The sequence below is a fragment of the Anomalospiza imberbis genome, chromosome 11 (assembly GCF_031753505.1).
Source record: "Anomalospiza imberbis isolate Cuckoo-Finch-1a 21T00152 chromosome 11, ASM3175350v1, whole genome shotgun sequence".
Classification (NCBI taxonomy): domain Eukaryota; kingdom Metazoa; phylum Chordata; class Aves; order Passeriformes; family Viduidae; genus Anomalospiza; species Anomalospiza imberbis.
Genome location: NC_089691.1, coordinates 7,570,965 through 7,692,860, shown reverse-complemented (window position 1 = coordinate 7,692,860; position 121,896 = coordinate 7,570,965). Strand labels below are relative to the sequence as shown.

At 43.5% G+C, this 121,896-nt stretch overlaps 1 protein-coding gene and 3 long non-coding RNA genes across 6 annotated transcripts in view; all 4 read right to left on the bottom strand.

The window, feature by feature from the left end:
• Positions 1-706: 706 nt before the first annotated feature.
• Positions 707-67,570, bottom strand: SFMBT1 (Scm like with four mbt domains 1). Of its 3 annotated transcripts, none has more exons than XM_068201659.1 (21): positions 67,438-67,570; positions 31,166-31,327; positions 24,877-24,971; positions 20,059-20,299; positions 19,597-19,685; positions 18,429-18,675; positions 17,631-17,728; positions 16,756-16,857; positions 15,741-15,891; positions 13,815-13,897; positions 11,816-11,942; positions 11,020-11,133; positions 9,582-9,624; positions 8,630-8,694; positions 7,053-7,192; positions 5,086-5,195; positions 3,247-3,422; positions 2,348-2,526; positions 1,971-2,216; positions 1,617-1,745; positions 707-935 (listed from the first exon to the last, which is right to left on the bottom strand). In XM_068201659.1, exons 2-21 carry the CDS (start codon positions 31,191-31,193, stop codon positions 795-797), a joined length of 2,604 nt encoding a protein of 867 aa, XP_068057760.1. In that variant the 5' UTR covers positions 31,194-31,327; positions 67,438-67,570; the 3' UTR covers positions 707-794. The 3 variants fall into 3 exon arrangements, with proteins under 3 accessions (XP_068057760.1, XP_068057761.1, XP_068057759.1); XM_068201660.1 differs by lacking the exon at positions 67,438-67,570 and adding an exon at positions 66,656-66,846; XM_068201658.1 differs by lacking the exon at positions 67,438-67,570 and adding an exon at positions 66,365-66,496.
• A 4,112-nt stretch (positions 67,571-71,682) lies between these two features.
• Positions 71,683-84,628, bottom strand: LOC137480556 (uncharacterized). The gene is made up of 5 exons (XR_011002968.1): positions 84,221-84,628; positions 78,556-78,695; positions 77,044-77,193; positions 74,685-74,778; positions 71,683-72,803 (listed from the first exon to the last, which is right to left on the bottom strand). It is a non-coding gene; the product is annotated as an uncharacterized lncRNA (long non-coding RNA).
• Positions 84,629-102,186: 17,558 nt separating this feature from the next.
• On the bottom strand, positions 102,187-114,604 carry LOC137480383 (uncharacterized). Its single transcript, XR_011002863.1, has 3 exons — positions 113,726-114,604; positions 105,992-106,046; positions 102,187-102,429 (listed from the first exon to the last, which is right to left on the bottom strand). It is a non-coding gene; the product is annotated as an uncharacterized lncRNA (long non-coding RNA).
• A 4,892-nt stretch (positions 114,605-119,496) lies between these two features.
• LOC137480382 (uncharacterized) overlaps positions 119,497-121,896 on the bottom strand; it is a 5,453-nt gene continuing 3,053 nt past the window's right edge. The window contains exons 3-4 of the long non-coding RNA XR_011002862.1: positions 120,273-120,363; positions 119,497-119,566 (exon numbers count right to left, since the gene is read on the bottom strand). This is a non-coding gene — a long non-coding RNA (uncharacterized lncRNA). The remainder of the gene's footprint in view (positions 119,567-120,272; positions 120,364-121,896) is intronic.

The window sequence follows — 121,896 nt, the reverse complement described above, 5'->3', positions numbered from 1 at the left end:
GCTTTGGAACAGAAGCTGACATTGGTTTGCACTCTGGACACGCCCACAAAAGCCAGACTGCTGTGCAGCCATGGACCACGTGTAGAGAAAGAGCAGTTTCCTCCCTTTTTAGTTCATCACTTCTACTGTTCAGGCTACAGAGGTAGTAAAAACAAAAGCAAAACCAACAACAGTGAAACAAACCAAAAAAACAAACAAACAAAAAAATTCAAAAGGAACCACACTCTTGCTATACTGTACATTCAGAACCCTGTGGCCACATTGTTGTCCTAACAATGAACAAATTCAATAAAAATCTCAACATTAACACACGAATGTGCAAAGAACACATTCCAAAGTCAGTGCTGTGGTAAAGCAAGTGTTCATCCACAGGGAGGGCAGGGGATTCTGTGAAACATCAGGAACGGAAAGGTTATTTCTGGCAGCCTACATGCGAACGTAAACAGGATCCGTTTCTCCTTTTAAAGTTCCGTGCCAACAGAACTATTGAAATGTCATTTCCCACAAGAGGAGGCTTTTCTGTCATCATTAAAAAATACATTAAAAAAAGGGAACCATAGAGCAAGAGACTATTGTGTTCCCAAGCTGGCAGCTGGTAGAGTAGCCCCTGTGTTTGCATTGGCATTTTGCTCCAGATGTTGTCTTCCTTCTGTTGAAATAGAAAAAATTGAGGCTGACACACACTTTTAGGTCACCAGGGCCTCAGTTTAAGTTCATTTGGCTTTACTTGCTAGAGAGGAAGGAGCATGTTTCTGTAGTTGTGCTTCAAAGGTCCACTTCAACTTGGCTGCTCCTCAGTTTGCAAACTGCTGGTAGAAGGCAAGTTTGACCCTCTCAATGTGATGGCAGAGTTTAATAGCTGGTCCAAGCTTCAAGTCCATGCACTCCTGAACAGTGGGCAGGGTCAGCAGCAGCAGTGCCTGGCCATCGATTTCCTGTCAGAAGACAAAAATTCCATAGTGACTTTGTTGTTGTTGCTCCTGCTCCTTCAGCTTTGACTTGCTGTAATTTCAGATTTGTGACTGTTTGTGAATTAGATGTTTCTTTCATGTTCCCCCAGGCAGCTTAAAAATCTCTCTCACACACAACAAATTAACTCCTTTCTTAAAATGCCAGCTCAAATCCACTGAGGCACAGACTCTCAGGAGATACTACTGTAAAAAATACAACCCAACAACAGAAACCAAGGGAATTTCATGCAGAAAGTAATTTTTTAACCAACCACTGCATCTTTATGGAGAAATAAAGGTTCCACAAGGTGAAGTATATCTGGAACATCCACCACCACAAACCACCCTTAGTTCTAATAGTACAGTTTTAATAGACACTGGTTTTATGGCAAATTTTAACCAAGATGCAAATAAAATGTTGACTCTTGTCATGGTGCTTTACTGTAGGCATTATTGTTAGTTTTAGGATTCAGATACTCTGCAGACCAAAATATCCTTCCCCTAGTAGTGATTCTGGTCATTCCCTGAACTCTCCTCTCAAACTGCTGCAGATTCCACAAATATTTGTTTCCTCAGAACCCTAGTAAAAAAATTTCTTTTTCTGACTCCTTTAGGGGACAAGAAGCCAAGTGACAGATTCAACATTCAACAGACAGAAAATGATACCTGATCAAGGAAAATCCTTGCCAGCGGAGCACAGTCAGTGGATTTGAGGAATCGTACCACATCAGCCACGCTCCATTCCAGAGGGTTACTGTCCAGCTGCAGCTTTTCAGCAACTTCCATCTTTATGTCCTAGACAAGCCAAAAGAATTCCCAAAATATCACACATGCTTAGTCTTTATTACAGTCCTATGACTCAACCATAACAAACATCATGGATTTTAATTATTCTGTAGAGTTTTCACAACGCCCTTCACGAGGAAACAGAGAACACACATATTGTGGTTAATACCCCCAAGATTTTGGTGCTTGCTCAGCAGGGAGCAAGACAGGGCAGAAATTGACATCCCAAGTTACCTTTGGCGAAGGAGGTTTATTTTCATCGTCAGAAAAGGAGAAGGTCCTGAGCTTCCTCTTCCGCTTGTCTCGGTCCTGAGCCAGGGAATGAGACAGTTCACTCTGGGTGGGAGATGATGATAGGGATTTCTTCTCTGACACCTCAGATTCTTCAAGCAGCTCATCTTGGTGCTCCGAGGTGCTGTCCTCAGTCAGAGACTCTTCATCCACCTCATCCTGGTCATCCTCCTCTTCTGCCCCACTGCCCTGAAGAGTTAAGAAAAAAGAAGAAAAGGCAGCTGTAACCCCGAAGGTACAAGGACCTAACGTTTGCTGTTTCAAATGAAGCACTCAAAGGTCACATCCCAGATCTGTGAGCACTGCTGGCAGTGTCCTACCTGGGGAGATCCAGCTGGAGTGTTATCCACGGACGCAGAAGAACGTTTCTTCTTATGAACAAAGAAATGTTTTCGTCTCTTCCGTCTTTTATTTGGTTTCTTCATGGCTACTTCCAGGTTGCTGTGGCCACCCGGGGGCCGACCTATCCGCTTGTTTTTCCGCTTTCCATAATAGTGTGCTACCAAGACAGAAGAAAGGAGCACAACGCTGAAATGCACCTTCAGTGGAACTAGTTATGCCTGCCCCTCATCAGGACTGGAAAATCAGTAGAAGGACACTTCCCAATAGGAATCCCAGTTCTGCAAAACTTCAAAATCAGTATGTCTGTATTTTCCACTTCAGTTTGGTTTAAGGAACAAGAATTATTGATCAATGTTGTTTGCCCTGTAAAGTTTTACTCCCTCCCTCTCTGGGAAGGCCCCAAATGATCCTATTTTATACAAAAATTATCAAGGATTTGGTCCAATTTAATGGTGCTTTTTATGATGATTTGTAGTTTTTAAACATGGCCTCAATGCACTGCTTGTTCTCACAGAGTCAAATGGTTAAAGCCAGTCTACAAAAACCCTAAAAACTAAGAAAAGAGCTTGAAGGTGCTACATTTTTTTCCCCACCACAACTTGGCAAAATCAATTATAATGCCAGTTAAATTACAACATTAGTTCTTGTCCCAAAAGTTGTTTTAAAAAGATAAAGTTTTAAGCACACAACAGAAGTTAAGCCACGGTTCTATCACTTAATTCAGAATTAATTTTTTTTCCCCTACACAATGGAACATAAATATTTCATAGGCCTCTCTTATGTAGAGCTTGAGCTGCTGCTTCTGGAGTCAAAGCCAAAAGAAACTAAAAGATAACACTCCAAACTCCACCTTGGTGTGGATCAGGGAACTACTCACTGTATTTTGTCTTTGTCAGGACAGAGCAGTTCTCTGAACACTTATCCAGCACCATCTGAGGGCCAAAGAGGTTTGGACAACATTCCAGCTTGATGCAGGTTTTCCTGCAGAAATCTGCCACCCGATCTGCCGTCCTCACAACCTCCACGGTCGCACGGTAGCTCTTGCCTTTGTATCTAGCATTGAAAATAAGGGCATAATTAGGAATCTTCTAATTACCAGGATAAAAGGACTTCCTTGAAAGGTGTACAAAAATACTGAGATCAAACTGAGAAAAAATATGAGCAATGATGAACTTTAAGGACTGCCAAGTCCAGGAAACAGGGGCTCCTGTCTCTTATGTCAGATCCCCAAATAAAGAAAATCCATCACAGAGGTGGCTGCAGTATCAAACACAGCAACACTGCCCCATCAACAGCTACAAAACACCATCTGAAGGGACTGTCCCAGAATTCAGATGTTTTGTTTTCTTTGTTCACAGGCAGTTTGCTTTCTCTTTGCTTTTATGGGACTGCAGAAATGCCCACTGTGACATGGACAGCTGGTTCCTCAAATTAAGGCTGAGAGCACCCACTGAGCTCATTCAGGTAACAGCAGACAGCTTTTGGTGAGCCTTTCTGTGCTCATCCTATGGAGGCAAGGGGACCACTGCCATATCTCTGATCAGCTTTTGTCCAACTGCTGAACAATTCCCTGGGACAGTCACTTGCATGACTCCACATACTACTCCTGTTTGATTTAAATTAAGAAATTATTCCTTTTTGTTCACCAACATTGCCAATACACTGGAAGAGCTGCACTGCGCAATATCTGCCAGAGCTGCTCAGCATTTCTACTTTGTCCTCCCAGCACAGCTATGAGCATGTGCTGATATCTACCAGAGATGTTGCAGGCCTGCAAGTACCTAGTTAATACCCTGTAAAAACCAGCTGTATCATCATAGTCCAGATACTCCTGGTGTCACTACTGCGGCAAAAGAAAGCAAACAGCAACTTCAGCGAGACTAAACAAATATTTTTTTCTGTATTCCTCAGCTACACCTTCTATTTACACTAACCTTTGTCATCTTCCTATTGCCCAATTCAGAGCAGTCCTCCAATATATGGAAAGATGTCTTTTTATACATGAAACTGATCCAGCAAAAGAATTACTTACACATTCAAAATTATGTAGGGAAGTGTGCAGTGGCACACTGGGAAAAATCTAATCTCTAATATGCAAACACAGTGACCTAATTACAAAACCATCCCTAGACTATAAAGGAATATCTGGACTTATCAAATATATGCAAATATGTTCAGTACTCTTTTCCTAGCTGTAAAAGTAATCTTGCAAAGAAGCTTTAACCCAAAAAGCTCAGCAGGAAAACTGGGAGTGCTTTAGGGTAGACTGCTGTAGAAAGAAATCCATGTCAGGCCATTTCAAAGCTTCTAACTTTATTTCTGAAGAATCTTTTTCCACTAAGAAATTTGTGTGGAAATGCCTGAGAAGCTTCCCAAGCAGTACATATTTTTGCTTTAAAACACTGACAATTATCTTCAGGTGAATTAAATAATCTTAAACCTCACCCACAGGTCTGTCAGTACAATGTTGTACCAGTGCCACACCAGTCTCTAGCTGCTCACATGCCTGTAGCACAGTACACTGCCTAATTATGGAGCATTAAAATCACATGCACTCTACCAGAACTCATAAAGAAATTGATAAAGAATTCAACACTTAATGGCTGTTGGCATCTTGATATGTTCTATATTTCCTTCCCTGAAACGTAAGCTAAAGCACAGCCTGCACAGAACAGCTACTGGGACTGACGAGCCAGGGAACAGGAGGAGGATTTACTTGGCTTTTAGGGTCTCTCCATGGCCATGCCAGGCAGCCTCTTCATCCAGCTGCAGCTCTCGCAGGACGCGGCTGGGTTTGTAGGCGGCGTTGATCAATAAAGTGAGAACCTTCAGTGCGGGAGGGAAGAGCAGAAAACATGTGTAAGTTATTTGTACAATAAATCTGTTTTAAAGTGCCAGGGCAGAATAGGAAATGACTCCTATTCACTCCTATCTAGCATCAAAGCACTCATTCACAGCAGGATTACAGACACCTCCTGACAGTGCCAAAACGAACACTGAGAGCAGCCGACACTTTGGGCCTTCCCAGCCCTTAGAATTTGTCTGCAGAGTCACGAGTGTATCCAGCAATTTCCAAGTCATTGCCCTTGAATTACACATCACTAAATTAATGCCTGGGGCTGAGAACTCCCAAACTTGCATAACCTTGGCTAAATCTGAGCGATTATCTTGGAGATTGTACGTCATGTGAAGATGTGCCAAAAAGCGCTGCCGGATTTTGCTGCCTGCTAACCTACTGCTTACAACAAAACCATAGTGCAGAACCCTAAACTCTCATCTGTTTTACTTCCGAGAACCAAGATAAGGTCTGTATTTCAATAAAATGATAATTTCTTGGGTACTGTAAAGTAACTTGGAAACTGTGAATAAGCTGAAGATAGTGGGGGATAGTACAAAGTGTGCACTCTAATTGTACTTTTTATGCTCACTATGTGCTTATTCCAAATCATTCCCAACTGGGTGCATAACAATCTTGACATTACAAATTTGCAGTTTTATTGCTACTAATGCAGCAGTCCAGAAATCAAAGGAAAGTATGAAATATAATGCAAGCACCAAACTCCCTCTAGGATTCCTACAGTGAGCAAGACTCACAACTGAAATGAATACAACTGAGCATAATGGCTGAACTTTCAGCACCACTCAGCACCTGCACATCAGCAGGATTTGTGCACACTTTCTGCTTTCAGGCAATGAAGCAGAATAAACCTTCAAGATTAAATGAAGCTGCCACAGAATTTCACATTTGCTCTTTTGCAGTTCTTACAATAAAGTACTGAAACAGGCAGGAGGGATAGGGTACTTTTCTGCATGCAGAAATGGACCTTTTTCAATAGTCTGCTTGATTCTTGACAACCAGACTCTTGTTTTACAGCATGTCTGCCAGAAAGTCTTTCCTAAGGTCTCTCCCTGTTAAGATACTTGCTAGGGAAGGTAAAAATTCCAGGTATGTTGAGCCTATTCTTAAATATAAAGTGATCATTTCATGACAGCTCAAGTGTGCATATCCAGTTAGTTATGTCTTGGGAAATATCCAGCCTCTCAGGTCAGATAATAACCACCTCATGATCTTTTTTTAAATTTCAGAAAAGTAATTATTACATTAAAGTATCTGTAAATTTGCTGTGAAACACCTTCTGGAGAAGAAGCTCTCTGGCATTAAAGAATGACCTCCTCCTCTCTCAGTTACATTATGAAGCCAAACTGCAATTTCACCTGATCTATGCAAATTGTATCTAATTTATAAAGCACAGATAACTCTTTTCATTTCCCAATTACTAAATGTAGTTTGCCATTTTGACTAAGAAAAGCTGTATTTCCTCTGTTTTACCATCAACAGTGCAAACCGTAAAGGAATTTTGGGATTATCTCCAGCTAAATTCTGTTAATTAAAATGGAAGCATTTATTACAGCTATAAAAAGATATTAACTCCTTTGATTGTGGTAATTACAGGTTATATTGTTTTAACAGAAAATAAAATTTAGCAGTAGTAGGCTGAGTGTTACTTAGATAAATGAGCGGCTTTTACTCTTATCAGCCATTCATGATTTATACTTTATTATATGCAAAAAGACACTCTTTACTTATCATCAGCTTAAATTTCTGAATTACCCATCTGTAACTTGAGAGATACTCTGGTGTTTGAGATACACTGCTTTTTGCAGTGTATCCATCCAGCTCACCTCCTTCAGCACCAGAACACAGTTCCCAGGTCCCACGGACTGGGGAAGCTCTGCAATCCTGCCTTTGTTCAGGTAAGGCCCCGAGAAGCACCGGTGGTTGAAGTAGATCTTTGGGCAGCAGTACTTGCCATTAATTACCACTGAGAAGTGAGAATTGAGAAAACAAACATTTAAATCACATGCTGTAAATGCCCCAGGAAAGAATCTCGCAGTACCTAACAGTTTATCTGCTGTAAAAAAAGGAGGGGAAAAAGTCTTGAGTGACAGGGATTTGAGGTAGTTTCTGTGTCACGTTTGCAATGGCAGCATTAGTTATTCCACGATGTCAAAACATTTTTCATACTTCACACCCGTGCTTGCAAATTGTCAAGCTGCAGTAAATAAAGATGGTCATGTATCAGAAAAGAAACATTCCCTCCTGGCTAGTCTGCTGCTTCATGGTATCATACCAGTAAGAACAACAAAGACAAAGACAATCCCAGCTCTTTGATAGCAGAAGCAGTTCCTACACAGCAATTACAGATAGATTTTCCAGTAAATTTTCTCTCCCCCAAACTTCTGCCATCAGAGAATCTGGCAGTTATTCTCCACTGTTTATCCTAAACTGCAGCATCACACTCCTTTGCATTTTTAGATTCTTTTCCTTTGATTAGCAAACAAAAGATGCAGCAACTGATAGACTGACCTTTGATGAAGTGACATCAAGCTCTCTGAATCTATTTAATGGTTCAGCATTGCTCAAAATTCAAGTATTAATACATATTGCAATACACTTATGTACAAAACCAATATTGTTTTACTCAGCAGCGTTGTAGTTTTTTCTTGATTGAGCAACACTACCACTTAAAGACCTTAAATTCAGCAGTTGAAAACTGGCAGATAAATAAATGAAGTCAAATTTACATTATGACTCGATTAAAAGCCAATTAAAATTATAAACAAGGACACATCATTTTTATCTTGCTTTCAGTGAAGCTTCAGATGTGCACTTCACTGTACAGAAAACAGCAAAGGAGGAGGCACTGTGTTGCCAAATGGATGGATCTGTATGACTTCCACCAGCAGATGTACTTATTCATCACATTCCTTCTTGCAACAGTTGAGAAAATTATTAGATTTTGCCATCTGGCACACAAAGCAGTTTGCTGTTTGAATTGGTTTTGTTTATCATCATGATGAAGTTAACAAAAAAAACAGAGAGATCTGCTTCCCAAAGCCAGAATCCAACAACTCTGAGCACAGATACAGTACACCTGCTTCTCCCACATTATCAAACTGAACAGGTGACAATAGAAGGTCACCTGCACGGTCACATTACACATTCAGCTTCACATATCCTCTGCTGGAGGGGCAATGTTCTGGTGTAAGAATCTGATTTCCAGGCTTAATGCACATATGAAATGCAGAACACAAGTAACTGCAGGTTTTTGGTTTTTTCATTCATTTTTGAAGTTCAACAAATCATCAAGGGATGAAAATCTCCAAACCTTTTCCTCCTCTTCCCTCCCCTAACAGGACTGAGCGGGTGAACTGTTACAGGATATTGCCTTTGTTAGTCTGACCTCTGTGATCAATACCTGAGTCAGAAGAGTTCAGTTCCTGGTTCTTTAGTCCATCATGAACTGTCCTTGAAGATAAAATTCTGAAATTGAAAGAAGGAGGTTGGGAAAACAGATAGTCATGACTGTCACCTCTCTGTTACTAAAACACCATAACGCATTTTTTCCTCAGCTCCAGCCTTATTAACCTGCTTTTTGTACCTCCCCTGTTTCACAATAACATGCAGAAACTACCAAATTCCATTTGGAAAGTGCTTCTGTCCTGCTACAGTCAGCAGCAATCCTTCCTTCCTTGAAGTCCATGGGCCACCATGGTGACAGACACCTCCCAAAGCTAGCCACAGGAGTTTATGTCCCCTGGCTCTTTTAAAGTCACATTTTACAGCACAAGGCAGTATAGCCTCACCTGACGCATTCTGAAAAAGCTGGGTTTTAAACAAAATACAACCAAAAATGACTCCAGTACTCTGGTAAGGATCCCAACTGCAAAACATGGGGGAACAGTCTGCTCAGTATTTTAGGAGCAATGCAAACACTGGCAGGACTACTGACAGCTCTGGTGTTTGTAAAGCTGTAAGAGTCAATAAAGCCAACTGTGAGCATTCCATGGAGCATTTCTGAGCAGGCTCACCAGACTGAGTTCCACATGCATGACACAGACTTCCTAGACTAATTGTAGATATTAGTAGAACTCTTCTATTTACCTGCTTTGGGCTAAATTTCATCTGGGAAGGAACAATTGCAAAAAACCATATTCCAGGCTTTGTATCTCCTCCTACCGTAGTGCAAGAGTTCTTTTTGAACATCAGCAGAATCTACCAGCATTAACACAAATGGACTGTGGAATCTCTCAGCCCTCAGTACAGCACTTTTGCAAATCTATATCTTCCCTAACACAGCATATTTTCCAATTGAAAAATAAAGAGAAAAAACTCAACAAAAAAATAACAGCAAATAACCTGTTACTTACTGTTTCTCCGGTTGAACTACTGCAATTTTTTTCTGCTTGTTTACTGAAAGAAAAAAAAGAGCAAAATATGAGAGGCAAACAAATGAAGCATCTAGAACAAATATATGTTGTTTTATATATATATATATTGTTATATATATACACATATAGTGGATTCATTTAAGTTATACAGCAAAAGGGATCTATGATCCCATCACTGCAGTGTCAGACCACTGACCCAGCTGCATGAGAGGTACACTGGCCCACGTAATTTGAAGAGAACCAGAAGGTTTACTTCAACTTCCATTAAAAATTCTTCAAATCAAGCATGTATATGCCCAGTTTTCTATGAATTTTAACCTTCTGTGCCTCTTTATTTGCATCAGAGCCCCTAAAACACCTGTACTACCAGTCAAAAAAGGAATGACATGCTTTCTTTTTCAGCACCCAAAGGTAATATGTTCTTCAGTCCAATGTGCCACTTTACTGGCACAGTAACTTCAGCACTTTAACTTTGAAATTGAATGAAATCAGCTGGTTAGAAACACCAATGACTCAAGCCAATTGCTATGCAGGAAAACACTATTGCAACCAAATCAGTCATTTAGGTGATGGGTCCACTTGCTAATTCTGGCTTTCACAACCAGGTAGTAAAATAAAACAAGGTAATGCAACATTATACCTCTTCAGCAATTTCAGGCTTTGGCCCTAACAAACTTCTGGATTTTTTTTCAAATCATCTTTTATCTAATTAGGATCCCCCCCTCTTCCTCATCTGTCCTTAGCAGTGCAAGCAGATTAATTTCTCTTGCTTTGACTTGCAGAAAATGACAGCTCATTTCAATCTAAAAATTTTTAGAAATTCTGAAGAATTTCTAAAGAAGAAATTCTTCAGTTTCTCCAACCCCCATTAAACTTTAACAAACATGCTTCACTAACCAGCTGAGAGAAAACTGTCTTATTCTACCTACTGGTGTAGTTAAAAAGGTAGGGTTTACTCTTCAGCACTTTGTCATTAAGGATCATCACCACCTGGCCCATTGAGAAAATCAGTCCCCTTTATTTTGACTCCAAATGTGCACACAGTCCACCCTGTTTTCTTGTGGCATTAACTTTACTTTGCACAAGTGCACATTTAAAATCAGTATCAGGGTCAGACACATGGCAAGAACAGCTCAGACAGAAGTAAATGCAGAGCATGGGGGGTGTTCACACACAGGCAGGATTTCTTTGTTATGTCCCCACAGTGTGCAGGGGCCTCAAGCCAACACTGTGGGGTTTGAAGTTGTAGGGCTTCCAACTGGCCCCAACAGCCAGGGGGACAGTGCACAACACACAGATTCTCTGTGCATGATGAATGTCTCCAAACTCAGCGATGCCAGCAACAATTCTGCAGTAATTTGCTCTGGCAGGTCTCACCAGCTCTAACCCAACACTGCAAACAGAAGAGAACCGGTACCTATTGCTTTGCGAGGAGGCCTGAGCTGATATCCATTCGTCTCACACCAACCCACTGGAAATATATTCATTGATTCCACACTCACTATACACTCAGGGACGGGTTTCTTGGAGCCTGTTCAGTTTAGAAAAGGAAAAATTGAAACCAGTCATAAGCCCCCTAATTTGGTTAACATTTGCTGCACGTTTGTTAGTGAAGCTGCTTTGATTTATGGTGTATCTGGAACACAATAACAATAATTTATTCATCCCCTTTTACTGACCAGATTCTTTCCTGACCTCATTTACTTCCTCCTAAAGGCTGGAGATGGGAATTTTCCTTCCACAGTTTAGAAGAGATGCACAGTGCATAGTAAGTGCATGCTGATGTACTTCCAATCAAGAAATGGGATTATAATGGAGAACAGCTGACACAGGCTTACTCTATCTTAATGAAGAAACTTTCCTTCCCAGGTCTGGCCAAGGCTTGCTCAGAATGCAAGTCACTCATCTGTGAAACTGTCACAAGGCCCCTGCTTTCCACAAGGCCCCGCTCAGCACTTTGCACGGTGCATGAGCCCAGCACTGACTCTGCAATGCACAAATGCCATTTTTGGCTTAAATAAGCAGTGCCAAGGCAAACTGGAAACAGAAAATGCAAGTGGGTTTTGACTATGATTTCATTGAGGAAACAGTGCCTTGCTGCCCATATTCTGCACACAGTGAGTTTGCTCCAGATACTCCTCAGGTTTGGGGATGGCACTACAAGCAAGTGTAGTGATGGGCAAGCACTCCTCTCTTCCCCCAAATCAGCTTACCCTCCAGCTGAAGCCAGAGGTATGAATCTCTTAGCTTGGTGACCGTAGCAATGCAAACTTCTTCAGGATCAACTGGGTTCACAGCCTCCAGTTTCATGTTCTCTTTGAATCCATGGTCAGAAGTTAACTAGGAAAAAGCCAGAACACTTCAGTAAGACATCAGCTGTGTATCCACGATAGGATACAAATATCCATGAACATGAGCAACACAAAACCCTCAGTGCCTGAATAACACAGAAAGATACTCAACACTGGCAGAGGAGATTTCAGATAATTAGCACACTGTAAACAAGTAAGATATATCAAGAACTACAACAAATTTAGACCTAGCAAAAAATTTATTTGTCCTCAAAAAATAAGGATGCTCAGGCTGAGAGGACTGGGTGCATTCTCAGCAATCAGAAATTCTCTGCTGCTTGCCACCTGAGTGATAAGTCTGACAAATTGTCTGACCAGGTTCTCTATTCTATCACGTTAACTCGGAAATCCACTTTACGTATGCAAATAACATGCCTGCCTCATCTGAGTTCTGGCAGGCAGAATAGGAAGCTTTCTTTTCATTTTACATTTTTTGGATAAGCAGGGTCTTACTTTATTCACCAATATAGTTTGCATTTATATTTTTAAAAAAATCCCTAAAACATAAGAATAGGTATTTATCTGACTCTGGAGCTCTTGAATTAAAGATAAGAAGTACCAGCCAGCCAGAGGACTCTTCTTCCCAGAGCCATTCTGCAATGTAATTACAGGATCAATACATTATGAATTCTGGAACTAGCCTACAGTGACCAACTCTTCTCAGAAAAGGGATAATAAATTCAGTGACCTGTTCTAAGATGCCACAGTTTACAAGAGAGAACAAGGACAACAAGAATTCATAGCCAGCAACACTCTCTTCAAAAACTGGTAATTATTCATTCTAATTTCTCCCCCTAAGCACTGCAATAGCCCAAGTATGCTAAATGGAACTGGAAGGCAGGTGTATAATAGTATCCTTTCCTGCTTGACAAGGTATTTGGGGGACAGCACTACTGTCACTGAACCAACAAAAGCCCAAAATCTTGCACGTCCTTCAGGCACTGGTTAATGCATAATGATTATTTGGTACTAATCTAAGATGACTTTGTATTGATTAATACAATGGAATTAATTTTTCAAGCTGAAAGGATGGAAGATTGAAAGAGTACCCTTAGTAAATGAAAATAAGGTCTATTAAAAGGCCCTGTTTCCACAGTTACAGGAGTGCCAATGATTGATGCTGTTCTATGTCTCTTCCACAGACTCTTACACATCTCAATTTCACAAAACAAACATTTATTTTCAGTCTGCTTTATCACAACTGAAACATTTGGTCCATTGCTTTCCTATCTAGGAAGCTGGCATGCAGCTACTTCAGTGCACTCTCATTTATACTCTCTTATCTCTTCTCCTTCCTGAGTTATCACAGGCAAGGTGTTAAGGTGCTCAAATGTGTCCAGAGGAGGGCAACAAAGCTGGTGAAAGGGCTGGAAGGAATGCCCTGTGAGGAACAGCTCAGGACTCTGGGTTTCTCCAGTTTGGAGAAAAGGAGGATGAGGAGTGACCTCATTGCTCCCTGCAGCTCCCAGAGGAGGGGACACGGAGAGGGAGTGCTGATCTCCAGGGACAGGATGTGTGGGAACGGTTCTGAGCCATGTCGGGCAGGTTCAGACTGGACACCAGGCAGCACCTCTTCACTGAGAAGGTGGTCAAACTGGGACAGGCTTCCCAGAGAGGGGCTCAAAGCTCCATCCCTGTCAGTGTTTGGACAACACCCGTAACAACATGTTTTAATTTTTGCTTAGCCTGGAAAAGGGCCAGGTATTGGATGGGATAACTGATCATTGCAAGTCCTTTCCAGCTCAAGTATTCTATTCTACTTGGAAAGGCAATTAAAGTAAGAAACACAAAAGGTTCCTCTCCCTGGAATCAGGGGTGTCACTGAGGCAGCAGAGGAGATTTTCCTGCAGGAGAACCTTACCAAAGGGAAGCAGCTCTGGGGAGCTGCCTCGGCACTGCACTGTTTGAGGTAGTCAGCCCAGTCGAAGTCCTGCCCAGGGTAACCTAGGACAGCAAAGAGCCAAGGGTTAGAGCTTAACAGCTGAGACTCATTTCAAACCCACCTGAACACAGAGACTGAGATCTCTTTGGGTCACTCAGGTTTGTGAGCTGACTTAGGGCTTCAGGGAGCCATGTGAGGTCAGACCACTCCAACCTGAATCATCAATCAGCCAAGCAGACAAGGGCAGCAATTGAAACTTGGGAAAGCAGTTTCACCCCTAACAGCTTTACCCATCTTAAACAGTTTCACAGAGTACAGATGAAATTCAAGAAAAAATTCTGCAATTGCTGTTGTGTCAGCTATGAAATTATTTTTTTAAAACAGAGCACTCAAAATGTGCACAATATCAACATGCTGTTCTCCCAAAGACATGTTAAATACTAAGTCATTAAAGAGAGCAGTAAGATGTGCCAAGAGCCTCATCAAGTCTGATAACAGCTGTAGATCTGCACATGTCTGAAGGGAAGTGTCTTAACAAGGAATCTGTCAGGAGACAGAGAATACTTCCAAGAAAAATTATATTCTTCTTGGGGGAAATACTTGGCTTCCCTGTGATCTAAAAAAAGCAAATAACTGAAGGGAATGGGGCCCAAAAGTGTGCTGCCATGTCAGTTTGAGGCTGGCAGTAAATTAGCAAGGACACAAGTGCTCCACTTATTCCACTCCCCTTAAAGGGACACTTGAGACAACAGTTTAAGAAATCAAACAAAATTTTAAATCCAGTGTAAGAATATAGTATTAACATGACAATCTAAAATTGTAGAGAGCCAAAGTTTCCCCCTGAGCCTCCTTTTCTCCAGGCACGCCCTGCTCCCTTAGCTGCTCCTCACAGGACTTGGGCTCCAGACCCTTTCCCAGCTCCATTCCCTTCCCTGGACATGCTCCAGTCCCTCAATGCCTGTCTTGTAGTGAGAGGCCCAAAACTGAAGCCAGGGTTTAAGGAGTGACCTCACCAGTCCAACCTAACTTATTCTGTGACTCTTCTTCTCAGAAAGGGCTGAACCACAGAAAGACTTAATTATTCATCTTCTCAGTTTTACCAGTGCCAGCAGGGCTCTCGAGACCTCACACAATTCAGAATGTCCACCATGTCCACGGAAACGAGAACAGAAACTTAAAATCTTTGTCAGCTCCAGTCACATGCCTATAAAGTGAGATTTCACTTTTCACATGCAAAATTCTAGGAAATGCTGGTCAGGCAGAGCCACTTTTCACACCTTATCCAAGGAAAGCCAGGAGACAAGCATCCTACAGTCTCTGCTCCTCTGATGTAAGGAGCAGCTAAAACAAAACTTTCTGAATTGTGAGGTGACAAGTAAGAGAGCAGAGGACCAGGTTTTACAGTACCACTGACATTTCTAGTTTGAGAAAATGAATAAATATTTCAGTAGTACAGGAACACTACCCTATTCCCGTATGTCCTGAAGTAATGTTTCAACAATCTGCAATAGTGCCTGATAGGCCACTGGTAAAAAAAATAGTTCATTAACTTCTGAGTGATAAGATAGCCTGAAAATATTATAAAATATTGGATAACAATGTTCCATTCTGACCAGAAGCAAAAATCCAATGCAAAGACTATAGGCTTCTGATATCATGTTAATTAAGTCTGAAATCAACATTTCTTTCAGGCCTGGAACACTCAGTCCATCCATTCCAGTGTTCAGGTTGTTATGCATGACATCCTCAGCCTCCCTCATCCTCCCAAACCCACGCTCATGCCTGGGAAACCTCAGTTCCCCAAACTCTAGCCTCCTGATTTTCAGAACTGGATCTTTCCTGTGCTGCTACGTGCCCAGGTGCTGTGCTGAGCAGGGGTGAGCAGGAGGAGCTGCACAGACATACCTGGTGGGGGGCTGAGGTGCAGCCCGTTCTTCAGGCTCCACTGCACCGGGAAGATGCCGGCGCTGTTGACGTGACAAACGTAGCGCTGGCTGCTCGCGCGCTCGGCTCTCAAGTCATCAATTTCTATCATGAAATATTTGTCATTGTACACCTGCAGCCAGCCAAAAGAGAACCACGGGCTCTTGTGAGATGCAGATTCTGATAACTTTATTAAACAGCAGCATTGCCTGATGGAAACTCTTTACCTTGAAATACTGGGAGGGTTATGAAAAAATAAAATTAAAAGAATCTTTGGAATTCATAAACCAGCGGACTCATCTGCATTATCCAGAAACTTAGCAAATATAAATAATAAAACTTAATGTCTGAGCACTTAAAAGATAAGGTGACCTGGTGCTTTAGGGAATTTTCTCATGAAAATTGCACAGAAATTAGTATCTGTGGTCTTCCTACTATTCTATAACAAACTGCTTATTTCAACAAAGCTGAATCCCAGTCCATCCCAGGATGGACTGTCACAAATAATACCACTACATTCCTGAAGTAAATAGAAGCAAGACAAGCAAATAGCAAAAAAAGTAATCCCTGATCATGTTGGAGAGTTTTAATTTCAACTTTGAAACCCCTCATTTGGAAATCAGGCCACCTAAATGACATGTGTACACAGAATGACATAACCTTCACAAAATCAAAACCCCAAAAAACTATCTCTAGGTGGATGCTCAGATTGCGAGGGTATATACCCAATTTTAAAAATCTGGCTTTGACAATTGTCATCATTTGTTCTTTTGAGCTTGTATCTTTATGGAATGTTTCCCCTCCATTGAAATCCAATGGCTTCACCACCAGCAGTTGTTTGATCAGGCAGCCTGTCCCCTGAGGGAGACGAAACACTTCACTTGGAAACTAACACAAGATTTTAAGATAACCAGTTAAAGAGAATTCCCTGAGCACTTAAGAACAGAAGTAGCAGTAGAACTGAATCTCAGCAGGACTGGTTTAAGAACTCTAGTACCTTGAGAACTGTAGCAGGAGAGATAACAAAGGGAGCCATTGGGTCCACAGCTTCCAGCTTCATGCCTTCAGAGAAGGAGTGCACTCCGATCACAGGCTTATCCTGGAAAATGATGTGTTGCCCTGATTACCTGCCCTCCTCCATCAAAAAAGAGATGTACCTCACATAAATCAACTGAAGAGGACGAGTTTTTAAGGCCTTTTTAGCAGTTCATGCCAAGAAATCAACATGTCCCAGTACCAGCAACTTCTCCAAACTAAAAGGCCAACAAGTGTCCCCTGAGACTGACAGTTTTTGATGAGTTTTAGGAAATTGAGTCCCTGTGACTTCCTCCTCTGCCATTCTCCACACAGAAGCAGGATTTGATAATACAGAGTGGTCTCGTAAGTCGACAGAAATGTTTGGAGGTTTCTCCCTGTAACCTTTAGCACTCCTCATGAACTACACTAAATGAGAACTATACAGGCCTCCATTTCCAGTCTAACAGAAACCTGCAGAACAGGGCTCCTGCTCCAGAATTATCCATATCTCTGTACACGACCCAACAAATTCAAGAGCAACAGCACCTTTACTTCTACTTATGGGTCCAAACAAAGCTGAGAAAAATGGACTAAGAACCTGAAGGACTAAAACATGTGAACCATGACAATTAATGACTCACATAACTGTGATGGGTGCATTGTCTAACTTAACAAGAAACGATACCAGTATGATTATTTTCCCTCATAATTACAGCTCTAAACCAGAGAGAGAAAGGGAATAAATTTTAAAAACCAACAAAACAAAACAAGGAAAGAATTTTGCGTGACTGACTTCCCTGAATCATTGCTCAGGAATATAGCATTTCTATGGTATCATCCACAGCATTAAACTACCTTAAAAAGGTCTGTAGGAACAGAGGACTCCTCCTCCTCCTCTTTCACCTTCTTCAGGATCTCTTGCCAATCTGCTTCACTCCTCAAGGACCTAATGGCTTGAAGAAAAAGAGAGGGAAAGAGTGAGTAGTCATTTTTCTTCTTCTTTTCTCTCAGAACACATAGCAATAAAGTTTGATTTGTGCCCCTCCAGACTGCCAAATTCTTTATCCCAAGGTTTCCTCTCATCAGGAAGCATGTTACATCACTAGCAAGCTCACAAGCCATCCCTTTGTGTTTCTGCCACTTTTTGCCCCCCTCCTCTGATGACCTACCCTGACATGGACACACCTGATAGATGTGTCCACCTGTCCCAGCCTCTGCCTCCGTTTCCATGCACTGGTTCCTTCTTTTAAGAAAGATTTTCATATTTATAAATGGTATCTAAATCAGTCCAGTAGGCTTGAGGGTCTCAACTGCAAAAGCTCCTGCTGAGCATTACTCCAAAACCATAAGACCTTTTCCACCCCAGGAAAACAAACATACCAAAAATAACCAAATCACAAAGGCAATCCCTTCCTCACTTCTTTCCTTTGCACACACAGGAGGAAAGTTCTGACAGGCAAAAGCATTTAGAACTATTGGGTGAAAAGTCTTGTAGGACTATTTGTGCCTTCACCTATATTTTATTAGCTACAGGACTTGTCAGATCACATGGATTATGTGACCACCACATGCACCCAGAAGGACAATCGAGAGCACTAAAGCAGCAGCCTCTACCCTCTGATCACCACGTACAAGAGCTGTGTTTTCAAATACCTAAAGGGGGTTGCAGGCTGTATCCATGCTGAGCTGCCCAACCCACTTGGTGAAGGAAAGGGTCCAAATAGAAGAACCACTGGTCAAATTTGTCCAAATCCTCCAGGCCCTCATATCGCAACTTGAGCCTCCCACCAACATTTTCTACCACGTTGACGATCCAGGCTTCCAGGGAATCCCGGATGTTTTGCAGTTCCAGTCGGGAGCCAGGTGCGATGAGATCCAATGGATTTTTCCCTCTGTGAAGCTACAAAAAGAATACAAATTATTCTGTACAAGAGAACAAAACAAATGCCATACTTCCACCTCCTTACACACATTCTGTCTGCATAAATAAAGTATGAACTCAGAAGCACAGAAATCCATGTCCCTTCCTAACACAAGTCAGAAGTGACAATGTTCAGAATTGCTGGTGTTTGTGTCAGAGTTTCTGCACTGCCTGTAGATACAGTCACACATTTCACTGAAGTCCTCATTATCATTTTCAGAGACATTATCATTTATATATTCCAGGTTTGAAGGAAACATGAATAACCTCTTTCTAAAACTGAGTCATCCAGCATACAAAGATGACTAGACAGAAACATACAGACAGAACTGTTAGCTGTAATGAAGGTGTCAAAGGCATTTTCCAAAAACCATTATGTTCTGTACTTTACAACCAGACACTGATATAAGGTGCAGATATTGTTTTAAGTGCAGAGCAGGGAACAAAAAATTTGGTTCTTCACTGTAAAATATGTAATTAAGTGAAGCAATAATGTGACTGTTAGTAAAAAAATCCAAAACAAAACAATTCAAAGTGAAAGGAGTCAATTGAGAAAGGAGACAACATGAAAGCCAGATAAATAAAGCATTATTTTCTTAGAGCTGTATGGAGGAGGAACAGAATAGAAGAAGACTGAAACCCTAGGGAGTTGAAAAAGGCCTTTCTTTTGCCAGGATTAATGAACAACCCAAACCTGCAGCAACAGATATGCTTCAGGACAACTCTATAAAAATTAAATACTGTAAATAGGAAACACTAGAGAGTGGAACTCTAGGGTCAACAGCATATTACAATGCTCCCTGAACGTAAAAAGGCAATTGAACTGACAATTCAAATAAGGTCCTCTTAATGATGAAGGGTAAAGCCAAAACCCAGTATGCAGCCCCTTGCAGCACTTACCCCCTCCAGCAGGTTAGCAGGGGCACTGCAGGCCCCCTTGAGCACCCGCTGAAGGAACTCCTCCTGGTCAGGTATCTTGTCCTTGATACCTAAGCAAACAGTGAAAGAGAAAGACTATGATTTTTCCTGCCAGATAAAGATTATTCAGACACAAGATGTTGCCACAACCTTGCGCTGCCTAATTCAAGAGAATCTGCCACACACTGGTAACAACTTAAAACAAAGAAACAAAACAAAAAAAACTTCAAGTAAATGTCAAAGCAGTAGATTTTGGTGGTGATGATTAAGATAACCACAAGCCTCTGTCATGGGATTTCAGAAAAACACAGCAGATAACCTCAGCTTGTCCCCACAGCAACAGCACCTGCACACCACAGCAGCTACACAGGCTGCCTGCCTGGCTGACACAGGACAACAGCACCTCTTTGTGTGTCCCCCTGTGTCTGCAGACAGAGCTGGTACCTTCAGGCACTTTGAGAATCTTCTTGTTCTGCTGACACCAGCCGATGGGGTGCAGGTCAGCAGTCAGGATGTCACACCAGAAGTCGGCCTTGCGGTCCTCGCCGTAGCCGTCGTAGCGCAGCAGCAGCAGCTGCCCGCACGTGGTGATGATGGTGGCAACCCAGTAGGTGTTCTGGTCAGACTTGACAGCGACTTCCAGCTTCATGCCAGGGGCAAAACCATTCTGCAGACTTGTATCCACCTGAAGAGGAAGAAGATCATCACATCTGAGCACCTCTCTGAAAAGTTTGCTGAATAACAGAGGGAACAATTTAGAGAAGTTAATTAGCAAAAAAACTCAAGCCAAATGCCACCCAGCCTCTTCAGAGAAACAGTTTTATCACATTATGGGACCCAAACTGGAATGCACACAGAATCATCATTCATGAAATCTTCTTTGCATTTAAGAGTATCTTTTCAAGCTTAAAGCAAGACTGTGTCATTCATTTTCTGCCTGGACAATACCTTCCCCCATCACTGAAGGGCTTTCCCATTCAGCTGGGCTGGCAACCGAAGCAAAACTAACGGCCAGACTCAGCAGCACAACTTTGATTTGTTGTGTTAAATTGTGTCATTCAAGGTCTTTGGACAAAAAGCCCATTTAAAGTTCACACACTTGCCTTAGGTAACAGTATCTGTCTCTTCCACCATGCTCATCTAAGAAGTCACAAACCTGCACAAAGTGCAGAATAAGGATTTTTAACCTCTCTATGCAAGAACCTAAATAATTCTGTACGCAGCACTGTTACATAAATTGCATGGAACATAATCAGTCTGTATTCTTCATGCTTTGACAACAATAAAGCACCAGACACTGGGAGTATTCTGTTTTTATGTGGGTGTGCTGTGTGCAGGTGACCAATCTGCCCAGGACTGAGACACTGAAATGAGAGACTTAAAGGAGAAGGCAACACCTTAAATTTCTCATATTCCTAACTTCTCCTAACTCAAACAATCCCAAAAGAGCAGATGGACCCTGTTCTGCACGCTCTATAGAATGTTCTGATCTATGCTTAATTCCAAGATCTCAGTCCTAATTGAAACTCTGACATGTCAATTCCCCATTCTCAGTTGACTATAACTCATGTTTTCTTACTTTTTTAAGATGACCCAAGTTCTATTTCCTCTTTGAACCTACTATAAGAAAGGCCTTCAGTATGATGCAGATGGAGCAGATATTTTCTGGGGTATTTATTCCCAGTTCTGTGCTGACAGTTCAGTAACTGCCATGGCTATTATAGTCTCATCAGCAGCACATACTGGTTTGCTAAAAATAAAACTAAGAGAACTACACTAGAAAGAAAAGCATATGCCTGTGTTGACTGTTCATATCCTTTGGGTTAATACCCTTCACTTAGAGAAATCTCCGCTTAAATACCTAATCAGCAGGACCCAATACCTGCAGGCATCTTGAAGTGGTATTATAGAGGGTGTCTCTTAAAAAAGACGGTTGTCTTGCTGAAGAGATATTCCCAAAAACTTCATGTTCTGATTCCTGAGAGAAAAGCCTCGAGCTCAACGCAGCATTTGAAGAATTGGGAAATCTGCGCTGCTCCCTATACCCGATTTTCAACAAAGCCTCACGGCAGGGAGAGCAGGTTTCAGCAAGACCAAGAGCAGGAGGAGGAGCGCTCCCCGCAGCCGGGTGCCTTTCCTAAGCTCTCCCGGCCCTTCCCGGGAGCGCCGCGCACACGGAGCCGCTGCCCGCGCCCTCTCCCGGCAGCGCTGCCGGCTGGGGAAGCCCAGCAAACTCCTTCTCCAGGAGCCTCCCGGGTCAGCCTGGCCAGGATGGGCACCCTCCAGAGCACCTGGCCTGGAGCAGCGGGCCCGAGAGCGCAGCTGAGCTGGCCAGGAGCTGGGACTCCAACCCCCGTGTCCCCTTCCCATCAGGCGCTGTCCCCAGGTTGTGGCGCGGCACAAGCCAGAGCCAGGGATGCAGCTCAGTTCAGGGGGAGATAATGATAAGGAACAGACAAAAAGGATTAAGAGCACACAGCAAATAAGTGTATTCAGATGATGCTGAACACCAACTTGTTTTTCATGGTCACACACGTGTTGTGAAGGGTAGAAGGGAATTTTAAAAGAGCATTTGGTTCTAGAGGAAGTGTATTTAGACTTGGGGGGGATAACAACGCTGGCATTCATTACAGCTCCAGGTTTTTGGTACGTTCTTTTTCTTGCTACATTTTATGCCAAACAGTCATTTTGATCTTGATATTGTTTAATTTTTAAAATGCTAACAAATTAAACATTAGAACACACTCAATTTGAGAAGTAGCTTAAATTCTCCAATGTGTCTTACTCACAGCAAGGCAAAACGTTTTTTTATTATAAGCATACAAATATAGAAAGTCACCTCTCCCATAAGCATGTCCAGTGCTTTGCTAACACAGGCTGTGTAATCATGGATTACATTTCCTTAACCTGACCACGTATTCTCCTACAACATGAGTTAGGTATTTCTCACCCACAACTCACAATGGGAGCTCACTACTTCAGTATTAAAAAAAAAAACCAACAAACTAAAACCATATAGTTCCATTTAAAATGCATTTATATTAATTATTTTATCATATGTGTTCATTTGCTCTTGTGCTAGTACTATCCTTCAGCTCAGAATTTTCTCCTCTTTTTTTTGAGAGTAAAGCACTTTAGCTTTCCTGATGGTGGATTATAAAAATATGTCATTCCTAAAGTCAAGAAACTGGGACCACAGATTTGAGCTGGAGGGAATACAATCAGCAGCACAGCCACACCAGTGCCTGCCTGCTCTCCACTGACAGCCACTCACCTGATGTACCCTGGAATCACACTAAGCTTGTCTCAGTGCTGTCACAAAGACAGGCTGTCACTCTCCACTGGGAGGCAGTGAGGCTCTCTACTCCACCTTTTCCAACACATTACCTTCTAATGGACCACAGAAACCCCCAGCATGTGACCTTGCACTCCTGCACTTCTATTAACAGCAAGACTATGATATAAATATGCTCCTCCCTCTGCCTGTCAATTCACTGTCAGCAATAAAGAATTTTATGCCAAGTTTATTACAGAGAACATCAACACTGGTCTCTGGACAAATTCTAAGGAGCTCTGGTAGAAAATGCCCAGTAGCTCCATTCTGAAGGTGCAGGCATCTATTTCCACACTCACTGATGACCTCCTTGCAGAGGTCCAGGCCCCCCAAGCCCCCAGGGCAGTGGGACAAAGGGGCTGGGCTTTGCCCACACCTCCTCACCAAACCACTCTCCATCACAATGTCACCTCACCAGCAACACTGCACTGTGTTCCTCACAGGCAGGGATTAATAGCAATACAAAATGTGGAGGTTTTTTAAAACCTAATGGTATTTTTATCAACCGTGGCCACAGCCACCAGACCTCAGACTTGACACAGCTGAGTTGGTGCAGGTGCAGTGAGTCTTTCAAAGTGTGTCTACTGCTAATTAACAAAATCCAGCTACAACATTAATTCAGATGGCCACTGCTGTAAAGCTGGCATTACAATTAATTATACAGTGTCCAAGCTATGATAGCAGGCCTCTTTAACAGAGATCCACTGAGGTAAACCACACCAGAAGAGACAGACCATTCCCTGTATTACTGCAAAATGCCATTGCTCTGGCTCCATGCTGTGCCCCCAGTGTGAGCTGCATGGACATCACCACTCTAAGATGGCTCTACCTACAGCCTCAGTACACCCAGGAAAAATAAAGCAAGCACAGTCCCCTTCCCTTAAGAAATGAGATACCTGAATTTTTAATTTGAACAAAAACCTTACAATTGCATCCCAGTGTTCTAATAGCCTCTGTGAATTCTATATTTTCTGTGCATCTTTACTACTAACACAACTGACATATTTTAACAGATTATTTAATAGTCTTCCATTTCTCCAGGCTACCCTTGGACTCAAAATGCTTCATGATCCTTCACAAACAGACCTCAGGCTGTTTTCCTGCTGATTTAAGTTTCCTCATACTGAAAGTCATGGTGTTGGACCCAAAAGCCTGAGCACCACAGGGTGTCTTCCAAGCAATGTGTCACACACAGTCACCAGTCTGGTAGTCTGGAAGGTGCTTTAATTGTTGGAAGAGAACCAATAGGTTTGGACACCAGCTCTGTAGAGCTCACCTTCACCTTGAGGACCTTGTACAAGAAGGCAGATTTCACATTCAGATCTCCCCCAATGGGACAGCGCTCTCCAGGACTTTACCAGCAAACATTTAAGATGTCCAAGGGCAAAGACAAGGGCTTATCAAGACTTCATCCTATTCATTAAGCCCGTGATCAACAATTATCCTAATCAGTTTTCTAACGACTACAGTCAGGTGTTTGGCAGAGCTGTTATTTTCTCCTTGCCTCCTTGAGGTCTGCCATTAAAGCCTTCTCTAAGAGCACATTTGAATTCTGCTGTTGAAGAACTATTCTGCCACCAGCTTTCTAAAACTACTCCTCCATAACAGTTGTCCAGGAGCAATCACCAAAAGAAGAGACTGGATATTTTGAGCTTCTTGAGAAAAATCAAGCTTATCTTCTGGTGCAGAAAAGACCTTAACTCCTTAGATTTCAGCACTTGTGGGTGGGGTTACCCTGTGCCACGTACAGGAACAAAGACAAGAAACAGTAATAAAAAGGTTAAACTCTGCATTTCTCTATAAAAAACATTATTCTAGTTAGTCTTCCAAATTTGAGAGCAGTAACTCATTCAAAGAAACCCTAAACACTTAGTGTATCAAAGAAACAATGCAGGAGATGCTAAGCACACACATGCTCCCTTACTCACATGTTTAAAAGATCCATGGGGGGCTGCAGTTGCTCCTGTGTCTTCTAGATACTCATCCCAGTTGAATTCCATTTCTTCCACACTGGAACCGGCATCTGGAAGAGAAGCCAAACAGCAAAACCCACTTTGATTCCAAAAGACCAAGTACACAAGTGTGCAGTGAACACATTTCAAGAAATGGACAACACTACTTGGCCTTTCATTACCTGTGAACAGCACTTAATGAGCTGGACTTGGTCTGGAAAACAGTGAAATCCTGAGGATTTTGGTTCAGCACAAATTTGCTTACAATTTGTGAGAGAGAAACATAGGCAGAAGAGCTCTGTATTTGTATCAACAAATATGAGAGACTCAGAACTCCAGGCACACTGGACTGTTGGTGTTTTAAATTAAAAACCACCTAGGAAAGAGCAGTACCGCTAGTAAGAGATTTGAAAAGAAAGTCTGAAAAATCCTTTGAAATATGACTCTGCTCTTCCTAAAGTTAGATATTAGGCATTTAGCTGTTCCCAAACACCAAAAGCAAAGAGAAGGATTCAGAGTAGTTCTAAAGAAAATAACTTGAGTCCTAACTGAAATAATGTCTGCTCAACTTGATCACTTTAAAAGCCCAGCTCATAAGGTGTAACAGCTTCTTTAGACCAAGAAAACCTCATTATGGGATGCATTTAAAGCATAAATGTGCTAAAGCCACTCAAACCACAGTTCAAAGCTCACTCAGGCTGTTAGGGAAGCAAGCACTTGTAACAAGACACACTACAGAGTAGTCGAATTTTCTATTATTATTGTCAAGCCTGTACCCCAGCCCTGGTCTCCCCTTCAGTTCTGGCTTGGCCCCCTTCCCTGCTGCTCTCCTATTCCTATTTTCTCCAGCATGTACCCATTTTGCTAAAAAGACACCAAGCCAGCACAGGGGGACTTCAGGTCCCCTATTTAGTTCAGCAAGCCACGTGACATTTTTCCTGCAGGAACACAGTGGGATGGCCAGTGAGGGTCCCAGCCCATGTAAGCAGCATTTTTACCTCAACACACGAGGTTCAGGTTCAGCAGCAAAATGGGGTGGCAGTGACAGCACACAAGAGCAGAGCTTTCATTTTCATTTTCAGGCTTGATTCCACCATCTGCCCCATAGCTGTTTATGAATGAACAACAGAGCTTTCCCCCTCTCAGGACCAGGAAACCTGATACCTTGTTTATATTTGAAAACAGAGAAATCTCTGTGTATCACAAGCCCAAGGAGAGCTCAGCAAAGGTTACAGGACATGGGCATTTCCTACAACCCGTGCCTTTCCTAGGACAGGCAGTAACTGATCTTTCCAGCAGCAGTCGTTCGAGTAGGAAACATTACACATTAAAAAAATTGAATTCATTACCACCACATGTCCTTATGAGACCACTGGACAGGCTAACAAGCTAAGTAAGCTCTGGGACAATTCCCAGTCCTCCAAGAGAAAGGAGCAAATATTTGTCCAAAAGTCTAAGATGTGTTAAATAGGCTAAAAACCTACAAGTCTTGAGTTTAATAGGTTCTTTTTACCTTCAGCTCATCTTTGACTTTTAATTGTGACTCTGGGAGTTATCACTTCCCAAAACTTAAAAATGTATATTCAGTTAGCTGTTGTTTGCTGATGACATTATCTATTTTAAAAAAGACTCTTATCTCTCCAGAACCCAGCTTTGTCTGTTTTTAACCAACCACAGCTGGTTATTTTGGCCTTTCATAAGCCCCAGAGCTCAAAAGATTCAGAGCTTGAATATCACCATCACTTTCAAGGGGTAATTTTTAATTCACTGAAGAAATTACCTGGAGAAATAAATAAGGAGTTTTATTTAGAATTTTTTTGCGGGAATAAAAGGTTTAGACACAGACCACAGTTGTTTGCAAATTAGGGTGGAGCCGATCAAAGCTTTGGCTGCAAGCCATTCTAAGAAAAACAATTTCATTGCAAAATATTGTTAAAATAGATTAAGATTTCTCAACGAATTTAAACAGAATTTTAGCTTTCTATGACCATAAAAACGCTGAAGTTCACATCTCCAGAGTCAAAAGGGAACAAACACCAGCTCTGGCCAGTCAGACCCAGGAGTGAACTCCAGTATTCCTTCCACCCAAAGAAAACCATCTCACCCTTCCCATCAGAAATCACCGTGCCGCAAGAACCCCACCGCCCCGCAGCCCCGAGAAGTGGTTCTGCACGGGTGACAGTGTCCTGCGGGAGGGCAGCAGAGCAGGGCGGCCTGAGGCGCTCCGAGGCCGCGGCTGCCGGGAGCCGGGGCAGCCCCGCGCAGCGAGGCCTCCGTCCCGTTATCATCAGATAACTGCCGCGGGGGCACTTCAGCGCCTTAAATGAGGCACGGGTCACTTCACACACTGAAAGGGTCAATTAGTAACTTATGTTGCCACTTAATTGCTACAAGGAGCTCCCAGGAAAGCCGGTTCGCCGCTGCTGCGGCCGAAGCCGACCCCCGCGCTCGGCCCCCGCTCCCCCGGCCCCCGCTCCCCCACGGTCCCCGCGGGCTGTCCCACGGGACCCACGGGAGCGCTCTGCGGCAGGGCTGGGCTGTGGTGAGAAGGGCTCAGCCCGCTCTGTGCTGCGCAGCACGCTCAGCTCATCAGCACAGCCAAAAGCTCGCTCAGAAACCCGTTTTTCATAGGAAAAGCAAATAACCCCCCCAATAAACCAAACCAAACCCAACCAACTCAAAAACCAAAACCACCCTCACCCCCCCCCAAAAAAAAAACCCAACAAAAATAACAACAAAACACAAATCCCTCTCCAACACTCATGGCAAGTTTAATACTCTATTTTCTTTTAGGGAGTTTCCTTCAGTCAGAGGGATTTTTTAAAACTTCTGCAGAAAGCACCCACCACTTTTTCTGTTCATTCGTTCACAAAAGCTGAATGGCTTGTGTTCACATTTCACAAAGGTTTTACAACTGAGGTGACCACCTCTCACTTCCACCACTGAGCACAGAGCTGGGGAATCTTCCTCCCTTTTGGAGGCTGACCCAGCTGAGGTTTGTGCTTAGCCATGGTTTGAACCATCCTGTTTGCTGCTTCTCATATTTAGCACAGCTCCTTCTGGAGCAATGTGCAACAGGAAAAGCTCCCAGAATGAAGCTCCAAGCAAAAATGCTGTATGAGGATCCACAGTGGGAACAGTAAATTAGCTTTTTAATTGTGGCATGTGGTAGGACTAAACAAACAAACATAAACATAAACATAAATATAAACATCAACAAAGAAAAACCCCTGAAATAAGTCTCTCTTTTTCAACATCTGAATGCAGAAGAACTCCAAAGGTGCAGCAAAGGACCATCTCTCTGGTAAGGCTTGCACAGTCAGAACCCAATCACTTTTCTGGTTTTATTGGCAGGACAGTGGCAGCAGAGCAGGCCCTGCTTAAATCAAGCCTTTGAACTGTTTTGCTGGTATTTTTTGCAAGACCCCATTGCACAGCTCCATCCTCACAGGTTAGCAGATCCCTGGAGACTCAGGACCAGTTTAATGAAGCCACATTCCTGACGGGCCATAACTCTGCATTAAACACCCTGATCAGTCTGAGTTCAGAATGTTCAATAAAACCTCAGACATTTACAGCAGAGGTTCTTGCTACTGTGAGAAAACTTGCAAATCAGTGTGACAGATGACAACAAGCAAAACCATATTTAATGCATTTGATTCCAAAGCACAATTTATTCATCTTATTCTGCATGGGTGTACATATTTATGCTCTCTCTTTCTCCCCATATCCTTAATTGCTACAAGTCCTAAATAAATTCAGCTTTCTACTATGTGGAGACTTATTTCTCTGTATTAGACAGGATGACTGAGCAGCACATCAGCCCAAAGGCAAAGCACAACTTTGGCAAAGGCAGGGGAAGAAACCTGACACAATTCCCATCTCTCTGGCATTGCCATACAACCAGTATGTGTCAGAAGAACTTTCAAATCAAGCTAAAATTTTCTTATGTAAAATCTGAGAAGTGTCCTACAGAGGTTCTGCAGAGAACAGTCATCCACTTTGGAGGTGAGAAAATTCTCTGTATGAATATCAGCAGTTTCCTAGGCAGGTGCATCACTTCCCATTTGTCCCCATTTCTACTGGCCTTAGTGGGAACACTCACTCGGAATTTTATCACAAATTACATCTGCTGCTCTCTGATACACACAGCTAGAGAAAGAATATGGAATTATACCATTTGGACTGGAGAATGCAGTGAAATATTAAGGAAGTTAGCCCTTAAAAATATCTGAAATGGAAACAGTCTACACTAGGCTGTTCTCATCTTTGGATTTGAGCTAAATTCTCACTGCAAATAACTTTCATGCATTTTTAATGTGATTTAGTTGAAGACTGTCACATTGGACATTTAAGCACATCACAATTGAAGGTCTTGCAGACTTCAGTAAGGCTAACCCAAAGGTTTCTCACCCTGAAATGTAGATATAGTTCAATCTGATTTTAATAACAGTTAATCTTTTTCATCTCCACCAGCTGCAAGGCCATGAATAAATAAAGACAGGTTGGAATTTCAGGAGTTGAGAAAGACTGTGACAAGAATAAAAGTTGTCTTTTCCCCTCATAGCATCAAGGGAGCATCACAACCAGCAACCCTGAGCTCTGTCTAGGCTCTTGGAGCCAGAGAGCCTGGATGTAAAACCAGAAAAACAGAGGATAATCTCCAAAAGCTGCTGCAAATTATTAAGTGGAAGAAAATAACACCAGTCAAAGAATATGAAGGCAATATTCCAGCAGTGTTTTGGACTGGTGTAACTCAAAAGCACTTCAGAAAACAATATTAGAGGGCACAACAAAACCAATATGCTTATGCTCACACAGGCATTTGCTGGGAACTAGCTCTGAATGCAAGTAAAGCTCTCATCATTTATTGTTTGCTCTTCACAGCCTCCTGTACTCAAACCTGGCACAAAAGGAGGTTCAGGGAAATAGCTGCTGAGTGATTTCAAGCCAGTACCAAACCTTTCCTCAGCTATTCAAAAGCACACAGTGAGAGAGGACTCTGTGACCTGCTACTTTTTGAGGAAGATGGAAAAATGTCAATAAAGGTTTTAAGACCGAGGGATGTGCTATCACAGCCTGTGGACACACCACTGCTGACCATGTAAACAGCTCTCACTCCCTTCCTTACACTCTGTGACAGAGGCCTGCAGTTTCCACTAGGTAAGGAAAAAGTATTTGCATGTGCCAGGAGAAATTCTACATCCACACCCATGATGCCTTTTCTTGACTATTTGAGGATATAACATTGACAACAACTTGACTGATTTGCTGTAGTTAATAATCAAAAAGCATATTTCAGCATCATAAAGCAGATAGCATTCTCCTGAAATACACTATAGATTAAAATTATGTTTAACATTTCTTCAGAAACACTGACAAAAATTAGATTTCCATAAAGTAAAGGTAGAAAAATTACCAATAGTGAATTGTCCTATGAGAAGAGCAGCTTGTTGGACAAGTACCAAAGAAAAGTAATACTCAGATAAAATCTTGATCCAATTGTTTACACTGATAATTACAAATTAAAACTTGCTTTATATAAACCGTAATAGGTAGGGACCTCCTCAAAGAAAAGGAACAAGCCATGGCAGGCAAGACAGAGCAAATGGATGGTCCCTACTTCCACATTTCCAGAAAGCTGCTAGTATTCCCAGTCATCCCAGACTAACACTCTTCCTGGCCTGGTGTTCCAAGGTGATCCAAAACCTGAGCTGATTTCTCACAATACACCACTCCACAGGAGGTTAGGTATTGATATCACAAGCCTATCAAAGAGGACACACCAAGGCACTTCAGAAAAACAGGACAGATTACAATGGCAGCAAACAGCTTCAGTTATATGACTTTTCCAACCAGCAGCAAAAGCTTGCCAAACTATTAAGAAGACGACGAACAAAAGGACAGAGCTAGGTATTAACCACTCTGAAAGATAAATGCCTTAAAAGAGTGTTATCATCACCAGGCTTTTCAAAAGCCCATCTCATAGTGGTACCACAGAAAGGTAAATCACAGCTTCTTGAAAACACAACCAACAAGGTGGGCCAGATTTTGTTTCCCTTTAAGCCAGTGCTACACCCAGCTCTGATACAGAGCAGTAACAAACCCAGCCACGACAGCCCCACAGCCAGAACACAACCCAGAATCTGTGACACTGGAGCTTCTCCCGTGTACAGCGCCAGGCACACGCACTGTGGGACACTCACTGTGCTCATCTTTCTTGCACATTGCTAATATTTTTAGAGAAGCTGGCCAGGACTGTTACCTGCATCATACTGCTGTTCTCCATTCATCTCCACAGGAGCCCAGGGGCTGTTCCCAGCAGCCAGAAGCAGGGCAGGCCGGGGTTGTCACTGTTTGGTGGTCATGAGTCGCCTCCCGCCTTCCACAGCAGCCGGGACATTCAAGAAGGGATCCTGGAAAACACCTGAAAGGAACAACTGGTAAGGAAATCTTCATAGCATTTTTAGCTGCTTTTAAGACAGAATCCTAGAGTGGCTTGGGTTGGGAGAGGACTCGAAGACCATCTCCTTCCAACCCCCTGCCATGGACAGGGACACCTTTCACTACCCCAGGCTGCTCAGGTCCCATCCCACCTGGCCTTGGGCGTTCCTGGGATGGAGCAGCCACAGCTGCCCTGGGCACCCTGTGCCAGGGCCTCTCCACCCTCACAGGAAACATTTCTTCCTAATATCCAATTTACGAACATATTCCTATTAGCAATTAAATTATCATTTCATTATGAATGCTAGAAAATAAGTAAAAACAGGACTAAAGCAAGCCCACCAGGTCATTAGCAGTGAAGCACAAGTTTAGTTTCTTTACAAAATTCTCCACAAAAGCAAAGTTACATAGTAAATAAGAGTCTAGGTAACAAGTTTCTTTAGAAATAACACACTTTGACTGACATCTTTATATAAATCAAAGAGAAAAGTGGTCATAAAACCAAGATTATTGACTTGAAAATTCTTCTAAGAAAAAGGTAATTTCAAAAAGCCTTTGCATTCTTGTTGAATGTCTGTGAAACACCTGTTTTACTTAAGTGAGATACCTGAAATAATAGAGAGGACTAAAAATCAAGTTCTAAAAAACATAGTTTGTGCTCCTGAAATGAACACATTTTGAATAACAATGCTTTATAAAAAGGAAGTTTTACATATCTGAAAAGTCTCTGATTTTGAGTTTTGTACAGATACAGTGTCGATGCAGACTACCTGATAACCCTTAGAGATACACAACACTGGTAGCTTCCTTCACACACAAATAAATCAGCTAACTTGAATCGAATAAAATATCCAGCAGCAGGGCTCAGTCATGTAGGAAGTTCAAGTACAATCAAAACTACAGCCAACTTCAAAAATTTTCATTACATGTGAAAAAAAATATTTTTTGAGAGTAGTAAGAGCTGTCATTAAGAGCTCCTATTGAATGGCAGCTTAATGCCACAAAAATCTACTGTGTAGAAGATACTAATAACTTTTATTCATTACAGATTCACAGGAATGTGCCTGGAATGGAACCCAGCTGCCAATTTCTGCTATGTGCCTCTAACCTGCTCCACTCCAGCTCAGAACGTCTGTGCCCAGCATGTAACTACGAGGTCACACGTTAACTCCCAACCCAGCTCTGCCTCTGTGAGAAAGGTGCCCAGAAATTAAGCACAGGCTCCACTCTCCACTGGTTCCTCACACAGTTCCAGGCTCAGGGGACAAAGCAGAGCAGGGTAAGGTAACTCAAGTCTGCTCCCAGACCATCCTCTCCCTACACACACTGAGCTTCCATCTAGTCCATCTTTCATAAAGTGATGCTGGAAGAGGATGTCACTGACACGATGCTCAGCACACAGAAAAGAACTAACCAACAAAACACTTTTTAATCATTAATCAAAACACACCTTGGTAATGGCCTAGCCCAAGTCTATCAGCTGTCACAGTGCTAAGGCAAAACAAAGGAAGTGTTGTGAGCAAAGCATTTATTCCACAAGTCTGGGGATATGCCACTGCTTTAGAATAGTGTAGCCCTGGCAAAGGAGATTCAGAATTAATTGCAATTAAGCTATTTTCAGTTTATGGGATACAGCTCTCAATTAGCTTCTATAACTAAACTACGTGATGCAACCACACTCTTTTTTTTTCTTTATGCTACATGAGAATATTTAGGACATTACCCTCCCCACCAAAAAACCCCAAAGCAAACCCACAAAATCAAACCTCAAGCACCAAAGAGGCTGTTGATTTAGAAGATGCCAAACACTGGCAGCTCCTGTTGAAGCTGATTGATATTCTGCCCAAGTCAAGTTGGGTTGTTATTCAGGATTTCATAAGCGGTTGTGGTGTTTTATGTACACAAAATTGAGAGCACTTGTAATTAGCACCCACCATGGTTGCTGCTTACAGTCTGGCACCCCAAAGATTATCTTTTGACAAATCTCGAGGGAAGTGGAGCACAAGTGCTGCTGGAACAGAGCAGCTTTGGAAATACTTTGGACTCTTCAGTCCCACTTTTGCATTTCAAATCTCCTTTCAGCACATGAAATATTCAGATGTTAGCAACTGGAGGCAGCATTAAAAACAGTTACAGTTCATTAAAGCCAGATGGCTCACTTGAATATGAAAAGAAATCAAACATAAGTTGGCTGTTGAATTAAAGTAAATCAGCCGGTGTCTGAGGCTTAATATCATTTTAAAACAAAGGCGCAGGAGACAATGGGGACGGGAGCCACCCCTTAGGACGGAGCTCCAGCAAGGATCGGGTTGCAGCGAATTCCTTCATGCCGAGGCATCCAGTAAAATCTATTTGAAACCGGGTCCAGCACGGGCAGCAGGAAACCTGCCCGAGCTCGGCCAGGGCAGGGCTCCTTCAGCACCGAGCTCTGCTCCGCAAATCTGCTGCTAGGCAGCGAGCATCCCTTCCTTTTGTTCCTCTGGGAGGGGGCAGGACGGGGCTCAATGTCCTCCTGGTCCCTGGGCCCATTCACACCTTCAGCCGGGCTCTTTCACCTCGAGAAGCAGCAATTGTGCGTTTCCTCGGAGGGGAAATGACACCTGCACTTCTTCCACAGACATCTGTAACTCATTTTTCCCTGGGACCCACGGTGGGCCCGATCCTGGCGCTGGACGGGACGGGGCTCCAAACCACAGGGCACAGACCCCTTCACAATCCTAATTCCCGATGCTGCCGGGCAAAACCGACACTTCATTTGCCTCTGCTTCTATTATTGCTGCAGAAACCAGCAACTCCCACAGCCTCCAAAAAACGCACCACTCCAAGCGGTCTTTTAGAACCTTTTTCCTAACCTAACACCACTACAGTCAATCATGAATATAGGAATCAGCTGGCCCTTTTGCCACACAAAGATGAGACAGCGGCTCCAGGGGAAAAGGGGAGCATGTTGGAATCAAGATTTGTGTGTGACCGGGTACTGGCAGGCCACACAGCTTATCAGTGCATGAGCAGAGCTAAGGTAGCATGCAGCTGCATGGGTCCTCTGCCCAGGAGATAAGCCAGGCCCAAAACATCAGCCCTTTGGAGAACACATCTGCACCCGCTCACAGGACAGACACTCCAGCCAGCCTGACTGAGACTCTGCCGACTCCTCACTGACACAACGAAGTCAAAATGGAAAGGACCTTCTTGGATGACAACTTAAGTTGAAGGGTTTTATTTAAAAAAATTAAGTTCTTCAGCACAAAAAGAATCCAATGCAGTAAACTGTTCGGGTAGGAGCCAACTTAATTTTAGGTTCAACTTACAACATGTAGCACTTCGTTCATAAACATTTTTGTGAAATGCATTCCAGGTATACTGGCAAGTTTCACATCACTCTTAGTTAAGTGTCTTCAGCACAAAACAAGATATATTGTGCAAATTTCTCAACCAGAACCAAAATCAACGGTGCTGGAGAAAATTAATTTTCAAGCTATTCAGTGTGAGTTTCGTTCACCCTTTTGTAGCAATACACTCGCAGTTACAGAAATACCCAAACTCCCACACTGGGGTCAGTACATTTCCTTAAAACAGCCCCATCCTTTTGGGGGGAAGTGCCAGAGACCCTGGCTAAGCACTGCTGCCAGCTCCATGGAAGGACACAGCTGATTACCTGCCACAGCAGATCAGCAACCACCTCCATCAGGCACAATGGCAGAGTTCTGCCTCCTTTGAACAAAAACCTCACCCTTGAAATCAGGGCTGAGAGAGGCGAAGCGAACATACATTCAGAAGAGCATCTGGTGTAGGAAATCTTTAACACGTGGGAAGGAATCGTTTCAGATTCACAGATCAAGTGTCTGCAGGATCACTGCTGCTGCACTTGGACGGGCAGCTCACCAAACCCCACAGGGCTGCAGGATGTGGGAGACACCAGCACAGGGGTTTTTAAAGCCACCAAGGCTTTGCCCATCTCCTCTCCCCCAGCTGAGGGATTTTTAACTCCAGTGACATGCTGCAGGAGCAGGCTGGGCACAAACCCAGCCTCTGTCTCAGCTGCCACATGGAACACGACTCATGTTTTGTCATTCAACAACCACATCAACTCTTCTGCCAGACAGGACATGAAAAATATTTTCTTGGGAAGCAAAGTATTACTGCACACACATCTATGCCCTTCCCTCTTGCTCCATCCTGCTGCCATTCTCCCTGCTGAAGCCCTTGGCAGAGGTCCTCCTCCAAGAAAGCATCTCCAGAGTCCCATACTTCATGCAAGCTCCTAGTTCTCCAGGCCTTTTAGAGTCAAAATAGGGTTTAAGGCTTTCCTTATAATTTTGTCTTCTCTTCTTTAGTCCCTACCAGCTGGAAGCCTGGATAACATTTTAGCTATTTTCTAACTTTCAGTTGTATAAACAAAATAAGCATTTCATAAGCCTTCCTAGTACCTGACCTCCCACAAACAAAAGACAAAGTGGAAGACTTCTTACAATATCCAATTTATGCAGAAATTCCAAATTTTCAAGCCGTTTCAATTGCTGTTCTGTGACAAGAAAATAAAGATCAGCTTTGGTTGTCTCTGTAGCAAAGAAAACTACCTGTCACAGAAGCCTTGGCTTAGCATTGTTAGCACACTCCAAATCTTTCCAAGACCTGCAAGGCCAAGAAAGCAGACTATGGATAGGCACAATAAAGTTTGATGCCTCTATAACAAAGTAATAAAAATACTACCAATTTCATTAGCCACAGCTGCTGAAGGAGTTATCCCACCCAATGTGGAGAACAGAAACCTTTGGCTGACTTGCAGTTCTTTAAAGCATTATTTTTACACACACAAACGAAACAGCTGGTCAGTGAAAAGTAGCTTATTTACCTGATTCTGTAAGGATTTATCAAAGACAAACAAACCACTGAATCACCTTTTATGCAGGTAGGGCCACCAACATTTTCTTTAGGCTGTCTTATCTGAACAGCAAAATTCTGCTGATACCACTGAACATGAAGATTATATATGTATATAAATGCAAATAGGAACTATCACCAGAGTTAGATTCATTATTAAAACTTACTATAATTTCTTTCCCACCTGTGCTGGAATCTCTACTCACAAACCAGTAGCCCTGACAACCCCCAGCTGCTCCCATTAAATCTGTTTTAGCAGAAGAGAACACAGGTTCATCCATTCCATTGCAACAGTAACACTGAGACTCCTCAAAGAGAAGTGCATTTAAAGAACACACCTTCTGTTCTTAGCCTCCCAAAGAAATTCTTGTAAGATGTAAAAGGGGCAAAGAATCTGCTGAGGAGGATCCAGGCCATTGCCAACAACAGCAGGCCAGGCTTACAGAGTTGTGTGGCTCTGGAACACACCTCACACCTTCCACATGGAAGTAACCACGAACAAGCACCCTGCAGAGGATGCTAAGCCAGCCTGCACCACTGCACTGCAACGCAACAAGAAAGGTATCATTTCTATCCCAAGGGTTTGTTCAAAATAAAAGACCTGTGTTTGTGACAGCTCCCCTGCACTGACCCATCAAGGTGGGCAGAACCAGCACAGGCTGCTCTGTGCACACTGAACCAGCAAACCCACGCTTATTTACAGGGTTGAGCACGGCTGTCCTCCGTGCACAGACACCTCCAGGACTCAGACAGGTGTCCAAGCACTCCCAGAGCAGCATCCCAGCTGTGCTCCTGGCCCCTCCTTGCCTGCAGCACGCAGGGACAGGTGGCTGTGTCACCAGGACAGGGCAGGGGGATGCTGCACCAGGGAACCAGAGCCCCTCACGTCAGGTTAAATACAGCAAGTGCTGCCACTACACAGTCAAATAAACAGGAACCTCGCAGCAGGCTGAAAGGTTACAGTCAGGCAATCCTTTCTACCTTGAGAATGTGGAGATGTCTGTGAAGGTACATTTTATTAGCATAAAAATATTTACCAGAGAAAGGAATATCTATTTGGTCACAAAATGGGACCAGTGCTCCCACCTTGAACTTGATCTTTCATTAGAGCTACTGTAAATCACAGGAAAAAAAAAAAAAAAAACAACAAAAAATAACCCATTTAGCAAAATTTTGCTGATACCATACGTGATGTTTATCTTTTCCACTTACATTAGGTCAGTTTATGTCTGTTTTCCAACCCTGACCCCTGTCTGAAGTTCAGTGGCTTCCAGGATTTGTCTCAGAGCCTGGATCTGCCTGACCATCCAGGTAGCACACCTAGAACTGGGAAGCCTGGTTAATGAATCTTGAAACACACAGGTCCAGCTCAACAAATTACAGGATCTTACTTTACAACCCGTGCTGTGCGACCCAGCCACTAAAGCAATTTCCATGGGACTGCGGGTTAAGTCCAGGTGAGAATGTATCAGTCACAGCTCTATTCCCAGCTAATTTAAATGCCACTGGACAGAGAGAGCATTGACTTGACAGGGGAATAACACACAATAGGGTGTCCCAAAAAGTTCCCTTATGTTTGTAAGTGGTTCCAAATAGGAGCTGTTAAACACAGTTTGTCCTTGACACTTAAGACAGTCAGGAGTTCTGTTTCTTTTTTAAATGCAAAATCTTCACTATTATTCTGCTCTCTTCATCTACTTTCATGGCATGTGGACTACAAGCACATTGGGGGTTATGGGCCAAATAAAGAAACCACACAGAACAGACTGCTCTGTTTTCATTGTTGATTTTTTAAATTCGTGTGCTATTGCATTAATATAATTGCCTGAAGTTACAAGTTGGAAAAGAAGATGAAGGAAAAACGTGAAATTCCTGCTGCTCCTAGGTCCCAGACAACAGCCCAGCAGCTTCTTATCCTCTGTACAATGACAAGCAGCATGAACATGCAAATATTCTACCAGTAAAATGTAGTATGATTGAGGGTGAGATAAAATAGAGCACTCCGATGGAAAGAAACTCACTTCTACCTCTGGATCTGAATGCCTGGTGCAGATCAGGGATTCCCTGTATGGAGTCTCATGGGATACAGTGATGGGGAAAGGGATGCTGCCTGTGAGGAAGTGATAGGCAAGAGTTTATCTGCCAGCAGAGGAAGGAACTCTTTGCACTCCCTTTGAGGAGCCCATTCATTATATGAGAGAAAAGTGTTTTAAATCAAAAAGCACCTTCATTGCACATACATTGAGGCAATTAGCAAAGACACAAATTAAGCTGATACCCAATCTGTACAATTAATCTGTAAGTGCCCAAAACACGACAATTACTGGAAAAACCTCAGAACACCAGGTTTGGAAACTAATTTCAATCTACAAAGGATGTCAGGCCTGCAGACAACATAAGAAGGTCAATGCACTCTTCACAAAGTTACAATGAATAGTTCCCTAACACTGCCACGAGGTTTGATTTGTTCAAACAAGGCTTTGCTGCTGTCTCATATTCTGTGCATATGTTATAGGAAAATCTTTAAATAAAATCTGAACAGGACACTCAACTTGACTCAGCACCCAAATCACATGAAGGGAAAAAAAAAAACTCAGCACAATCTCCCAAATCCTTCTTAGAAAATGAACTACTGTTTCAGAGAACCAACTAATGGATGTATTCACTGCAGACAATACAATAATTAAAAGAGAAGACTGGTGGGAGAAGAAAGGTGTCTTGCAAATAAGGCATTTAAGAAAAAATCCATGACATAAAACACCTTTTGTATGTAAAAGCACACTCCCACTTGTTTCCTTCTTTTGTCATGCCATTGAAATGGCACACAATACAGAAAAAAGTAATGTATTACACTCATTTCTCATCCAGAAGCTACACTCTGAAAGAGCAACTCTCTCGTGAGTGCCACCACAACCACAGGACAAGTGAGATTTGGGTTTAGAAATTGACTCAATTGTTGATCTTTATATTTCTGTTTTTATAATATAATGGCATTCATACTAGGGCAAAACAAAGGTAGTGGCATTTCATTTAGATTTCTTTGCATACATGGATCATCAGGCCTTCTTCCTTGGACAAATAATCCCTTGGTCAAATGTCCAGTGTCAGGCTGGAGTGAAAATTAAGACAGAAAGTAACTTATTTCAAAGTTTGCAATTTTGGTATCATTTATTTTCAATCTAAGTAATTTCATCTTAAATAATTTCAATTTAAAAGCCCTTAATCACAGCATCTTTATTTGTTTTTATGCCCATTAATGATATTTGAACATAAGGTCTGTACAGACAGATGCAACTGCAAATCAAACTGTCCAAGAAACAGAAAACCTATTTGAACAAGCAGTAGCATTAAAAAAACACCTCCGTGATGGCAAATAAAAGCTGCAGAAGCAAACAGGACACAGTTTTAGCAAAAGCAGTCATCACAACAAATCAAGTTGGATCAAAACAGACTAAGAACTCACGATTTTCCTTACAAAGAAATGAGCTTACTCCTGAATGGCCAGCACAGGGCACCGAACAGGCACACAAACAGGGAAAGCCTGTGGCTGCAGAAGTGCTCTATGGAAAGTGACCTCCGAGGTCATTTTCCCTAACAAGGATGCTGTGTTATCTATTATCAAGAAGATTAACTGGAAAGTGGACTCTAAAATGTGACCACCACACCCAACACACACTGACCCCACTCTGCAAAGCCACCTCATCATCAAGGCCATCAGTGCTCAGGCCTTGCTTTCAGAGAAGCAGCTCTTCATTCCGGATGAAACCCGAATAAATGAGACTACAGATTTTGAAGAGTCAGGTCTCAGAGCCCGGCCTGTCATTTTCTTCACAAACCCATGTTTCAGAGTCCAGCGTCGCTCCAGGACTTGTGTGCCTCAGGTTTTTACTGTCACAGCTTAATCTCGCTGCTTCATTGCAGTGCAAGGCAGGTCTGATGACCAGAGCAGTCCTGGAGCGTTCCCAAAGAGCTCTGCAGGCAGCAGGTGCCAGCACCAGCACAGCATCTGCAGAGGGACACGGAGAGAGAGCCCTGCGCTGCCAGCCTGGGACAAGGAGCAGCGAGTCAGGACATCCCTTCCTCCTCCTCCTCCTCGCAGCTCCTGCAACCTGGGACCGACCCACCCTTCCCAAAGGCCTTCCCCAGCACTGCACAGAAACACCAGCAGCACAGAAAATTAATCAGCAGCAGGTCTCACTTCTTCTGTAAGGATATGTTCTCTTCTCCTCCTCCCCAGCAGACCAGCTCAAGTCAATGCATGTTACCTATACACCATCCAGATGTTAATCCTTGCCAGGACTACAGTGATTTTCTACTCACAGGCACTCCCCAGTTTGAAAGTCAAAACATGACTGTCAGTTATCACCCTAAAACTGAGGGGAAGCCAAAACCAAAACCGTAATTCTACCATGCATGGGCACCTCTGGGGAATGTCTCTCAAAGCCTATGTCCCTCTGCTCGAGTCTCCAAATGTGAATATAAGAACTTCTAATTCCATTTTTATTAAACAGATACACTTTCCATCTCAACCACTGAGCAAAAATTATCACCTCAAGTCAGAAATCCTAGATGAGGCAAAATTCAGCTTCCTACAATGCATGTTGAAAGATCCCTCATAAAAATAAGTGCTGAGAGCAGGTTATCCTACATCCCAAGTTCCACCAGTTGTACAAGAAAAAGCCCTCTACAGGCTGGGTTCAACAGATCTTTACTTGGATCCCCAACCTGTTTCATAGTTCTCCTGTGCACTCCTGAACACCTCCTGTGCTGTTAGCAGAGATGCATTCTGACCTGAGCTGCTCCGTTATCTTCCAAAGATAGCGTCGCTGATGAGGAAGCCTTGAGTATAATCACCTTGAACTAATCTAATCTAAGTTACTTTAAGGACTGATAGGACAAGATTCCCCAGCCCAGGGCAGGATCTATCATGTGAGACATGATAAAACTGCAGAGGAGGTTACATGATTTCCCTGCAGGTGCAGGAAAGCTCGTGGCAGAAGCAGGAGCAGCCCGAGGTGTGCCTGTGAGAGATGCTCAAGTGGAGCATCTGGCAAATAATACTGGGGCTTCAGAGTGTAACAGCAAAAGTAAGTGTATTTTCCCTGATGGTGACAAATACAAGTTTACTGACACAGCTCAAATGCTAAAAGCAAAGCCAGTGATACTGAATAACTAGACAGAAATACCTGAATTATTTAGTAGACAGTGCAGAAGCACCAAACAAGCCAAAGCATGATCTGACCAAGAAAAGAACAAGTAAAAAAAAAAAAAAAAAAAAAAAAAAAAACACAAAACCTCAACAGCTATTAGTTTCCTACTGGACAGAAGAAACAGCTGACTGCAGGATTAAGACAGCAGCCATGGCAGAGAGGAGGGCGAGACTGCATGGCCAGGGATGGTGACAAGCAGCACTGCTGCTTTTTGATTGCCAAATACTACACTGGCTAAGCTGCAACATGAGATAACATCCCCAGACTTTTTTTTTTTTTTTTCTCTTGGACAATCTTTCTGAAACACTATCCGAAATCCTGAAGTATTCCTTGGCTAGTATCAGAAAGGAATGGAAAATCCACATTTCAACCACTCCTTTTAATAAGCCTGTGGAGAAAATCCTGACCAACTGATCACAGCTAATATTTCTTCCTCATTTAACTTCCAAAACTCTGTCTCCTGCAAATGACATTTTATTTATAGCAGTGGTATTTGCTGTATAACTGATTGGGGAAGGCTGTAAATGAGCATCATTGCATATATATGGAAAACAATGATAAAGCAGTCATCAAAAAGCTAAAGAACATTTAAATATTCAAATAAGGCAATCTGCATAACCCCCCACCTGAATTTTAATTTTACAAAACTTATATCATACCTTTGTGCCATAGATGATCTGTGCAAGCTGGTTCTTTTCCACAGAAAAATGGCACCTTTCTCTTTTAGATGTGTCCAAGTGACATGAATTTTAATTCCTGGAGCGAAGGGTAAAGGAGGCTTTGCCATAGGAGGAGAGGTCATTTTTAAAGTCTAAGTGCTCAAGGCAAGAAGGCAAAGGTGAAGCTGCTGATGAGCCCCAGTAAGGTTGCAGTGGCAGTGAGCTGCATCGAGGCTCCTCACCCGCCAAGCAAAACAAGGTTACAACTTGCAGCTCTCTAAAATGGGAGCTAGCAAAATAGGAAGGAGAGAAAAACAGTGCTGGGAGGTGAGGGAGACAGACATCACAGCAAATCAGCCTTTATAGAAGCAAGGACTTCCAAGGGAAAAACTGGATCAACTTGTGGGGGACCTCATAAAGAAGCAGCTTTTACCAAGCAGGTCAAAAAGATGTCATCAGGAACTGGAAGGTTAAATTAACACCTGGCAGCTCTGAGCTGGGATCACTCAGAAAGCACTTTACTTAAAAAACACAAAACAAACCCAAACACAATGCTCTTGCAGCCTTGCAATGCTGAAGTCAGAGCATTCAGAAACTGTACCTTTGCACTTCAGATGCTGCAAATGTAACAGGTAGGGGAGATCAGGAGAGTTTCTTATTCAAACCTTACTCTGAAATCTTGAGTGAGGCAGATTTTAATCACTTTTTCTTTCCATGGGATTTAAACATTATCTTACACATGTTCACTCAGTGGTACCAGTTACTTTTTTAGCATTTTTGAGTGTGGAGATTCACTACTGCCTTAGAAACAGCTCTGCTCCATCCTTAGTGCTGCCGGGATTATAAAGAGCAAACACCAGAATATTCCTCAGACAACAAGATCACTTTTAGCACCACTCAATTCCCTGACCACAGACACTTTAGGTCGTACATATTTAAAGAAGCATCATGCCTGAAAAACTTAAATTTGATAAGAAAAGCCTCAAGAAGGAAAGGGTATTAGGCTCTTCCTCCTGGTACACACACAGCTGGGGAGAGGGGGAGCAAAGGAAAGAAGAGGGAAATGAGGGGTTCAGTAAAAGCAATCACTGCAGTTTTGCCCTCAGGATCAGAGAAACTAAGGGGAAAAGGAAGAGTGAACGCTTAGAAAACAGCCAGTTGCTTTAGAAACAAAATTTCCTTCTTTAAACATTAACCAGTTAGACCAGAGATTTTCATTAAGAAGTTGGGGACCAAACCTACCAACCTTGGTAACTCATTTTACTGCTTTCACAAACAAGTGAGCAACAGTGAAGAGAGCAAAAATCAATGTCCAAATTAAGTTCTTGCCTCAACATGTGCTATGAGAACCTTTGATGTTAAAGAAAGAGGAGGAACCTGAAAGGAGAGGTCAGGCTTTTCTTGAGAATAAGAGCTCCTCAGGGCTCAGCCTCAGCATGGAACAAGGAAATGTACCTCAAAATGTTTGTTTCCAGACTTCACCACTTACATGTTCTTAAAAGACTTGTGAACATTCTTTGTAACTTGGCTGTAGCTCCACTCATAACTTAAGCGAAATAAGGCTGCACTACTCTGAAGAAGGTAGTTCCACACCCACTCACTCATCCCTACCCCACGCTAACTCACACAGCAAAGCCAAAGAGGAGACCATGTCTAGGCTAAACCTTTATTTATAAGATTTATAAACAACTACTACCCCCTTCATCTTCCTGATCAGGCACTGTATTCAATTCTAACAGCAGAGATGAATGAAGCTTCCAAGCCTGTCAGTGTGCCATCACCCTGGCTGTCACACAGAGTGCTTTGCCTCCACAGGATGATGGAGCACAGGAAATATCCAGGCACAGAGCAGAAACTGTGGAGCTCAAGTAAGAAAATGTTTACTTTCCAGATTCACCTGAACTGCCCCAAGGTCTCGAACAGACATTAATGGCAACATCAGCACTGGCAGCATCCAGCACACAGGTCAGTGACTGTGTTTTTGCTCAGAAGGGATGTGCAGCAGAGGCCCGAGCACGAGCTCGTCCTGCAGCCACGGAGCAGGGCTCACTCAGGTGGCTGCACAGAGCAGCACAGCAGACTGGCACTGCTCCGCGCTCTCACATTTTGGAAATCTCCCCAGGCATCGTGCCAGGAGAAGCCACGGGAAGACAGCTCTGTTATCTAGAACCTGGCTGATCAATGCAACTTGGCTTTGAAGATACACAGCAGCTTTGGGTGAGTTATGAGTGCAAAACAGGAGTATGGATCATACTTTCAGGTTACCTGCACTTACAGCAACAGCTGATTTCTTTGGGTATCAGTCCCAAATAATGTTTGGGAAGCCGTGAAACCCTTTTCCCCTTCTAGCTGTTTGCTTTCAATGCTTTCCACCCACCAGAGCATCACCCACTCACTCCAGAGGTACTGTGCCATGAACAGAAGAGCAGTGCTCCTACAGCTCTAGGAGATCTACACACCACAGTCCTCAAAAATACCAATTCATAACCAGCATGAGGGAATTCAGCCTTGTTATATAAGCTAAATGTTGGTATTTAACAAGCTCCACATATTTGGTCATTGGATGGTTGCACACACAAAGTTGACCTGTTTTATTTAAATTATATTTTAGTTACCCTAAGGACAAAATTCCATACTGCACTTTCACTTTTTTAATCCAAGAACTTGCAGAACTGAGACACTTCTGTGGGATCAGAGTCATTAAAGCTGGTTCTGATGAGAGAGCCATTATGCCCACATTGTCTGAAATAAGCACAGCCATGCAGAGATTCTCATTTATCAGCTTAGCTGTATCACTATGCCATTTCACTATGCATTAAATAAGCTGTCCTCCATAAGCTAAAAAATAACAAAACCCCCCCCACCTTCTCTCAGCCAGAAAAAAAAGCCACAGGAAACACAAGCATTCAGCGACCAAAAAAAAAAAAAAAAATCAGGACTACTATAGAGATGGTTGTTACCTCTGCTTCCCTGACACCAGCAGTATTGCCAAGGATTTGGAGGGGCCATGTCCATCAGTATTCACCAGCACTTGATTAATTGCTCCTGACCAGTTTCCCACTCAGAGCTGAACACGAGATGACCTTATCTGTGCTGATACTTTAAGTACACACAAGAGCAACTAGCATTCAGACATGTTAAATAAACTAACTTAACCAGCATGGTTTGCACTTCATTGCATGGATTCTTCCAACACAACAATCCCAGGAAGGAATTCCCCCTCTCTCCAGTCCTTTGGGTGACCAGGAGATGCAGGTTTTCCCAGGGAAGCTCCAGCATTACCCTCCTTTATCAGTTCATGGATGGCCAAGCCCATGGTGAACTTCATCCTTTTAGCCTGCCAGGGAAGTCCACAGGCAGACTAACAGTTAATGAAATAAGCATCTATTATTGCACTAACACTGAACTTGTATACTTTAGAAAAGACTGAAGCTATTTTACTCAATAGCAGCTGTGTTTACACTATAGCACAGTCTGGTACCTCTGAAACTCAAGTGAACTTATATCCCACAGTAACTGTGCTGGTTCCAAGGGGAAAAAAACCTGTTAAGACAGGGAAACATGCTTCAGCTTATCATGTCAAATGAAAATCTTTACTTTAGCAGCTGCTTCTAAAGGTACAGTTTCATTTATGATAGATCAGGAATACAAACTGAACCCCAAATATAGGGAAAACAGTTGTTTCATTTATCCACTTCAGTATGTTTCATTTACTTATACGTAAAAATTCATCTGAGCTCACCAGAATAACTTTAAGGTACACAAATACATTTTAATCAACATGAAAGCCAGCTTACAGTTTAGAGACTGAACTGCATGCATCAGTCACTGTCAAGAACACAGCACCTGTACTCCAACTTTCTTCAGATGAAAAAAATATCCATTGTCAAGAGAATTCAGCATTACTTATTAATGATTTAGATGAGTAGATATCTTCCTTTTTCCTGTTAGCACCCACTGAACAGAATGGGAAATAACACTTTTATCTAGAACTACCAAAAGCCTCAGACATCTATCCTGCACCATGCAGTCAGCTGGACCAGATCTGTGAAACTCGTTGCTCAGAAAAGGAAATATCTCCTTGCTTTCAGCTCAAAACCAGTGTTTATGCTACAATGATGATGCCAGATCCTTCACAAGAGTACCACCACAGAGCTAAGTCCCCAGGTAGGGAATGCCATCAGCCTTTGAGCATCATCTGTGAGCCTTCTGCTTTGGCTAAGCAGAAAAACCATTTGGCACAGCACTGGCACAGCCACAGCCACCTGAACCTGCTCTGAACCTGCCACCTGGCTCCTGGCACAAACAGCACCAGCTGTTCAACCTTAGAAAATCGACCCTTCAGCCTGGTCATTTCACTCCCTGCTCAGGATAATATAATGTCATTTTGTAGGTTTTACTTAATAGTTCTTCTCAGGCAGTCTTTAATTTTAATTGGGGCTTACTCAATTTGCCTGTGGTTTATGGTGCCAGATCTGTTTTGGACTGGTGAAAAAAGACATTTTCCCCTGAGCTTAGAGTAACACAGGTAGAGCAGATCTAAAGAGCAGCAAATTCTAAGTCCAGAGGTCTCTATTGCCCAGCTGCCTCTAGAGTGCAGCAAGAGGACAGCTGCCTGCTGCTGCAGCTGAGATCTGGAGCAGGGAATGTGACATTCCAACTTTCCTGCTGTGCCCTGCATCCCCAGCACTCTTCTCCTCTAAAAGCCAGGCAATGAACCCCTGTGCACCAGTCAGTTTGTCTACCTAGTCTTGGCTTCTTCTAAGCCAGCAGAGAAGACAAAATAACAGGAATTATAAAGATCTGAAAGTGCTACATCTAAATACTGAGGGATGCGATCCTCCCACCCATATAGGGGAAAACACAGAGAGAAAAGTGAGGAAATACGGAATTTATGGCTGGCTTTTCCCAGCTACTCCCACTGCTGTAAGGCTGATCAGAAAGGCTTTCCCAAAAGGCCACTGCCTTCCCAAGAGGCAGCTGGGGATTAGAGATGCTAAAGCCAAATGCTGCTCAGGAGTTGAAGATAAAATTCCGAGCTGCTCTTAAGTTTCCTGCCCTCCCTGCTCCAGAGCCAGCTCATTATTGTCACCACAAACACAAATCAAACCAAGCAAGTGGTGGCAGTGCCACCTCTGCAGCAGCATCAATGCTGACCTGTGAGCAGCTTCCACTGAACCCATCCATGAGCCAGAGAGCAGGAACAGCACTCGGGGGTGACAGCCAGCACTGCCACACACCTGCTCAGGCAACACACAGTCTTCTCATTCTTTTAATCAAAATTACTAAAAGGGTAATGGGATCTGCTTTTAGTTGTCACTGAACACAGACAAGGTGGATTAGCTCAGCAATGCTGTGAGACATTGGGCATGCTCTGGATTTGAGTGAACCCACACGGGCTCTCTGCCTCTGCTCTCAGTACCTCTTCATTTAATGCAAGACTCCAAGTTTATTTTTTTCATAGCTGATGCATTTATAGTCAGTTCAGACAGAGATCACATCATTAACATCTATTACCAAGAATTTGCAACTACCCAAAAGACACATAAATGACAGTATCTTTAGAAACATCCTGATCTTAAACAGATGCCTACCAAAAAAAAACCCCAAAACAATTCTGTTACAGTGATTCTTAGTCATCACTGTAGCACAGCCTATACCTTGCTATGAAGAATCTGTGGGCAGAGGACACTCAAAATAAGCTTCTACAATTTATGGCAGCACTGATGTTAAAGACAATAATTGCAACAGGAATAAATAAAGTGAGAGTTAAGTTAAATGCCATGAGGGCTTATTAATTTATAATGTAACCAAATTAATCTACTATCAGTATCTAAAGAAAAACAACTGAAATCAAGTGCTCTTGGAGAGTTGTTAAGAGGAAATGAGAAACCTGGTTTAGTCTTCACTGCCACTTAACTCTTTTAACAATATGGGATTCCAGGCTCACACTCCAGATCTCCTGTTTTAAACAGCAAAACTGAAAATAACCTCCTACTTTACCAGCATGTGCTTTTTGTTCTCTGATGCACCAAGCTAAAGACTTAATATGGGAGTGTTGTCTGCAGACAGAAAACAACATCTGGCAGCTTTCCGAGGATCCTGTCTGAAGTGACTCCTGTGCAAACTGCACAGGAAATCATCTGCTGCCAGAGCCGGGGAACGCCCCAGGTACCATCCAAGCCTTCACACCACATTTCTACTTACCTGACACTCAGACTCCTACTCTAAATTGCTGAACTACTGTACCAGGTGTCCCAAGAGGGGATAGGTGCCTCCCCCTGGTTTGTATTGTGCTTGTACTTCACAACAGCTTCTCCTTGTAACACAAACAGAGCTGGAGAACTCAGCTCAGGTGTGCGGGGCACGTGGGACTTGTGTGGTAACACCTGAAGTGATACTGCTCTACAAACACCACCGTGCCTTGCAGTGCCAGCCTCTTAGCAAAAAAAAACCAAAAAAAAAAACCTATTCCTGCAAAGAGACAGTACTTAGGGTGATTTTTAAAAGGGAAAGCTAATAAAGATCAAAGTAATTTCGAAAACATCTACAGAGCAGACCCCCACAGCCAAGGCTAAACGAGACAGGTCACTTCTGCCACTGAGTGAATGAGAGCACGCAGGAGGAGTCCCAGTGACATGACATCATGATGATGTGATGTCACACAGGGAATCAAAATTTAATCAAAACGTGGAGGAACTGCAGACCTCGGGTTGGTCAAAACAACCACATTTCAGCACAGCTTAAAACATGTGGAACATGTCAGCACTTCCTAGAAATCCACTATAGTTATTCACATCACACCTTCCTTATTCAAAATTTCTACCCAATTTTTCTACATAAGCTCCAGGGAGCACTTACTCCAACAGCAAGCTCAGACTGTCACCTCAGTTATTCAAAAGTATTAAGTTATAAACCTTAAAACGTTTACTAAATTATTAAAACATATTTATCAACAGCTTTGCCTTAGATATCAGATTAAACAAGACCTAATATCTAGCTTTTCACCTGCTCAGTGAAATACCTTTCAGCTTTATATACACAATAAAATGACAACATCAGAGAAACAGATGACGTAAATTTATGAAGAGAACCAGACATCATCAAAAAACCAGGAAAATTCAAGGTTAAGGAGAAACTGAAATCAACAAGAGGGGAGACAGAAATTTTGCACAGCACACCAGTTTCCCCACACTCTTCATCAGTCACGGCCAAGCGGCTGAAAGGGCACCTGACACATTTACGTGGAGGGAGCTGCAGAGCTCAGGGGATTTGGCAGACATTAAAGCTCACCTAGAAGTGCTCCCCAGTTGGAGCAGTGTCAGGATCTGCCCTGGGCACTCTGCAGGCTGGGGCACTCCCTGCTGCTGTGTGAGCCGGGCTGAGCACAGAGAAGGTGCGAGATCAACCTGGCACTAAAGCGGCTCTGCCAGAGGCAGAGGAAGCCCTGCGCACCAGGCAGCCCCAGGCTGGCAGCACGGGGCAGCTCAGGATGGGAGGTCAAGAGCCACTGATGGTGTCTGTACAACAACACAAAGCAAGGCAGGTACCACAGGGCACTGACAACAGCCCATTGCTCCCTGTATCCTTCATCCTGGCCAGAAATGGGCTCCACTGCCAGCAAAAACAATCCCTTGCTGTTCTAACTAGAAGGGACAAATGGGTTTGCTGCAGTTACAGACACAGAGCAATGCCTGAAATGCTGCACCAGTCAAAACCAGGGATTTTTGTAAACGTTTTTTCTTGTCTGGCGTCTCAAAGAAAAGATTGTTATGGAAGGTCTTTGAGCAGGTATCAAAAATGGATCATTACATTTTGTGTATTATGTGCACATTAAACCAAGGCCACTCCATTCCAGGCTCTCACTCTGGCAGCCTGTTATTTCTGGGACATACTGTTAACGCCAGTCCTTCCATGCACTGGTACCTCCTCTTCCCTGATCAAGACTCAATCTCTTTCCTCCAGCCACAGTTTTCACCGTAACACTCTTTATCTTGTGCCCAAAATCATGCCAATAGCATGAACGAGCAAACACAAATTCCTATTTTCCTCATGTCGCTTTGTATAATTTTTAAGGGTTTCTTGTATTTGGGTAGATAACATCTTGTTTCTATTCTAACACAATATTCTATTTCAGTTCTTAAAACCTGATAGGAAACCCACAAAAATACAGAAGGCATATTAAACCTCTTATCTGCTGCAACTCTGAACTAATGCTACTGCAAACTTTGGGCTATTTTCATGACAGGACAAATGGTCTCAGCCTTTTTATTTATATAAAATCTGCAAAGGCTTTGCCATTCTGCAGGGGAGATTATGGTAAGAGGAGAAAGTGGTAAATTAGTAAAGGCTTGATTTTCTAATGTTAAACTATCTAGCATGATTATAGTGTCCACATTGATGAGAAGAGCTTTAGTCTAAGCTCAGTCTACTTTTCAAATAGTTAAATATATACTTTTCAAAAACAGGTAAATATACAATGAAAATTTATCAGCAAACATTAGTTATCAGTATAGCTTCCTACAGAGGACTGTCAAAACTATCTCTTTAGGCTTACAATAATTTATAAAACTGATTATTGTGATAAAAATCAGGCTAATGAGCAGCCACATATGAAGTCTTATTGACCAATATAAGGAAATAACAATACAGAGAAGTTTAAATAAAGTTCAAGTTAAAAGAATCTTGCTACAAGCTCTTGGTTTACAGTTCATTAGTTATTGAAAGACACAGGATAACAAGACATAATGATCAACTCTGTATTAGCATATCTGCAGCAGAGTTAAAGCTATGCCTTTGCAGCTTACATTTTTTTTTAAATTTTCCAAATCACCCTTCCTCAAGTTTTTCAGGAGGAGGAATGCTAGGTTCACTTTCTATTAACTTCCACTTTCTTCCCTGAAGCAAACTTTGGGCAATGGAGAAAGACAAACTTCCCACAAACTTGGGGATTCTCGTAACTTTGTATTTGTAGCATGGAAACGATTCAGACTGTTGGCAGAGAAGGTATTTTATGACCAAGTCAGCAAAGGCAGCCCTCATCTGCAAGAGAATCTACAGCCTGCAAACACACAGGAATGCCTCATGCATCTCCTTGTACACGGCTTGTGATGAATAAGAAAACAAAACAAAACCACTGCTGAAAGCGAGCGCTGGCAGAAGTGCATCCCCAGCACTGCAGTGACAATAATAATCAGACTTCAGAATTAACAACCACCTATCAAAAGTGGGAAGATACAAACATGTGTCAAAGGTATGACAGAGTGTGGGTGACTTATTATAAAAAAATAAACCAAAAATATCCTACTCATATAAAAGTGGCAGTGGTAAAAAAGGCAAATTCCTGCTGTGGGGGAAGAGAGCCACCTGTGGGCATGCATAACTGCCCTGTATTCAATCTGTTCTGTAAATCATTCTCTGCACTTCTTTGGCATCCACAGCGGGTGAAAACTGCTGAGCCCTGTAACTCTTTCTGTGAGGAAGCATCAGAAACATCTAGAATATACCTACTCAACATGACAGTATGCAATAGCAACTCTAAAAACAATCCACAAAGACTCTCAACATTCACAGCAGACTACACGAAACCTGCTTAAAGCAGAAAAGTTTGTTATATATTTTATTTTTAGAAGTCTCTATCTTTCCCTTGATGTGGTTTTCTACCAATACTCAAACTTCTCCCCAAGATATTTCATGAAATACTTGAAAGTATTTACAGTTACAGTTACTGTACATACAGTCTCCAAGTCCCAAACATCTACAGTGCAGGTGCATCATTAATTCAGTCCATCCCAAAAGTGGGTTCAGCCACCATCAAGACCTTCCCTGCAATCCCAGCTCCATTCCCCAGCAACACCAGCCCACTGCCAGCAGCTAATTACCAAACCCATCATAGATGAGGCTCCTCAAAGGACTACAGCCACTTAAAGGCATTTAAAAGCTGCTGTGGAACTTTTAATGCAAGACACGTTTGCCAAAGGCCAGTTTCAGATTGAAGCCCAGAACTTCTCAGTCTGACACAGCTGCCAGGAAACACATCCTGAGGGAAGGATCCGAGTCACACAGTGTTTCAATTCATGAAAAACACTATGAACATGTTTAGGTTCCTCCATTTCTATCTCCCAGCAGATCAGGAGGGAACAAGCAAGCTCATCTCCTGCAGAAACAGGTTTTCCACTGACTTTCTCTGAAAGGATTGTGATTTTTTATAGATTCAAAATGCAAATGCACTGGTAGCAACCTGAATTCAGGAACCTGTTCTCTGAGCAGTGATTACACACTTGCTCTCTCTAGCTGAAAAGCATAGCTGCTTTTAGTTTCTGATTGCATATCTTCTAATTATTAGTTTTATCAAAGGAACTGAATTGATGGCACAAGCTATTTTTACAAAAGCAGACAAACAGGACAAAGTATTCCAGGTAAAAGATGAATAGAGGCAAGAATGGTTTTTGACTACGAAACCTCATGACATAAGTTTATTCAAGCAATTTTTCTTTAGGCTTGCACACAACATTTAGGCAGAGAACAAGACATGCACATCAACTGCTATAAGAAATGGATACTTGATTTACAATAATTCTAAATATTTCCTTAACAGAGAATTTTTTTTCCACAAAAATAATTTATGAAATAATACCACTAATATTTTATCAAGCTATCAGCCTAAAATATTAAATAATCCAAGGAATTTGTAATCCTTATTTCTAGACTACTGGAAAAGATGAGTTTTTGAATGGTATTAAGAGCAGAAGAGCATTCAAAAGACATTCTGAAATCTCTCGACTGTCAAGTTCATGTCCAACCCTCATCTCTATACTCATCTTCATTTTTCTTTTGCCAGTTCCCTCCCACATTTCCTTCCTCACAGTTTCTTCCTCTCCAACAAATCAGGCACCATCCCTGCTTGTGAAAGCAAACCAGCTGCAGCTCCTGAAGGAATGAGGTCTGAAGATGGACAGCCTGTCACCTTCAATCACTCATGAACACCTACAGGCTCTCCTTTCTGAGCCAGCTGCAGAGCAGGCTTGTGTGTGCCACAACCTCCCCCTGCTATAGACAGAATCACAATATTTCCACCACAAAAGCCAGTCTTGATAAAGAAATGCTTTAACTCCAGCCAGGGATTGCCTCACTACCAAGAAGATAGGTGGTCTAACCCAACTCCTGCCATTAGCATAAGACCAAGCTGCTAATTAGCAGAGGAACAGCAGATGTGTATTTACCACAGCACCCATTAGCACAGAACTCCAGAGACGTTTCTCCAGCTCCCAGACTAATGGGGACCTCGGGCTGCACATCCTACCCAAGGTTTTAGGCACTGCTGTGGATCACTTCACTCTGAAAATCCAGGTCCAAACTGCTGAACTTTAGGAATCAAGTGCTGGATTGGATGTGAGAGGGGACAGCGAGCTGTCCCCGTGCTGCCTCTGGTTCCTCCTGCTGCCTGCAGCACTCGGGCTGACAGGACAACTGCTGCCAGCGCGAGAAAAAGGAGAAGCAGCACTTCATTTCAGCCCTTTTTAATTTATTTTGTCAAAGAAAGACTAGCAAGCAGTGAAGGAAAACTCTCCAGCAAACTGCCTTAAGTAGAATGCTCCTGTGAAATCACACCAACAGACGTCATCCTTTTCGCATCCTCTCCAAAGTGTTTCCCCCAGGAACCTAAATCAATAATCTTAAGCAATAGCAACTGCACACACAAAGCAGGCTGCTTTAAATATAACATGAAAAAGTACTGCTCATGTTGTTTTTAGGATTATGTGTTTTAATTACACCCCTTCGCTCTCCTTCTTGCTTTGTAATTGATTTTTCTTTTATCTTTAGAAGGCTAACTTTATGCATAAGAGGCTGTGGATGGCAGAGTTCAAGCCTTTCCCTGTAGAGTCCTGAGGTCTCCCACTGCTTTCCAAGATTTTATTCACATTTTGTTTTAAAAGGGTTCCAGCTCAGATTAGCAAATGGGTTTTTAATGGAAATGCATGCATGTCTAGGGGAGGTGCATTATAAGGATAAGATGCAAAAATTTCCCTTTTTATCTGAAGGAACCCAGAAATATCAGTGTCCCAAGTTCCATCACAAATCTCTTAGAAGTGCTCAACCAGCAGATATTTACAGGACACACAATTCTGTGTGAAATTACAGATCTGGGTACCATAACATATTTTTCATTCTACCTGTGAGACCCAACAAATCTCACAAAGACAAGCTGGCTTGAATACACTGCCATTGTGTCAGCAATACATGCTCCTGGCTGCCTGATGCCCTGACACAACTTCTTGTGTGCAAAAAGAAAATCCCTCTCCAGCTATCATTACTGACCGAGCAGAACCCAGCCACTATTTCAGTTCCACTGCCAGCACATCTCTTAACATTATGTCCAAGCAGAAATAACAAGAGGCTAAAAGCACAGAAATATGGTTCCTTCTCACAGCCTGGATTACTTCATACACTTTAGGTGTTAAAGCAGTGCCCCAGCCTTTCAAGTGAAGTAAGTGAAGTTTCATAACAGGCTGAGAAAACATCTCAGAGTAACAAGGCTTTAAATGTGGCACTTTAACTGCAGAAAACTGAGAAAAACATACACACTAGGCTGGCTATAATGCCAGTATCGGTCTTCCTGGATTGATTAATTCCAAGAGACTTCAGGCATCAACATAAATAATCATCAGAAGTCCCCTAATTCAATCTTGGAACATCTTCAACCAAACATGACCTTCAAACCCTCTGATGGGGAGCCAAACAGGCACCTATTCTCACGCAGCTGATGAGCTGTGCCTGCACTATCCACTGAAACCATCCATGCACTGTCCATGCTGTTTTCACTTGCTAAAGCTCCCTTTGAGTCATCTACTGCCCCTGCACATGCAAACTGAGATGGCAGAACACAAACAGAATTACTGTATTACGAGCTGTGCTGAACCATGGCATTCTGTCTAGGCAATGCCACAAAAATATGGCATTGCCTTTTTTTATTGCTCATTAATTGATGTGCTCCCTTCTCATTACTCCCTTTGAAAAGTACTGAAAGCTTAAAATGAAAGGAGAAAAAAAATATGGAGAAAAGAAAGACAACAGCTTTTAACTACACGTTTTGAATCACAAGAACATTAACAGGCCTACAGGCCTAAGAACAGTTAAAGCACAGGGTTTTAGTGAAGAGCTCACAGTAAGGGATGATGCTCTTATTATCCCAACATCAGGAATGGTAAAATTACAAGAAAATCCGTTCACATTTTAAGATTTTTTTTCTTCATGTCTGTTCATATGGAGAGAAAAACAAGACTTGACCCTAAGGGCTCAAAAGACAGAGTGCAACTGAAAAAGATTTCTCTATTTTTAGGTGTACAGTTTCAAAGCTTGATCCTGACAACACTGGAACATTTACACTGTCATAAAAAGTGTTTTCAAATTCATACTTTTTGTTTCCCCCACTGAATTATTTTTGCAGCCCTTTCCCTGCAAAGTTCAATATGTATTTTTTCAGACATCACTGTGCTGCCATATGCAACCTTGTTTCATTAATACATACAAAAGAGAGATAATACTCTTCTATTCAGGTTCCACTTCAACTTTTGAATCATTAGTTGCAATCATTAAAACAGAATTTTAATACTGTAGCAGGATGTAATAAAAACAGTGCCTCAGAAAAACCAAAGGACAACTTTGTCCTGAAAAAGCTTCCTTAAGAAGTTATTTTATGAACCCTCCTGCATTTTCTTCCCCCATGTCAATATTCTACATCTAAATGTAGCCCATGGAAGTTCTTTAGAGCTAAACCCACTAGAAATACCTGCATGTATTTCAATCACATGCTTCTGCTGTGACATTCATTTTTAAGTATACTCTTGATTAAATGGAAAAGAAAACCGTTCATCTGGTTGTGTTTAAAAAACACATCTCTGCTGACAGCCCAAGTCTGTTTTGATTTGCTCCCTATAGAAATGGAGCTGCTAGAAAACATTAAGTGGCAAGTGCAGCACTGGATGTAAATTACACCATCTCCACTTAAGTGCTGCCCTCAGCAGCAACCCGAAATTGCACAGCCCAGCACTGCCACAATCGCTCCAGGAGCAACAGGGATGGAAAAAAATGAATTATCAGATCTCTATGCAAAGCAAGAACATCAATTGAGTGAAGAACTGGCCTAGAAAAATACTCCCTAAAAGCTTTCCAAAGTTGAGGTCAACGTCTCTGCAACATCTTAACTTTAATTCTCGGTAAGGTACTTTGTTAGCCTTTATGGTTATAAAAAGGGTCTTCTAAACACAAAATATTAAAAGCCCATTCCCTGATATGAGGGCTGGGCACACCCAGAAGAAGTGAATGGCCACAAAACTGCTGAGGTACAGACAAAGAGTGAATGGATTTTCCTAAAAGGCGAAGGAAAAACACTCATCAACAGCAAAATGAAATCACTTTTCTTAGTTCAACAATCTCCAACATACTTCTTACCTTATAGCAAAGTAAATCATGTGGAATATAAACCCTTTGGATTGTGCCATATTCCCATCCAATAGGGATTAAATGTAAGATGCATTTTCTCCTGTGCCCATCACACAGCTGTGGCCACAAGGCACCGTGGAGCCACCACAAGGAGACTGATTTCATCTTGTTCTTCCAGACCAGGGATGTTCATTTTGTCCTTTTCCAAACTGAAGCACCCACTGATCTAGTCACACCACAGCATGTAGGCTTGGTGTCTGGGAATACATATCTGAATTACCAGCATTTCAAAAGCTTCACAACCTGGGAACTACAGAATAATATTTTTTAGATGTTGAAAATATCAGTGTTAAATTCCATACCATATGCTGCACAGCAGATCTAGTCAAAGATCACTAAATGTTAACAGTTCATTAAATTAAGGCAATTTATCAACCAATTTGTCGAGAAGTAATAGTTTTAGAAAGCAGAGGACACAATCTGGGCATTAAGGCCAAACCCAAGTCCAGTGATCACCTCAGGTTAGAGGGTACTTTCATCCAATGAGACTTGAAATATTGTGGCGCTTCTTCTAGTACATCTCATACTTAAGTATGATTAAGGTTTATTATTAAGACATGAAATAATGACAGAAAGAAAAAGCTGCTGTTCACAATATCAGGAGGACTAATGACTGTACTGTGTCCTGCTTTTCAAGGGAAACACACAAACATTAGAGTGCAAAGTTTGAAAACAATACAGAACCATTCAGGAGATAAAAAATAAATGCTGTTTGCTAAGAACTGCAGAAGGATAATAGCAGATGAAATTAAAGGCAAGATAATGAGACACAGAAAAAGAAATAACCTCACCTATACAGTGTGATCTAAATTAGCTACTTCAACTCGGAATTTTGAAACTGTTACAACTAATTCTCTTGGAACATCAATTTCATACTCATTAAGAGCCTCAAGGAACGGAGAAGAAAACAACAAACACTGTACTACAACTCTAGAAATCCAGAGCCCCTTGAGATGGCCTGTAGGGCTGGTGTCAAACAGCCATGAAAATACTAAAAGATCCACAAAAAGAAGGTAAGAAACAGCATCAGAGGCTTGAAATATTTCTATACTAACAGGGATGGATGTACAGCCCAGTTTTATAGCAAAGATAAGAAACACCCAGAACCAGAAGAGCACCCCTGTCCAGCACTGCACACACAAGCTCCAGCATCTTCTGCACAACGCACGAGGTTTCCTTCTTCGAGCTGAACAGCGCAGCTACGGGAGAGCACGAGAGCTGTGCAAAGTCAAAACTAGCATCAAAAAGAACTACAAGGAAAGGTCATTCCCTATTTCTCCTAGCACAAGAACCAGAAAACACAGACTGAGCACCCTTTGACGTGGCACACAACAAACTGCAGACCCATAACCAGGTGTGCATTCAGAGGGGACAAAGGGGCAGAGAACAGCTCCGATGCCCGGCTCCTGCGCGGCCGCGTCACCTCGGGCACAGAGCGTGCCCAGCTCTACTTCACTGCCTCTTATCCTCATCTCGAGGGATTGCTGAGGTGAGGCACAGGACTAGGTGTCTGATCTGACACATGATGGCAATTTTTATGATCATCTCAATTTCAGCTAGACTTGAAGCCAGTCTTACTCCAGCAATGCAAAGAAATTTCTCAGCCACACCGGCAGTGGATTTTTGTTTCAAATCTCACTGCTAAGGCAGAATTTTACACACTGAAGTGGATTTCGCCATGCTGTTTGTCAGATGCATTAAGGTAAGGCAGATAATGAAGAAATCATACACCATTAGTCTTTGAAACCCAAAAAATACTGCTTCATTCAGAGACTTGTCCAGCCTGAGCACTGTAACCACTGTGACCCAGCTTTCTAAAACCACACCTCTTCAGAAGCATCAATGCTGCTATTTTTCTATAAAGATGACTTCAGCAAGTGATAGAAAGGTTTCTTTTTCAGCAATATTATCTACACTCACATTTGCATGTAAGAACGATCAAGACTAACAAAGTGTATTTTGATGTCAATACCTACATCACAGCACAAAAGGAAAGCATTTATATAAATTGCCTTAAATGAAAGCATACTAAACTGTGCAATACTGCTATTTCTCAATAACCTAAAAATAGTTCCCAGTAAGATGCAACCACTGTTTGGAAACAAAATATAAATGCAGAAGATTAAATCTGACTATCGAAATAAAAACTTAAGATTTACTATGAAAAGATAATTTCAGCACTTCTTATTAGATAATCCTAAGAATTATAATTTTTTTAAAGTTGCTTTTAGATGGAAATTGAACTTCAATTAGAAATAAAACTGAACTTTAATTGGATAATGAGTATTCTTACCTTAAAAGCATATACAGAGAAGGCAGAAACAAAAAAAAAAAAAAAATCTGATATTCATTAAGTAAGAACATAAGAGTTAAACCAAGGAACATTAACATCAGTTTAAAAATTTGTGGCTTTTATTGTCACCTTGCCCTTCCAGCTGTTACTCTGCTGTCTTTTTTTTGTGTGTATGAAGACCAGAAGAAGAACAAAACTTCCCTGATTCTTCAGTTTCCAGTCATTTTCTCTTTCTTACATAAGATGAACCAGTAAAAAAATCAAAACCAGACAAAGCAGCTGTTGGACACACTCCCTCTACACTTGCAGTGAGGGAGTTCTAGAATTATCTAGAACTGGCTTATTATCAAAACAAACTGGACTCATGTGCTTCAACCAAACCACTTCCCTAAATACATTGGTTTTCATTAAGGGGAGTGACAAAATACATGTCTAAATGTGCTAAGGAATAAGTTCAAAATGTAAGATTTGCCTGGAAGAAAAAGAGCAATTCAAAATTAGGCTCCTTCTCCCTTCCCAAAATCTATTTAAAAAGTTTAACAAATAACTTACAATATAAAATAATCACATGAAAAAGAAGACTTTTGCTCTTGGCCACTGGACTAAAAAGCCTCACAGTTAAATTGATTGGATTTTATTTTGCAAAAAGAGAAGGAAAAGCTCCCTGTGAGAGGGGAAGATTTCCCAGTGCCCGTGCCCATGGCCACATTCATTTAAAAGGAGTTGATTAGCTCGGTTCAATTGGCCAATTAGTGCTATATCTGTAACACTTGTGACTGATCCTGTGCTTGCATTATTTCTTAGGGCCATTAGTTTAACCCTCATGGTAACACTTTAAAGAGCAATGAGCAGAGTTAATCCTGGAAGGAATCACTGCCTCTTTCAATAATTTCTTTTTTAGGCTGTGCATTCTGTGAGTTTTGCTGGCCCAGCTGCAAGGAAGCATCTCCATGTTCTCCCCCTGCCTGTCTGCTTGGCATTCCCTACCTGGACATTTCTTTGGGAACCTAATGACAGGCTCTGTAATTTACTTAAAAACACAATTTGAACAATTCAGTGCTTAACACATTAATGGAGGCACATCTGGAACGTGACATTAGGAAAAAATAAGCAGTAAAATTTATTTATATGTGAGGGAAAGCCTATGTCTATAATACATACCCCTAGCATTTTTCCATACTGCTGTGAAACACCACAGCTTTTTCAGCACCATGTCCTCATTCAAAGTTACTGGGCACTAAAGCCAGCGTTGGCCTCCTTTCAAAAGTTGCTTTGACACCAAAGATACTCTCAAAAACCCACTGTGGTTTCAGACAAAGCTTTACAGTATAATAGAGTTTCATAGTCCTTAGATTTAAAATTTTAAATTTTTTTTTATGATTTCAAGACAAATAAGTTTCTTTTTTTAAACCAGAGGCCATGGCTCCCTGTGCAGAGAGCAAAGTGCATGCTTGAGCTGCAAATGTGAACATTACTACAGCTCCCAAGGAGGTGGGGAATCCTAAATGGATTTCATTCAGTCAGGCAACAAAAAGAAAAAATATACCATATAATAAAAAAATAAATTGTACATTTGTATGTATTTTCCCAGGTCAAGAGATCACAAAAAAGATAAGAAATGCCAGAGCATCACCTGCTCCAGCACAAAGAGGTGAGACACCCACAGGACTCGCAGAGCCATTTGTAATAAATGTGCACCCAGCATCAGAGGGGAAGTGCCTTCATTTCCTGACTTGATTGGTTTCTTCTGGAAACAATGACAAATCTGAAGGTGCTATTTATGGCTTTCTGTCACCCATTGCCAGAAGAAATAGTGACTACAGCCTCTAAATACATCAAGACAGTGTTCATCTTCTCCAATCCACTTGCTATCTACCTCAGGATCACTGCAGCAGTCCCTCACATCCTTGAAAAGGATTAAGTGACAAACAGCAAAACCTCGCAGGGTTCCCCACCACCACCATTATTTCCAACCAATGACCCAATTCTGCAAGACAGAGCACCTCTTGAGATATGCTGAGAGCCCTCAACTCCGATCAGCCAAAATGGGAGAGGAGGTCACTCAGCCCTGCATCATTTACTCTTCAAGAAAAAAATAATCCAAGATGCATGTCTTGTCCCACTGATCAGTACTGGTTTAATAGCTGCATCATTTTTAGATAACATCACATTCCACTAATCTCCTTCTCAACTCATCTGTTTGAAGAAAGAGATTGCTTCTGTGGTGAACAGAAGTGTCCTCAAGTGCAACAGCAAATAAACCAGTGTAAATGAAGTGCCACAGCAATATAAACAATGACCTTGAAAACCAGAAAACTGCTGCTCAGGAAGACTCTAGGGACAATAATCACATTTTAAATGTCCACATAATCTGAACAAATTGCTGAGATTACCTCTGTAGCTACAACTCACCTGCACTGTAGGTAAAAGCATCTGCAACCTGTCCATGTTCCATATCCCAAAGGGTGAAAAAAACCAAAACAAAATATATGGCTCCCACCAACTTTAAGTGAAGAGAAAACTCTTACTTGTGCATTATTTACCACAAGTAATCCATGCAGCAAAAAAGCTTGTGTCACTTAAGGATGCTCTGTCTTTTAAAAAAACAACACTTGAAAGAGCAGAAATCCCAGTACCAGAGCGAGGCATTACAGAAGAGATGGATGTGCTACTGCAAACCTCAGTGAAGCCCTTCCTACTTCAGGTTTTAACATTATTGCTTACCTGGTTATCCTAGCAAACAAGGCTCATTAGATCAACATGGAATACCTGCATGTGTGCATTTTTTGCCTCTCCTCTCAGGACTCTTCCCCAAACCAAGTCAACAAAACATGACTGAGGGTCTGGGGTTTCTGTGACACGAAGATCCAACAAATGTTGTACTAAGATGCTTATTTTCACAGGGAAAATAAATCTGAATATCACTGTCTCCATTGAGAGACGAATGAAGACATCCTAGATAATCCACAAGACATAAAGGAAGGGAAAAAGAGGACAGGCAGACAGATGAAGAAAGAAACCTGGGGACCTGGGCTTCCTCGGTCGCGTGGCACCCAGGCCTTCTTTATGTGCACAGTTCCCAGCTGAACACTCCTCAGTGGTGTCTGTGGGTGACAATCCAACACTCCCAAGCCAAACAAAGCAGAGAAGTACCCTGAATACTTATGGCTTTCCATCTTCAAAGGTTATTAAAGCATTCCCCTACCATTCAGGAACCACCATGCAGCTTTGCATTAGTTAAAATTCACTAATTTCCCAGAGATGTGGAGAGTCACCTGGAGAGTCCCAACTGATCGGCACAATATCTTGTTCCAGCCTAAGTTCACGCCCTCCTTTCTCACAGGGGAACATTTAAACTATTCAAACATGTAATTCCCCTAAGAGATGCCCTATTAAGAATACAGAGAAAAATTCATGTTGTAATGCTTTAATTCTACAGACCAGCCTTTACTAGGAATATTTAAAAAACCATAATCTCACCCATAAATAGGGGCAAAGCAATGATGATAATTGTTACGATGATTACTATTATTATTATTACTACTATTACTATTGCTACTATTATTATCATATGACCACCATCAATGCACAAAGATTGTCAGCAGTCTGGGAAAAAAGGAGGAAAAATCAACACAGATACAAAGTGAACAAAAAATGTGTGTCTCACATGCACAAAACCTAACTTAAAAAATGTATTTATATTCTGTACCCTGGGAACCAAAACTATTTTAAAATCAAAAGAGCACTAATTAGCATCTCAATGCTTCTTTCATAGGTTTTATCAATATAAAGAAAACTTCGCGCAGTAGAAAGAATTACGCATTAAAGTCAGAAAAATATATAATTACAATAAAGTATCATTGCACTGGTGTCATGGCTTTAAAAATCATAGGATACTAATATAAATTTCAGATAAAAATTTACTCTCATTTTTGACTTTTTCTGAACTTCAAGAATGGGAACTGCTAAATGTCACATTCAGGACATTTTCAGGATCTCACACACTAACAGAGTGTTTGCCTTCAGCACCATTTCAACATGCATTTGAATCAAAATTAAAAAAAAAAAAATCAACTCATTCCCCTTTATTCTATCCCTTGACTTTTCAAGTAAGAAAGTAATCCTGAGAGGGAGAACCCCCATGACCTTAAAAGCTTTAAATAACACCCACTTCAAATTTAAACATATGACCTAAAACTTGACAGCCACTTCCCAAAAGCAAAAGGAAAGGAGCACAAAGTCCAGCCCACTACCAGCAGCAACACTGATGCTCCAAGAGACCAAAACAAAGATGACACATAAAATTTGCTAATCATCAAGCAAGATTAGTCAGATGAACAACACAAAAGAAAGCTGTTATAGGTCCAGAAAACATTTGTAACTTGAACAGGCTACACTGTTTCAAGTCAATGACCAATCCATAAAACACAGAATTGCACACTTAAAAAGTCAAGAATCCAAATCCCAAGATAATTCTGTAGCATTAAGTCTGCCATGTCATTATAGGAACAATGGATGTAATGCAAGCCCTGTGGTTTTAGACACTGGAAGTTCTTTCTCCAAAATGCCCCTTGCTAAGCACCTCCAGGTTTAACTTTCCCATGCCCTTAAAGGACACTGTAGTGGATTTAACATGAATCATTTCACTGTCAGCGTGTTCATGTAATTAAGTTGCCACGTGCCTCAAGTGCATCACTTGTAGGACAATTACTTTAGTCAAGCCAGCACCAAATGACTGTATTGATGTCTGCATCACTGCATGATGATCATGCCACGGCCAAACTTCACAACTGGAAGCACAGCAGTGATGTTAAGGTGAATTCCAAATACGGTGGAGTCAAAAGGCAACCACAACGGAAAGGTTGTGGTCTACAGCTGTCACTGGTCTGCCATGAAATGACAAAAAATCCCCTGAAAAGTGTTACCAAAACATACCATGGCACATGTTGTTTTTGCAGTACTCACTAACATCTTTCCCCTGGCAGTGAAAGGGCTCCCAGAATATAAAGATCACACCATGCAAACTCTATCAGTCATTAACATGTCAGCTTACACTTAATCCACCTCTTCCACCCAGCAATTGCTTAGGAGATTTGCCAGGTTTAACAATCAGATAAGGTAACTCAATGCCGGCAAATTAATAATACGGGGGGAAAAACCAGCAAAGGAAAACCCATAAAGATCAATAACTACAGAGATCTGCCACTGTTTCCCTGCTCTCTGCCTTGCACTGCTGTCTCCCGTGAGAAGGAGCGTGTCAGCTCTAATGTGACAGGATCTTGAGGTGTCCCAGGCTAAGTGCCTGCCACAGACACACCGAACAACGGCAGAGCCATTCTCCCAACACTCCCGTGCCATCTCCTAACTGTGAGTCATTGAAAAAGGCAGTGAGAACAGTTTTATTTGGTTGTCCGTCTTGTCCATAAGCATCTTCCCAACACAGGTTCTGGGAAGAACCAGATTTCATTCTCATCCCTCAATCACAGCAACAATCCACAAACCAAAGGCAAAAGAGGAAGTGGCTGTATCGAAGGCAGGAAGGCCACTAAGCCTTCTCCCTAGAGATGATCTTTTACATAGACAGATACTTTTAAACTTTTTTTTAAATTGTAAAATCCATGTCAGCACCACCTACCACACAATAAACCTAGGCTTTCAGTTAATTGATCTATTTTTATCTTCACATTGATTTACTTAGTCCTAACAGTTGGCTATTTTGAAACAGTAATCACAGACCGCAGCCAGACCAGGAATCCATCCTGCTGGATGCTGTAGATGCTACAAGTTACAGCTCCACTCCCGAAGGAGCAAGACTTCTTGCAATTAACAACTTCTCTTACAAATCAGATGTTTCTGACCAGTTCACTCACATCACAAACCTTACGTAGATTGCAACAATGGTATTTCTGTAGTTACAAGGTAGGTTATCATTTTCTCCAGCGTGAGTTTTGGTGGTGCACCTTATATTCTGCCTCACAGAACTGTTCGCTATGGTAACCTCCTGGGCTACTGACAGCAGCCAGCTCCCATGAAGGAAGGAAGGTACAGCAAAGAAGCAGTAAGTTAGGCCTTTTCTTCTGCTGCAAAACCTCTTCCACCAGAATTCTGCTGCCGGAGTGTGTGAAACTGACAGGGCTGAGGGTTACCGTGTACAACCTTTTTATAATGGCAACAAGTTTCTCCAAAGTAGATATAATTGTTTCGCCAAAGCATGCATGTGACTGAAACAGACATCACTGGCCTATTTCTCAATAAATAAGGGCCTTGCAGAACTGCAATAGCGAACGTAGTCACAAATTCACAATTAACTGCCCGCGCTGTTTTTCTTCTCCTTTCATTATTTCCACTGTGTAGGGGGTGGGGAGGCTGGGAGCAAGTTTGCAAAAGCCACAGACGGAAAACTTGCTCAGTCCTTCCGATGCGGGCATTCCGCCCTCCCGCTTCCAGCGGGCGCTGCCCGGGCGGGAGCCCTCCCGCAGCCGCTGCCCCGGCGCCGCTCCCTCCCCAGCCCGAAGTTGGCGTCCCGGGGCATCCCCGGCGGCCGCCCGGGCAGTGTCACCGGCGCCCGATTTACGACTTCAGGTGCAGGAGCGGCGGGCAGCGCAGACCGACTCCCCGAGAGACAAAGGCTGTGTGTCGCTCGCCGGAGCGCCGCCGGGCGCTGAGCCGCCGGAGGTGCGGAGCGGCGGCGGCGGGCGCGGCGCGCACACAATGCCCGGCCCCGCGGCAGCGCAGGCCCCGCAGCGCGGGCGGCGGCGCTGCGGGAGAGCCGGCGGCGCGGCCGCGGAGGCGGCGCCCGCCCGTCTCCCCCCACACCCACTCACCCAGCCCGACCGGGAGGCGAGAGCCGCTCGCTGACGGGCCACTTGACGGGGACCGACGCCAGCCGCTGCCCCGGGCGGGACGCGCGCCGCGCCGAGCGGAGCGCGGCCGCGCCCGGCGGGGGTGCGGAGCGGAGCGGGGTTTAAAGGTCCCCTTCCACCGCCATTTTGAGGGGGAGGGGGGCGAGCGAGAGGCGCTCGGTGGGCTCGGCCCCCCGCGGGCGCGGGCAGGGACCGGCCCCGCCGGCGCGGCGCGCACAAAGTTCCCGCGGGGGCCGGGCGCGTCCTCGGGCGGGCGCGGGGCCGGCCGGGAGGGCAACTTCGGCCGAGCGCGCCGCGGGACGCCGCGGGCCCCTGGCGGGAGCGCGCAGAGTTGCGCGCGGGCAGTTGCGCGCCGGCGCCCGGCCAGCGCCGCGCATCGCTCCTCGGCGCGGCCGAAGGCGCGTCCCCCCCGCGCTGCCGCCTCCCCGCCGCGCTCCGCCTGCCTCTTCCCTCCTCCTCCTCCTCCTCCTGCCTCGCCGCCTTTTTCCCGCATCCAAACTTCGTGAGCCCGGAAAAAGCCTCCGGGCCCCGCGCCCCGCCGGCAAAACGCCCCCAACAGCTGCGCCCCGGGCCGCTCCGCCCGCGCGCGGGCGCCGCCGCCGCCCGCCTCACCTGCGGGGAGTTTTTCCAGCCCTGCGCCGCTGCCGGGGCTCGGGCTCCCCGGCGCTCCGCTCACTGCCTCATTCCAATATGGCACGGCCCGCCAGAGCGCATGCGCCCGCCGCCCGCCCGCCTGCCTCCCCCCTCCCGCCCCTCCGCCCTCCCCTCCCCTCCCGGCTTTTCGGGCGCTCCGGCTCCCTCCTGCCGCGGGCGCGCCGAGCCCGCCGCCGCCCGCCCGGCCCCGCGGGGTCTGGCCCCGACCCCGCCCCCGCCGCGCTGCCCCGGGCTGCTGCCCCCGGACACCTGCTCCCGCCGCGCCGGGGGCAGCGCGGGCTCGGCCGCCGGTAACGGGACGCGCCGCCGCCGCGACTCTGCCGGGGCGGGGCGGGCGTCCACGCCCTGCCCGGGCGCCGCGGGAAGGGACACGGCCCGGCGGGCGAGGGGGGCGGTCGGTGCCTGCCGCGGGATGCGCGGTCCCGACTCCATCCCCCCCGCCCCGGCGAGGATTTAGCCCCCTTCCCCTCGGAGAGAAGCCGGCCCCGTCGGTGCCTCCCCCCGCGGGGCCGCGCAGCCGGCGGGGCCGCGCCAGCGCCGCAGTTGGCGGGGAGCGGGCGGGCGGCACCGGCCGTGTCGTCCCCCCCACCCAGGGCGGAGACCGGCGCCCCGCGCACTCGCCGCCGCTGCCCGCGGCGCAGCGAAGCGAAAGAAAAAGGAAGCGGGTTGTGCAACACCGCGCTCCTGCCCGTGCGGCGGGGACGGAGGGGCGGAAAGGGAGAGCCCCCCGCCCCGATCCTCACAGCCGGTCCCCACCGAGGCGGTGGCCGACAACGAGCACGCCGGTCGGCGGGAGACAGCGGGAGCAGCGCGCGAAAAGCTTTTGCGCTCCCCGGGAGCGCATCCGCCCGCCGGCGGCGGCGGCCGGAGACGGCGGCGGGAGCGCTGCGGCCGCGCTCCGCTCCGCTCGCCGCCGGGAGGGACGCGCTCCCGGGCCGCGGGCTCTCGGCCGGCTCGCCCAGCCCGCGGGCACCGGGGCTTATCCGTGCGTACGTGCCCTCGCGTCGTGCTGGACACCAGTTGCTACCGACCCGAAATGATTGTTCGAGGCGAAGAGCAGGCGGATGGAGTGAGCTGTATGGTTTGTCTCTGGAGCAAAGAAGTGCCAACAAATAAAGAGAGCGGCAGAGCCGGAACGGCGGGCAGGAAGAACGAATGGAACCATGAACTTGCTCATTACGCAGCCAGCGGGCAGATCGCTCACACCGCTCTGCGCGCCGCGGCACCGCGGAGACGCGCCGGGCTCCCATTACTCCTCAGCGATGCGCTGCGATGCCAGGCAGGACGGAGCCAGCCACGCAGCTCCTCTCGCAGGAGAGATGCTGCTCTCCACGAGGTTAAGAAACCTCCGTTTCTCACTGGCTTGAAGTAAAAAAGCGAAGACGTTTCCCGTGGCGCTCGGGAGGGAGCGCAGCGCGCCCGCCGCCCGGGACAGCGGGGCCCGCGCCCGGCAGGAGCCGCCCCGGGGCTCGCGGCGCTGCCCAAGGACGGCCCCCGCGGGGCTGGAGCGCTTCTTGCCCGCGGTTCCGTTTCCCGGAGCGCCGGCCCGCCCGCTCCCGCTGCCGTTCCCGCCGAGGGGCGGGCGAGGCCCGGGCCCTCCGCTAGAGGGGGGTCTCGCCATGCCGATCCGCAGGGCCCCGCCGAGCGCTCCCGGCCCGGCACCGCGCAATTAACTGTTCAAACGAAACCGCTGCCGCACCGCCTAATTGAGTCCCAGCAGACACCGCCCGCATAACCGAGCGCCGCTCCAGGCAGCCCCGGGCCAGCCCGGCCAGGCTCCGTGAGTTCCCCGGAACATCTCCGCGGCCACCGCCAGGCACGGCAGCCACCCCCTAACCTAAGCACAGCCGCCAAGAAACTGAGGACTTGTTCTGCAAAAGCGCCAAACTGGTGCGCAACAAGAAGAAAACCTCATAAGTCAGGTATCACAAACTTCACAGGCTGACAAGAGCAAGAAGCACGCCCTTCCAGACTGCTCGGCGATCCTGGAAATGAGTCCTTGGTACACACAACTGCGTAGAGAAAGAAACGCGACCCACCAGTCTGATCCGTGAAACATCTAAACGATCTTCTATGTCCAATTAATCGTCAGTCACAGAAGGACAGCTGTTTACAGAACCTTCGCCTGGCCAGCTCCATGATACTTTGTGTCATCTGTAGTGATTTGGAGGTTAAAAAGGCACGGAAAGGAGGTGGAATCTTGGTGGACCTTCTGGCATGTTAGCAAACTCCTGAAACACGGGGCTAACGCACTGCAAATACACATTTCATCACACGGGGATTAAATCTTCTTATATCCTCTTTGCAGGAATGGTAATTTGTGAGAAACCCAACACCATTTTATTATCCAGTTTGGAGGATGAACTGGATAACTAGACTGCTATCAGACAGCCAAGGTGCCTCACTTTTATCTTCAAGGCTTCTCCAGCATCCACTTTTCTGAAACTAGAAACTTTCTAATTTCCAGTGTAAATGTATTCACTACCAATTTATATCCATTAGGTCTTTACCATTTTGCCCTTTGAATTAAATAACTTTGCTTCTCTAATACTTACCTAAAATGTCCCTATAAATAGCAATTAGATCATCCATTCTCAGTCTTTCTGCTTTGCTTTAAATCTTCTCTCCAAATAGGTTTTCCACTCCTCCAGCATCCTTTTATGCCTTCTACCCTGTGTGCAGTGTTCTAAACAAGGTCTTAACAACTGCCTTGTACCACGATATTAATATCTCACCTCTCCTGAAAACACCTCACTCAATGCAACCCAGAATACATTAGCATTTTTAAGACCACATTACAGTGGCATCATAGTTATCCTACAACCAATAACGTACCTGGATTCCTCCTCGTGTAATCTCACATTTGATGAACCTCTGAGCTCACTCGCAGTTACTCTAATTAATCTTTAAGTGCATGACTTCTTGTTAATACATTCCAACCCATTTCTGGTACTCCAGGCAATAGATCAATTGTGCTAGAGCAGTTTAAGATTCTATGCCTTAAAAATATGCATCTTGTCCTATTTTTAAGATTATTTACCATTCAGCCTGCTCAGAGGTTTCCCCTTTTCCAGCAGCTCACTCTGCAACCTGTCCACTCTTTTGGCCACATCAGGAAGGTGGCAAACATTGTCCCTGTAAAGCACCTTGCTCCTGGGCTTCTCTGAAACATCCTGGCTCCAGACTACACACAAATTCCTCAGTATGTCCCGTTTCTTCAACCAAACCTATCCCTGGCAACACACGAATCTTCAAGAACCTCAATGGTTCACCTGTTTCCCTACAACCTCTCACTGTTTTGGCACTGGTTTCTGTTTTGGTGCAGACTGTGGTAGGCCATTTCTTCTACAAAATGAAAACAGAATGCTTCATGCAAAATAAGCCACATGTCTTTTAGGAACTTCCTGATCATTAAAAATTAGTTTTCCTTGTTTATCTTAAGTGATTAATGAGGAATTCCAAATTTTCCCTAAATTGATCCAGTAAGTCACACATATTGTTAGCATCACACCTTTTCCTTCAGTTGTTCTCTCAGGCTAGGGAAGGCCTGTTTTGAAGCTGAAGTGTTCAAGCTGTGTGAACAGCATTAGATAATCAGTAGCCAGGTTCAAGTGCCAGCCAGTTTCTCTGAGCAGGGCTTTCTGCTCCTTTCAGTGAAACATTCAGTTTGCCTTTGTTTTGCTACATTAATTAGCACCACACTCCTATAGACTGCGAGTGCCAAGAAGTCCCTCTGAACTTTTTTGTGCACAGACAGCAGGCTCCAGCTGTACATCCCTGCACCGAGAACAGGACTGGTGTGGGTTTGCAGTTCTGTGCTCATACTCAAATGAAACTCATGGAACAGAAAATTCCCCTTCAGTGAAGTGGGGATAATTAATTTACAGGAACACTGTGTCTGTGGGAGTAAAATGCAGAGAAGAATGCTTTGAGTTACAGATATATTCATTCAAATTAGTTACAGGCTGGTTAAAAGCTTTTGTTCCTACCTATAGGGTAGATTTGGTTGAGTAAAGGCTGTGAGACGTATGAAGAGCATGTATTTGTCTTACTGGAATTACTATCTGCATCTTATATAGGGAATCCAAGAGAGCTTCTGAAATCCTTGGACCCCTTGTGACCTTCATCTGCAACCCAGCTCATTAATGGGGCAGAAGTTGGTGTTTGTGGAGGAAACAGGGCCCTTACAAGAGCTGCAGGGCAAGCCAGCACTGCCCAGGATGCCCAAAGCTGAGCTGAGACCCAGCCCAGTCAGTCTGACTCTCCACAGAGAGCTGGGCACAGTGGTTTGAACTCATGAAGTTTTCCATAGCTACAGGGACTTCCTCAGCAAATGCTGTTGATCTTTAGCTGTTAGCTTAGAACTCCATGTCTTCTTCCAAAATGTACAGTATTCTACTGCAGTGTTAAAGATCATTTGCCAAGGGCTCTTTAACCTTCAATGCTCTTCACAGCTTGTACTTCTGGGACAATAACCAGAGACACGCACTGAAGTATTTGCAGTTGCCATTTCTGTGGCCAGTGGATCAGACTAACTCTAACCCAAAGGATAACCTCCTGTGGGGGACTGAGTGACATCCCTGGACTTCTGCTTTGCTCTTCCTGTTTTCAGACTTTGGTTGGCCTGAAAATTATAGCACTTTTAGTGCTGTTGAAAGGCTCAGCTGCCAGCCCTGTGAAAGACAATCAGTTCATCCTCTAAGGAACCCTAATGCAGGCACAAAGGAAGAGCCACCTGGACTCTTCCCTTTGCTGTTGCTGGTGGCAGATGAGGTGGTGCAGATCAGACCATCCAACCCCTTCAGTGGCCTTGTTGAAGATGTCCCTGCCATTAGAGCAGGTGCCAGGTGTGCCAGCAGGGCATGGTGTGGATACTGGGGATGTTAATAGTTACTGAGGCAACACCTTCTTTCAAATATTGGAGACAGTTCTCTTTCAAAGGCATTTTGTTGGCATGCAGATATGCTTGAGCAGGTTCAGTTGTAGGGTGAGGGGAGGAAACAGATCCAAGTGGTGTGTGCCATACCTTCCCTTCCCCAGCTGCCTGCTTTGTCATTTAGAGACTCTAGACTTGGCCCAAGAAGGCTTCAGGGCACTCCATTTTAGTGATTTTAGGTGACAAAAAAGAAGAGCCTACAGGGCCTCTAGTTAGACATTCTGCTGGCAGCAGCAAAGCATCTGTAGACTGGTCTCTGCAGCACAGGACACCCATCTTCCACCTTCTCTCAGTTCAGCTTCTGAGATCTTTTATGTTTGACTGATTTTTTTCACCTGCATTTTTGCTTCTTTCTCATTTCTCCTGACTGCTGTACATCCCATTTTATTATTTCCTGTTAGTGTCTATTCTACCTCACTTGGGTTGTTTGGTTCATTTTACATTTCAGATTAATTCCCAAAACTATAAAAAGAATAAATTCATGGAAGAAACCTGATTTTTAGGAGCCATGGTGCTGTTCATTTTACATATGTAATTTCCCCCTGCCCTTTGTTTAGTCTATTTAGACTTAGCTTTTCAGAGAGTTTTAATTTCTACTTGTGCAACAGCTCCCTACATATGAGGTCCAGCATTAGCTGTGTTCCCCAGGTTTGTGTCAGTAATTAAGATATTAGGATATTTTCCATACTATGAAAATCCTCATAATTTTAAAATTTTTAACACAGCTGAAGACTTTGCATGTGTAAGAAACATCACACAGATCACAAAAGAGAGGGAAAAACTTCTCAGGCTAAAGCCTGGGAGAGATGAGGGGAGAAACTATGAGTAATCTTGCAGTTTTCCTAAATCATAGGCAGATGTGCTTGATGCCCTTTCCCCAGCTCACTGTGTACCAAATAGGAAATTACTGCTAACTCTCAAGATCTGCAATACCTGATAAAAATACAAGAAGCTCTATTCCTCCCTAATCTAGTTCCTTCCAGTCCTCTCTTTCTTTTTTGGTAAAAAAGACCTTTTCCTAAGTCTCTGTGCATCTCCTGTTGCCTCTGGAAGCTGTGTGAGATGGCACAAGAGAAACACCCCACCCTATAAGAAACAGAGAAACAGTCCCAAAGAGAGCCTAACAATGACTAACAAAAAGCCATCACCCAGCTCTGAAGATAAAGCTGGACTGGGAGCCCTTCCGTTACTGCTTAAATACATTTCTTTTTTCCTTGGCACCAAAGAGGATTAGAAAGTTCCAGAGGAGAAAAAGGAATTTTCTGTCACCTTCTTCCAGTACAATTTTTGTAGTAGGCACCTGTATAACTGTCATAGAGAACTGAAATACTGTTTGTGCTTGTGGCAGGCAGAACACATGAACATTTAGGCACCACTTGCTTTTTCATGTCCCCGTGGTTTTATATCTCTGCAGCGTGGGCTGTCCCTGTGTGCACATTACTGCAACAGAACCAAGGTGGGCTGCAAAACAAGGAGTGCCAGGCCCAGGAAATTCAGAATAAAAATGAAGCAGAGGGAAGGGAAGTGTGATCACACAGCTGGGAAAAGTTGAGTATAGAAATACTCCATAAAGAAGATACAATGAGAACTAGAATAGTCACCTTTAGAAAAAAACACAAAGCTTCTCTGTTGACATGATATTAACTGTGATCTTTTATGGTTCTCCTGTTAACATTCCTACCCACTTCCCAGCTTCTCATACAATTAAAATTAACCTCTGTACAAGATGGTTTACATCAACACCCACTGCTGAAGTACCCTGGACTGCAGTCAGGCCATGCCCTTCCCACTGTTACCTTTCAAACACTGCCCATATTGTCAATATTTCACTGTATTGCACTGTGATTCCACCAACTGCCTAGCAAGTATTCACAGCAAGAGATACAGGGAATGCTTTGGGGGAGTGTAAAGTGATATAGATGGAAAAGGGAGGCAGACAACATGCTTTTTAGTGATAGAATTTAGATACCACAAGGAGATTGCGCAAAAACAGTATTATAATTTACCTGAGCACAAAAACCCAATTTACTGCTTTCAATTTACAGGCAAAGTGATTTCCCCCCCCAGATTAAAAACGTTTATGTAGTTTTGGAAAATCCTGATCAGCCCAAGCACAGAAAACCATATTAGGAAGATCTATTATAAACAGCAGTAAAGCAGCCCATCTTGTTTCATTATGCAAGCCAAATGAAACACAGAAATTAAGCCAAGAGCGGGAAAACAACTAAGACTTAAAACTGTGTTGGGAATACTCCAAAGACTCATTAACAGATGAAAAAGTATGATTATCTTATTAGGAGTACTACCACCCATACAGAAGCTCTGATCAAAACAATAATTAAACCACCAATAACAATCTCCCTGCATCATTAAATACTTTTGTACAAATAAATTAACTCTGCCAGCCAGAAACATCAAATGAAGATAATTTACCTCAACCACTTAATAAGTCCAAATACTCAGAAAGCCTCTTGCATTCTTACCTGGGAATGTGCTATCATTCTTCTTCCAAAAAAAGCTTTTAAATAAATGATTTTGACAGCATTCCTATACATTTCTGTGTTTACTCCACCACAGATAAATCAATGAACCATGTGGCTTGAGATAACAACCTGTCCCTTTGCCAGTGGTGAAAACTGATTCTTTTTCAACTAGTACATGCAGCTGGGCAGGGATATTTATTTCTGAGCAAAGTAAATGGACACTCAAGTGCAATTGTTGATATGCAGAATCTGGCAACAAATCAATACTGACTTTAAATACCCAATTTATGCCATTACTTTTTAATACCCATGAATCTTGTTAAAATCCCATAGCATGATGTCCTGGAGTGACACAGCCTGCTTAATTTCTTTTGGTTTGTGGGTTTATTGAATTTGAGGCTTTAAGAATCCTGTTATTGGTGAGTGTCAGTTTCAGGCTTTTCTCTTTTATTGGCTTCCTTTGAAATATCTCTGGAGCTCTTATATTTGATTTTTTCCCCTGTGTCTGAGAAGGGTGCAGGTCCGAATTTGGCTGGTGTGTATTACTGCCTTGACCTTGCAGAGGCATCCACCACTCATATCTGAGGTCTTAGAGGCAGATACACTGCCTTTATTTATGCTCCTTTAAGCAATCTAAAGAAGTGTAAGTATATTAGACAATTTGTCATATCATTCAAAACTGCATTTTTGAGCTACATATATAGCAGTGCTCATGTATGTGTGCCATGTTGTAGTAAAATTATCAAAAATCCAAGATCAGGATGAATAAAATTGCCTAGATTTCCTAGGTCAGACTCAAAATTTGGACAAATATGATGCAGAAAACAGGAGCTGAGATTCCCATAAAGCAAAAACTAACCTTTCAGATGCACTGCCAAGAATGGGTCAGGGCTAGGATTTATCAGCAAAGCAGCACTTGTGGGGAACTTCAGCCGCTCCTGCCCATGCTGGACCTGCTTTGGGGAAAGCAGAGTGGTGCAGAATCAGGGATGTGTTACTCTGGAAGCTTTTACTAGCAGAAAGCTCAAGAGAGTGTAAAATTACTGTTTTGAAACAGATTGTATCCAAGAAGCCTTGTGTTACCATGAGGGCTTAATAGGTATTTTTAGGAGCACCCCATGAGACAAGTTCAGCCTGTTCATGGAAGTGAGGAGACAGGAAACCCCACTGGAAGAACAGAGGAGAAAGAGAGGTTTGTTTTCTGGTGTGTGTTAGACTCTACACCATCTTTGACTAACTACTGTTTTAGCCTTGATTTGTGAATACATTAAGTAGCTGAACAGGTTTACATGTTTATTCATTTTCTCCCTTAATTTAAGAGGAAGTTGTACAACAAATCTAGCTGTACTGCCCTAGGGAAAATCCAGGCTGTGTCCCGCAAGAGATGCAGTGATCAGCACAGCCATGAGCTGATTGTACCTGGGTTCCTTAGGAAATTCTACCCAATTTTTGGAGCACTTGTGCATAATACAGTGACAGACAGACCTCTTGCTCACTGGTGTACACAATTATTGCTGTGCTGTCAGAAAGCAGCCCAGTTGCTGGAAGTGTCAGTGAACACTTAACTATTTTGGGGCTTATTTTGTGTTCTTTTGTGTCATCTCTAAGGAACTATCTCCGAGGAGAAGATAGTAAACCAAAAGGACTGGTCTGATCCATTCTAACAAACCCAATATTCTTAAATCATGCTCTTTAGTTTCCCAAATTAACTTACCTCACGGTTTCCCCTTTGTGCCTGGAAAGATTTATTGTTTTTATTCAACCTGAAAATCTGCGGGCATTAGATATATTAGGATACCCACAGGTGGTTCTTTTGTCATCCTATCACTGCAGTGGGAAGATAGCAAAATAAATCAATAAAAACAATGTCTTGGCTGATGCTTGGGGAAACCAATCTGTGGTTGAATATATAGCTCGGCAGCAGACTGCCCTGTGTACAGGCAGCACTAGGTACCTTGGCTTCCACTCACTGGAGGTCTCAAATAAGGATTCTGGGTTTTATTTAGTGTTTTCCCACCACTCAAGTTTCTAATTCTGTGTCCTCTTTAAAATAACAATGTCTTATCTTTTTTTGTTTGTTTCAGATATACACCAGAGTGAGGGTTATTTTGTCACAAGGTCAGCTTTTCTTTCTTTGACTTGAGCACTGTTGCAGCAGGAGCCTGATATAAAGCTGGTTTTCAGTTGCCTCTATCTGAGGCTTGTTTTCAAAGACTATATGCAAATCATGCCAGTGCTGCCTTCTGCACTTCCTCCATTTTATTTTCTATTGAGACTGAATGTGAAGAGCTGCAGTCTATTTAGAACACCATGGCTCTTGCAGCAAAAAAACCAAAGCTATTTCCAAAGTGGAATTTCTTAGAATCAGTGTATTTTCTTCTTCTTATAATAGAAATGAGTATGAGCATTCTGAGCCTTTAGTTATCCTCCCAGGTCTGAGAAGATGTGAGGAGAAGCAGAGCGGGTATGGAAAGAAAAGCAGTTGATTAGTAAATCCATTTAAGGATTTAATCCTTTGTTAAGGAAGCAGCAGCGAGTCTGCTGGAGTGAAGTGAAATGTAAGAGAAACAAGTGGCAATTTACCCTAGAGCCGCATTCTCCAAATTACTTTCCCCTGGGGATGCGGTGGACATGAGGAGGCACAGGAGCTCCTGGAGGGAACAGCCTCAGGCTGAACTCGTACCCCAAGACCCCCCAGCTCCAGGGCACACAGGGTGAGGGGTGAGGCACTGCCCACCCTGGACAAAACCATGGCATGTGCCCTACACAGGCACTTGTGCTTGTTGCCCTGACCTATGGGAGTCTCCTGGAGTCCAGATTAGCATGGGGAACGTGGCTCAGAACTCCAGCTAAGCCAGGAAGGAATGCAGCAATGCCTGTCAGGATCTGTGCCCTCAGAAGAACAGTGCTTTGTCCTGCTTTTGCCATGGATTTCATACTTGAAGCCACAGATAACTGAAAACTCATAAAGACGTAACTGAAACCATTTAACAATCAAAGCCATTGAAGGGCCGCTACTGGGCAGCCCAGCTTTGGTTTTCTGGTGTCCTGTTAAGGGAAGACTGGGACTGTGTGCTTTGCAGATCTGGGTGATGAATTCCTATTTTTTGGCTTGAATACAGTGTGCAAGTGCAGATCCAAAAAGTGAAATACAGAAGGGACAAACAAGGGCTATTTCCTTACAGGCTCCCATGTCTACTATACAGAATATTTCTTACCTTGTCATTGAAATATAGGAGGTATTCAGTGGAGGTAATCACACAACAGAAACAGGCCTCCTGTTTTCCAGAGCCTTTAAGTTTGAATTCCCCTTCCTGCAGAGCCAGGTGTCCCATGTTTCTGTGGCAGGAACGAAGCTCTGTGTCTCTCTGTCAAGGAAAGCATTTGTTAATTGCTTCCAAAAAAAACTGGAGTGAATAAACATTTAACTAAATCGCTAAAACATGCATAAGGTGTCATATGCAATTTTCAGCACTCTCAGCTGCAGCACAAGATGCTCGTGTAGCAAGAACAGCCATGCCAGATGTTAGGTAGGAACCTGCTTGTTTCCACTGTGCTCGGGTGGCTTTGACTCGGTGATAATTGTGCAGAGCCCTTGCCGAGGCAGAAAAAGCCTCCCTCAGCATATCTGAGACTCTTCCAGCATCAGTCTTTGTGCTTTGTCTGCATCCAGCCTGAATGGTCAGAAAGCCTTGCAGTGGATTAAGGAGCCAAGACTTGGTCACCTCATTTATGAGAAACAGAGCCAATGCAATGATGCAATTACTATTGTGAAGCAGGGAATTTTTTTTTGGTGAACATTCACTACTTGCTGCAGCAAGAAAGAGTGGGGGGGGGGGGGGGGGCTGATCACCAAAATTATTCAGTCAAGAGTTTGATTTGCTCTTTTCTGTCCCCGTGCAGTCCGATTTTCAGGGTGTTTTGGGGGTTTTTGTTCAAAAACTGGACAGCAGAGGGTGCCAAACCCCAGAGGGAACGCACCCAGGCCAGGAGCTCTCGGGCATCGCTGAGCCCCCGCTGGCAGCCCAGCCCCAGCCCCAGCCGAGCCCCAGTCCCAACCCCAGCCCCAGCCCCAGCCCCAGCCCCAGTCCCAGCCCCAGCCCCAGCCCCAGCCCCAGCCCCAGCCCCAGCCCCAGTCCCAACCCCAGCCCCAGCCCCAGTCCCAACCCCAGCCCCAGCCCCAGCCCCAGCCCCAGCCCAGCCCCGCCCCAGCCCCAGCCCCAGCCCCAGCCCCAGCCCCAGTCCCAGTCCCAGTCCCAACCCCAGCCCCAGCCCCAACCCCAGCCCCAGTCCCAGTCCCAGTCCCAACCCCAGCCCCAGCCCCAGCCCCAGCCCCAGCCCCAGCCCCAGCCCCAACCCCAGCCCCAACCCCAGCCCCAGCCCCAGCCCAGCCCCAGCCCCAACCCCAGCCCAGCCCCAGCCCCAGTCCCAGTCCCAACCCCAGTCCCAACCCCAGCCCCAGCCCCAGCCCCAGCGAGGCGCCCTCCGGCCGGGAGCTGTGCTGCGGGCCCTGGGTGTGCCAGCACTCCCAGCCCCGTTCCTAACCTCCTTCCCTCTGGACCAATCCAGCCTCCTGCCAGCCAAGTTATTTTCTCTCTGATGCGCAATCGGCGCTCAATGTTATCTCGGGAATCTGGAGCCACGTTTTGTTATCAGGATGCTGCAGGGACGACTCACTAAATTAAAAGCAAGCACTTGATCATAGAGAGCTGAGCACAAACACTCCCCACCTTTAACACGTGCTAGAAATACCACACAGCCATCGAGGAGCTAAATCACTTTAACTTGACATGGTTCATGCACAGCTTTTTACTTTGGACAAGGAAACATGAGATTAAAACATCAGCAGCTCTGAAATCCCATTCTCATCCTACAGTGAATTATGAAATGAAGTGGCGTTACATTAGCAGGCATTTCTTCCTGTTCTAGTAAAAGATATGCATTCTACATTTTCTGCAAACACTGCTCATGGGAATGAGATGGAAATTGGTCCTTGAGTAGTAACTAGTTACAATAGCTTCTAAACAAGCCTAAAAATTATTCTGATTGTATTGAGGAGCCAAATCCCAAAGCCTCTATTGTATTCAGATTGTTCTTTGCTGGAGACAAAAATTGCTCTACTTTGTCCAGGCAACATTTCTTTTTTTTACTTTCTTGCCAGGCCCTGTCCGGAGGATGAGCGCTGTCAGATGGCCAATTTTACTGCTCACATACCTGATACACATCGCCGGCCCATTATTTCTACACAGGAACAGAATCCATCATTCCTAACTCAAAACTGTGCAGATAACAATTGATAATTTGTAAACAGTTATTCGCTTTGAATGAGTTATGTAGGCTCTGTTTACTTAATCCAGCTATTTGTCAGCTTTATCAGTCACTTATCAACAGGAGCAGAAAGCAGGGCACACATAACCCATTCATCATCCCTCCTGTTGCTGCAACACACACAATATATATTGCACATGCCACAGCACTGGTGAAATAGCTCACAATGCTACACTGCCAGCACAACTCAGTATAAAAGTTACTTTCTCAATGCCAAAAACTTGTGGGATGCTTCAGAGAGGGGTAACATTCCCACTCAGCCCCAACACTTGGGCCTGAGACACAAAGTGATGGCACAAGTGTGGCAGGAGAGGGGGTCTCAGCTGGATTGGGAACACCCAACACTCTGCAGCAATGTAGGAGAATATTTTCTAAATGTGGAAAAGAGCAGAAGACTCAGTTCAAGAGGCCCTGTGGTTCCTCAGGATACAAGGATCTACAATACTTACTTGTACTACACAAAGGTTTGTGTAGTACAACAAAGCAGCCCACAGGACTCAGTTACCCCTGTCCCCTCTTCCCTACCTCACACCTCACCCTGTGCATTTATTTTTACCTCTGGAACATCCCCCCTTGTCCTCCCTGGCAGGGCCTGGCCTGGCTTCATCCAGCCCAGGTGCTTCTGTCACAGCTTCAATCAAAACAAAATTGTCGTGAGCCTTTAATAAAAAGACTTAGTGGAAAACCAGGGTTAGAAAAGCCCCAGCTTGCCCTTGTCCAGCAGTAAATAGCTCACCAAAATAGTGAACTAATAGCTCCCACCACCAGCCTCATGCAAACCCAGGGCACTGGGCTCAGCACACAAACAGTAAAACACCAGGAAAGAGGCACGGGAGCTCTGCAACCTTTTAAATAAAGTCTGGCAGGGAGATGGAGATTTAGAAGAGCTTTGAAAAAATAAGCCCTTTCTCCTAGGAGTTTACAGGGAAGGTGGAAAGCTGTTGTAAGGATTTTGGATGTAATATGGCATGAAAACATTTTTGCTTGGAAAAAACCATCAACAGCACATTTTAAAAAGTTATCATTTTTGTAGTTCTCACAAATTTACTGTTATGATATTTGCTCCTTATTCCCCTCCAAGATGTTCCTTTGTTTCACTTGTGGAGAAAAGTTGTGTGGGTTACTACTGTGCCTGGCATTTTCCAAGGAAAAACAACTGCTATTTTCCAATCCAAGAATCCACGTGCCCCTTTTAAGATGAAAAAAAAAATTAAAGCTTACAAATAATTCAATAATGTCTTCAAAATTAGATAAATCATTTAAAAACAAGCTGGTTATGGCACAGAAGCTGACAGGCTGAATTGGCTCAGCTCATTTTTCACTAGTAGCCCCACACTGAGTTAGGAAAGGGGGAGAGTCTTGCAAATCTCCCTGGGATTTGTGACTCCCAGGAACCCTACTTTGAGTAGCCAGAACCTCCTAAAAAAGAAACTTCCAGGACACTGCCAAGGGGATTGTGGAACAACGTTAAAAATCAGTTAATGTGACCATGCAGTCACTGATCCTTAGCTCAGCTCACACACTTGTGAATTCTGCAGTGTAGATGAGCCCTTTGGAGAGCTTCATACATTAAGAGAATCCATTACTTTTTTGCTGATTTATTTTATAATGGCTCATTTACATGCACTAAGAAACGGTATTTTTATACTAGTTAGAAAGGCACAGATTGCCTCTCTGCAGTCATACAGGTTTTCAATTTTAGACAAGATCTTTAAAAATTGACAGTATTATGAACTTCCAAGAGGCTTTTCAAAGTCACTTAGGTTTTAAAAATCTATTACGGTTATTTTTTCTGTTATATTCCAAAGGTTTATAATTTTGGACTCATTGTACTAACAAATCCTGTTATAAATGTTGAGCAATAAGAAAAATAGGGCACTAATATTTGAAAGTCTCTAAAACATTTCTCAAATTGACTGTAAAATGTGGCATTTCTACAATCCACGATTGTTTGGCAGGATATAAAAACTTACTGGTTCTCATTTGGGTGATTTGCATAACTTGTTCATGGCATCATTTGTAAATATTTTGCCCATCCCAAGCTGCCAATGATAAAAAGAGTAAGATTGCTTTTGCCAAAGTATGTCATAACATAGATGAGGAAAAAACCCATCCTGTCTAAAAAGAGGGAAGTTATACAAAGCAAGTTAAAATTTTATACTGCATTAATCTCACAAATCACTTTTCATGTCTGTTAGAGAGCATAAAAGTGAAAAAAAAAACTCCTTTTGCTGTGCAAAGTGGTTCTACAAGTGTTGGACAAGCCAAGGAGCAGTGGCTGCTCCCAAGGAGGTGTTGCTGAGGGCAGGGTTCACACAGCATCCACAGAGCCCCTTTGCCTGTGCAAAGAGAGCATGGGCTGGGCTCAGGACGTGGTTCTGGCTCCCCAGGCTCACTGAGGGTGAGCACACAGTGAACAATTCTGTTTCAGGCAGACAGATGACAATTCAGTTTGCCCACTGACCTGTGCTGACTCCTCAGTACTAACAAAACCAAACCACTGCAACAAATCTATTCCACCCAAAGAGACTCAGTACAGAGAGAAAGCTCATCTCACTTAGCAAGGCAGGGCAACTTCCATACAATCATTTTACAGCTTGATTTCATATTCATGACTGCTCTAGAAGGTAGCAATTTTGACTGATGTTACAGAGTTGCCTGTGCCTGCTTTGGAACGGCCCTTTGAGAGATGGTGTATTTCTTGTGGATGAAGGCTGGGGGGAATGATGCTGTCTTTGGAGGCTCTGTCACAGTCACCAAACAGATGGATTTCTGGAAAGCACATGTATTTTTTTGCTTGCCTTCACAACCAAGAATATGTCATTGTGACTGTTTCGTGACCACCCTGATAAAGAGCTCAGATGAATATTTTTTGACTCTGAAGTTATTTAGTGGGAAAGAAGAAGAGTGACTGGGATGCAGAGGGTTACCATATCTGTTTCTCAGAGTTTCAAACTCACTGTTGGCAGCTGTGCCAACATTCTTGTGCTAATTTCTTTGCAATTAGTTGAAGTGGCTGTTGTAAACTTTAAGGTAACACACCAGGCCCTGAGAGATGGTGACATCTGTAGGTGTGAAGGTACCACTGTAGCAAGGCACCATTTACAGATGGTCTGTAGCTGAGCTCTGAAGTTACCATTGTGCTGCTGAGCAGGTATGGTAATACACTGCTCAGCCCCACTAAACCTGGCAACTGGCCTAACTAAAGTGTTTGTCTCCTCCACAATGGCCACAACACAGCAAATATCTCAAAAAGATGCTCTGGCTTCTGAAATCAGCGAAATTTAATGGCTTGCTTTGGATACTGCTATTCCCCCACACCTTGCATTTTTCTACTTCCTAAATTTAACAAACTACCAATAAATGACTTTTTTCAATCAGACCTTAAAGCAGGAAAAAGAGATTGTAAGCCAGGAGCCAAGGCAAAGGAATCCCCAGGGAAAGCACTTGGTGTTATTTCCTGTCGTTAATCTTTGCCTGCCAGGTTGAATTTGGGAAAAGAGATAGAAAAGAAAGTTAGAATTTGTCTTTATCATGAGAGATGAAAAACAAGGGTAGGTCACTAATTACATCTCTGAGGTGATACATACTCTGCTGCTTTATATAGAGATGCCAGTAATAACCTCAGGTACAGAACACTTTAGTAGATACAGCAAATGAAAAGTGCTATAGATTGTGCTCTTCCCATCTCAGCTGCAACAAGATTCAAACACAATTTCAAGCCCTTAAAGCCACAGCATTTTGCCAAAGTGAGATTGGAAATGCTTCTAGGAACGTAATGCTGGGTAGACCTTTCTTATTTGCTACACAGCAAGATTAACTCAGGTAATGAATTTATACTGATGAGTGGAGTTCAAGGTTAGGGATTTTTGAAAGCAATCTCACCATCTGGCCAATAAAGCTTGGAAGTACGTAAAAAAAAAATCTACTTTTTAAATAAGTGTTCTAATCAATAATGCTACACTGGAGTGTAGAAGGTGCAATTAACTTTTCAGCCGGGTTCTTGGAGCTCTGTATGGCTGATTTTTAGGTCAAGCAAAGCTTTTCTTTAAAAGCTGTGGAAAGACGAGGCTTGGTTTGTGAGAGTATGAAATAAGGCAAGATAAGGATTTGTATTTTAGAATTTGCTCTCAATCCAAGTTCCTGGTCTGCTGAACTTAAAGAGGAAATTGAACCCAAGAGTTTCACCTTAAATACCAGCAGCTGGTTATTCAGGAGGTTGATCCAGCTCTCTAGGTTTAATCAGAATCAGATCCACACAATTATTCTTAAAAGTCTTCCCACAAACACTTTGCTTTGATGAGCCCATATTCTTAATGAAAAAGCAGGGTATAAAAATGCTTCTGAATACTGTTTCTCTAGATTATACAAATAAAGTTACTTCATGATCCCTATTTAATTACTGCTATACATGCAGATCAGCACTGAGTGCAGAAGACTCACAAAACAGAATTAAAACAAGACGAGGGAATGAGCAGCTAAAGAATGGCTCTATTGAGGGAACTGGATTTAAACCAAAAAGCAGAAAAGCATGGAAGCAGCTGTACTCACCTGAAGGCTTCTCCTACAGACTTGGAGCCTCACTTGGGATCAGTCCTTCATCGAGCTTGGGAATGGGAGCCAGCAGCAGAAAGGAATACCAACCTGAACCTTCTCCAGCAGCTCAGGAGGGTGCAGCTTTCAGGAGAGCCCTGAAACTTGACACAGAGCCTCTGGAAAGAAAGACCTAAACTGACAGCACTGACAGCAAAGCTTTTGCCTGTAGGTGCAGAGCCTGAGCTTGGACCGCAACAAAATGCCAAGATTATTCAAAGGGCTTGGCTGGAAACACAGCAAGATAAAAGAGAGTAAACCCAACTGAAGCTGTTGGTGACCTGGACTGGCTGACAGCACACAGCATTACCAAGTAAACAATTCCATGCCACAGAAGTGAAGGGTCGCTATTCAATAAAACTTGAAAAAATCTGGAGCTCAGAGTGGATAGCAGGCATTGCAGTGGCATAGACACAAATCCTAAAAAAACCCCAAACACCACTCTCCAGGCAGTCTCTTCCCAGCAAAATTTACCCTAAACAGGCAGCTGGAACAGATCCATGCCCAGAGTTCAGGTGCCCAGTTTGCTGGGGGCTGCCATTGTAACTCAGTGTCCGTGACAGGAAGAACAAGGCTGGTCAGGTGGAACGAGCGATGAGATGATTTGGCTCCAGCACAGACTCACAGTCCTGTGAATGAGGGAATTTAAAGCACCTTGAGCCATTCCCAAGGATGCATGGAGACCTTTTGTTTGATTAAATCTCCCTCTGCAGCAAGGCTTAGGTAGAAAGGCAGCAGCTGGAAATCAATAGATGGGACCAGCAGCAGGAGGAAGATAAACATAAATTGCACCTGCAGAAAGATAGTGATGTGCATGTGTTAATCCTCCTCCAGTATATAAATCCAGGAGCTATTGCAATGGTCATGCTGAGCAAGGAAAACCAAAACATCTAATGGCAGAAGCAGCCTGAGAATCTGCTACCTGCTCCAATGAGATTTTTTAAGGAGTCCCTCACTTTCATGACATTCTTTCTGAACATAAAATAGTTTCTGGTTATTTAAACTTCACTGGACAGAACAGAACCTTAAATTAAGGGAGGAGAAGGAAATACAGCATCACAGCCAATGCCCTCCCATCTTAAATCAGCTGCAAACACTTTTTGTAATGCTCCTCAGTGCTCACTAACCTTTAGGCTGACTGAGGGACCCCATAAATTGGTGAGTTGTGCTGTGGCTGAAAGGAGAGGGATTAATTCTTTGAGCAGGACGGGGGTTCCCTGCAGGTCTGTCGTGACAGAGCATCTCAAAGCCCTGAACACAACAGTCTGTTGAAGTACAACACAATTTGATTTTTCTTTTTAGAAAAATTTCCTTCTTACCATCAAAAGAGTTTGAAACAACAAAAGAAACTATAAAAAAGTGAAAACCAGGATGGAAGGTCTCATTTCAGTCCAGCAATAGTTGCTACCCTGACAGTTACAACGCTACAGGTTGTATCTTTTATATTTGATTTTTCTATTCTTAAAGGACTGACCAGAAAATAAACCTTGACATAGCCAAAATTGGATGGTACTAATGAAGCACCCAAGAGGACACCACGCTGCTCCTCTGTGTGAGCAGCAAATGATTAGTAATTAAAAAGCTGTCAGTGGGGAGGTGCCTGATGTATTTTTATTAACATTTTGTGTCTGTTGCATACATGCTCCTGAGCGACCAGCTAAGGTAGCTTAGGTGGCATTTGGAGCTGGATTTCCTGAGGTGAAAACCTAATAACTTGCCAGGGCACAGCACTACAAGAGCTTTGACCTGCTCGTTTTCTCGTGGTGGGGGCACAATTAATTTCTGGTCTGGAAGGGCTGACTGACATTTACAGGCAGCACAGACACCTGCTTTAGAGCAGGGATTTCTTTCTGCTCCTATAAAGTGCAATGCACAGCTCAGCTAATATCAGAGAAATAAGGTCTATGGAAAAGGTTGCAGCTGCTTAGTGGTCTTGAGGTTTTTTTTTGGGTTTTTTTTTTTTTTTTTGGTTTTTTTTTTGGGTTTTTTTTTGTTTTTTTGATAGCAGAAAATGAATGTACTTGGTAAAAAAAGGGTTTGGTTTGGGGATTTTCTCAAGTGAGAGTGTTGTGCAGTACAAATAAGTTTTACAGATAAATGCCATAATATTTTACACTGAAATCCAGAGATTAACTGAGCCCAGCCCATAGGATGAACAGTTAAGGAGTGAATATTGAAAACAAAATCTTTTATTTTCATTTTGTTTTATTACTGCTTAGCAGAAGGCAGAGAATGATCCAAGAGAACAAAATGGGCACACACTGTTTTAAAGACTTTAAGCTGTTAAGCAACCTGATTTGATGGGAAAATTGCAGAAGACAGGCTGCCTTTTAAAGGAAAACACCAAATATTAACACAGTAGCAAGTAAGAAGAGATTTTGATGATTTGCCAAATATTCTCAAATGAATCCCAGAAGGGCCTGGGTTGGAAGAGACCTTTTAAGACCCTCCAGTTCTGACCCCCTACCACGGGCAGGGACACCTTTCACTAGACCAGGTTGCTGAAACAACAGTTCTTGTTGCACTCAAAGTAGGTAACACTTGATGAACAAGGACTTGTAACCCCTCCAGGAGCAGGACCAGAAACACAGGCAGGGGTGACACACGTCAGGAATGCCTTGAACACTGTGGCAAGCTCTGGTGGGCTTTGTTAGAAATGTCAAAGGGAATATTCAGCACATGGTCCTTGACACAAATGCCCTACTGATATCCTGCTTTTCCAACAAAAAGAGAAAACCACAAAGCACCTTAAATTCAGGTTTGTCAGTACTTCTCCAAGGGCTGCCAAACTAAGTTTGTTCTTTATCATGAGATGGGACCCAGCTCCCATCTGTGTGACTGTTGTAATGGATTGAAGGGGTGTTTTTGCCCAGGTCCTGCTGCTGTGGCATCACTGGAGAGTGGCTGATGCTGTGAAGGATCACCCTCAAGGAGTGGGCAGCTCTTTGGGAAGTCCTTTATACACAAATCATTGCACTGTGCCACTTAACAATCTAATATTCAACTACTAATCTGCCACATTTTTAACAAGTCCTTGGAGAAATGCAGGAATCCTATCAAAACTGCAGCCTTATCAGTCCTTGGAAATTTTCTGATGTGTGGGAGTGCAGAGGGCATGCCTTATACTGAAAATAAGATCAGACATTTCCTTTGCCTGACAGCCAACTGTGCTTAATGGGATTCTAATTTAATCAGAGTACAGAACAGGGCAGATGTAACACTGATCAATTATAACAGGGATCAACAGGCAAGAGTAGTGGGGGTAGGACTTGTCTTGGAGAGTGACAACTGCAGGGACACTACAAGTGTCTAGGAAGGACTTTGCACACAGCTGTGAATCAGTCCCACAGCAGAACAAATGGAAGCACACCTGGATTTTAAAACTGCTCTGAGTGTTCTTCTGTACTGTACTCTGTCCAGCCCTCCCTGAACAGTCACATCATTTCTCAAAGGAGGCTGAGTTCTTTCAAACAGGACCATAAGTGCACCTGCACTTTTTTAAAGCAGACTAAGCTGCAAACACACAGCAAGGAGAAAATGTGAGACTAGAACTCATCCAAAACCTTATTTTTTTGCTTTCCAGCTACTCTTTGCTCACTGAACATGAGTTACTCCTGCTTGTAAGGCTTGGATATGTGGACATCCCCTTTTGCACCCCTGAAAGCAGCCCAAGATGTTCCATAAGAGTTGCTCTACATCTTCCACCATGTAAACCCTCTCCTGGAACTGATGCTTCAGGCAGGCAAGTAGGATAAACTGGAAGAAGATCCTTGCCACCACTGGGCCTCCTTGCCACATGAGGTTGCAAATGCAAGAATAAAGGGATACACAACTTCCTGGGCAGATTAATGGGAGAAAAGTTCTTCAAAACAGGCACAACCACAGGTTTAGGAATTATGCTGCAGAGGACTGCAGACTGGGAGGTTATTTTGGGTAGGATCACTGCATGCTTGCCCTGTCTCTATGCTGTTCACAGCATTTGCTGCAGGCCAGAGACAGATTATTGGGGTAAAATAGAGTATTTCCCTGACTTGATGGCTTATTATTTTCTGCAGTGATGGTAAATGTCCCTGTCCACAGTAAACATGTGGATGTGTTTTCCTTGCAGGGATGATTAGCTGACTCAGCTGCATCAATTAACCTCCCCAGGCAGCAAAGACAAGCTGAGTGCTGTGTGGGTACCTGAGAGGTTCAGTGCTGCTGGGCTGCTCAGGGAGGTCTAGTTGTTAAACTTTAGCAAGGCATCTTTAATATATGTAAATAGGCTTTTTACAATGAGTAATGTTGCCAAATTTTCCAGATTGCTAGCACTGTCCTCCATTAAACTTGGAGGACAAATTCACAAATACATTATTAGGGGAGGCAGCAGTAATGTTAGTGAGTGAGTCTGGTGATGTTCTTAATCTTGGAAAACAAAGAAAGGATATTCTTGCTTCTTAGCAAGGTCAATGTCATATATTGTCAAACAGCAAGAAATAGACCATGTTATTGTTTCAGCAGATTTAGTCAGAATACACAAAATTAAGTAAATCCCCAAAGAACACTATCATAAGGGTTAAAAGAAAATAATCCTGACAATAAACCTGAAACTATGTTACTTACAGGATAATGAAAGTGATCCAAATCAAATTTTCTCTTAAAATAAATCTTTAAGTATGAAATATTGTAAAGACACACAAAGACCTATCAAGAAAAGAAGAAAACATTAAAATTGCCACATTGCTAATGTAATTTATTCTAATCTGGAGACAAAATCTTTAACCATCTTAAACATGTGTGACTTCACAGGGCAGAGCTAAATTTCTATAAATGCTAGAATTATGTATCTGAGAAGCCATCCTATATGGTCACTTCCCTTCAATTTCAAGTTGGTGAAAGACGAAAATGTAGAAGAAATTTGTCTGTGGCAGTGTGGATATTTGAATGGACCAAATTGATATTCAGTCAGTAATGTGTGAAGAAAGCAGTTCTAGAAAATTAATGCTATGAGCATTAGCCAAAACAGATTTTGGATCTTCTTTCAACACTCCATCCATCTTTCTTAATCTATTTCATATTTTATTCATGATTTGAATTCAACCACAATACTTACCTAAATTGGAATGTTGCTAACAGACCTTTTAAAAATCCTCATGAACTCTATTTCAAGGTAGCATCAAAGAACATATTATTGAAAAACAGCTATTCTACAATCCTTGGGAAAGCTATTTAATAACTGCAATAACACACTGAAATGTAATAACACACCCTATTGTTCTGATTATCACCAGACAAACACACTCCTTGTGTGCCAGCCATAATGCACACACTGCAGGGAGCTTGGTCCGAGTGCTCTTTGTGACCATGTTACCTCACAGGCTGGAATGGGACAAGTCTCCCCAATGATTGCCAGAATTACCTCCCTTTGGAACCTTTTATGAGTAGCAACAACAGGACAACCTTGTATGAGCACCAGAACCGTCCCATTCAGGATGCCTTTCACTTCAAATAAGTGCTGGCCAACAAACTGCCTAAAATTCAAGCTGGGCTACATCGTGGTAGAGGATTGAATTTCTGGTTTTTAGGATCTCTTATGCAGTAGTTAGGTAGGCAAAGTATTGTGGGATGGCAGAGCTGGAGGACCACCACAGTGCAGAAGTGCCCACTAGAAATGACAGGCAGGAAACTCATCGCTGCTGCAGAATCTTGCAGTCCTGCTCTCCACAGAGAGCCTGGGGAAAGACAAAGCCTTCAAGAAAGATCATGCCGATACAAATACTTAATGGAGAGGAAATTTACACTGAGTGTGAGCAAAAACTTTTGCCTGACAAGCCAAAAGTCTGGTCTAACCATATTCTTCAGGGGTGGGCTGGTCCCAAGGAAGGAGTTTGGCAGAGTCCTCAAAGCAGACAGCTGTGTCAGCACAGAGTGGTGCGCTTTGCTTTTACAGCTACCAGTAAAGAAAGAAATATTTGTATTCTGGCAGATTGTGCCAGCTCAGTGCTCCCAGGGACCATCCAGATACTGGGATGTACCAGGAAAGAACAGGGACATCCACAACATCTGAGTCTTGACAGCCACGAGCTGCTCTGGTCACCAGCCCTCTCAGGAAGGATTTACTAGAAGTGGAGAACACATGGAGATGGGCAATAATCACAGTTATGGAATGGCTTCTGCTTGTTAAATGACTTCATATAACTGAACTAGGACTGCTAATGCTGGGAGAATATGACTGCAGGGGGTTTGGTCACCCAGTGCACAGCTCAGCTGTGCAGCCTGTTGCTGAGCTGTTGCAGAGGCTAAATTGGATGTGAGCTCAAACACAACTAGGCAAATTAATAGAAAAAAAATCACCAGGCAAATAAAGACACTGATACCATCTCTGACTCAGGAAAGCAGAGCTGCTGCTACTTGGGCACAGGGAGAGTATTTCCAATGCTTCTGCATCCCTGTAATCCTCCCTGTGGACCCTGCTGTCAGTCTCCAGTTGTGACAGGTACTGGTCTGGATGGGCTTTGTGTTACCTATTCTGTCTGGTTTTATGTTCTCCCTGCAGCCTTTCTGCATAAAGCTCTACGGTCACATGCTGAAATGTGCCTTTACTCAGTTGCTTTACACCTGAGGAGTGGCAGAAAACCCAACCACCAGGGAGGAAACTTCCCCCAGGCCCCTCGGCTGTACGTCAAAATGCAGATCCTCTTCCCTGCTCAAAAACCTGACAGCCCAGAGCCACAGCAGGGGCAGGCTGGTGTGTGCACCCAATTTCCCCAGAAGAGCCCAGCAGCGCCTGCTGCACCTGCTGGAGCCCAGCATTCCAGCCCTGACAGAGAGCAGCACGCCTGAGCCCAGCAGAGGGGAGTGAGGATCAGGCAGCTGCAGCACACGGGCTGCTGTTCTGAATCTCTCCTACTAATTTGTACAGCAAACCTGCAATTTCTGTGGTAGCCATGGAAACTGAGGTACTGGAGCACATGTGTGAATGCTGTTGCCACCACTGAGTGTGCATCACTCAGCTCTCCTCGACAGCGAGGGCAAACAGGATACCTGAGCAAGCACAGCTGGGCTCTGGGCACTGGGCTACACCAGCCGAAACAGGTACCAGAGCACAGCAGCTCTTCTGCTGGGACCAGGGAGCAGGACACCTGCTGGAAGGCAAGGCCAGTGTCAAGGAAGAGTCCACTCCAGAAGAAAAGAATAGCAAAGAATGGCAGGGAAGAAAAGCTGGAAAGAATGTGAGCTGTACAAAAAAAGATAAAAATCTGCCTCATTTTGTCTCCCTTCACATTGCTGGTAATCTCAACACCCCTAAATGTTTGGGTAGTTGGTTTTTCAGTCAGTGAACTATAGAAGACAATGGAGTCATCTTACCTGGAGTGACAAGCAAAAAATATACCCCTGCCAATCAATTTTCTTGTGAAAGAAGCTTCTAGAAGCTGGTAAAGGACGCTCATTCAATGTGCAGCATAAAGCTGCAAAGAACTGCAAAGTGGGGCGGCTCATCCTGTAAAAAAAAAAAAAAAAAAAAAACACCCTAAATATTATTTCCTTCAGACAAGTTCTCTGTAGATCACTCTGTAGACCTTTTGCTTAACCCTTGTTATATAGGCCAGTGTTATAATTCTGCCCAGACTCATCAGGTGTGTTGGTTTGAGTGGGGTGTGCTACTTAGAATTTTAAATTTGCACAGATGAGGTCAGTCTGGCCAAAAGGATTTGAGGCAGACCTCAAAATGGAGATGGTGACTTCTCAGGGTGGTATACACCAAAGAACTTGAGCTGTGCAGTCTGGACAAGAGTTTCAACAGGGAACAAACACTGACAACCCTTCAAACAAGTTGGAGTAAAGCAAAAAAGCCTTCAACTTGTATTGCTTAAATACTCAGGCTGTGTATAGGTAAGTGACAAAGGGGCTTAAAAATAGGGCAAAGCACAAAAGATTCCTTATAATTTCCAGCAGTTTCTTGGCTTGAACCTGTAGGCAAGCTGACACAAAAGGTGTCTGACAGAGGGTGATGCAGTCTGAAACGCTGCTGGTTGAGCAGAGGGGTGAGCAGGGAGCCAGCTCCAGGGTCAGCACAGCACAGGCAGCTGTGCTCAGCACTCCCACCCCCAGCCTGCAGCTCCCGCTCTCAAACACAGCAATTAAGATTTCTATCATGAAGAGGTTCTTAACATTCATCAGGTGGAAGCTGAACACCGTGGTGGGGATGCCACATCCTTGGCGGGGGAACTCCTGCATCCTAACTCCTAATTAGGGACCCCTGAGTTCACCATTTTAATGGGCACAGGCCTTGTTACCTACTTAAATCCTAAAGATCAAAACATAAGAAAGAAACTGCTACGTGCTCAGTTTTCATTTTTACCTTGGAAAAGGAAAGATCTCTGCCACCACTGCCTGTAAAATCTAAATCCTGGAGTTTGGATGTGACATTTTCTCAAGCAGTGTCACTGCCATCTGTATCAGTTCTCTAGCCAGTATATATCTATACATGAACTGTACCTACACCTGGGTGTGAGGTGAGGACACAGCAGAATGGGTTCCATTTTATGGGTTTCTTTGTACTTTGGGATCCCCAAGTAGTTCACAGATATTTTACAGGGTATCAGCCTCACCAGTTGCCTGGTATCTGCAGCTTAAGAGTACAGACAATGTAATTTGTGATGCCAGATTTGCAAACACAACAACAACTCTGTGACTGGAGTGTTGGCTCCTGAAGGGGCCTGACTGGGGATTAATTTCAGAGCCTTACAGAAGTGGTAAACTGGACACCAGGAGAGGAGGATGGATTACACGCATGAAATATCCCAGTATTTCATATGGGATCCTCTAAGTCACAACAGACTCCTTCAAACAACGTTATTTCTGCCAACACTAATATTCCTAAACAATGTGCAATTTCAGAATTAAGCCAAGATTTAAGTTCATAAAAATAACTGAAGTGTTACTTAAGTTCCAAATTCCCTTCACTTTACTTTTACCTTTCTTCCTCTCAAAACTCATTTAGCTGAACTTTTATGTCCCTGAGTACACGATTCACAATTTTTGGGAGGTTGTAGATTGTCCAATTTCCCTAGAAGCACTTTCGCCAGCAGCCCGTTTCCTGCCTGGCATTTCCAGAGACATGTAATATTGAAGCACAGCAGAGAGGAGCAAAGCATTGCTATGGGTTACAAAAGAGATGCTGAAATTGCATGAGCCAAACTCTCAGCTCTGCCAAAGGGACAAGGCTCTACAGGAAAAACTACAGTAAATATTTCCTGGCAGTTGAGGAAGAAAAATGGTCATTTAGTTGACTGGTCACTGCAGAGCAGCAGAGGGAAGAATCACAGGTTAATTCTGCTCTGAACTTCAAAGTCACAGAAGCAAAAGAGATCATGGATCCCTTGTTAATCTTCTCCTTTACAGCTTCAATGCTGTGGGGCTGTGGCAGGAGCGATGTGCTCATTGATAGCCAGGTTACTCACAAGAGCAGTGGTGGGAAGGAATTACATGAAAACAAGCTCCTAATTGCTGTTCCTTTTCTGCTGAGGATCAGGCAGTGCTCATGGGCAAATTAAAGTTCAGACTTTAGCAAATGCTCAGTCCCATTTCAAGCGCCCTATAATTTCTAAAGTGGAATAAATAATTTCCAGTGAATAACTCAGTTGCATTCTGCCTGTGAAGCTCATACAGATCACTGTCCTCAAATTATTCCTGGTCAATTAAACTTCACAAGTTCAACTTTACAAGCTGTGAATATTTGAAATTTGAGCTGCTGCTCGGGGGTGATATTGATTCTCTTCTCTCTTTGGCTGAGTGCACAGGCTTGTCTATGAACACTTACATTTAACAACTGAAAATTCATCTTTTGCAAATACACAGGTGTAACTGAAATTTGTTTCCTTCATAAAATTTGGCTACTAAAATTCAATTACTGAAGTTAGGGCTACATTTGATTGTAGTTCTGTGTTAAAGAAGCACCTGGAGTCAAGTCCAGCCAAGGTTAAGGTACTCTGGGTACTACTAAAGCTGTCTGTGTCTTGCAAATAAATGTCCTAGAGCCACATAAACATTTTAGAAATGGCAATATGTTTATACACAAAAGAGATCTCAGAAATTTGGGGTAGTTGCATTTCTTCATATATTTTATGGCCACTGAATAGTCACAGAACAATTCTGCATACCTTGGGAGACTTATAAATGACAGCATACGACACAAACTCTCTACAACAAAAGTCTGTTACACATTTTTCATTAGTAATTCAAGCCTCTGCTTAAGCAGTCTCAGCCTTCACAAATGAGAACAATATTTTGTTATTTTAGGGAACCAATCAGGCATTTTTAACAGAAAATATGAGTTCAAAGAAACTGCAGTTGAGCAGGCTGAGCTATTCAGTGAGTACTTTTGTAGTGAGGCTGCCAAAGTGAGAAGCAGGTTAGCTGAGGGCAGCAGGAGAGCAGCCCGGTGGCATCAGCAGTACCTGGCTGCAGCATGGGATGTCCTGGCCTTGTGGCCAGCAGGGTGGACCTGCAGCACCTCAGGAAAACAAGGAGCTGGTGCAGGGTCAGGCGAGCAGCTCAGCAGGGCCTCCTTTCTGGCAGACACCAAGACACAGCTCCTGCCCCATCTCTTGTTGTCCCAGCTGAAGGCAGGAGGTTTGCAGGGTCCCTCCTGGGTTCTCTGGAGGAAGGGTTCTGCTCTGGCACCAGGGCAGGGATGCAGATGCAGCCAGGAGCAATGAGCAGTCCATGCTGTCCCTCTGGAGTGTTCCTCAGTCTGGAAGTTTCTGGAGACAAATTTGCAAATGGCATCATGTACAATGGGAATGTAAGGTGTAGACCCCTTGGCATGATTGTTATACCCTTTCTCTAAACAAGGTCCTTGTAAACCCCACCTTGTTTATTCAGAATTAAGAGTTTTGGAGTTACTCCCTTTCTCTAAACACAAAGTCTTTGTAAACCCCACCTTGTTTATTCAGAATTAAGAGTTTTGGAGTTACTGAATGCAACTGTTGCTGTCCTCAGCTTTCTAAATGCCCTCAGAAATTTGCCAATTGGATAGACTACTTAATACAGACAGTTTATAAGCTTAAAAATGTGATTTTGAGCAGGACAAACACTGAGTTTTGGACAAAGAAATGGAGTTGGAAGAGTGTGAAATGCTTGTATTTATTTAGATTCCTTCACTAGGTGGTGAATGGAAGAGACAAACAGGCCTGGAGGTACACGAGGAAAGAGATCTCTTTAAACAACAGGGTCCTCTTTGCTTGCTCAAGTGGCAGTTCAGTCATCATGCACTTGGTTTTGACAACAGTGACATTTTAGAGCCCTGAGACCTGACTTATTGGGAAAACAAAGCCAGAAGGAGCCCAGTGATGCACACAGGATACGGGATATGGCTGCAGTAACTGAGCTCTACAACTGGCTGGCTCTGATAACAAAACAGCTTCCCTGCCACATGGTTTTGAGCCCATTTGGGCAGTGCTGGTGCCCAAGCCCCAGACAGTCCCTCAGAAGGGGACTCCTGGCCCAGCTGTGCTGTGCTGCTCCCCAGTGCACCTGATGGGACCTGTCCTCACACAGCCCCACTCCTGCTCTTCTGAGTAAATTCACCAGATAGCCAAAACTCCTCTGCCCTTTGAAAGTTATTGCCTCCCAGTAACCTAATAAAAGAAACATCTGGAACCTTTAGAAGTTCAGGTATGTCCTGTTTGATTTACTGCATGAAGGGGAGAGGATCAGGACTGAGAGACTGGAAGCAAATGCATGGATCAAACTTGACAGCTGCAAAGCTCTGCTATTAACGCCGTGTCTGAGCAGCTCTGGTGGCTCTAAATTAATGAGATTATTATGGATTTTGTATTCATTAGCATCTCCCCTCCCTTTTTCTTCAAGCTACATAGGCCACTGCTCAGCACTCCTTGGCTGATAAACAAAAACTGAGCAACTCCTTTACTGTACAAAATCATCCACGTGCATTTAATGCCCCATCCAAATTTCTGGATCCCGGCCTCGGCGGTGATTGAGCACAACGAGTTTATGGGAACGGTGGCCCTATTACAAACAAGACACCAGCTCAGAAGTGCTCCCTGCAACTGATCTGGAGGGTGAGCATCTGACAGTGCAGCTGCAAAGGAGATTTCTGCAGAAAAAGGCTTTCTGCTGCTGTTTGAGAACTGGGTTAGGAACCACTGGGCCATTCAATCCTGTGTGCACACCCCTCTGCTGGAAATACAGGCTCAGTTTCACATACAAGGTTCTGTAGTTAGTGAAACCCTCTGCCTTTACCTCCTGATTTATTTTAATTATTTTTAATAGTTATTAGTAAGGGAAGCTTTAGTAACAATTTGGGCCTTCAGTATTTATTAATTTTTCCCTAAATTCACTTGTTATTCAGATTCACTTCCCCTGCAGTTACCACACACTCTGAAAGTCCATAAAATCTTGCACAGGTTCCCACAAATGTGGTCTTTGTGATGTTTCTCCCTCCTCTGCCATGATACTGAAGGTGTTCAGCTTTTAAATATTTTCCCTGTTTGGTTTGGGAGTTGTCAAGTTAACCTCCTTACTGCTTCATCCTTACTTGCTTATTTTTAGTTTCCCACTTGAATCAGAAGCTTTTACACATAGCAATGCAAGGAATAAAGATAGGAAAAGTAGTTATACTTGAATTTTAAAAATATCATAGTACATTGCCTCCAGTGGAGCTGCTCTTCAAACATAGCTGGGTTTGCAAAGCTGGGTGGCAAGATGCCAGCAGATGCTCCATCTTCACACCTTAGCAGGAAAGTGCTTTACTCAGAGATTCCCAGCTAAATTCCCAGCTTGAAGGACTCTCTTCTCTCTTGAATTCAAGTACAGCCTTCTAGTCTGCACTGTAGCAGATAGTGGTATTTGCTGTCATCAGGATTCAAATATGCCTGGATTTTTTCCTAATTCATAAGCAGATGGTTTTTTCCTAACGTGAGGAACAAATAAAGCTGATAATACACATTCTCTAAACCACAGCAACAGAGCTTTGGAAATCATTTGTGCAGCAATGAGGCTGGCAGCAGCAGTGGCTTTGCTGTGTTCATAGGTGAGCTGTTCTGATGTGTGGTAGAGATTCAGTTAAGAGAAAGCCTGGCTTGGCATGAGCTAAGTAGAGCTCACATATCTCAGAAATTGAAATCACACCCTATTTTTGTACAAAAAGTAATTAACTTCTGGTGCCTTCATTTTCAAATCCTGAGTTTGGAACCCCTGTGGGGACAATTTTGAAGTGCTGAGCAACGGCCCATAGAAAAATCACTTCCTTATGTCATAGGCTGGGAACTTAGGAGATATTTTGGAGAAGGTAAACAATAAAGATATACCAGGCATTAGACCAAGAAGACATTATTCTAGCTGAGACATCAGCTAATGTCTTTCTCCCCACGAAGAGTCAGCAATTTTATTTAAGTGCATCATGAAGAAAGAGATTCTCTGTAAGTGGAAGAAAGAGGGTTGGGTTTTGTTACACTGGGATAAGTCTAGGAGGAACTCCTCTCAATTCACCAAATAAACTTCAGCCAGGGATTAATAATGAAACAGGAGATGTGGCAGATGGTGGTGCTCATGGAGTAACATGGTCCTATTTACATTTTCTCCCACTGAAAGGAAGCATTCAATGATTTTAAAAAAGAAGGCTTCTGGAAATGGATTTGGGAACTTCTTAGAATAATCCATTTAATACAGGAGAAACAGAAGAATTATTTCCAAACTGGGATTTGACATTTACACTAGCAAGAATAATATCTCTAATAATAATGGGGAGTTTGAAGACACAAGATCTGTTAATATTTCCATTTCAGTACACAAACTTGTCATCAACTGGGGGTAAAGAAATCACACCGCACTTAATTAAACGAATTAGGGGAAGGGTACAAGTGGAAAGAGAAAAGGGGAGGGGGACAGGGAATGAATCATTCTTCTTTTCCCTGAGTCCATCCATCACCGGTTGCAGTTAGCAACAAAAAATCAAATTAGTTGCACCAGTGGTCTGTTCAGACCTGACAATTTCTGTATTTCTAGTTTAAATTAGAGTAGAATCAATGGGAGTTTTACGAGGATAAGTTAAAGGCAAAGCTTACAAGGCACAGTGTTCAATCTGCCTGGCAAAACAAGGTTTAGCCTTCCAGGAGTCATTAAGGTTAATGCAATCTATACTGATGTGACGGGGGATGCTCTGTTTTCATTACACCAGAAAGCAGCTCTGATTCACCGTGCTCAGAGCTAATTGACAGTTTCCAAATCGCATGGCAGTAATTGTTTACAGTTGTAGAAAGGGAGTATATTGTTTTCACTGCAGGTTTACTTGATACATTTATCCACTTAATCCCTCTCACTTAATTTTCTTTGATAGGTGGAAATAAAAAATAATTTAATTGTAGTATCCTTTGACACTTACTTTTCAGCTAAGAAACTGATTTCTTTTTCAACCATGAATTCAGGTCAGGGGGAGAGCTTGAACACAGCGGCCTCTTCCTTTTGAGAATGATCAGCCAGCTCACCCAGCCCTTTGATTTAGTTTGTACAAATCAAAAGCATGTTCAGAAAACTGAAAGATGCATTCAGAGTGCCACAAGCTTTCTTACCAACAAAACCACAGTGCACTCTCAGCCTCCTGCACATCTGACTCACCTCCTGGTCCTGCTCTTCAGACCTTGCTTACAGCAGCCTCTGTTTGGTGGGCTCCCATCCCTGCTCTCCTTGGAGGAAGTCTGCTGCTGCTCTGTTGAGCTTTAGAAGACCCTGCACACACAGAAGAACCTGTTCAGAGCAGCTCTTCCAGCAAGGACAGGCTGATGGGGCACTTGGAGGAGGTGGTGTCTTTTATGAACTTCAAAATGAATTCAGGAAACTTCTGCTAGTGAGGATGGCACCATGTGATGTTACCCCTGCTGAATCAGGTATTCCATGCTGTAATAAATCCCTTCCAGAGTCAGCTGTGTCTAAATTGAAAAACAAAGGTGTAAAATCAAGTGCACACAGTCAGGTCTGTTAGGTATTACCCTATAAGTCCAGGGTGAAATATTAAGAAAACAGTAAATTGTCAGAGACTGAAAGTTAAAAGATGAACATGGTACCAGGGCCCAGGCACCAGATCCAGTGAGAGCTGCTGAAGGTGATTAGTTTGGGGGAGATAGTAGACTCAATTCTACAAAAAAGGCAGCCCAGAAGGTGTTCCAGTACAATCTGTGATGGCAGTGAAGCAGTTAAGAGAAGCAGTGCTGAAGAACAAAGTTAATTCTGCTTCTAAATCTGTGAGTTAAGGTGGTGTCTGTTTGTACAAGAGGTCTCTGAAGCATCTGTACACACTTCCTCCAGCTACTGCTTTATGAATCCTGCAATTTTCTCTCCACATGAGGCTGCACACCTCTGTAATTCACTGTCTTTCCCTGCATGTGCGAGTTCAGCAACTTCTCCGGTCTCACAGTGAGTGATGGGATTTGCCAGGGAAATTTGGCACAGAATTGCTTCTTCCAAACACAGGCATTTTCAGACTCTGTTTTAAAGCAGTAATGGAGATGGTAGAGGGCCCAAATAATTTCAGGACTCTACAAAATCAATATCTTATGGCCACATTCCCACAGCTGCAGAGTCTGACTCTATGTCCCTTGCCAACGCTGTCCTTTGACATTGGGTTGTCTGTCTGTTGTTTTAGGATCCCTGAATCAATGAATCTTTCAGAAGGCTGTAATGTATGAAACTTTTAAAAATGTAAACTCATTCGATTTCAGTGCCCAGGACTAACAAGAACATCCTTTCTCTGACTATGGTTCTCACATAGTCTTTTATCTGACTCACTTAGCAAAGAACAGGGTGATTAAACATATTCTCTGCATCTCCCACCATATCACATCTCTCAGCTGAGATTACTCAGTCAGACATTATAATGCTGCCCTGAGCAGGCAGTACTGAAAGGTATTTCACACTGTCAAATTGCTTCTTTTTTTAGATATAAAGTTTTTTTGTTATGTAAATGGAGCATTTGTTTTCCCTTCCCTAACACCTTTTCCTTCCTGCTTCCATTTAGTTGAGTGCTTCCAATTTTATTTGTGGCTGGTTTTAGAATGTTGAAATATCTGGTATCTGTCAGCAAACCTCCCACTGGTTTCAGAAATCGTTACTTGGTCTGGTTGAAATGGTGGTGTTGGGTCACAGGTTGGACTCAATGATCTCAGAGGTCTTTTCCAGCCTAATTGATTCTGTGATTTCTGTGAGATTTCAATCAGTGCTGTTCTCTGCCTTCCTAAGGTTCCAGGTAAAACCTGTACAGAAGCTTTAGGGGTCTTTGATAGTGTCCTCCACCAAAATACAGCCATCTGGTGGCAATTAGATCTGACAATAATTACTGAAGCTGAGTGAAATGGGAAGATTTTACAGAGGTTAGTAACCACTTCCTCTGTTTGTCACAGCAAAGCACCATGAGTGGCAGTGTCCTCCTGCCAGGAATTAGCTGTTTCACTTGGTTTCATGGCTGGCTGAGCCCCAGAGCTGCAGAGGGCTCCCCAACAGGATGGATCCCCACAGGAGCAATTCCAGATGTGCTAACACAGCTGTTTGCAAGTGCCGGAGCTCTGGAAGTGCTGCACACAGGAGGGAAAACTGGAATTCAGATTCTTCTCGTGTGTACCCTCACCATGGCTCTCCCAGTCACCAGCAGGGCTAACCTGAGTGTTCTAATTTCAGATAGAAAGGTAAAAACAGGTCCAAATAATGATTTATTGTCAACTGAAACACAGCTTTGAGCCAACTGCTCAAAGATTGATTAAAATTAAAAAACTGAAGCTGTGGCCAGACTCTTCACCTTTACTGGAGTGATTCTGTCAGGGGTTAAAGAAACCTGCTGGAAAGGGAAATAGCTGCAGATTTTCATAGTCTTTTGCCAGCTACTCAGTGGTTTATTGGAGCTGTCTACTGCCCAGATACAAACAAGAGGCTTTGCATGGTTCATATTCTCCCCAATGACTTCTCTCTCCCAGGACCAAGATTTGTTAGTCCTGCGTTCAACACGTGTGGGATCTGCAGTGGCTGCTGAGCATTTCTGCAGCTCATTCTCCTCCCAAATCAGGTAAAGCTTTCCAAGCTTGAGCAATTTTCAAAATTCATCTCAGGTCTGGCTGAACACAACGTGTCACATTTTCATTCTGACACCAGTGGATGCCTGGCCCTGCTACACCACCAGATGAAACATCTTTTCTGAGCAGAGTTTCACTCTGCATTTCCACAGGTGGAGACCCAAGCTGATTCTTACAGTGCAAATAAGTAAGTCAAGAGTATACAGGGTGACTCTGTTGGATTTTGCACAGCTCCAGCAGGCCCTGATGTTTAATGTTTTCACTGTTATCACCCAAAAGAACTTGTGCTGCAAATTACAGCTAATCCAATGCAAATGCAGAGTATGTGCATGGATCATCTCTCATGTTTGTAAGAAAATACAGACTGCAAGGATTTCTGTAACCTTGGGCAAAAAATGTATGCATGAAATGCTGCACCTGCTTTGAGAAGGCCTTGCTGGCAATGGCCATGATCTAACTCAGCAATCTGAAGTGGGCATGGTGAGCACTGTCTACGTGTGGGAAAGAGCAAAACTCATTTTTGTGTGAAGCTCTTCCATAAATCCTCTTCGATCCCATCCTCTGGGAAGGGAGTACCTCTAAGACAATTTGCTTACACTGCTCTGTCAGCAAGACTCTCCTTGGTTATGGAAATTTCAACTTTCAATCAATAAAATAGGAGTAAGACCTGCTTATCTTTGGAAAAGAAGGAACCAAAAAGCAAATTGTACTGTACTCAACTAAATAAATGTATTTGTGCTGGATCTCATGTAAATGCCAGCAGCAACAACAAATGGGCACAGAAATACAGGAGGTGAGCATTTTTATAATTTCTTAAACTATTTCTAATACACTGATACTTTTGTTGACAACTTCTCTAACAGGCTGAGAAAAAAGGTGATAAAACCCCACAGTGACAGCTGAGACACCAGTGTTGGCACAATTTGGCTGATGAAGCTTGCAAGGATACATCATGCATCTAACCCAGGGTCTGTAATCCTTCCTGTGCATGTGAGGAAATTCTCTGGGGTTTTCTCCCAGCACAGCTCACCTGCGCAGCCACAAAACACAGGAAGCAGTGACTCAAACTGGCACCAATTTTAGAGAGAAAGATGTATGTACTGAAAAGACAATCAGATAATCAATGTGAAAACTACTCTTGTAAGACTTTCAATCAATTATATCTACCCTTTTCCTCTGATCATGCTGGCCTTTATTTAAAACTCTTTCTCCCCAGAATGTACAGCTTCCACACAAGATAAATACTTGCCTTTCCCTGTATCCACCTTTCAAAATGCACTACACTGATTAACAATGGGCCATTTGCCACTCTAACCATGTAAAGACTAATTTTAGAGCAGCTTTAAGTCTAAAAGATAAGTTTTGGAAAAAAACCTGGAGCGTTTACACCAAATTCTGCAAAAACCCCTTTTGTATATTTAGTGCTACCTCTTGAACAGACCATCCAAACCTGAAAATGCAGGTAACTGGAGAACCTCCTCAGCCTGGAAAGCAGCAGCCACACTCTTGGAAGGCTCAGCCTCCTGCATGGTGGGACTTCATCAGCTTTGCTTGGGTTCACTGATGAGCTCCAGTCAGGCAGGTCCCACGAGTGATGGTTATTGTTTTGTTCCTGTCTCAAGGCTGGCTGAGATTTTTTAAACAAGAAAACAATGAAGAGGACACATTTATATGCAAATACCTGCATTCATATATACATTTACATGTTTGTACAAAAGCAGATGTTTCTTGCATGAAATCAAAGCCTTGTAAACAGATATTGAATATTATCATACGGAGACATGCTTTAGAGGAAGGCTTACAAACACAGCTGATCTCAGTTTAAATTTATATTCAACACCTAAGAGACGTTATTTTTCAGGTGGTGGTGAAAAAGAAATTCCACCTTCTTCAAACAAAAGGTTTAAACCACTCCTCATCAGAAAACCTGCACTAAAAACCATTCAGCCTGAGTATTTTTAAACCCAAGCACTTTCATTATGACCCTCCCTACCCAACTGATGTGTAATTCCTGTGGATTAATGGCCACCATAAATGAAAGAGCACCATATAGGTCTGCAGGGAGCTAATGCTCCATATGTACTTTTTTCCCTCTCCTCTGTAGCCCTCTCTGCTTTGAACATGGTTTTTGTTATTGCTCTCTGAGCCTTTGGCACCAAAGCATTGTTGCACACTTGTTCTCTGAGCTTGGCGTGGCCACGCTGATTATATTAAACTTCTGACAATTTCCAAAGTGTTTGGACTCATTTGGTCTATCCATTTCTGCTGCCCAACAAAAGAACTGATGAGAATGAATCAGTTTTTAAAACAAATAGGACTTGGCAGCAGAGACCCAGATTTTTGTGAATGGCAAAAGGTGCCTAATTAAGAGCTCTAGGGATGATAAGCCTTTCATTTCTCTAATGAAAAGGAGCTCTGTCGCTTGCAAGTGTTATCCAGCTCCAGCAGAATGGATCTCTTCTCCAGGGAGAAAAAGACAATTAATTTTTCATTTTCACTTAGTTACTGTTACTCATTTTGCCTTCTGTGTGAAACTTGGGTCAAAGCTTTCAGGTGACAGTGATTTCCAAATGCTCAAAGACACCAGGAACGGATGTTTTCAATTTCCAGGTAGCACAGAGCGACATTTCTAAAATAAAACTTGCTCACCATGTCCCCTGCAGACTTGCCTTAAATACCTGGTATTTTTCTCAAAAAAAAAAGGCAAAAGATTCCAGTTCCTTACTGTGTGTTTTCCAGTCAGAATGGTAGCACCAGGGCTGGATATAAATAAACCTGATTAGCCAAGCACACTGGTTCCCCTACTCCCTTTGATAATACAGACCATAAAATAAAAAGTTAATAGGCAGGGTTGCATCAACTCTTGCACTATGAGGAAACCAGCAAGGAGGTGGCTCCAGCCAACAACAAAGCTTGCTCTGAACACTGCTGCTCACTGAATGTCCCCCAAGGGGAAAGGACAGGGTGTTTCCACATTTGATGATTCCTTGTAGGATTAAACTGGGCTTGCTTAATCCTCACCCACCGTGTGCCTCATGTGTCTGCCTACAAAGCCCATTTCAGTCATTTAGTGGATGCTAAAACTGAAGAACGAGCCCTTAAATCAGCAGCTTTACTTGTTTTGTTCTGTTTTTCATGTAAAGAATCTGGCCCCTGTGTAAGCTGGGGAGGGCTTGGGGCTGCTCTGGCCCACAGTCCCAGTCCTGCAGCTGCAGTTCCTGAGTTTGGGGCGGGGGGGCTCAGGGCAGGCACCAGGAGAAGCCAAACTGCTGAGTTTCCACTGTCTTTGCAGTACTTAAACTTTAAACTTTCTGGAAATTGCAATAACACCAGCATCCAAATCGAGCCCGTGGTCTGCAGAAAGGATTTTATTGTACTGTTGCTTGAGCAGCAGAGCCCTGGGGGCAATATTATTTACAGTCTCTGGATGAGGCTGGACTGCTTTTTAGCCCAAGAGAGCACTTTGATGTGCCTTCCTCAAGTTATTCATACCCTTTTTACAGGGCTTGCTCTTTAACCCTCCCTCATTCCTTGTCATACTCTGTCCTCTCAATTATTTTGCTCTGAAATGAGATTAATGCATAACAGCAGGACTCCTCTTGTGTCCTGAAGGTTCCTTGGGATCAGTGAGGTGCCTCTGGCACTGTTTCCCCAGGAACAGCCCTGCAGGAACCCACAGCAGCACCTCCAGTGTGGCTGCACCCAGGCTAAGCCAGATGTGGCCGAGGAAACCAGGAGCAGATTAAAAATGCTTTTATTCCTCAGAAAAGCCATGATTTAGTGACAATCTGGGACAAGTCCCAGATCTATAGCAACATCTGGGTTTGACCTGCCTCCAAGGAAAGGACCTTGTTCTGGTGTGGAGTAAATCCTTGTCAAAAAGCATCCCAAGAGCCTGGTGTCCACCAGACAGCCAGCAGCCAGCCTCAGGCAGGGGACAAACAGGGCAGGGCCTGATGCAGAATATTTGTGTTCTGTGGACACATCAGTCCATGCAGGTGACAACTCTGGGAATTTTGCCCACTGTAGCCACGGGTGCTTCCCAGCAAATCCACCACCCACACCTCTACAGGCACCAGGGAACCTGGGATGGTCAGCACAGCCCAAGTTTGTGCTTTCAGTCTGACCTCATTCATGACCCAAGAGAAACATCTCTGTTGTGCCTGAGAAGCAAAGAATAAAAGCAAGTGGGAGAAAAAAGCATTTCCCCTCTCTTTAGGCAGCACAGCTGCTGAGGCTGCAAACCCCAGCAGAGAGAGGGTACAAATGGGAGGTCAGAGAGAGTCTGTGCACAATGCTGGATGCTCTGCACCCAAACAGGATCAGGATGGCAACTTCCAGACAGCAATGCTCTCATCTCAGAGCCCAGGTCACAGAAAACAGAGCACAGCTCAGCACCCACCTACTTATAAAATATTAGAGCTAATGAACTTAAACAAAGCATCTTTTTTTTCCTGGCAAACAAAAAAAAAAAAAAAAAAGTCATTTTAACTAAAGTGGTTTAAGTGAAACATGAGGAGCTGCTGCCAGCAATCCAATTTAGGATTTTGCTTTTTTCTTTTAATTCATAACCTCTCGAATGTACCCACTCACTGAGGATAACTTTCTGCTCAGTGGCACTGATGATTTTACCAGCAATCTTTAAAGCTCAGTGGGGAAAGTTTCTCTTTCTTCCCATTTTCTCCAAGATAAAAATGGTCAGATGGGTGGAAATTTTATAAAAAGGAGAGGACAGGTTTTCTTACTCATCTAGATACTCACTCTCCAATCTGAGCTATCACACACACCCCACTGTTACCAAAAATTAAAGACAAAGGAACCTCCCTGTCTTTCCACTCAGCATGCAAGTTTGTACTTAATTGGATAGAAATAGTGACAAATTAACTATATGACCCCCTAAAAATCACAAAGATGAAGAATTTGCCATTTTGTGAGCTCAAAATAGAATCACAGAATGATTTGGGTTGGAAGGGGTCTTAAAGACCATCTAGTTCCAATTCCTCTGCCATGGGCAGGGATCCCACCCACAGCATCTGCTTGGACTGAGGGTAAATAGAATACACAACTGTATTTCTAAAGCACAGCCTGACAGCTGATGCTCCAAACCTTCCCAGAAAAGGCTAATTTTGAGGCTCTTAGTAAATATGTACACTGTTAGAAATTTATTAGCAAGAAATAAACCAACCTGACTCTGCAGGCCAAGAATCCATTTCTTTCGTGTCTTGGCTCTGAAATGTGGTCTGCAAAATAAAAACTATAGCCAGATTTTCATCTACATATGTAAATATTTGCACTTTTAAGTAGTGATTTGGAATCTTTGTAAAAGCCTCCAAAGTAAAAACGCTGGCAATCATTTTAAATAGTATTATTATATGAACTCCTCATGCTGCTCTCACAATACCAAAACCAAACTCAATTTGAAGTCCACCCTGAAAAATTTCAAAGTTGATTAAATGTTAAAAAGTGAAAACTTGAAAAGCTTGATTTGCTGAAAAGGATTATACTTGAGAGCAAGTAAAGCAATGGTCCATGGGGAAAATGAGAAGCAGCCTCAACTTCCTCCTTTCATGTTTCAGTCTAAGTATTATCTCCACTTGTGCTATCTGTAAGTATTGATGAGACCTGCCAATTTTTCAAATCTGATGTTGGTTAATCTCTGCTCTAAAATAGAGCAGACATTTTTGCATGTTTTGGCAAACAGGTGACTCACATTTCAGTACTGATGACTCAATTCATGGCTTCTCAGGCTGATTTAAATTGAAATCCTCAAGTTCTGTTTCGATTTTCAAAGGATTTTTTTCAAGACTAAGTCCAGAGATTGTAAGCCAACACCACTTTTAAAACCATACAAACCACCCAGACCTTTTCTCCTTTAATTCCTGTGCATTCTGCCATCAAGCAACCTCCTCTAAGGAACTTTATGGAGTGTCCTGGAACTTTGAGCCTGAGGAGTTCTGGATGCATTCTGTGAACAATACACAGCAAGGTCTGACTTCTGTCTCTGAAGCAACAAGAACCTTTTTAACTCTGGAAAGAATGAGCTTTAAAATAGGAGCAGAAATCCCACAACTCATAGGTCATATAGGCAGGAACTAGCAGATGCTCCCAGAAAAATTCAAAAGAGACAAAATGAAAAATAAAAATAATGAGTGTAAAAAAAAAAAAAACCAAACAACCTATTTGGTTTCTTCCAATATCACAGTGTTTACTTTAGGATCAGCAGGAGTCTTGAGCCAAAATTAGAAGAGAAAACTCTTATAACTTGTTTTTATGTTAAGCAGGTTACCTTTTCCTTCTTTATTCCCCCACACAGTCATTCATGGATTTAAGACCACAAAAAGCTCTCAAAAGGCTGCAGAGTAATAGTTACTGTTTATTTTCTTCTAACTGAAACTAAGGACTATGGCCTCGCCTCCAAGGGCAGCATTTTCTTTGGTTTTATATCCACACCCATTTGAACAATTGGCTTCCCAAGCAGTATTTCACTGAGTTACAGGCCCTGAGTAATGCTGGAATAAAATGAATGATTGTTAAACACTTGGCAGTGTTTCATTTTCTCCCTGGATTGCAAACATTGCTCACATGAGGGGCTGTTCCAGATCTCCAGCTCCTGAGCCTGCCTGTCCCCTCTTACCCCTGACAGATCACACATCCCCTGTGTTTACTCTCCCAGTGAAGAACTTTGTGCAATCCCATAAATCTGAGGATATATCACTGTGCCAATTATTCACAAGGTCTGTGCTCTCTGTGGGGTGTTGGAATGGTAAAAAGGAGTTGTACTGCTGTATTTGTTTCGGGCAGACATTTCATTATAGGCAGCCTTATACATGGGCCACTTGGAATCTTGTTTCTTGAGTGAATAAATCCAGGCTTCCTCATCTTTCCAGACCTTTCTTTAAGATATTTGCAGACTGTGACATTCAGCCTCACGTGCAGATGTAGAAATTGGGCACCCAGAGGGTCTGAGCATCCAGGACCTGAGCCTGTGGCTCAGGAGGTGGTGGCACAGAACTGTCTTTCATCCATCCCCTTTATTTCACTCTTCAGAAGGAGGAGCTGCTCTTAAAATGGAAAGCAAAAGTGCTTTTCCTTTTATTCTTTTCCCAGGCATGGTTACACACACACACACAGAGGGGTGGAGGCAGCCCAGAGCAGCAGCTGGAATTTCCCCCTGAACACATCAAGGCAGGGATTGAGGAAGCAGCTGATCACAACAGCAAACAGAGCAGATTGTCAAGGGAAACAAATATTTTGGACATTTCTAAAGCAGTACCTCATTCTGCACAGTCCTTGATTGCTCCTTGCACTTCTGTCCTGCTGTGTCAGAACATAAAACTTCCTCCAGCTCTCAGCAAAACTTTGGAATCTTTATCAAAACCCAAACTTCCAATCCAAAGCTTTTTCATTTTCTTGGGGACTGCTGTTTGTCATGAAAAGCAGAAAGCACCCACCAAAGTCTGCAGAGTTCTGTAGGAAATCCCTTTCCCAGTGGAAAGAGCAGGCTTGAGCTGATTTTAAGCAATGCTTTTCCCTTAGCAGGGATCTGATATACTTACATTACTTGGGCTGATTTTCTGTCAATAGGAAGAGATCAGAAAATGTTCTTCATAGCCATAGTTATCTTTTTCTGGGTATAATTTCCAGCACTACAATCCCCTTTTGAGGGCTCAGCTCTTTAATGGATGTGCAGGGTTGCCCCTACTCTGTTCAGCACAGTCCAATCTCTCCAAGCTGAGAAAGCAGTCAATTTTATGGTAAAATATAGAAGTGCAAAAATCCGAGATTATGACATTTTGTGCCTGTTCATGCTCCACTACTGATAGACTGAAACAGCAAAGGCAAAAAACTTTCTTTACAGATCACCCATCCTACAAATCAGGTGAGGCATCTACCTAACAAGTCCAGCAACACCAGTCTCCAAATGCATCTTGGGAACTAATAATAAATGTGGTATTTTTCTCCTTTTTGTGCTATCTTTGTCTTCCAAGATGGAAAGGAACTCTCCAGATCTTGCTTCTAGCACTGTAACAAGCAATGAATGGATAAACAGAGTGGGAAACAGCCCAAGCACAACCCCACTTCCACAAGCTTGGCAGCCCAGAGAGGATCTACAGGGATAACTTCATGCCTTGGTGTAGTAATGAACCTTTGAATGTTGACAATTAGTAGCAAACCTCATTAAAAATGTGTCTATTCTTTAAGAACAGAAAGAAGGGCAGTGCCAGCTCCTGCTCCAGCTGTTTGGGCTGTGGATGCTCCCCAGTGTCCAGTTCTGGCTGCTGTGGTCTCACTGCTTCTCTCACCCTTTGTAGGGACACGAAACCTTTCAGAAAACTGCCTCTCACTCAGCTCTGCCTTTGCTCAGCTCCTGCTGCAGCAGAAAATAGCCCCAACCCCGGACAGCAGCATGGTGTGGAGGTACAAACAAAACTTAGAGTCTTAGCAGTGCTCACCAGGATTCATATTTCTACTGCAGGAAGAATTATGGACTGCATTTTGTACAGCAGTTAATCTAAGAATGCAATTCTGAATAATCTGATTTTGTATTTAAATAAACCAGCATTCTCCCTGCCAGTGATTCCTTCTCTTCTAATATAATGTAAATAACACTTTATACATTTCATTTTTATGGTCTCTCTGATTGTATCTTACACTTCCCTTCAACAGCAAAAATTATTCATAAATAATAATACATTTGCCCAGTAAAAAGAGAACATTTAGATTATTTTTTCTCCACTCTTTCAAACACCTTTACACTGTGTGACAATTACCCATTCACTGGACTCCTGCTGCTGGAACAATTTTATGATTTTATTTCCTTGCACCTCTCAGGCTCAGAGGGAAAGAAACCCAGTGCAATGTACAGACATCTGTGAACTCACTTCTGCCAGTGGCCAGTAAGGACAAGAACCCTGTGAAAGGGAATTGTGCCAATACAGGCTCCTTCCCAGGGAATGCTGAATGCACAGAGCAGCACAATTCCAGAAATTACTTTCCTGGCATTTCCACACAGCAGCTACCTCCTGTCCATGAGCCATTATTGTGAATAATTATGAAATCTGAGGCAACTCTGAGCAGATCACACCTGGAAGGACTCTCTATCACTGATATTCTATAAATGATCCCATTTATAAGGACAGTGACAAGAAAGGTTCAGAGACAGATGTCACACAGAGGCCTCAAGTGTGGCAACATTAGGAAACATCAGGTGGCAGTTTCAGCACATCTAATTCTGTGTGAGCCAACATCTTACATGTGCACACCATTTTTTGTGCTGAAAAGCATAAAATGAGCACAAAATTAGAAAGCACTGTGCTATTAGCCCCGCCCCCCCAGTAATCATTAAAATTTTTTAAATGCTCTAACAGCAACAGGCAGCTTTCAATTTTAAGGGATCACAGATTTTCCTACCAATGTACATAATGTTTTAAGAAAGTGTTATATTAGAGCATGATAATAAATAAATTGTGCTGAAAGCTGCTCTGATCACTGCACAGAAACTTGCATGGATGCAAAAAAAACCCAGATTTGAAAGCCAAAGTTTAACTGCTGCAGGCAGGAGTGGAGAAGTCTGTAAGAATTTCTAATAGAGAGGTGTGGGAGACTCCAGGGCAGCACAGCCTCTCAGGCAAGATGGACAAATGGAATTCACCTTGCACTGGGACATGTGGTGACTTTACAAAACACTGCTGACTCTTGATGAGCCTCAAGTGACCAGTGCTCAGAGAGCTGGGTCCCATCTAAGGGGTGGGACCCTGACAGCATGAGCCAAACCCTCAAGACAAAGGGTTTTCCTTCCTCTCCATCTCTTGCTGCAGCACCACTCCAGCAGAAAAAAGCTGAAAAAAAAAATTTAAAAAAAGGAAAAAAAAAAAGGAGAACATGCAGTGCTATGAGTGTAGCTACAGAGACATACATAAACCAGCTCAGAAAAGGGAGCTGCTTTTGAAGCCTGTTGTCTCCTGCAGTACTGCCAAGAATTGGAATCAGAAAGCGCTGATTGTTTTTTTTTCCACTAAGAAACCCCCACCCACCCAGGCTGAGTGTCTTTCAAGGAAACCAAAATTTTCTACTGCCAATAACAGAGCTTACAGCTAAAAACCAGAAGGGAACAAGAAAATGTCCATGTGATGGACAACCTGCACTTCACAGCACAAAGCAAGTGTTCGTGGCAGCTCAGAACACCCCAAAGGAAAAGCTGCCTACATGGAAGGTCATCACTGCTCAGAAAACCTGGGGCCAGCTTCAGGTGGTGTACAGGAGCACAGATCAACCCCTGCAGCTCTTCCAAGTGTGTCCCTGCATGGAGAAGCACCAGCAGCTGCCTGCCCATCCTGCCTGGCTGTGCTGCTGCTTGTTCCTCCCTGTGCACCTGTAAAGGCAAAAGGACCTGGGGGTTCAAACCACTCCAGCAGTAGCTGGATAAAAGCTATCCAGTGTTGGATAAGAGCACGGAGGATGTTCTCAGTTAGATCAGTGTAAATCAGCAAAGCCTGCCCTGACAAAGGCTCTGTTGGGGTGAACAGGGCTGGAATCAAGCTGACAACAATTGGGACTCTCTTGCTATTCTTCTCCTCCGCTCCAGTTGTTTGTTCCCCGCCTGCTCCCTGCTTCTGACAAGGCAGCAGAAATGTATTTGTTCACAGTCTCATGAATCCTTTCTTCAGAGCTTTCCTTGAAATGTTCAGATTTCAGATGGTCACGGGGTTTTGCCTTTAGATTTCAAGCTCCTCGGGGCAGAAACAATGTCAAATCAGTGTGCAGCATGGTGAATGCTAATGAGGCCACAGGAACAGTGACTGTACATGCAGTTAACACAGCTCTTCTAATCCACATCCCTTAAGCACTTTGGAATCCCAACTGCCAAGGATCAACGGCAGAAGGAGCAGGGATGTCTTGCTCCTTCCATTAGATTTTACACTAAGAGAGTACTTTTTCTGGTGTGCTGCAGCACCTCCAGCTCAAGCTCAGCCATACTTTGTGCTCAGTAATCAAGAGATCTTTCTTCCCTTCTGCCACACATCTTAAATCACTGACTTCAGTCACTTCCAATGCACCACTCCCCTGGAAAAAGTTAGTAAGACTCCTGTATTATTACAACTCCTGGCAGTGGCCAATCTATACCAATCACCTCAATACAGGATTTTTGGCGGGTATTTACACTTAATTCTCTACTTAAATAGCTCTTTTATTAGGAGTTCACATGTAGTTGCTTGGCATTTCACTTGAGCAAGGATGAGCTTGGAACAGACACCTGCTGTGGCAGTGGGGGCTGGGCTCAGAGCAGACACAGGGGGTGGCAGCACCCAGAAATCCCATCCTCCCACTCCAAAGGATGGAGAGCAGGAGATGGTCAGTGGGGCCACCTCCCAGCCTGACACCACGACTTCAGGCAGGCACGATGGGCGATCCTTCACTGAATGCCCCAGGATTTCAGGATGGGCAGCTGAGGATTGTGCTGTTCAGGAGCCTTCCAGCCTCCCACAGGGCTGAAGCTGAGTGAGCTCCTGTGCTGCTGAGGTGACCTTTTCTGCTGCCCTGAGTTCATCCTCACAGCTTCGAATGTTAGCACTTTAATATCAGAATCTAACACAAGCCAGCAGTTCAAAGGTGAAAAGCATTTTACAACAGAATGAAAATCATAACAGTGTTCAGGAGACTCAAAAATGATTCATTTCCCAAGGGGAAATTATTGGTATTCCCTTTCCAGCAACTCTGCTGGTGTCAGTGTCATTAAAAAGAGGGAGAGGGAAGACAGATAAACAAAGTCTTAAAAAGCAAATATGTTCTAACTGGTGGTTATCACCACACTTAATAATTAGGTTACTAATTAAGAGGATAAGTAACACACTAGCTATTAGCTTCTAGTAATTAGTGTTTTTTTTCCTCTAGATAATAACAAGCTAAAAAGAAAATAAAAATACCTGAATCCATTTCACCATTCACCCTGTCCACATCGTGCAAACCTATTACACATATTAAGCATGAACACTACAAAGCAATGCTTCCAGATTCTGCATATAGCTCAGTGTTTAAATGTGTGGCTTTTCACATGAACAGACTGGACCTTCATGATGTCTAGTGAGGTTACCTTAAACACAAGTCAACTCCTTAAAACACCCAGCCTTAACTCTGGCACACCATCATCTGCCCACAGAGATGATCCAGAGTTGTCCACAATGCTGCCATAGGAGGGAGAAAGCAGAGAGAAATTCTTTCTGAGAGCAGGACAAGCACTATCCAAGGCAGTGTTGTCATAGGTGGGAGAACTGGATTTAAATTCCTGAAGCTGAATCAGACAGGGAGTGAAGCTGAGCTGTTCCATATCCCTGCCAGGTTATGCTCAAGGATAATTTATCCCATGATTTACAGCCCTTCTGCCTGACACAGGATTTCCCTGTCTTCCTCCTCAAACATGGCCCTGCAAGTGCTGTAAGAAGGGGAGAGCAGTGCCCAGGTCCAGCTGTGTTAAGGCTGGAAGAGGGGGGTGATTTCCTGGCAGGACACAGCAGAGGCTGCCCTGCCCCTACCTCGTAGTTCTGTTTGTGCTCTGGGAGCCTCAGTGGTGATCAGATATCAAGAATTGGTCAAGAGCTGAGCTATATTCTCTGTGTTGGCTTTTAACACAAATCTTTGTGTGAGTAGATTAACACTCTCAGATTTGCCCATGGATAAGGATATCCATGCAGCTCTATTAGCTACAACAAATCAATAATGTAAAATGTACTGCCTTGCTAAAGCACTGTTTTTTTTCCAAACAATATGTCAAACTACTGTCTCTGGACACCATGTAGAGGTGTGAGATACCACTGAAATAGTGTCCTGCCTGGGGCAAAAGAAAACCACTCTAGCCAAGTTACACGGCTGTGATCAAACACAATGAAGGAATCATTCCATCTCGTGTTGCTTTTAGATTTACCTGTTACATGGATCTTCTCCCACACTGCTAGAAAGCCCAGGAATGCTTCATTCTCTTCTGTTCTCTGCAGTGAACTGGACTTTCCTTGACTTTAGAAAAAACACAAGACTTGAAAGAATGAAATCAAGAGTTATTGTCTGCTAAGCCACATTCCTATGCTCTCATACTTTTCAGTACCATTTTATGAGCAGACATACACATGTGCACACACATTGGTCCCACTGGGGAAATAGGGTTATTTTAAAAAACACACATAACTACGAGCAAATATGAGCTTCTTAGAGGATTTTTTAATTGGTATTAAAAATGCATCAGTTGCTAAATTTAAAATTGTTGGTAAGTAAACAGTAGGTAGCATTATAGAGAGCCACTTCATAAAATTCTAATTATCCATTTCCTATTTGTTGTGACATGCCCTCGCATGGATTATGGGTTTGGAATGGTGCCCAGTCCTCTGCTTTGAAAATGCAAAGTAAGCAGGAGAGGTTTGTGTAACCTCCAGTTGGGTTTCTGAGCGTGGTGAGGACATTTTGTGAGGCTGCTGCAAGTGAAGGGAGCTCAGGCTGTCTCACCTGCTTCTCCTCACCCTGTGCTCACCACAGAGCCATCAGTGTTTCCCCCACTGCATGGGCTGCAAGGTGGAACTTCTCCAGATCCTTGTTGACAGGGCAGGGGTGATCCCTATAGAAATGCACTCCAAAATCATTCATAAAGGGTATTTCTCTCCAGATACCCTCCAGGGACCCTGGCAGCAACCCCTCACTCAGGCCTGTCCATGCCAGGCTGTTGGGTCAGTGCAGTTAGTCAGTCACTGCCCTGCCCTCCCACGGCACAGCAGCTCCTCTTGGTGCTCCCATCCACTCCCTGGCACGAGTGAAATTCAAAACACCCCTCCTCAAGTGTCGGAACCCAGAATGTCCCTTGGACACTCTTGGATGTTCCGGGCCCAGGTCAGAAGCATTTGAGACCCTGGAATGCAGCCGCAGACCCCTGTGGCTTTGAACCTGATCCATGGAACAATTTACCAACCTTGCAGGAAGAACAAGAAATCACAGAGGTTTAGATATTATAGTAGAAGTAGTCACAAAGTGAGAGGAAGAGTTTTTGAGTGCTGTACAGGGGGGTTTTAGGCCTTGTACAGAGGGGTCTGAGTTTTGTACATGGGGGTCAGAAGTTCTAAGATGGAGGGACTTGGGTGGGCCCTGTCCTCTTTCCTTCTTCTTCCTAACCTCCATGTTCTTGGTGATGTTGGCACTCACAGACTGGTTTAGAGTAGAAAATCACTGTTCAATATAGGTGATGGGCATTGGGGAAAAACTGTAAACATCTAATACGTAATGTATGATGTAAAAGAGGGCACCAGCCCCCTGGGCATCGGAGTGTGCCCTTGCCTGACTGCTGAACAGACCGCAGCAGCTCAGGGAGAAATCTTTTAGATAACACACAATAAACTACCTTGAGACTGGACGACTGAAGACTACTGAGTCTTTCTTTGGAGACACGGGTTGGAGGAGAGACTTTTCCACCTTCACGGGCTCACCCCAACCAAGGGTGAGTTCCGGCACTCAAGTCTTTCAAGCAGGAAGAAAGGAAGAGGAAAACCTTTTGTGGGCACGTTTTGTGCCTGTTGTTTGTGTCCAAAAAGGGTCCATCCACAGGGTAGAAGCCTTCCAAGCACGTTGGGGAGACAATCTCCCCTCAGCTCTGGGAGCTGGTGGTGGGTGCAGCGCCCTGGGCATGCCCAGGGGCAGTGGTGGGTGCAGTGGGATGGGCAAGAGGGACACCCATGGCAACAGCCAGCTCTAACACAGTGTTGTGTACCTAACCTCAAGGCTATTACCATTATCCAGCTTAGCCAAATGAATGGAGTAGAAAAACATTTACAGTTGCCAGAGGATTAATCTTCTGAATGATGCATGGATTTTAGAGAAATGCCTTTGATTTATATAATGCTATACTAGGGCATATAATTTCAATTAGTAATTGCTAATTTTGATTTAGAGTGTTACATACTGGATACAGCAGGTTTATTATGGTTCTATTATCTAATTTATTATGATTTATATTTACCTTAATGGGAATATCTATTAATCAATAGATACTCTGATTAACTAGGGACTATTAACTATCCTGCAACACTGGAATAACACAATCAAGCCAGTTACAGACACAGAGTATCATCAGATGCTGTGACTGATGCATCTAACTCTGAATTTTACCATGGAATAAATACAAAAAGTAGGTGATGATTATCAGATTCATAAATCAATATATCTGTTTTAACAGGCAGCATGTCAGGTGCAGTAGCTAAGCTACTTGCCCACAGAGTCCAATTCTTCTCCAAGTGAATGATTTATATATCTTAATATGAAATGTATCACACACCAAATGGCTTCTTTCACTATGTGATATATAAATTCCACCTGTCAAGCACATTTTGATATTGTAATATATCCTGTTGTCTTGCTTCTTTCAGGGGAGTCTGTTTCTAATTCCTTACATGTTTCCTGTCTCAGACTGATATCAGCAGCATCTCTCGTAGGGTTACTGTCGTGATGGCTACACAAAACCTCTGCTCAGGGCTCAGCATAGAGGTTTGGAAGCAGCTGAGGTGCCCTGGGGCCATGGGGACCTGGCAGGGATCCCTGTTGTGCTCTGCTCCTGGGCATGCCCCATGCTGCTGCCTGGCAGCATGGGAAGCTGCTAAAGGAATAAGGAATAGGGAGTTTTATGCAAAAAATCACTCTTTGCCCCAGTCTCTGAAGAAAGTTGTGGAGAGCTGTAAGACTGAGAGAAGAGGGACAGGACCTCTAACCCCCACCAAAGCCCTTAGGAAGGGCTGTTTGTGAGCATGTTCCACTGTTTTGATTACAAAAACATGTACCAAGCTACTGTGGGAATAAGGGCTCTGTTTGGATCTTTGGTTTGAAAATACCTGTAAACTCCAGCTGTTTTCCAGAGTTTCAGTGGCACTCTGCTGCCTTGGTGGACACTGCTTCTGTGCTGAGAGCTGGGAGATTAGGCAAAGACCCCTCATTGCAGAGGCAGGACAAGCATCCCTGGATGCTCCCTCTCCTTCCAGCCTGTGAATTTTTTGACACATGTCAGTCAAAGGAGCAGGACATTCCCAGTGTCAGACGGAAGGAAACCAGCACCTGGCTGTGACAGTCATCACAGCTCCAGTCACACCTGCAAGGGAATGGTCACCCCCTTTTGCCATCCCTCCTCTGGGGACCTGCTTCCAGAGCTGCTTTTCTCAGCCTCTGCTCTGCTCAGGACCACCCTGTGGTCCCACGGGAGCTGCAGCCCCCTATGGACCTCCCTTATCTGCAGTTCCCTGCATGGAACTTTCCTCAAACAACACCCTATGGTTCCAAAATCCACTTGTTCAGCTGCTCCTCCAAAACCTCCACTTTGCACTCCCTCAAGCCCCAACAGGCAAGAAACATCCCTAATATCCACCTTGCACTTTCTTTGCTGCAAAATTTGCACCCTTTTGTCTTGCTCTTATGGAGGAGGAGGCAGAGAACAACAGGCATAGAGCCCCTTCACCTATGGGATGGTGACTGCCAGAGCTGAGACTTTCCCTTTCTCTGCTGAAACGCTGCTTTTGCTCACAGATCCTCTCCTCTTTCTTCCTGCAGGCCATTTTGCCTGGGATGAGAGGGGACTGCAGATATTTGGCTGAATCACAACATGCAGGGGATTTATTGTACCAAAAGGAGAGAAGGAATTGTCACCTGTGGACATCAGTGATTATAAATCATGTCAATGGCAGGGGGTCTCTGTCAGCTGAGACATAAAGCAAGATTCCCAGTTCAGCAAACTTAACTGGAAAATTTGGAGAAACAGAGGAGAGGGCAAGCCATCTTTTGATTACCAAAACCAAGCTCCTTAACTCCTCCAAGGCAGACCTAGAAAAGACAAAATGTATTAATCAACTGCACTTTCAGGGCCGAGTGTGCCAAAAAAGCCACTATTTGCAGAGTAAGCAAGAGCATATGTAGAGCATATGCAGGACAGGAAAACAGAGTCTAGTTCCAGCAATTAAAAAAAACACCAAAACAAAACAACTCCAGAGTAAAGATTAGAAAAGCATATGCAGGTTTCTAGGTAACCAGCCCAATTTTTCTGATGTATTGAGGGCTGACTGCTTCCCACTGAAATCAGTAAGGGGCAGTTGATTGCTTGGTACATTTGAAAATCAGGCCAATCCTCCAGGAGCATGAGCAGCAGTCTGAAATGCCTGATTATGCCCCATTTGAAGTCTGATACACAGTCTGATCCCATCTGAGCCTCAGCACAGCACTGTGCCTGCTGTTCAGAGACTTGTCTCTCAACATGCACATCCTCTGCAAGGGTGAGAGCAGAATGTTCCTGCCACAGTCAGTCTGGGGATGGAAACCTCTCTTTCCATCACCACAAATTCCACCCCCCTTAGAAAATTGAATTGATCATCTGCAATTATGGAAAGGAAAACCTTTCATAGGTGCTGCAGCACATCATCAAACACTGTATGTCATGTAATGCAGAGATAAAGCAATGGAAGCTTAAATTTGCAGGTAAATAAAACCTGCATGGAACTGTGACCTGTCCTAATCTACTCACAGGCAGACAGTGAGCAAAAGGTGAGGAAAGGGTGGGGCAAACAAAGTTAAATACAAGCCTGAAAAAAAATATTTCCTAATTAAAAAATTCTCCAAATATTGTCTGTGAAGTTTTATCTTTCCAGTGCTGGCTACTGCTGTGCTCCAGTGAGCACTTTGGATTTGGGGCAGGTTCTCTGCTCACCCTTCTTCCCTTTATTGCCATTTGGTGCCCAGTGGCTGCTTGGGAATTGTGCTGTGTCCTTCCATGAGCACCTTCCCACCTAAGGCAAGCTCTGGCACCCACAGGCAGTGATTTACTGCTAAATCACACAACAAAACTGGCTATATCCTTTGTAAATTCATAAATCCCAAGTAGGACAGTTTTCCCATTATGGCTCAGCTTTGTTTCAGTGTGTAACCCCCATCGCTGAAGGAGACACAATAAATCCTGGGGCTGTGAAATCCATTGTATTTATATATGAGGCTGCTTTTGGTCTCCATTTCCCAGTCACAAATAAACTGAGATCTTCTGAGTTTGCCATGGGGGTATTTATAGATCGCAAATGGTGGCACATAAAATCAATTGGATCCTATATTTTCTTTGGGACATTTTACTGTTTCCTGTAAGTCAATGAATATTTTTCCCATCCTACAGACTCTTTTCCAAAAAGTCTGATCTTAGGTTTTCTTCATTCTCTTACTTTATACTTATAAGGCTGTGATTTATGCATGCACAGTCCTGTCCTTCTTGCAGCAGAAAAAGCAGCACGAGAAACTGGTTTTATTATAACAGAATGGTTTTTTGTTTGTCACTTTTCTGTTTTCTACCTTCTAATGTTTCTTCTTGCAGTTACTTGGATAACATAATCACAGAAATTCCTATTATGCATTTATAATAATGGTCAGCCCAAGTATTTTGGAGAGTTTTGGGCAACACCATTGCATCCAGAGGTGTTAGACACAGTCCCATCACAAAATGAGTATTCTCTCAAGACCAGCCACCACACAGTATAAACCTGCAGGGTTTACAGGAGCTGCAGCCACAGCCACAGCCACTCCTCTGGTTCCCAACAGTGAAATATCAATAGTCTTAGAGGACCACAAGAGGAATAACTCCCATTATAAAATCACTCAAAAAATGAAGAAGAAAATGAAGCCCATTAAACTCACCTGAGCTGTGTGTGAGCTGTGTGAAAGGAACTTCTCTCTTTCCAGACCAAATCAAAGAGGTTTGCTGGGGAATGGAGTCATTCTGTAAATTTAAAAGGAGAAAAATAATATAAAAACCAACACTGATGGTATCAGTAGTTGACCCGATAGAAACAACAGCAAAATAAACTAATATCTTTTCTTCTTTTACTTCCTGCCAATTGTGTCTTCAGACACAATTCAGAAGAGAGGATCTATCTGTATATTGAGTGGACCTTGGGATACAGTCAGATATCAGTGTCAGGCACTGTGCATGGACTGGTCTGTGGTACTGTGGGACATGCACAAGTTCCTGAAGAGCAAAAGCCCCCTCAAACTTCTGTTCCTTTGTCCCTCCCTGGCGTGGCTGTGCTGCCCAAAGGGCATGCCAAGATTTTCTCTGAGTTCAGCTCCATATCGGGGCAGTTTTGCAGAAATCTTGTCAAATGCAGCAGGACTAATTCACTGGGTGCTGCTGAAAAAATCAAGTGTTTGAAAAGTGCTTCTTTTTTTTATTCACATGCTCAAAATGGAAATAAAGGTCAAGGATTTTCATTTTTTTTCTGTTAAAGTAAATGCATTTATACTAAAATACTTGAAACAAATTTTGCTTATTGCTGAAACAGCTTTATGTTCAAATTACTAAAATATGATAAATAAGTTGTTGAATAGTGTAGCTTATCCTTACTCTTTGACTTATTTACTACTTTTCTGCAGTAGTTTACAAACCTCACAAATTGTTCTATAATTCTCTGCAATCATATTTCTACATGTGAATTTTGGTGTGGAGATCTTGCCTTTTCTGTATGTAGGCTGGAGCAGGATGTCTGAAGAGTATCCAGAGCACCAACACAGACATATCTGGTAAAAAAGAAGGCAAAAAAGCACTGTAATTTCTTCTGCATCTGTCAGCCAGAGGTGCTCATTATACAGAACATCAGTGACAAGAGCAGGAGGAGAAATACAGGGTGCAGTATGTGCTCAGGTTAAGTGAGAAGTGATTAACATGTTTTCCCAGTCAGATTTTGACTGGTTTGAAGCTCTAGTAATCTTCTGGCATTTGATTAATCTTTTCATTTCTAGAGCAGTGCCTGTAAAGATCAGAATTTAGACAGGACTACAAATGATGCAAGATTAGCAGGCCTTGAACTCCTCATATGAAGGATATAAAGCTGCTAACAGGGTATAAATAGGTGTAGCCACACAGGAGGCTGAGAAAGGCTGAATATGCTGATCACACATCCAGGCTCCAAGAGATCATTCCACAGCAGAGGTGCAGAGGGCTCTGTTTACCTGGCCACAGATTCCCAGCTCTGCAATGGGAAAGACAGCAGGAATAAAGAGGAAAAATAATAAAGGGAAATTGAAATAATGGTTTGATTTACCAGCTGGTGCTCTGTGCTGGAGACAATACCGTTGTGCTGTTGATTAGTTCAGCACAAGACATAAACTGCAGGAAAGTCACAGGAGATTGCTTAGGAGCTGATTTGGACAGAGTCGGGAATACCAGCCAGGAATACCTGGACACATTGCATCCCTTTCTAAAACACCCATGGCCTCTAGGAGTTGTTGTGACTCCCAGGACTGCCTCCTACCTCACATCTGCTGCATCCCATCCGTGTCCCACTTGGCCCAGCACTGCAGTCACACCCAAAGTATCCAGGCCAGCTCTTTTAGACTCCTGCTTCTCTCCCAGGTGCACTCACAAACATGCAGACAGCATGGGCTCAGCACCTCTGCCTCCCCTTTATCCTCTGCCTCTCCAGCTGCCAGGGCATCTCGAGCTGCAGCAAACACAGACAGTAAATTCTAGGACCAAAAAAGGGCAGGCAAAGAGAATACAGTCAGAATTTCAGACTTGCTTTTTAGCCATATTCTTCCTAGAAACAGTGCAGGCACTTCAGTTCTCTTAATTGCAGAACTAAAAACCCTAACCTCACCTCCCAATAGTCAAGTGAAATTAGCCATTCTGTAAAGCTCAAAAATGCAGCAATTAGACTGAACTCACTTTTAAAGTCCCTGCTAGGAACTGATCTCTGCAGGACAAGTGCAGTGTTTCCTCTGATGTTCAGCTGTCTGTAGAGTACAACAATAGCAGGCAAAAGCCTCGGGTGCTTTGTACCAAAAATACTTTGCCCATGCGCTGTCGTGTCCAGCTCACACAGAAATCCATATTTAGAGAAAGATGTTTTGATAAGGAGGCAAAATGCTGTGTTGCAGGTAGAGAGGCACTGCTGGAAAGGGGGAGATGAGAGAGCTGAGCCTCTGAGCCGTGCTTGGAGCACGACCTCCCTGCTCCAGGGATGGGGAAAGGCTCTTCCCTTGCCAGCCCTGAAGCAGTTGATTGGAACACCAGCCTTTCTTTTCATAGGACAAGAAATTAGGTCAAAACTT

Excerpts from the sequence above, each read along its gene's own strand:
- SFMBT1 (XM_068201659.1), bottom strand. The coding sequence starts at position 31,193 with ATGAATGGAGAACAGCAGTATGATGCAG. Across the intron at positions 16,858-17,630 it reads TTCCTACAGACCTTTTTAAG|GATAAGCCTGTGATCGGAGT; the intron begins GTAGTTTAATGC and ends ATCATTTTCCAG. Across the intron at positions 13,898-15,740 it reads GCACCTCAGCCCCCCACCAG|GTTACCCTGGGCAGGACTTC; the intron begins GTATGTCTGTGC and ends TTGCTGTCCTAG.